General features: G+C 40.6%; 2 protein-coding genes across 2 annotated transcripts; one reads left to right on the top strand and one right to left on the bottom strand.

Annotated features, from left to right (window-relative positions):
• The first annotated feature begins 75,564 nt into the window (after positions 1-75,564).
• TTC14 (tetratricopeptide repeat domain 14) lies at positions 75,565-89,785 on the top strand. The gene is made up of 12 exons (XM_063306402.1): positions 75,565-75,780; positions 77,057-77,181; positions 78,913-79,112; positions 80,163-80,247; positions 80,353-80,482; positions 81,933-82,085; positions 82,394-82,465; positions 82,894-83,013; positions 83,098-83,220; positions 84,528-84,645; positions 85,840-85,949; positions 88,494-89,785. Exons 1-12 carry the CDS (start codon positions 75,635-75,637, stop codon positions 89,410-89,412), a joined length of 2,301 nt encoding a protein of 766 aa, XP_063162472.1. The 5' UTR covers positions 75,565-75,634; the 3' UTR covers positions 89,413-89,785.
• Positions 89,786-92,858: 3,073 nt separating this feature from the next.
• Positions 92,859-123,625, bottom strand: CCDC39 (coiled-coil domain 39 molecular ruler complex subunit). The gene is made up of 20 exons (XM_063307866.1): positions 123,453-123,625; positions 121,931-122,050; positions 120,591-120,737; positions 118,978-119,136; positions 116,282-116,374; positions 116,056-116,184; positions 115,627-115,818; positions 115,044-115,147; positions 113,660-113,792; positions 108,368-108,562; positions 106,800-106,964; positions 106,399-106,536; positions 105,864-106,072; positions 103,805-103,928; positions 101,420-101,579; positions 99,331-99,437; positions 98,505-98,645; positions 98,171-98,350; positions 97,297-97,373; positions 92,859-93,144 (listed from the first exon to the last, which is right to left on the bottom strand). Exons 1-20 carry the CDS (start codon positions 123,591-123,593, stop codon positions 92,988-92,990), a joined length of 2,871 nt encoding a protein of 956 aa, XP_063163936.1. The 5' UTR covers positions 123,594-123,625; the 3' UTR covers positions 92,859-92,987.
• Positions 123,626-144,179: the final 20,554 nt, after the last annotated feature.

Genomic DNA, 144,179 nt, shown 5'->3' with positions numbered 1-144,179 from the left:
TGTGGTGAAACATAAAATAGCATCTGAAAGTATTTTCCCCCCACCTCATTTCTATACTAAAAGAAGTGCAAAAGATCTTGCAGAACTTCCCTGCCATAGAGTAACACACGCTATAAACTGAGATTCAGAGGAGATACAACATGCTCTAACAAAGTGTTTCTCAACTTTAGCAACTTTAAGCTGTGTGGACTTCAACTCCCAGTATGCTTGCTGGGGAAATCTGGAAGTTGAAGTCCACACATCTTAATGTTGACAAGGCTGAGAAACACTCCTCTAACATGCAATTGGCCATTACCTTGATGTGTGAAATCTGGAATTATTTCTCTGTGAGATACCTACTCTAGGTCATTCCCTCTCAGATTACACATATTTCACTTTATAAAACTGCTTGTTTACCTTTTCACTGTTCATATTCCCTAGAATTATGTATTAGCCAGTAACCTCATCTTTTTATGTATATGGGCATATATCTGGTGAGACACATAAGGATCTTTAACCAAAATTCATGGGCTGAGCTCACACAACGTGCTAAACCCTAAGCCCAGACCACCAAAACACACACAAACCATATTGTAGCAATGTGATGGTGGGGTAGTTCATACTACACGATAAGGTAATACCTAGGTTCATAACACCAATCCTATTTTAGTTTAATTTTACATGTTGTATGAACTCAGTTATGGGGAACTGCAGCAAAAACTGGTATATTCAGGTTGGAGAGAGTAGGAAACCAGTAAGCAACAATTCAGTATTTGATACAAAGGAACTGTGGTTTATTTTCAGAAAAGGGGAATGTATAGATAGGATTTGAACAGGCACAACATCTGTTTGGCAAATTCTATAGAGGGGCTTTGCAGGGAGGGGAGATAAGACATGGGGCAACATGCTGATGTTTCAAAAGGATGTGTAAGGAGAAACTAATGTGAAATAGGATTGTCCCAGGAGCAAGAGACAGAATGGCAGGGACTAACTGGGTGGGTATGGAAAACAATGTAAATAATTTTGCCCACTGGATCCAAAACTGATAATTAAACTTATATATTGATTTAGCAGTGAGAGATCCCCAATTAAAGACCTGGAAGGAAATATAGATGATGAAGGTAAATTCAGGCTTGTTCTTGTTATGGACTGTTGAGTCAACCCTGACTCCTGGTGACTAAAGAGTACCCAAGTCTCTATAGTTTTCTTGGAAATATTTTCAGAGGTGGCCTGCCATTGTCTTCTTCCTAGGCCTGAGAGAGGAAAACTGCCCCAAAATCACCCAGATGGCTTCAATGCCTCAAGTAGGACTAGAGCTCATGCTCTCCTGACTTCTAATCCAGTGCCTTCACCATTAGACCAACTGGCTCTTGAGTTCTTGTTTACCCCCATGAATATACAACCACTCTGATGTTGTCTTAATAGAGGACAGTCTCTCCTTGTTGCTATCTTATTCTGGTAGCCCAAGTCCCAGAGAGGACCCAAAGTGCTAGAGAAGAATTTACTTAAAGTTCAGCAAGCCTGAGTCATTTGCTCATTAAAAACCTTGAATTCAGCTGGTTCATGCCATATTGTATGTCTCCTCACTTACTGATCCTTCCCAAAACCCAGCCATAGAAATAGCTGGAAAACATTGCCTTGATTCTCTTTCCTTCTTCCTTGTTTTACATCTGCTGAAGGGTTTACATGGGCAGAGGACAAGGTAAAATGCTGTAAATCATGGCCAGTATCATGGTGACAGATGATAAACTTGGGTTTGCCATGTTCTGGTGATGCTGTCAATATCTTGTTAAGAAAAGCTTGTTATCTTTCAAATACCTTTGTTGTTTATTCGTTCAGTTGCTTCCGACTCTTTGTGACATCATGGACCAGCCCACGCCAGAGCTTCCTGTCAGTCATCAACACCCCCAGCTCCCCCAGGGATGAGTCCGTCACCTCTAGAATATCATCTACCCATCTTGCCCTTGGTCGGCCCCTCTTCCTTTTGCCTTCCACTCTCCCTAGCATCAGCATCTTCTCCAGGGTGTCCTGTCTTCTCATGATGTGGCCAAAGTATTTCAGTTTTGCCTTTAATATCATTCCCTCAAGTGAGCAGTCTGGCTTGATTTTCTGGAGGATGGACTGGTTTGATCTTCCTGCAGTCCAAGGCACTCTCAGAATTTTCCTCCAACACCACAGTTCCAAAGCATTGATCTTCCTTCTCTCAGCCTTCCTTACGGTCCAGCTCTCGCAGCCATATGTTACTACGGGGAACACCATTGCTTTAACTATGCGGACCTTTGTTGTCAGTGTGATGTCTCTGCTCTTAACTATTTTATTGAGTTTGTCATTGCTCTTCTCCCAAGGATTAAACGTCTTCTGATTTCCTGACTGCAGTCAGCATCTGCAGTAATCTTCGCACCTAGAAATACGAAGTCTTTCACTGCTTCTACATTTTCTCCCTCTATTTGCCAGTTATCAATCAAGCTGGTTGCCATAATCTTGGTATTTTTGAGGTTTAGCTGCAAGCCAGCTTTTGCACTTTCTTCTTTCACCTTCATCATAAGGCTCCTCAGTTCCTCTTCGCTTTCAGCCATCAAAGTGGTGTCATCTGCATATCTGAGATCGTTAATGTTTCTTCCAGCAATTTTAACTCCAGCCTTGGATTCCTCAAGCCCAGCATGTCGCATGATGTGTTCTGCATACAAGTTGAACAGGGAGGGTGAGAGGATACAGCCCTGCGGTACTCCTTTCCCAATCTTAAACCAGTCCGTTGTTCCGTGGTCTGTTCTTACTGTTGCTACTTGGTCGTTATACAGATTCTTCAGGAGGCATACAAGATGACTAGGTATCCCCATACCGCTAAGAACTTGCCACAATTTGTTATGGTCCACAAGTCAAAGGCTTTAGAATAGTCAATCAAACAGAAATAGATGTTTTTCTGAAACTCCCTGGCTTTTTCCATTATCCAGCGGATAGTGGCAATTTGGTCCCTAGTTCCTCTGCCTTTTCTAAACGCAGCTTGTACAACTGGCAATTCTTGCTCCATGAATTGCTGAAGTCTACCTTGAAGGATCTTGAGCATTACCTTACTGGCATGTGAAATGAGTGCCACTGTTCGATAGTTTGAACATTCTTTAGTGTTTCCCCTTTTTGGTATGGGGATATAAGTTATTTTTTTCCAATCTGATGGCCATTCTTGTGTTTTCCAAATTTGCTGGCATATAGCATGCATTACCTTGACAGCATCATCTTGCAAGATTTTGAACAGTTCAGCTGGGATGCCGTCGTCTCCTGCTGCCTTGTTATTAGCAATGCTTCTTAAGGCCCATTCAACCTCACTCTTCAGGATGTCTGGCTCTAGCTCACTGACCACATCATCAAAGCTATCCCCAATATTGTTATCTTTCCTATACAGGTCTTCTGTATACTCTTGCCACCTTTTCTTGATCTCTTCTTCCTCTGTTAAGTCCTTGCCATCTTTGTTTTTGATCATACCCATTTTTGCCTGGAATTTACCTCCAATGTTTCTAATTTTCTGGAAGAGGTCTCTTGTCCTTCCTATTCTATTGTCTTCTTCCACTTCCATGCATTGCTTGTTTAAAACCTCTGGAATTTTGCATTTAATTGGGCATATCTCCCCTTATCACTGTTGCCTTTTGCTTTCCTTCTTTCTTGGGCTACTTCTATTGTCTCAGCAGACAGCCATTTTTATTTATTTTTATTTTTTATTACTCATATTTAGCCACCACCCATCTCCCCCAGAAGAGGGACTCTGGGCAGTTTACAATAAAATTCCCCATAAAACATAACCATTAAAATCACACAAAACAATTATAATAAAACCCAATAAATAAATAAAATCCAAGAGAAATGTAAAATCCAGGCTGGTGGGAGGGACTCTAGGGTGCGAGCCATCCCCAAGAATGGTTATTCCCTTTCCCACCCCAGGCAAGACGGCAAAACCACATCTTCAGGGCCTGCCAGAAGGTCACTAGAGAAGGGGCCTGCCTCACCTCCGGGGGCAAGATATTCCAGAGAGTGGGGGCCACCACAGAGAAGGCCTGCTTCCTGGACCCTGCCAGGTGAAATTCTCTTATGGACGGGGTCCGTAACATGCCCTCTCTGGATGATCAGGTGGGGCAGGCCAATGTAATGGGGATGAGACGGTCCTTCAGGTAACCTGGCCCCGTGCCATGTAAGGCTTTAAAGGTGATAATCAACACCTTGAATTGGACCCGGAAGCAAACTGGCACTCAGTGCAGCTCGCGCAGCAATGGTGTTATATGTGCCCACCTAGGTGCACCAAAAATAGCCCACGTGGCTGCATTTTGGACCAGCTGAAGCTTCCGGATACTCTTCAGGGGTAGCCCCATGTAGAGTGCATTGCAGTAGTCTATATGGGAGATAACCAGGGCGTGAGTGACTCTTCAGAGGGCTTCACGATCCAGGAACGGGCGTTAACTGGCACACAACCGGAAGTTGCGCAAAGGCCCTCCTGGCCAATTTTGCCTTCTTGGTTTTCTCTTTCTTTGGGATGTATTTTGTTGCCGCCTCTTGAACAATGTTGCGAACTTCCAGGACCCCATCTACTAAGTCCAGTCCCTTAAATCGATTCTTCACCTCCACTGCATATTCCTTAGGAATATTAGTGAGCTCATATCTAGCTGATCTGTGGGTCTTCCCTAATCTCTTTAGTCTGATCCTAAATTGTGCAAGAAGAAGTTCGTGATCTGAACTACAGTCAGCTCCAGGTCTTGTTTTTACCAACTGTATAGATGTCCATCACCTTTGGCTGCAAAGGATGTAGTCAATCTGATTTCGGTGTTGTCCATCTGGTGAAGTCCATGTATAAAGCCGTCTCTTAGGTTGTTGGAACAGAGTGTTCATTATGCAGAGTGAGTTGTCTTGGCAACATTCTATCAGCCTATGTCCTGCTTCGTTTTGTTCTCCCAGGCCATGCTTACCTGTAATTCCAGGTGTCATCTGACTGCCCACCTTAGCATTCCAGTCTCTTGTGATGAAAATAACATCTCTTTTAGGCGTATTGTCCAGTAGGTGCTGCAGATCCTCATAGAACTGCTCTACTTCAGCTTCTTCAGCATCTGTGGTTGCGGCGTATATTTGGATCACTGTGATGTTAGATGGCTTGCCCTGAATTCGAATTGAGATCATTGTCATTTTTTGGATTGTATCCAAGCACTGCTTTAGCCACTTGACTATTAATTATGAAGGCTACTCCATTTCTTCTGTGGTCCTCTTGTCCACAGTAGTAGATCTGGTGGTCATTTGATGTGAAGTGGCCCATTCCAGTCCATTTCAGTTCATTGATGCCCAGAATGTCTATCTTTAATCTTGACATCTCACCAGTAACCATATCCAATTTGCCCTGGCTTGTAGATCTTACATTCCAGGTTCCAATGGTGTGTTGATGCTTAGAACATGAGATTCGCCGTTCACCACCAGCACCGTCGGCCGCTAGCTGCCCTTTCGACTTTGAGCTAGCTGCGTCATCACGTCTGGGGCTAGTTGAACTCATCCTCTGTTCCTCCCCAGTAGTATTTTGACCATTTTCCGACCTGGGATTCTCATCTTCCAATGGTATACTGACATATCTCTGGTTGTACTGATCCATTTAGTTTTCATGGCAAGAATACTGGGGTGGGTTGCCATTACCTTCCCCAGGGATCGCATTTAGTCTGACCTCTCTGTCATGGCCTTCCCGTCTTGGGTAGCCATTCACGGTTTAGCTCATGGCATCACTGAGGTGCTCAAGCTCCAGCACCACGACAAGGTAACGATCCTTTGCTGAAGTTTAAATACCTTATTTAGGCAAATCAAGGATGAGAAAGCGTTAAATTCCTGGTCAGTCACATTTGAGGGAAAATGATACCTCCCTGAACATAGAGATAGAAAATATCATATATATAGTCACTATGGCTACAGCAGAAATATATTCTATTTCAACTCAGGCTCTGCGGTGTCACACTTAGTTTTATTTGATGCCTTCTTCTTTTGTGTGTCTAAAGTTTGCAGACCTCGTTTTTTAAGTCTATCCCTTAAAACTAAATTGGTCTGGAACTTGACATTCCCAGCAAGTAATTTTAGGAACAGTGGATTATATGATTATATGAGCTGAAATGCTTGGGGGCGGGTTTCATAGTAGATATCCCACAGTTACCTTTTCAAGATAAAATAATAGGTTGTATTTCCATCGTTCTTCCACTGCCTTTTCTTATAAATGTGAAACACTTCCTGTGACTTTTTCATTTTCTCTGAAGGCAGGATTTGGAATCCAAGCCAAACTGAGTAAGACATCTCAGCGCTGTTCCTCATCCTGTTCTAGTCCTACAACCCTTGCTATCATTCCTGGCAGTTTTCCAGGTGTTGATTGGCTTCTGTTAATCTAAGGAGAAAGCTGTTGTATTTTATAGATAACCTGGGGAGTAGTCTACCTTGGCAACATTCACTGTGGCACTGCCAACTTCTCAGCTAATCTGGTTAAGAAGGATCAAAAGGCATTCGCTGATGGTCTGTAGGCTGACAGGGCATAATTACTGCCTTCTCTTCATTAAGCTGCACGAGGTCTAATCTCTATTTTGATTTGGCATTCTGGCTTTGCAGTACAAAGCAGTTTAGATATGGAAAATACTGCCAAAGTATGTGTCAAATACTCCTGCAAAGAACTTAATGTTTTCCTATTAAAAGTTCACAATGGCTGCTATTCGATATCAAGAGACTTTCCCCCAAGCTCCCTCAGACACTGAAGTCATGCAAGGCTTCTGAGACCACGAGGCGTATTCCTGTTTCCTCCCAAGGTGCCACCATGAAGTTTTTCTTCTAGCCTTCACTGTCTAAAGAGGAAATGCGTTATTACAATTGAGGACAAAGATTTGCATAGATTTTTCACAGACTTACCGTATCTACGTGCAAGATTGATGTCTGTCCTTCAAGGTCGTCCAGACAAGAAGCACAACCAGGAGTAGTAGCTCTACCTTTATTGTAAGGTAACATAAACAGAATCTTGCAAGTCTGAAGGTACATCTCTGCCCTCACCCTCGCCTTTACAGTCCAAGAAACTAGGGAGGGTCCCTTCTGAGACATTTGCCACACCCCCATTCCTGCTGTGGGCTCAGCTGCCTTTGCCTCTGGTCATTGCCTAGTCTGAAGCTCTTCCTCCCTGTCTCCCAGGGTCATTCACACAGACCATTACAATCCCTAACCTATTGTCAGTAGACATTTCTTACACTCAACATTATTATGGCAGGTACTCCTCATATAACATGAATCAAGGATTACTACTAATCTTTTAAAAAATCACCTAAAACCATCAGTACTGTTTAGTTTAACCTTAGATATTCTTGACTTCACCTTAATATAAACAGAAATGCTTTGCTCTGGCCAACTGAAAGTTATCCAGAAAACAATTCACACTGTAACAGGACGTTAACTGATATCATAAATTCAACCTAGAAGTAACCATCAAGCCAATGAGCACTGTATTCAAGAAAGCCTAACTATATTTTCACCCTCTTTTCAGTGATTTAGCCTGAAAGTAAAAAGTATAAGATTACTCTAGCAGGAAACCCCTACTGTAACTTGAACATTACTCATCATAAAAACTAGTCATAAAAATTCACTCAAAACTATCCTTCCCATTAACTGTAAGTACAGCTTCAAGGAAACCTATCATGGAACTCAAACTGTAATTCTTTAAAGGAAGGGAATGGCAAGTCTTAATCTCTAGTTCCCAACTATCCCATATTAAGTTCCACAATTGTCATTGTGTACAATGACTGTACCACAGTCTTGTCCAGTTAGGGTAAATCCAGACAAATGCATATATCTCTGTTTGGTGTTTCTACATCCACAATGGCACACACAAACCACTACATCCATAATTTGGACTCTTCAGAAATGCACACTGGCCTCAATTTCATCTGATAAGATATTTCAAACAATTGCGAATCCCACCCAATTTTTGGTCATCTACAAATCTGATGAACATTCCCTCCATTTCTTTATTCAAGACACTAATGAAAATATTGAAGAATATTGCACCAAAGACTAAACCTGCGACTCCTCAATTGAAACCAATCTCAGTTTTAATGGGGACCATTGACAAGCCCTCTTTTTGTATGATTTTTGAACCAGCAATGTTTTCACTTGATTGTCATGTCATCCAGCCCAGAGTTAACTTTTTCAACTGAGTTGTAAACTTCTATTTGTATGCCCAATTTATAACAGAGCCAATGGTAGGCAGCAGCGACACTAACACTGAGGATGAGATCAGCAGGTATCAGCTTTCTCCTGTCTCCTCCTGCTCTTTAAACACATAGGGTTTGATTTTTGAAAGTTAAGAGCTTTATTTTTTATTTATTTACTTGAGACAGAATCTAACCGGTCTCTTATATTTATCAAAACACATATGCACTCCAATACGAAAGTGGAAAAAAAAACAAAAGTCTTTATCTATAAAAGCCTATACAGTCACATCAAGATTGCCTTTTTGGAGTATTTTTGTCCTAACAACCAGGAAACACACTGAGACAATGAACTGGTCTCTAATATTTATTGCTAGTACTTAACAGGAATCCTAACAAACTGAAGAAGCGTGGGAAAAAACCAGTCATATAACCCCCAAGGGTTAAGGCGGTCCCGATCTGTGTCTCTTTGAATGGCTGACCAATTCCTCAGTGCTACGCATGCGCTTGACAGTCTGGATGGGAGCCCCCTGCTCGCCATCCTTACTCATGACAATTTTATCAAAAAGACCCTACAAACCTGTAGAAATGCATAATAGGATAAGCTGTGCATTCATGTTGTTCCATATTCATGTTGGGGCAAGGGGAGATCTAGAACAATGAAGGAGAGGAAAACAGGACAATGTGGAATCCTAAGAGAGGAGGAGGAGGAGGAGGAGGAGGATTATTCCCCAATCCAGTTGAAGAAGCTGCTGAGAACTCTTTCTGCTTCTTCATACTGCCAATCTGAATTTCTTACTCCTGGACTGATTTCACAAGAACCTCCCGTCAGCAAGTAAAACATTCTCAGAATTATGTTTGCAAAGACTGCTGAAAACATTTTAGGGAAGGGAATTTGGTGGGAGTGAAAAAAATACCAAAAAAAAAAAAAAAGAAAGCTGGTGAGAAGGCACCATAGGGATACTAAGGCACATTTGATTTTTTTTTTTTTACTTAACCCACACATGTACAGCTTCCAAGGGATATTGGCTTCCCATTCCCAGTCATTATGTTCCTTGTAATACTGTGCATAAATGTTCATGAGCTCTGTGGAGGTGGAAGAATCATGGATAGCTGAGTGTTCCTCTTCCATGGCTAATAACAACTTTGGGCACTTTAAACTTATGGGGCCAAAGCACAGCTTCTTCCCTCGTGCCCCGCTGATTCCGAAGGGCCTTCTGGTTGCTTCATCTGAAAGGAAAGAAAAACCTTGTTTGGCCCAAATGAGTCTGTTGGCTAAGAAACATGATAAAAGTGCCCTAGCAAATAAAGCAAGCAGTTCTCATTTATTTATCTTTCTTCATTAAACAACTGCCAGTTAAAGGTGAATCAAATTACATGTGTTTTGACATCAACAAGTACTTCAAAGGATTACTGAATTGTGCTTTCAGAACCACTTACATCTCTGATTGAGCTGGAGCTACGCACACACACAATTAGAAAATTTATTTCCTTATTATTGATGGCACCACTATACTCTGAAGAATGCTAGTCATTCCGAGTTCATTTTTCAGGACATGCAGCTCTTCATACTGACAGGATGTGTCCTTTTGCCATGAAAAGACTCTTTTATGTTTTGATCAGAGTTTGAAACACTATTTTCCTTTTATACATATTCATACTTTCTTCAAGCCATTTCAAAACTAAAATGGAAATGCTTCCATTATATCCAGGTTACAGCACTCAGTTTAACAAGGTTTTATATTCTCCTATCTGATTTCTTTTTTCTTTTGCCCTTGCCTGACCTTTATTATTATTAGTTTTTAATGTTTGATACCAGTGTTATTTGTTGAGCTCAGGATGTTTTATAGTCCTTCTTCTTGTTTTGGTGTATTTTTCTTCATCTCTTAAGTTGTGAATAGAGAAACCAGAAAATACAGTTGTGATTTCTTTCAGCTGAAACTGGGCAGAATTTACTGGAAGACATTTGTGAAATTTTCATTTTAAAAATTCTGCTGCAAACTGAGACCAGGTGCATTTGGGTACATAAGGATTCTGTTTGGTTTATTTATTTATTTTAATTTTGGTAAGGAGTTACCAGGCTTCATATGTGTCTTCATAACTGGCATAGTGTTAGGAAAAAACTTGAGATAAAAAAAATAATGTGAAGAATAGTTGGTGACACAACATCTGCACTGCTCAGTTGGAGTTACCACCTCCTCTTTTTTAAAATCTCATTTTTAACAGTACAAGGTCCTTTTTATGGTTAGAATAGCTGCTTTATAAGAATCTATCACATTCATACAGTAAAAAGTTGGCCACACTCCCTCTAAAGCCTGTTAAGAAAACACAACTGTTGTGTTTAGATAATTGATTATGTGCCATTGAGTCATTTTTGACTCCTAGAGACCACATGGCTAGGTTTTCTCCATGAGTTGACATAATACACTGCCCCTAAATAACTGATATGATAGTATAGTATGCTGGCCAGGTTCACCCAACATGATAAGAGAATAGCTGGGTGAACAAAAAACAACCTGCCACATTAGCAGCTGCCTTTATCCTCAACGTATGTAAACTGGGGATGCCTTTAATTCAGGGTTACAAGCCAGATGGGAAAAGAGTCTTGACATTTGACTTTGCATGCACTACTGAGCACTAGAGGGAATGGATCCGGAGAAGTTGCAGAGGGATTTTGCAATGGATCGCCTTTCCTTATCTAAAAGGCTTATTTTGAAGTTCTCTATATAACATGCCAGATTGGGACATGGTGGCGCTGCAGGTTAAACCGCTGAGCTGCTGAGCTTGCTGATCGGAAGGTCAGTGGTTCGAATCCACGTGACGGGGTGAGCTCCCGTTGCCAGTCCCAGCTCCTGCCAACCTAGCAGTTCGAAAACATGCAAATGTGAGTAGATTAATAGGTAACGGCGGGCAGGTAATGGCATTCCCTTTAGTCATGCCGGCCACATGACCCCGGAAGTGTCTATGGACAAACGCCGGCTCTTCAGCTTTGAAACAGAGATGAGCACCGCCCCCTAGAGTTGGACACGACTGGACTTAATGTCAAGGGAAACCTTTACCTTTACTTTACACAACATGCCTCCCATTGGTTAGACCAGTGTCTCTCAACCTTGGCAACTTTAAGATGTGTGGACTTCTACTCCCAGAATTCCCCAGCCTGCCATGGGAATTCTGGGAGTAGAAGTCCACACATCTTAAAGTTGCCAAAGTTGAGATACACTGGGTTCGACTGATATTCTCGGGGCTCTCATCCCTTCATTCTCTCACTAATTTCTCCTTCTCGTCTGACTCTGATCTGTCCACTTCAAGTCCTTACTTGATCTGCTGCCTCTCCTTAATGGAGGAGAGCACACTATTGGCTTTTAGCTGTAGACAGTCACAGGGTTTTCTGTTACTGTGTTCTTTTTATCTTTATTTTCATTAATGCAAGCACCAGCCTCAAGACGGCTTTTTAGTAAAGTTATACTCCTAAATGTAGAGTTCCTCTCTCCATGTATTCATTCTGCTGCTGTCTCTTATCCAATGAAGGGCAAGGTACATGCTGAGAAAAATGGAAGGGCTTCATGGAGAGCACTTTCATACCACATTATCTGAAAAGCTAGCAGAATTACTAGCCCAGCCCATGAGGATTATCATTATTCCCAATTGTTTCTACCCATCCAATTCGATCTGGGAGATTGGGCATGCTACGGATCCCATCAGCCAAAGAATGTTGGTTAGCAGGGACTACAAGGCACGCCTTCTCTGCCATAGCGCCTGCCCTCTGGAATATTCTCCCCTCAGAGATCAGGATGTCCCTGACCCTGTTGGCCTTTCCTAAGGCTGTGAATACCTGGTTATGTGCCCAGGCCTGGGGCCCCGAGTGTAGTAATGGTCCCATTTCTTGGCTATATTAACATCTTACATTGCTTACTTGGCAGCCATGTATATTTATTTTGTTCTGTAACTGTTTTAATTGTAATTGTTTAATTGTATTATGGTTTTTAATGTTCTAAGCCACCCAGAGTCACTTGTTGAGATGGGAGGCTATAGAAATTGAATAAATAAATAAATTATACTAACTGTAATTGAAACCCCCCCCCTCCAATTTTCAATATAAGATACAACCAAGCCCTAATCATCAATTATCAGCCATTGTACAAGTATGCAGTGGGGGAAGAAGAGAGTCCTGTTTAAAAAGAGTTATGCTCCTAAAGAAGGCAACACGAAGACTACGTTTTATTTCTCATTTCTTCATTATTGCTTTTACAAATTCATTATGATTGAGACTGGGAACACCTCTATGATCTGGCAGTCATTATATTACATTTTGGGGTAACAAAGCAATCATTTATACATTGTATAAGCCAAATGTATTCCAAAGCAAAATTGTCATTAATCTAACCACCCATCACAAAATTTAATATAACTGATTTGTTAAAAAAATAGGGGGGGGGGATTCTCTTCATTCATGTACAACAGAACCATTCTAAGTAGACACACAATGTTCAGACCATAAATATATGTACTGCCTCAGTTCCTATATAAAGCCCTTTTACTTATACACACACGCCAGTTTAAATTCATGTGTATTCTATTCTTCCAGAACTGCTAATTAACTTACATCAAGGCCATACTCTCCTTGGTTTTCCCATTGTTATCAACTTCAGCCACTTTGATCTCTTATAATTTCAATTCCAAATTTTAAAAAAACCAGTCCTGACCAGCTAAATCAAGTGAATCCCAAACACTGCTATGAATCAAATTTAAAAACAACAATGCCTAAAATAATGTAGGGTTAACATATTTGTACACCAACAGTCAATTCAAAATTACCTAGAGAAATCACAGTCTGAGAATTTAACTTACTTCATTCTTAAGACCACCAGGAACGTATGCCACTTCTAATTGTATAGCGTGCCCTGCAACATTTTGTAGTATCCAACATTACAGATCTCAAGTCCAGGTTCACAAGTGTTCTGTCTGGACTGGCTAAAGGCCTGGAGGAGGTGGGGTAGGAACACCATGGAAGTATTAATAGGAGGTTCTAGGTCATATCCAGTAAATTAGAGCTACATCAAAATTCCAAACAACCAACAGAAGGAGCCACTCACTAGATGTGGTATATTCCCTTACAAACTGAAATGTAAAGGTCTACTGATAATTGAAGCAACTGAATCCTTAAAAAGACAAGTAGAGCTTAGCCTTCCAATAGATCTAACACTGCTGGATGTTGATTGTGGCTATAAAAAGGCCCTTGGCTGTTTCTATAGCCTTGTGCTTCCACGTGGCTAAGCTAACCTTAGAACCAGTAGGGAAGGCTACCTACCTACTTAGACCTGGAAGCCACAGAGGACAGGCTAAGGACTTTCCCTGAAATGGGGCAATTCTGAGATCTCTGGAACCAAGGGGCATCACCCTCCCCAGCCGCAAATTCTGCCCATTTTATGCACTATTCAAAGCAATCTTCACAACGTTCATGTTGGGAACTAATACTGAGCTGTGATGGGTTGCAGAAGACGACTTTATTCTCTTCCGTTTTTCAGACAAATGTCAGCAGACTAACTAAGAAGGGTAGTGATGATTTTTAAGACCTCACAGTAATTTCTTATTATTATTACATGGAATATGACTTTTCACTCATTTGCTTTTTGTCTCAATATTATCTTTTAACAGCTGGGTCCATTTAGGTATGTGATGAAGAGGGAAGAACGTTTTTTCTTTTATAACTTCAGAAAGCTCATGTATTTTAATGTGTTTGTTTTTATTCTTTTTGTCAATGATCTTTGGTTGAATATGCATGACACCATTTTCCAACTAAATAGCCAATAAACATTTTATAATACATCTTATTTACAAAATAAAAACCAAATCTTTCTTGGGATTGAAAGAAGATCAGATGAATACATTTAAAATTAAACGGGAAAATCCTAGACGGTAGTGCTCCAGATGGCAAAGAAGGTATTATAATTCTTTATGTTGCTTTTTATTGAACTATTTAGATATCAGCACAAAAACTAAAAATACAGTTAAAAAGGAAGCTAAAGAAAGGATCAAATCAAAGGGAAATGAAAGGGGGGAAAGGCAGTATATATGCACTAATGTAGTCTTAAAAAGAATGCAGATATTTTAAATACCATTTTCAATATTTTTGCCTGGAATTTGTACTGGATAGTGTTTTTAGGAGAAATGTTAATAACTAAGAAATGGTGACCAAATTGGAACAAAATTATCCTTAGTTGTAGATTTCTTCAAAGCATTTTGCTTTTGTGTTCATTTTCAGCCAATGCAATTGTCCCCACCTTTAAAATGCTACTGATCTAGGCAAAGATGTAGTTAAGCTTTCTAGCATTTTGTGATAACAAATCAAGAACTTATTCAGTGCCTTACACTGCTTCAGTTTATGTGACCTGGGAAAACATAGGCTGTGAACCAAGTGCAAAATTCATTGTCAAAGATTGGGGATATTCTTGATTTCTTCAAGATAAGCTTTGACTGCAATAAAATGACTGAGCAGCCATTGCCACCACAGGTGGTGCCCAATAACGTGTGCTGATATGCCTGCAATTCACCAACACAATCTATAATGACTACAATTTATGTAATGTACAGTAGTCCTAGTGGAGTAAAGTGCCACTCCTAAGCAATCATTATACTCAGTTCTTGGTTTGCTGAAATAGACTTAAATCAGTGTTTCTCAAACGAGGCAACTTTAAGATGGGTGGACTTCAACTCCCAGAATTCCCCAGCCAGCCATGCTGGCTGGGGAATTCTGGGAGTTGAAGTCCACCCATCTTAAAGTTGCCTCGTTTGAGAAACACTGATTTAAAATGAGTGATAGCAATTTCTATCAATTTCCTCATTTACCGCCTACTGTAGTTAGAATTTGTGACTATTACTTTTGCAAAATGCATTCACCAGTAACAGGGCTTCCATTGTCAGAATCTTTTAAAATCCTCTTCTGTCCATTTCTCTGCATTGATCATTTTTTCCCCTTATGCTTCAAAAGAGGATGATCAAGCAATGGGAGAAGAGGGGAGAGATTAGGAGCCAAGGATTATCCCCACTTTTCCAACCTTCTAAAGTCAGTTTTAAATATACATTTATGACAACACCTATATGTTTCTTAATTTCATGGAGGAATAGAATGGATTAAATCTAATATTAACTCAGTATGACTTCAATTCCTGGTGGTATTAATTAACTGTCTTACTAGGAAAGCATCATCATAGTGTTTTAAATTTGGTATGTCTAAAACTCTAACATGCTTTTCCTTATATTATATGATTTGCCAGTCCTACATTTTTCTAGTTAATTAATTCAATGTCACTGAGTTGGGTTCTACTCCTAGTAACTAATAGAAACAAATGTTTACCATTTAGGCCTAAATAACTCAGTTCTTCCAAGGACATTTCAGTCCTTTAACCTCATCCTTCCTTCTCAATGGTATTCCCCATCGTTTAGTCCCCCAACCTTGCAAGAAAACATTCTTTACTATGCATGAAAGCAAATAGCAGGCAATGAAAGGGGGAATATTTGAAACAAAAATGAAGGATTCCTCATTAAAGTTAATGAGACTCTTAAAACAGGGGCACTTTGCAGATGCACACAAAAGCCTAAAAAGAGTCAGGCTGCTTTGATGAATAGTAGAGAGCTGCTACATTCACATGAGATTCAGAAGACATTTTCCCAATCAGTTCTGAAATGTAGACAGTCTACCTGGGACAGCTCACCTTATAATGCAGTAAACGAGTGCATGAGACCCTCCAAAGAATAAAAAATGTCCCTGAACTTCCATGGCTGCAAAGAGGATTCAAAGTCTAACAATCATGTTATACTTTCATAACAGTTTGGCTCAAAGCTATAGCAGATTAGCTGTAAAGGGAGTGGAATTGTAAAAATGGTCCAAAGGAATTTGTGACTTAATATAGTCTTTAACCTTTCCAGATATGTATTAAGAATATAAATTCCATTATTTGACTGGTAATTCTCACTGCAGGCTTCCTGAAATCTTTTCTGAGAAGGAATACATGGAAGTCTCAAGATGTTCCACCTTAGACCTAAAAGCATTGCCTCTGGCTAGATATATAATTATGTGCACAGAGCTCGGAAATTTCTCTTCACCACCACCAGTGATTAAAGATCATCCTAATCCATTCATATTGTATCTTGGTAAATGATGGATTTTTCACATTAATGAAAGTATCTTCAGAGTTCTCTGAGGTAAGCTGTTCTATTTTTATATTTTTGGATTTGAGACTGAGAAGCAATAGGTGACTGTGCTTTAGTTCAACTTTTAGAAGCAGACAGAAAAACTTTATAATCCTGGATCTTTAGACACACATGACCCTCATAAATCTGCTTATGGTAGAAGATTACAGAAGGTAGCAAAATAAGACTACTGATGTTTAAAGCAAGAGACCCACTTTTCTGTCCTTATCAAAAATCTTGTGCAAGATTTTAAATATGCTTCCAAACTTCTAAAAAAAAAGTTTACTTGGTGATTCCCAACCCACCCCCACAGGTTCTTTTTGTGGGGAAAAATTGGAAGTGGCTGTTCTATGTGTACTGCTTTGAACTCTTGGAGGAAAAGTGAACTATAGATCAAATGAGTAATTAAATTTAGGTTAAACATGAGGCCAAAATGCCAAGTGACACCAACCTGGGGAAGATTACTGCTAAATACATTTTGAAAGTTCTATTTGTTAGTTTATGGTTCTTCCATGCCAAATAATAAATGAGCCAGAGCTTCTGATCGGGGGACCAAATCAGATTAGAGTGCTCCCACAGAAACCTAGAATAGATCTGATTACGGAGTTCTGGATTCAACTTTCAAAGCAAATCAAATGAACTTTGTGCACAGCTTGAACATAGGTTGACAAAATGGCAGACAATTAAAGGAAAGAGCAAGAGACCCAAATACAGCGAAGAATTAAACCATTTTAGAAAGAAATTTTGAAATTCTCATCTTCATGAGAATTCAACTTCACCCAAGAAAGAGTTTTGATATCAGGTACTTTATAATTTATGACTGCAACAGAGTCTTGTTGATAGATTGTGATCAGTCTATGATAGTTTATGAATTTATTTATGGTATGAAGATGAGTATGTTGTTAAGCAAAGGTTAAAATACATATTCCTTAAACCAGTGTTTCTCAACCTCGGTGACTTTAAGATGTGTGGACTTCAACTCCCAGAATTCCCCCAGCAAGCATGCTGGCTGGGGGAATTCTGGGAGTTGAAGTCCACACATCTTAAAGTCACTGAGGTTGAGAAGCACTGCCTTAAACTAATGAGTCAGCTGCATCTAACATTTTCTGCTGAAAAGATGCACAAACATGCTCAAGGAAAGTGGAGCCAATGCTTTGCATGTGTACCATAAACATTCACAGAACCTCCAAAATGCTTGAGCTGAAATTCTTTTTAAGAAGCTTCATGGTCAGCATTAATTTAATTACTTCCACCACCACCTTCTTCTTCTATGGCATTAATGTGGCTTAATGTAACTCCTTTCTCTTTTGGGATATAAAAATAGATATTGCACTCCTAAAAGCGGAACTGGACAAACTGAAAAATTAATCAACCTAACCTTGAATCCATTGATTTCGCCCCCCTCCCCTTCTTTTTTTGGCCTGGTAAGAAATTCACATTAATTTCATACTTCTTCCAAACTGTTTCTGTGGAAAGCCAAGATAGCAGCTCATATGAAAGAGGAAAAAATCATCCTGAATCCTCTTATATTTGACTTAAGACAAATTCGACATTTTCTGTTTAATGGTTCATTGACCATTCTTGTGGTTACAGATATTGAAAGCTGATAGGATAAAAAAGCTCCAGACTCAAGCTCTGAGTAAGAAGAAAAGTTCTTGGAATTCTAAAAAGAAAAAAGATGCCAGGCTATATTTCAAGATGAAGTTCACAGTTACATATTTACATTGCTAAAAGGGAACGTCACATTTTATTTTCTAAAAGTATGTTTCTAGATCACATGACTGCATTACATACATACATACATACATACCCCCATGCTATTTTCTTTTGGAGTGAGAATATTATGTGCAGCCCAATAAATAATCCAGTTTCAAACATTTGATTCTGGGTGTGTTCAGGAAGAGAGATTTTAGAGACCAGCACAGAGAAAAAGCTACTTTATACAATGCATACTTGACCTACTTCATCACTACAGGTTGTACTGATGGCCAGTAACACAGAGTGCTTCTAAAAAGACTAGATGCTGCAGGATAGAATATTTCTTAATATTAATCATAATCCCCTTCTTAATCGTTGATTAAAGATGTGAAGATTCCTGGCCAACATAACCTGTCTTTTTCTGCTTATTAAACTCTGCAGTGTTGTGGAGATTCAAGGCATTGCATGGTTGCTACATGTCCACACAACAAACCTGATTAAGCTAAAATTGAGTTAGGCAGGTTGCAGTTCTGCACCCTAGAAGAACACAGCCACTGTCTTTGCATATTGTATGAACCTGGCCACCCCATGAAGCCATACTATGGCTTATCTTTTTGAATGTTTGCATTTTGTTGACCTGGCTTTAGAGTTTATTTTGCTGTGTAAACCTAGATTTAATGGCTGATGTCTGTCATGGACCATAGCTAGCTCTGTAGACATGGCTTCATGCAAAAAGTTCCTAGCTAAATTTGTGACATCCCCAATTAAGAGGAAGAGGTAGCAGAAAATAGGAAAGAGATTTTGCCACTATCAGACAGCACTGACTGTCTGACCTGTTATTGGGCATAACAACTAAACACGAGAATTCTGTATAAAAAGATAAATACACGTCTAATCAGCAAATGCAGGCGGCAGTCAATGAGAGAGGGCCATTATGGAATCACAGGGCTGGAAGCAACCTCAAAGACAATCTCATTAAACCCTCTAATGATGCAGAAAATCCATTATTCTAGCATCTTTGATTGGGTGCCACACAGCCTCTGCTTAATTACCTTAATTTTTAAGGTAAAACAACAAGAGCCACCACCCTACCTCTTTCTAAAGCACTCTCCTCCCTTGTCAAGCAACTTTCCTGAACATCAATGATTGCCTCATTCTCCTTTTATTAGCTCCCAGGGGCACATGGTTGGCCATTACTGGACTCGGAATGCTGCTGTGCTGAACAAACATTAGCTTTGCTCCAGGAAGGCAATTTTTCCATGTCCTTAAAATGCCACAACAATCTTACTTATTTAGGAGCCCAGTGCAAAGAGGATGTTAAATATACATGGCAGCATTTTATTTTTCCAGGTCTCATTACGAGCACAAAAATGGATTAATCAGTATGAAAGGGATACACAACATCCATCTCAGCAATGGCTAGAATGCAAAGAGCTACTTTAGGAATGCACAATAGCTCGAGGTCAGAACACGTCAGTCAATATTTTTACTCAGGGTACTATATCAGGCTGCAAACATTTAACCAATCTTTACCTTTTCCTTTAGATGGCACTACCGAGATAAAGAAAACGCTAACTCTTTGCTACCATCTAGTAACTCACTGCCTTCAGGAATTATTGCCTTATGAAGGTGGTTGGGCATCCTGGTGATGCCATAAGCTGTTCTGTTGACAGTCTCAGAAGGATCCCCCATGATGACCATAGATGAAGGGTCAGGCTAAATACAAACCACTGGAGAAGGAAAGAGCAATCTACTTCAGTGTTTTGCCGAGAAAACCAAATGATCGTTTGCAAGCAGGACATGTTAATGTGATACTAGAGAATGAGTCCTCCAGGAAGGAAGATATCCAGCGGAATCAGCATGGTCTTGGCTGGTCCACGAAGTCACGAAGAGTCGGAAGCGACTGAATGAATAAACAACAAAAATTGAGGAAGAGCACAGAACAAGGGCATGTAGTACAAGGAGTATAGAGGATGGCCTTGAGAGACAGAGGAGAGATCCATTACTGTACCAAGGCAATGATCAGACAAATATGGATTGAGCCCATACCAAGAAAGAGATTTATGAAAATAACTGAGAGAGTGCCCCCCTCCCATAATTTACATGAAGATAAAAGAGGGAGGAGGGAAAGCACATTCAGACTTGCAAGATTCTGTTATTATAGCTGTTCTAATAAAAGTAGCCTTAGGCCCACCAAGTGTCTGTTTCTTAGTCTGGTCTACCTTACAGGGCTAACAGGTAGCACTGGTGCTTTTGATGTGGCTGGATTAAAGCCAGAAGGACATTCAACTGCTGATGTACCCAAAGACAAAAGATACATTCAACAGCTGCAAAGGTATCTATACCATTGTTATGTGGAATGTCAGAATGGTACACTCCCCCTCTTTTGGGGGAGATGGGTGGTAATTAAACTTGAATAATAAATAAATAAAATAAAATACATGAAGGCAAAGTTGTGTTGTTGGAGCAGAAAGGCAAGGCTGAACATTGACATTCCTTGGGGCTGTTTTGCTAGTTGAGTATGGGAAAATAGGGCATGGCAGATATGCCAGTGGTGGAGACATTAGCTTATCATCCTCTTTGTTCCATTCTTCCTGTCCTGCTCACAGCAAATGTGGCAGTCACTCTGCCAGCAGATTTCGATCCCTGCCTTGATATTTGGTGTAAGACAGGATTGCTCTGTCTGTGTAACATGAACTGCCACAGAACTGGGATCAGACAGTCTGATGCACCTTACATGTTTCCTTGCAGAGGGCTTCAGCTCTTTGATATTCCTCACATCTATTCTTCCTGTTCCCTCTGTCACAATCTGCTTAGGACCTTTTATCAAGTATAATCATGCAGCACCTGATATTTTCTCTGTCTTCCTTGGAACTCATTTTTTCCTTTGGCTGTGAAAATGCTCTGCAATATTCCAGATCATGTCTCCCTCCTAACACAATAGAGTGCTAAGGGGACATTATAACATTATTTTGATACACTTACCAGATCATTCACATTCCAGACAAAGCCATTCTTGAAAGTAATTGCATTGACCATGGAGCCAATGATTTTAGGGATTAAATAACATGGTTTACAGTACTTAAGAGTAAAAACACTGTGTTGGAAAGAAAAAGGCATCTGTCTGAATGGAAAGCTGCAGATTTCAAATTTCAGGAATTAATGACGTTATGCATTCTGTTTAAGAAAGTTATAGAATGTGTAAGCCCTATCTTCTGCATTTAAATAAGAACAGTATTTCTCTGTTATTTCAGGGGTGCATTGCTATGATTTGCAAGTTTTCCCTAAAGAGGTCCATAAATTATTTCTTCATCAGTTCCAAAACCAGAATGTACACTCCCCCCAAATAGATCAAGACTAAGGAAACAGAACCCATTTTTCTCCCTACCCAACAAAGAGACTGGCATGCTAAAATTAGATTTACAATATCTGGATTGCATACTGTAAATCCAGACAAATACTAGACACAGCAATAAGTTAGAGTATTCTTCATTTCTTTCTTCCCTCTATTAGTCATCTGGAGTTTTGTAGCCCATATATGATAGATCTACTAAAACAGGTAATCTTAAACACTTGTTTATCCCTTTTTTAGGAAGAGTACATTAATCACTGGTGCAAAACAACAAGAATACTTTTAATTCTCTACATCAATTTCAAATATTCAGCGTAATTCATATGCATTGGCAATGCTCACAACAACTATGTTAGGTAGTAGCATGGCATCTGTAGCTTTCCGAGCACCTCCAGCTACCAAGGATGTCCACAGGGAGGGAATCAAAAAGGTCAAGATGGAAGCCACAACCATGAAATCATAGCCCTGCCCATTTTTTTTTAATTTAATGGATAATTTGACATTAGTGGATTCATGGAGATATAAAAATGGATTGGCAAAAGGCTATACTTTTTATTCAGAGAGACACAAATTCTTTTCAAGAATTGATATGATTTAGGTTTCAACCAACCTGGTGAATAAAATTTCCAAAGTGGATATTTTACCAAAGACTTTCTTTGATCATAATCCTGTAAGTATGACAATTTAAAAAATTTCTAGGACTTTTAGATGGAAATTGAATGAATCTCTTTTGCAAAAAGGAAAGGTTGTGGAGGACTGTAAGAGGAAATTAAAGGACTTTTTTTGAGATGAACTTGGATAACGAAATAGATATAAAAACTGTGTGGGATGCTAGTAAAGCGGTTATGAGGGGACATTTTATCTATCATATTTGTAATCTTAAGAAAAAATCTCAACAAAAAGTACAAATGGTTTTGGACCAGATTAACCTAAAAGAGAAGGAGTTGCAGAAAAAACCATCAGATAATAATACTGTTTATCACCTTAAGTTATTACACCAGCAAGTTTCAGTGTTGATGGTGAAAGAAATAGAAGTTAAAATATGCTAAACAGAGACATTTCGAATTTGCTAATAAACCAGGAAGATGGTTAGCTTATAAATGAAGGAAGGAAAGAGAGAAGAAAATGATTTTTAAAATTCAAGAAGGAAATGTGGAATTATTGGATAATGAAAAGACCAATGCAACTTTTTGACCCCCTTGTGGAGATCTCTACAAATCATGGCCAGTGATGAGGCTAACAGTAGTCCTGTGAAGAAAGGCGGTGCCGTGATTCGAGCTTCTAAAAAAATGTGTTTTGAAAATCTCCACCAAATTTATGGACAGATCAAACTGGGTAGGTGATTTCTCCCATTTTTCCCAGGGGAAGATAAATTCACTGCTACTGAAAAAGCTTCATGGAAGAAGGTTCCTCATGATTTCTTCTCGCTTCTTCTCCTCCTGACTTTTCAATTTAATGGAGGAATGGAGAGCCAGTCAGGTGGTAGTCTGCTAGAGGGGTAATTGTCAAATGGACAATTTGAGGGAAAAAAATGTCTAAAGCCAAATTACTTTCATCACTGAATGAGAATTCATAGAAAAGATATATTTTCTCTAAATTTCTCTACTTGGAGAATTTCTCTACTCAGAATTATTCATTCTCCTGGGTATGAACGATTTCTTGATTCCCTTAGAGTTAGGATTAGGAAAAGCTTGTTTAACACCGCCTATTAAATTCATGGCACAAGCCTGGTGGATTCCCTGATTTCTGATTCATTTTCTAAGTTTCAGTCTTATAGTGATTGAATTCAGTAGGGTTTCCTTCTTAGTGACATGGATATGGCTGCACTGTTGCAAGTCCTTAAATATTGTTTCTGGGAAATAAACAGTTCGAAGTCAAAATAATACATTCAGATAGAGTGAATTGGGCATGAGGTCCTTTTTAATTAATTAATTGAAAATCTCTCTCTTATTGCTTGGACCCATTGGGTTACAGTTCTGTGCAACTGTAGAAATTAATGGGGGAAGGATGAGAGAATATTTTTGGTGACAGCATTGTGAACTGCAGGGTAGAAAGGGTGATTCATTCCTACTGTTCCTACTTTTTGTCTCCTTGCAGTTTAAGGAAGCACTTCAAGACATACTTGGGACTACAGGTAGATGTCGATTAGTGCAGATAATGAATCTAACAAAATGGTTGCATGATTCAAATTCCCACTATTCAAAGTGATATTTCTATGGAAAATATGGTAACTGGTTCCAGCTCAACGGAAACAGCTCAATGAAAATCTACATATCATTCCTAAAAATAAGCTTACAGTGACAGAAACATCTTTATTGTCCTTCAAAATATTTTAGCAGTGTAGACTGAACTGTTTTCTCTTCCTTAAAATCTTCACGCATATGCTGATGGATGCAGAGTGCTTTATCCACATCTCAGTGAATTTGCTTGCTTCCATTGAGGTTAGGCTCAGCATCCATAATGGTTTGCTTCTACAGCTCAAAAGGTTATCTTCAAATTCCTTGAGAATGAACTCCTTCACTTGCACGTTACTGTTTTCCTCTGATGGAATCATCCTTTTCTCCATTTTGCACACATGAAGATTAGCAGTGTCTAAAATCCCAATGGCAACTGTGCATACACTAGCCTCAATTGTGCATGTGCTAGTCTCAGATTAACTCAGCTTTGGGTCACATTAAACGTGACCTGGTATCAATTAACAATTTGCACTAAACCAAATACAGGTAGTCCTTGCCCACAATTGAGACCAGAATTTTGGTTGCTAAGCGAAGACGTCATTAAGTGAATCTGACCCAATTTTACGACCTTTTTTGCAGCAGTTGTTAAGCGAATCACCATGGGCATTAAGTGAACCACGTGGTCGTTAAGCAAATTATGCAGTTCCCCATTGATTTGGCTTGCCAGAAGCCAGCTGGGAAAGTCGAAAACGGTGATCATGTGACCACGGGACACCGAGATGGACTTAAATGTGAACTGATTGCCAAGCGCCCAAATCATGATCATGCAACTGCGGAGATGCTGCAACAGTCATAAATGTGAGAACTGGTTGTAAGTCAGTTTTTTCAGCACCGTCTTAAGTCTGAACCATCACTAAATGAATGGTTATTAGGTGAGGACTAGCTGTATGGTATTGCATTATTCAAACTCGCACTAACTGCGACCTAGCTGCATTGAAAACAATGAGATTTATTCATGAGGTTGCTTTTAGAGAACAAGACTAATTTTCTTTTATTGCATTTTATTAGAAATGGAAAGATTGTTTACTAAGTGATTATTCATAGCCACTTTCGCCGACCTTTAATGCTTCAGGCCTGTTGCAACTGCAGCTCCCAGAATGTGCAGTACCATTTACATATACATTCAGACTATATCAACTGCATATATCTTGAATCCAAGAACCGTAGGACAAGTATTTGTACAAAAGGAAGACAGCTTTCCGTAGTCATGGAAACAGACAGATTCAAACTATAACAGAAGAATGGGAGAAAATAAATGAAGGAGGAGGAACTGTTTCTGAGAATTCAGAAGGGAGCCTTCTATTCCACTTTGATGCAGCAATATTTTAGGGCTTCAAATATGTAGCATCTTCTGCAGAGAAGATTATAAACTCTTATACACTCTTATAAAGGAAGCTCAGGTTAGCTACTAGCAATGAGCCAGAAAGCAACTGTAGTAAATTACCTCTAAACATCTAGACCCACCTTCCTTTCCTGTGTCTGCCTTGCCTAAATAATATTAGCTCCTGTGGACCAGAACAAGGCTGGATCATTCAGTTGTTGTTGTTTATTCGTTTAGTCGCTTCCGACTCTTCGTGACTTCATGGACCAGCCCACGCCAGAGCTTCCTGTCGGTCGTCAACACCCCCAGCTCCCCCAGGGACGAGTCCGTCACCTCTAGAATATCATCCATCCACCTTGCCCTTGGTCGGCCCCTCTTCCTTTTGCCCTCCACTCTCCCTAGCATCAGCATCTTCTCCAGGGTGTCCTGTCTTCTCATTATGTGGCCAAAGTATTTCAGTTTGGCCTTGAATATCATTCCCTCAAGTGAGCAGTCTGGCTTTATTTCCTGGAGGATGGACTGGTTTGATCTTCTTGCAGTCCAAGGCACTCTCAGAATTTTCCTCCAACACCACAGTTCCAAAGCATCGATCTTCCTTCTCTCAGCCTTCCTTACGGTCCAGCTCTTGCAGCCATATGTTACTACGGGGAACACCATTGCTTTAACTATGCGGGCCTTTGTTGTCAGTGTGATGTCTCTGCTCTTAACTATTTTATCGAGACTTGTCATTGCTCTTCTCCCAAGGATTAAGCGTCTTCTGATTTCCTGACTGCAGTCAGCATCTGCAGTAATCTTCGCACCTAGGAATATAAAGTCTTTCACTGCTTCTACAGGATCATTCAGAGATAAGATTTAAAGACAAATATTTTGCTTCCAGTTCTTGAAGGGGGGGGAAGCTCATGAGAGCAAATAGCCAAAATAAAGATTTGAATATAATTTACATAATTTTTTTTCCAAGCTGTTCTGATGGGTGTGAAACACAGTAGGCCAGGAGAATCAGATTCCCAAAAGTTTTTCCTTGTATGCAGCCACTTAGCTGTATACTTCGTTCCTTATGGTTTCAGACCCAGTCCAAAAACAATATGAAATCATAATTCCTACTATTTCAAGCACAGCAATCCTCAGTTTCTATGCTCCTGTCACTTATCTCCTTTTTTTTTTTAATCTATCAGAGAGATTTGAAAAGTCCACTTTCAGTTCTCTTGGTCAGCCCAAGACATTTTGCTATCTAAGGCAAAAGAAAAATATGAATGAAAGCCTATCAAACTGGGAATTTCTCTCCAATACTGGTGAGGGCAGCAAGTTGGTTTAAGGGATGCGGGCCCAGATATGTAGTACCTTTAAATTCTGTCCTCTGACTCACCTTGCCACCACTCTATCTTGTATGGGTGGCCATTTGCCTCATTTTGGCCCTTTCCCTAATTGCCCTTCACTGTAGAATGGAAATGTCCCAGAAACCTCTTTTTCCTGCCCTGAGCTCATGCTATTGTCTTCCTCTCACCCACAGCCCATACCTGAGGCAGCAGAAAGTCATTCTTAGCTGTTACTGTTTTAAAGTGGTGTTTTCCCTCTTCTCCCAGGACAATTTTTGCAATGGGCAAACCAATGACTCATTGAATAAATCAACCAGGAGTTCTCACTGGAGGCACAAATGACCAGGCTCAAATTATCCTACTTCGGACACATCACGTGAAGATCCAGCTCTCTGGAGAAGGCTCTAATGCAGGGAAAAGTGGAAGGAAAGAGAAGAAGCAGATGACCAGGAGCAAGGTGGATGGACTCAGTTACAGTGGCAATGGGTGCACCATTAGAAGACCTGAAAGACCAGGTTAGGGACAGATTGTTATGGAGAAAATCTGTCTGGGAGGTTGCTCAGAGTTGACAATGATTGATGGCACATAATCACGGTCTGGTACACTTCACTGACTATCTGAATGCTGATGTGGTCAGAGAGTGAGGTGAAAGATTGTGAGGAGATTAGGAAGTAACAGGAGGAATGGTAGGCATAAACAATCAACAGATGACAGAAGTTCATTAGTAGCTTTTCTCATAAATGACTGCTCAGTCTGGGCTGCAAAAAGCTCAGGGAACAGAGAGTCAAGTTGTTCAAAGACATGCTGCCTTAATGAATTCACTCACTCTTTATTGAAGATTGTGGGATTCTTGCCTGCTTGATCATGCCCTCCAGTATCAGGCTTGACATTAATTTCAAAAACTGCCAAATTTCCTGGAATGATCTTATAACCACAGAACAGAAAATACTAAATTCCAGGAAGCACTGCAAAGAAGCCACCTCTGCCCCAAATCCTCTGAATGTGCATTTTCAAATATCACAAGTCCTCTGTGCTCCTGAGTAGATTGGGGAATGTAAATGTATGCCTGGTTATTTTATTAAGAGTCTGGACCTGAATCAAACTGAGTGGAAATCTGCTCTGCAAAAAGAGGGCAACAGATCAGATTTACATCAATGTGCACATCATGAACAATAGTACTCTGGGAAATTTGCACATGAGGAACGGGGGGCGGGGCGCGTGCATTAAACTGTAGTTTCAGAACAAACCAAAATAATAAACTAGTGTAGTCTCATTCATCACAGTTCAAACAATTTCCCCAGTTCCAACATTATAGGGAGCTATACTTTCTTTAAAATATACAAAGAACTCTTCCAAGCTCACCCTTATTAGCATGGAGAGATGTACATGGATAAAAACTGAGGCTTCCAGATCTTTGTTCATTCTGTGAGAAGCAGTGATTGCCCATTACTTCTGGACAAAGCCACTTAGAGGGAACCATCAACTCATAATCAGGGAGGCATTAATTTCAACACTGACTGCATTCAAATGTACCCAAAAATGTCTTGGAGTCATTATAATAAGAGCTAATTCATTATATCCTGAATATGCTTCCAAGTGCTATTTTTGGAGACAGAAAGCTAAACTAGATGGACTTTTGTTCTGGTCTTGCTGAATTTGGGCAATGTGTCAGTTTCATAAATATATTAACTCATAGCTCATTAAACAATGTCTCATTAAATTAAAATCCATTAAATCAGCCATATGATGTTCTATTTTCATTTTATTGGCAATGAAATGAGACTTCACTCCTGAGAAGGATGTTTGTTTATTTATCTACTGGGTTTATAGCCTGCCTTTTATCTGAGGGCTCAAGGCAGTGAACTTGGGGGCCCCTCTTAATTTGATTCCCATATCAACAACCCTGTGGGGTGGGTTAGGCTGAGAGTGATGGTCATACAGTCACCCAGTGATCTTTGTTACTGAAGGAGGACCAATCTCCCCAGTACAAGGGCAATGCTTCAATCACAGCCCTAGTTAGTTAGGGGGCAGGGAGTCAGGTTCAGCTCCTCATGACTGTCTGGAGAAATGGTCACCATCTTGGCCGGTCTTTAGGCACATGCATGGTGGAGGCAGTTGGAGTTCAACTGACTTCACGTGGGTCAATTTGCATGATGATACCATGGCAAGTGTGGCATCATTGTGACTTGTAACAGATGCCTACAGGCAAAATATTACACTGAATAGTTCCAAAATATGGGAGGCTCCATATAAACAAGTTAACTGTATAAAGTAGCATCTCTAAAGGGTTTTCCTTGTAGAGGAAAAGGGTCACAGGTAATAAAAGCTTAAGCTGCTCCATCTGCAATTAAAGTGTTCTAAGGTGCTGTATCTATAAATGACTTTTGCCTAAACATTTTTAAAGAAGATTGTGAAAATGCCACTCACCCAGCAGCCAGCAGCCTTTCCCAATCTTGCCATTCCAGATCCACTGGAAAATTTGCTAATTGCAGTCATAACACATTTGGAAGACATCAGGTTAGGAAAAGCTGAACAGGGCCCTGGGTATAAAAACCAACTGAGCCAAAAGTTACTTGGTAAAATGTTGTGTAATGTGTTTTTGCATCCCCAAGTTGTCAAATCATCAAATTCAACATGCACAGTATCCTGCCTTTAAAATGCAGTTGCACTGAAAACACCTTAATTCAGTTATTTGGTTGATGAGCTCCTATTTACGACTAATGGGTCTTTAGTTTCAAAGGCTAAAATATAAGCTCATCTTGAGAGGACAAAGGTCTGACAATTATTTTTGACTTGTTTCTGTTTTTGTTAATAGGTCTGCTAAGCAGTCAAGCCTGTGATTCTGCTCTTCAAGAGACAGAGACACAGAGTGGGGACAGTAATCCATTTCGTGAATAATATTTAACTTCTCCTATTTTTCTGATTTTGGACCTATCTTGCTACATCATGGGGACCTTTCAAAGTATATGTTGTCTTTTAGCTCATACTACAGTTCCTTTTGGTATAGTTTTCAATTTTTTTAAAAAAATGGACTCTAATCCATTACACATCAGTCAGTGCCTGCTCTGAATCATCCTTTTGACAGCAACATTTGGTAATGGGCTACTGATGCTAAGGCAGACAGTGGTTTCAAGACAGGGGGGTCCTTTATGAATGTAGGTCAGGAGGGCTGTGCCACAAGGATCCTTCAGAGCAGATTCCAAGTTGGTCTGTTGTCCCCATCAAGCATTCAGATGAAGAAGTATTGCCCATGCCTCTCTTCTGGCCAAAGTTTTGTCTGCTAAAGAAGTCCTCCCACGACTAGGAAGATCTGCATAGTTATAAACCACTTTCAAACATTTCATTTCTGGGAAATGTGTTCACAGATGTGGTGATGGCCTTACAACTCCAGATATTGATCTATTTCAATCATACTTTCAACCAGGATATGGGGATGAGTTTGCTCTGGTTGCCTTGGTGAATGACTAATGGAGGGATGGAATATAATAATACTAAATTCTTGGACCTCCAGCATCTCTCAGTACTATCAACCTTGATATCTGATAGGACCATCTGATAGAATGTGACCTTGAGGACAACATTTTGAAGTGCTTTCAGGCATGAGTGTGGTATTGATGTCACTAGGAAACTGGACTTAGATTTTTGCCCATAAATAGAGATACTCTTATATCTAATTATGTCATAAATAGTATATCAACAATTTCAGAATAAACTGTAAATACTTTCTTTGGGGAACAGCACTGAAAAGCTATTAGTTCCAATTATCATGAAAGAGATCATAATGCTTGAAAAATAATGAATTAAGAGATTAGTATTTCTTCCTCCAATTAATTATCTTGAAGAAAATGAAAAACAGGTGTTGTGCAGCTTACTATATTATCTGTCAGAATATTTCATAATATGTTCATTCTGAATTAATGAATCTGTGTAAAAACAAGTTCTCTGGTTCTGCCTCTGGTTTTTTCAATTCCACTCAAGCAAGATTTGAAGCTAAAATAATTTCAATATTCAAAGTTACATGAAAAGAAGGGAGATGATATTGTTTTAGCAAAGCGTCAAATGTAATGTTTTGAAATATCCCCAGAGAAGGTTTTAAGGCTTCACGACTTTCAATTTGTCAACTGTGATAGCTGAGCTAATTGTGTGCAACAAGGAAATTATTTTTTCCCTCTACCTGAAAATTATTTTCTTTAAACTTTTCAGAAAAACTCTTATTTTACTTTTAAATAATCCATCTGGTTTTGAACCAAGATAAGGAATGATTCAGGATATTAAAAGGGCACCCAGATCGAGATGATAGATGGCAAAAATCGAGATGATAGATGGCAGAAAAGCTAGCTGAACAGTATATACAGTTCACCTTCTCTTAAGCTCTCAGATCAGAGAGATATAGAAGTTACATTATTTCTTGTCTCCACTTATATGACTTCCAGAGCTTTGATCATACCATTGTGGCTGTCATCTTGTATTTTTCGACCATATCTTACGGATACCCTTGGAGCTGCTGAATGGTTAATAACATATTGACATATTAATAACATATCTTAATCTGTATATTCACAAGTGGTGTCATATTTATTTCATGACTTCCAATACTTATATACCATCTATTGGTCAATTATCTAGTTCCAGTAAGAATTGGAAAGAATACAAACAAAATATAGAGAAATGGAATGAGTGAGTGAGTGAGTGTGTGAGTGAATAAAAGAATAAAGAAATGTATAAAAGAATTTCCGCACCAGGGTACAACTGTGTGCACACATATAGATATAGATATATAGATGATATATATAGATATACTGTAGATATAGATGCAAATAAGCTATAGGAGTATAAAGGCTGAGCTGTAAATGGCTGTGAGACATGAACCAGCAGTTGTACCGTGGAGCTAGAGCTGAAGGACATACTAGGAAGGACCTCCTTAAATAGCAATCAGTGTCCATGGTGGAGACATGTGTGTGTCCTAACAAAGCAAGATGACAGATGTCTATTTTGACCCTCCTAAGAGGCAGACACCACTGCTAATTAAGAAACCTCTCTCAGAAGACCAATAATGAGCTTGTTGGGTGAGACCAAGCTATAATCTGAGAACACTTTGTGGCTAGAGAGGCCTCAAAGTGCAGTTGTTGATCTTGCCACATGAGGCAGAAGAGAGAAAGCTTCATGACTATGAAGAATATAGAGTGACATTGTGCTCACAGGCAATGTCATTTAGTCACAAAAATGGCAGCTTTTATTATTATTACTGTTGCATAATGTACTGTGGAATGGGCCAATGGATCATATAACTTGATTTCATTTAGATCGTTCACCGTTTTAGTATTAGCAATCTTGTATCTTTTAGGCAAGTACAGTAGATGTTTATATTTTGGCCGAGGTACCAGCAGAACAGGAGATGGTCTTCAGGAATCAGTACAGTAGAAATCCATTAATGAGAGGATCTAACGAGCAATTACTAACAGTTATTTTTGTTCTTTCATCTTGCTCCCCCAATTAGAAACTGCTTCATTTTACAAATTTCCATTTCACTTAATTAAATTTATTCTTGGCTCAGAACATTGCTGAGTAGCCTTTCCTCTCTAAAAATAGTCACCATCTGATATTCAGGGCAGTTTTCTCTTTGGCCAAAAGCTGAGGTTGATGAGTTTAATGCTTTTGAAAGAGACTTTAAGAAATGTATATCATTTTCCCCCAATGGCCTGTTTAATTTATTTGCTTAAATAAACATCATGCATGTCTCACTTATAAATCTCTGCATGGCACAGAGCTGGATTATTATTAACTAGGGACTAGTTAACTCCTGTTACTTCTGCTCATCCCACCAGGTTACTCAGGGCCCCTTCTTTGAAGCAACGTCATTTGATGGAACCCAGGAGATGCACCTTTTCTGTGGCTGCACCAGTCCTTTGGAATGACCTGCCCGCCCCTAAGGTTTGGGTGACCCTAACCCTGTTAGCCTTCTACCAAGCTGTGAAGTTCTGGGTTTCTCCCATGCATCAAACCAAGATGATAGATGAGCTCACTCTGGTTTGAGAGTGAATGGTTTCTATACCCAGTTTTGGCTCTCTGTTGACTGTTTTTTTACACTGGTTTTGTAAGGGAAATGTTCACTTATAGTACATCTCACCTTCTTAGATTTCTTTCTCAGAAGATATTGTGATAGACTCCCCACCAACCAAATATATCAAAATCTCACCAGCTTGAAATAGGATGATTATAGGCTTCCTGTATCTGAACAGCAAAAATAGCGACAACCTCTAAAGGGCAGCAAAAAGACCATGGAAAATTTGAGCTCTTTGCTGCCTTATAGTGGTGGTTGAGACTTACGTGGAGTGGCTTAAAGTGAAATGTGAAACAGGCAATTTATTCCTTGGCAATTATCCCACTTTTAAAATCATTGGAGAAGGGAGGATTCTGGGAACAATGATGATGGAAATCCTGCTGGTGGCTAGATCTCCAGAGCCTAGCCTAAATTATTATTTTCATCAAATGGTCTTTAAAATGCAGAAGGCATACTTGGAACTCACACGAAAGTCTTCCTTGTGCACCACTGTGTGCTGCATTTCCCTAGCATCTAAATTTTAAACCATTCTGTGTTGGGTTTTAAAAGACAGGAAATTGCAGACTTGCATAGATTTTAAATGCCTTAAAATTGGGGTGGGTTAACTTTCTGTAGCTGGGGGCTGGATTGTTTTTAACTGATTTTCTCAGCAGCCAAAAGAGCCGTGGCAGGGGAATTACACAGTAACATCATTTGGAGGGCCAAGACTTCAACTGTTCGTCCATTCCCACCCCCTCTGCCCAGTTTCAGGGAGTTGGAGGTTTTTTGTTAACATTAATACAAACTTGAAACCTCTCTGTTTTGAGCCCCATCAAAAATCTACAGAAAATTATGCTGCTGTGTTTTGGCCACTTACCGTTGAATTTCAGTGGCAAAGTCCTGGGGCTTCAGAAAGCAGCTTGTGAGCCACTAGCTTCTTATCCCTGCTAAGGGGAGTTTAAAAAGTGGGTCCTTGTACAACAACCTTTAGATCTGAGATGAGTGTGTGGTTCTTGGCTAGAATTTAAAAATTGTTACAAAATTACTGTAGGTCATTTCCAGTTTATCTGGTGCCCAGCACACTCCCAGCCAGTCCCTATCCCCTTACAAGAACGAGAACAGGTGCCACTCAGCTGAACTAGCAAAAAATGTAGCTTGATGTTTATTTATTAAAAATCAACAAATGTCAAAAACGGGCAAAAAAATGAAACAAAACAGGACAAAAGCAGGGAGAGAGACATGAACAACAGGCAAGAATTTACTGAAATATCTATGGCTGTTGATATCAAATGGTACAGAATTGTTTAAAGCCATCAGAAACAACACTATGGGTAATTAACATGGACAGTCCTAAAGGGGATGGCCTTTGGTCACTCCAGCTTTAAGCGTTTTACATACATAACAGCAGCAGAACAGAGATAGAAAATAGGAAACCAGGTGATTCCTCCTTTATTCTGCACTGTAAATGGAACAATTTGGTGGATGGGGATGATGTATCCAGCAAAAATGACATTATAGTAGAGAACAACGTTTACAACAGGTGGCAGCACCCAACCATCTTGGCTGATTTTGAATAAGCCACACAGGGTCAGAAAACTAGGTAGGACTTCCATGGGAAGCCATCAAGAAATCTTAGGGGTTTGTAGGCTAGACTGGGAATTAAAACAAAACAAAACAAAACCCTTAAGACAAGGCAATTACAAACCACTTCTGTATTGTTAGAAAGAAAACTACATGGATGCATCCATAAAGCTACCAGAAGTTGAGCACCCAAAGAAGAAGATTTTATCTTTTATAGTGAAAACTATGATTGTATGTATTTGTTAGCACTCTAGTGTCAAATTATCATCAGTCAGATTGTGGACTTCTTAGTTCTTGGCTAAACCATAAGTCTACGTGCAACATCTAAAACTTCCTCCATGTAGAATGAATTCCCAGGGCCCAGATCAACAATCAGGACAGCCACTTCAGCACCACCACAAAAAAGATTCATTATTTTACCTTTTATGCTTCAGCGAAGCTTTTAAACTAGTTTTCTTTCTGCTTCTCTTGGCTTTTCTGTTCTATAGCCTGTATATTTTTAGCTGATGTTTTTACTTACATTGTTAAACTGTGGTTTTAAATTGTTTGCGGACTGCCCAGGGAAAACTGAAAATCTTAAATTAAAAACTTCTTTTCTCAGTGTCAGGACTTAAGTTAAAAACTTCCCCTCTCAGTGTTAGGACTCAGTGTGGTTTTCTATTAAGACAAACAGAAGTACTTCTTTGCCCAATTCATAGTTAAACTGTGGAGCATTGCTGCTGGAGGTGGTGACGGCCACCAGTTTAGATGGTTTGGAAAGGGGACTTGAAAAATGTGTAGAATATTTTATTGCCTATGGAAACTCAAAAACAATCCTCAGATGCTAGTTGCTAGGGAGCAACAGGAGAAGGAAGGCGATCACCCTCCCTCCTTATGTTTATGAGTTCCCAAAGGCACAGTTGACCTGTGGCATTGTCATTTTCTCAAGATGTGGCCACTAACTTGGAGGGCTTTAAAAGGGTTTTGGATAAATTATTGCATGATGGGTCTATCAAGGATTATAGGTCTGGAAGACTCAATGGCACCTCTGCATTAGAGGCAACATAGGAAACTACTTCTCTGTTTTTTAAAATTATCCACACTGATTTTTGCAAAGTTCCTTAATTGTCAGTAAAACTATTAAGCCTCCAGACTGTAGATATCTGAAGCACTCAATGCTTCTAGTCCAAACAGGGAACATAACTGTGGAGTCATCGGTGCTCTCTCAGCTTGGTTGTTTGGTTGCAGATGTTTCATTACCCGACTAGGTAACTTCATCAGTGTGAGTGTTTAGTCTAGTCTAGCACTGCAGATGTTGCCTTGTCTGGCAATGACACGTCTGCAAGCAAACAGCAAGGCTCAGAGAGCACCGAGAACCCCACAGTTCAACCCTGTGCTACAGATATTTTCTTCTATTGGTAGCATTGCAACTGTTTTATCTGAATGTATTGCCATTCAGCAATTTCAGGTTAAAAATATTCTTTTTGTAGCACCTCCAAAGTTTTCAAATTATAAGTAAAAAATTATACGAGGGAGGTTAACTTTCCCATTTTCGGCCCATACTTTCAAATAAGTATTTTTTCTTTAAAATTTTCCATTTTTAAAATAAATATTATTTTGAAGGGTCAATTGCTCATAGAAACAGGGATCACATTTTAATTTATTTCTCAATATCATCCAAATATGTTTGACTATCTTCAATCCTGGAAATACAGTGAACTTCCAGTTATCCTTAGGACCAAGGAATTGCCAAGATTTCAGAGACACCAAATAATAAGTTGACCACCGGCCCATAATGGTACATAATCAATATAATTTTCATTCCAATAAAAAAAATAGAGGTTAATAAATGTGCTCAGGGATATAACTGAAAATCAGGGCAATGTCAACCAGCAATTTAGTAGTATTACTGAATCCACTTTTTCACTTTTCTCTATATGGTGAATCCTTTGGTTGACTGTTGGGGTATAAGCCTCACATCTCCACTTAAAAGGATACCAACTAACAGGAGTGAAAAGTCCACTGTGACTATGTGGATAGTTGCTACCAACCAGAGCAACTTTCGGCAATGTGGCACCTACCAAATGTGTGGTAACTTCCAGAATTCCAAGCCAACAAATCTTTACATATCTGGAGGAGGCCAGGCTGGGAAAGAACAGAATAGATTTTCCTGAACTAAATTACCCCAGAAACTAATAAAGAAGCTAATCTTGTAACTTGCTTCACTTTATCAGAATGTAAACATTGTTTTCCCTAGCTGGAGCTGATCCTGTTTTAGCCTTGGCAGACCTGAACTTTGTCCTCCTGCTTTGTTTCACCTGATTCTCCCTTACTAGCACAAACACTTGCTGTAAGCCCTTTTTCTGTGGCCTTTATTGGCAGCAGAACAATTATGAGGACAGTACATAAAATTCCTAATGGTCCCTGCCAACCCCCCTCCCCTTTTCCTAAAAACATCTCCTAGGAAAGGGAATGTTTCTTACTATCTTCTCAATGGAATGGGACAGGGTCTAGTCAAGGTATTTTATTGCCACACACCCACCCGATGCACCCACCTCTCTATTTCCTTTTGGGGTAAGCAGTGTTGTGCAGAGCATAGAAAAGGAGTAGCAAATAGTGAGCAAAAGATATTAAAGCATGAGATAAGAAAAAGAAAAGGAAACATAGCTAAACCTTTAGCACCATCAATATACTTCTCCATACCTTTTTCTTCTTGCAAACCATCCTTGCTGATCACTCACTTTTGGGTTCAGCCCGCATCCATTTAGCACTTTGCCCTATCCTTTAACAGCCCAGGCTCCCCAGGCTTCAGCAACAAGCAGGGGTAGAACTAAAGACAAGGGTTTGCCTTGTCAGCGTTTTTAAAGTCTAGTCTGGCACAGTGATGATCAATGCTGAAACAACAGCTCTCCAGCTCAGATATTCCTACTGTAATGAGCTCTCCAAGGTCCTAAGGGTGCTTTGTTTGGCCAAAGATCAGCTCTTGATTGTGGTCTTTTACACTGAGACAAAGCTTGCATGACACACTAAACAAGACTAAAATGAGTCTGAGTAATCTGTAGTTCAGGGATGCAGTGGCGCTGCGGGTTAAACCGCTGAGCTGCTGAGCTTGCCGATCGGAAGGTCGGCGGTTCGAATCCGTGTGACGGGGTGAGCTCCTGTTGCCAGTCCCAGCTCCTGCCAACCTAGCAGTTCAAAAGCATGCAAATGTGAGTAGATTAATAGGTACCACTTCAGCGGGCAGGTAACGGTGTTCCGTGTAGTCATGCCAGCCACATGACCAGGGAAGTGTCTACAGACAAATGCCGGCTCTTCGGCTTTGAAACGGAGATGAGCACCACCCCCTAGAGTCGGACACGACTGGACTTAATGTCAAGGGAAACCTTTACCTTTACCTAATCTGCAGTTCAGCATGTTGTAGAACCTGCCATTGTTTTAGCATATTATAGGAACCAAGTCATGGTGTAGTTTAGGTGTTTGGGTATAGCATGCTACAGTATATGAATACAGCAATTACATTTACCATGCCTGTGTGAATGAACTCAGCCTTTGAGACTGGGAGATTTGGTTTTAAAGTATTCGTTTTTGTTGCCTTCAGCCTCTGAGGTCTGCAGGAGCTGTAGGATGACACAGTGATGTCATTGGATGAGGCTAACGTTTTTCAGCCCACCTTTCATTTTTGGAGGATTTGGGAAGCTAAGGAAAACAGATGAGTTAAGCTGAGAGAAAGCTTAACACAACAGTTTTTCTTGCTTTTGCTATTGTGTGCAAAAAAGTACCCAAAAATGAAGTGAAACCCACCACAATTGCACTTTTAATGTCTAAGGGTCTGCAGGAGAGCTTTGGGGACTGAAAAAAATGGGGCAGGGGAATGCCCAGTGTTCCAAGGTTTATTTGTACTGCCTCAACACTCAGCTCTGGATGTTATCCAAACAGACTTACTCTCTCTGCTACTGTGTATGTTATGCCCAAATCATGAAATTTAATAATGGTTCTATTGTATAGCTCATGACATTTCTCCCCACATCCCCACAGTATTTAAGATGTCACATGCATTTACTGAGACAGAACTTTCTAATGCATAGCTGACTCTTTCTTTAGCTGGTTTTCAGCCTCTTTAGTTTGGTGGCAAAAAGATCACAATCACAACTAACCCATCAATTAATATCTTTTAAAAGACAGCCAAAGAATACCATGATACATGAACATCTGGCCTGACCTTTTGCTATTCAGCCCCTCAGTTTGGTTATTGGTATGAATTAAAATTAGATTGAAAGTCAAGGATTATAAGACTTCTTGATGAATGGTAATTAAAATAATAAGACTCCATAACCAAGCTTTTTTCCCCGCCGTGAATCTCTAATTGACACTGGATGAAATGTTATCAGCTACCTCATCTGCTTTTTAATATTTCATTTACATGAACTGCATATAAAAAGCCAAAGACTGCTGTGTGGGCCCATAAGGAAAGTTCAATTCTCCAAAATCTCAGATGAGCAATCTTTTTTTCAAGGCTGATAAGATATCAAAAAGCAGTGAGCAAGCTTTTGGGACCTCCGAAGCCTTTTAACTAAATTGGATGTTACCAAGCAAGGGGTAGGAAGAAAAGAACAAAATAAAAAAGCATAAAGCAGAGATTTATGATTCCTAACTTAGTGCCCATGGGTACCCATGTGCCTAGAGCTACCTCATTGGGAACTTGCCAGGCTCACTGCTTCTCTTCAATGCTTACCCATTAAGAAAATGGAAGGTGATTTAGTATAAAGCAAAATACTGTCCCTTTCAGATGGTACCTTCATTCTAAGAAATTACTTTTGGCCTTGCAAGAATTCCAGTGGGTCACTGTACAGGTAGTCCTCATTTACCGACCACAACTGGGACCAGCAACTCTGTTGCTAAGTGCTGCGGTCACTAAGCAAAAAATCACGTGGCTACACTGGACTTAAGATGTCACTTCTGCTTCCGTTGTTAAATGAATCATCACGGTTGCTATGTGAGACATCATGTGACTGAGACTTGTGATTTCAGTTTGTGTTCTCCATTAATTCTACTTGTTGGAAGCTGGTTGTGAAGCTCCCAAATGGTGATCATGTGACCACGGGATGCTGCAACGGTTGTAAATGTGAGGATTGGTCACAAAGCTGTTTTTTATTCTAACAGGTATATCTTCAAATGGTCACTAAACAAGGCAGTCGGTAAGTGAGGACTACCTGTAGCTCAGTAATACTCTGAGTGTAGTTTCCTTGCCAGCCAGTGTAGAGAACTACTAGCCAGTCTCCAACCTTTCCTTTTTGGGGAAAGTTATTGAGAAGATAGTGGATCTGCAGCTTGGGAGGAGCCTGGATAAAGTAGGTTATCTGATCCCTTTTCAGTTGGGTTTCAGGCCTGGGTACAGAACTGAGGCCACATTGATCTTGTGGGTGACCTCTGGTGGGACTGGGATAGAACTTCGTGGTTCTTCCTGACCTGTCAGTTGCCCTTAGTACCATTGATCCTGCTATCCTTCTGGGCCACTTCCAAGGGTTGGAAAGCAGGACACTGTTTTGCAATAGTTCTCCTCCTCCTTCCTCTGCAAGTCCAGTCAGTGGTGATAAGAGCCCTTGGTTGACTCTTGTCCCTCCTATTTAACCTCTACGTGAAGATGCTGAGGGAGGTAATTCACCACACAGAATCAAGTATCCTCAGTGTGCTTGTGATCTGCCTGCAGCAATGCATTTCCTTTGATAAGTTTCTTTTCATTTGTTGTCTATAATCTGAACAACTATAAAATTCATGTTACAATATTGAGTCTTTGCATTTTAATCTACCAATTTAAAGATTTACATTTTACATTTTCTTTTTTTAATGAAATTTGATATTGTTTATCTCTAATGAGATTGGTCTGTCTCTCAAAGAGGCAAGAAAGGACTGAACCATCTAGCCCCTGTGTGACCAGGAGCTAGCACTGTTGAAATTATTTTACCTTTTGTATTTTTATCTCTTAATCACCAGAAAGGCAGCACATTTAATGAGAGACTTGTCTCTTACACACATCAGGATTAGGGGGTGCATATCAAGCAATGTCTCCCTGGAAGATAGGTGATAGTGGCAGAATTACCAAGCCCTGGTTCCAAAGGAGGCAAAGCCAGGTGTAGAGACCCAAAGAGCTTCTGGCAGAAGAAGTTTGGGACCTCCAGCTTTCCTCCTATAGACTTGGCCATTCCATTGCAAGTATGCTTGTCTGGAAAAAAAATCAAGTTAAGCTGGCTAGATGATACCACTGATGACACAAGTATAAACTTACATGAACTCAAAAAAGCAATGAATTGATAGACAATCCTGGAAAAATGATGTCCACCGGGTCATACAGAATTGGAAGCAAGTAAACAACTGAAGAATAAGAGCCCAGGTTCATTGGATTTGGATAGCTATAATAAATTTAAATAAATAAATAATAAACAAGCTGTGATAGAAAGCTAGGGAAGATACAGTGAGCATCCTTACCAACTTATTGTCATGTCCCCCATTGCGATGTATACATACATCACAACGGGGAACATGCCTTCCCGGTGAAGGGGAGGGGGGAGGAAGGAACCAGTGCTAATCCTATAAGCACTGAGGGACAATGCAGATAAGGGACAAAGGAGCCATACCTTTGACCTGACCCAGGAAGCCATCATCCTATCTACCTGACATCTCTGCATTACCACGGGGGAAACACCTGCTCCGGACACAGGAAGAGGACAGAGGTAATCAGCACTAATCCCCCTGATCGCCCATCGAGACTCCAGAATCGCCCCCTGATCGCCCATCGAGACCCCGGACTCGCCGTCGAGCAGGACTTTGGGACAAAGGGGGGTGGGGGAGGATCAGGTCCGCACCGCGTGTATTTACCGGCTACCTCGCACGCCATGTGCTCATTCCCGTCTTTCTCCGTGTATGCATTCTATTCCTAATAAACCAGAAATCCTTAGCCTGGCTAGTGAGTCTGTGTTTTTGGGAATGAGGCAACCATCACACTTATCTTCTGGATAATGGATGTTTTCGAAGTAGCTATGCCCCTGAATTTACTACCAAATGAACTTCAAGTCAAGGCAAGCTGAGGGAAAGTAGAAAGATACTCACTTGATCTCAGACGTAGATAATAACTGTTTTTCTTCCCAAGGAACAGACTTCTTTTGTACAGAAGAATTTCTCTCTAGGACCTCTTCTGTAGAAAACAAAACAAAACAAAAAGACATTTTACATACTGTACGTTCTAGAGTGGTTACTGCAAGCCACCAGATGAAGTGTAAATAGGCTTCTCAAGTTCCCCTGAAATTGGTCGAGTTGCATCATACAGTTTATGTCTCTAAAGAAATATCATGTTGGAAGAGAAATAAAGGGCAGAAAGAGAAGACTCGATATATAGAAGAAATGCTGTAAACCCTGCCAAGAATTCATAACTGATAACTTGAAAATTGTAGATTATTTATCAAGTGTGATATGACATTACTTTTATGGAAACAGGAATTCAATACTGTGTTAAAAAATTAAAGGAAATGATCATGATAAGACTGGCTTAAAACTGCATATTCAATCATATTAAAGACATGATCAGCTTTCCCCGGCTTTCCAGATGAGACCACAACCCTCAGAATTCCCAACACAAATTTAGCAACACATAATGGGAATTGGGGGATTTGGGATTTCCAACACATCTGGAGGCAATGGGATGGCCAAGAGGATAAGATTAAGTTGTTGTTACCTCTCCTGGTATGGAGGAATGATATGTAATCTGTGTTAGATTTACACTTCAAAAGTAGAGATTAGGTTTTTAAATTTGTTTTATATAAACTTCATTTATGGATTATGTGCCATCAAGTCAGGGTCTACTCTTAGTGATCACAAAGACCTTCTCCAGGATTATCTGTCCTCAGCCTGGCTCTTCAGGTCTTCCAACGGTGCATCCATTGCCACCGTAATCAGGTCCATCCACCTTGGTGCTGGTCATCTGCTTTTTCCCTTTCCTTTCATTTTTTTCCAGCATCAGAGCCTTCTCCAGAGAGCTGGGTCTTTGCATAATGTGTCTGAAGTAGGATAATTTGAGCCTGGTCATTTGTGCCTCCAGTGAGAATTGTGGGTTGATTGATTTTGTGTTTGTTTTTTTGGCTGTCCATGATGTCTCTGGAGCCTTGTCCAACACCAAAGTTCAAAAGGGTCAATTTTCCTTCTATCCTGCTTATATAAACTAAGTGCTGCATATAGGTGCTATATTCAAATTACTCATCATTAACTCAACCGAGGTTCACTCAATCCTTGGTTCACACATCACACTGAACCATAAACTAACCACAGGGACTGTATTCACATTGCATCCTAGGCTAAACTTGGTCATCTTTAGTACGTTGCATGAACACAGTAGGTAAAAATGCAAACTGGGCATCTGTTCTCTGTTCCAAGTTTTAAATGTGCAGCTACTTGGTTGTCCTCTACATATAAAGGAAAAAAATGTAGTTTAGGGGTGGTTGTTGTTTTCAACAGCTCACAGCTTCTCTGTGGAAGATTTCAGCTAACACAGATTAGAATGAATGGATCAGGTGATACAAAAGTTTTGTCCCTCAGCAGTGATTCCCAGTGACCTTATAAAATAAAATCTTCAGGGTAGGAAGAATTGCTTCCTCATGCAATACTTACGTACCTGATGGGATAGCTCTGAAATAGCGTAGGATGAAATGCAGGCCACAGCATTGTAGCAGGATCACCTTACATTAACCCCACAAATTCCAACAAGGCCCATATATTAAAGAAGCTCTGTAGGACTGCAGCATCCAGCAATAGGGTCATGTATACATATCCTTGGAAACTGAGGTCCGGGTTTTGGACTCTGCTACCGAACATCAGGTCGGTTTATAATAAGGCTTCACTCATCTGCGATTCAGTCATGGATGAGAAGTCTGACCTGGTGTGTATTACCAAAAACTGGCCTGGGACTGGGGGACAGGGCTGGGGGGGGTGGGGGCGGTTCTCCTTTTTGAAATGTGCCCACCCAGGTTTCAAGTGCAACATCAACTGAGCTCCCAGGGCAGGGGAGGTGGGATGGCTGTGGTCATCCAGAATGCTCTGGTGGCTTTCAGGGGGACTGACCTGCAGATAACTGAATGTGAGGCCCTATTTGTACCCCAAACAGAACTGGTGCACAATCTGAGGGTCCTCCTAGACTCATCTCTCCTGTTCAGAAGAGCAGGTACCAGCCACAGCTAGAAGGGCTTTTGCACAATTTCATTTTGTGAGCCAGTTGCCCCCCTTCCTGGCCCAGGAGGCACCACTCATGGTCACTCATGGCTTAGCCCCCTGCTGAGTTCGCTACTGCAAAGTACTCTACCTGGGGCTGCCCTTGAAGACCACCTAGAAGCTGCAAGTGGTCCAGAATGCAGCAGTGCAGGCAGTTTGGGACACACCTCAGTATGCTCATGTTATTCTTCTGCTCGGTGAATGGTACTGGCGCCCAATGTGCTTCTGGGTGGAATTCAACATGCTGGTTTTCCCCTATAAGCCTTCATGACACAAGGCAGCCTCTCTCTGGTTTCTTCTACCTGTCCCACCAGGTCCAACAGAAGGGGCATGTTCCAGGTCCTCTCTATTAAAGAACATCATCTAATGCAGTGTTTTTTTCAAACTTGGCAACTTTAAGATGTGTGGACTTCAACTCCCAGAATTCTACATCATATTGAAGATCTGAAAATTGAAGTTGAAAGATTATGGCATAAGCTGACAGTGGTGGTCCCAGTGGTTATCAGCACACAGGGTGCCATACCAAAAAGCCTTGGACGGCACTTAGAAAATCTGCACATTGACAGAATTTCCATCTGTCAGTTACAAAAGACCACCCTGCTTGGATCCGCACATATACTACACTGATACAGTATATTACAACATCCGAGGTTGGCTAAAAGGCTTTGCCCCTGTGATTCCAGAAAGGTGCAAACTACAGAACATGTCCTTTGTTGCCCCTTTTACGGAGACATCCGAACCAGGCTCACCCTACCTCTGATTAGTAGATATCCTGGTCACTCAGACTTACCTTATGCCCGGATGCTGCTCATAGACGAAATGCCTTTTGTTACAGCGCATGTGGCTCAGGGCAGCAGCATAGAAGATCTGCCGGACCCTGATGGGCCAATGTTCCGCTAGCCAACACATTTTATGCAACCATTATTCGTTCAAATTTTAGATATTATCACTTCTTTGTAATTTTAGATGTTATTATCCTAACATCATTTTAGTGTTTATTTTATAATTTAAATATAGACTGCACCCAAGACCTCACTCACAGATGTTAGTTAGGTTGTTTTATAAATGTATTTTAATTTTGTATTAAATTTTATTTTCGTTTATTGTCTGTTAAGATAGATTTATATATATTCACAGAGCACTCTGCTTGTACTGGTCTACAACCGTAATAAATAAATTGATTAATTGATTGACATCCGAGGTTCTTGGGAAGAACTCGATGCAAATGAAGGCCAACACCAGCAAAAGAACTGGCAGCTGTGATTTCACATTATTATTATTAATAATAATAATATTATTTTTCATCAATTTTAGCTATTCTCCTTTAAATGGCGTCCAAACTGGTGGAAGAAAGTTCCATGTTCCATATCACACTCTATATAATGTATGACTTTTTGTCCATTCTAGATCACTGCCTCCTTAAGGTGCCCAGAATAAGAGGGGGCAAAAAAGTCAAGAGGTCAGCCACAATGGTTTGACCAAAACTCTGTTCCTCTGTTCCTGTTTTACATCCCAACTGAAGCGGCCATCTGGACTTATTGACCACCCCTATGCTTACTCCCGCACTCACTCCTACTCAACTTAATTGGATGCTTTCCGACAGGCAGAAGACCCTTTATTCTAGAGTTAACAATCAGAGATGATGGCCGTATTTTACTACCTCTCCCTAGATTTCAATTCTGCTCCATATGTCACAACAATGTTCAGGATGTTAAAAAGTAGGATTTAGGTTTCTTTTTTTTCAAAACAAACTTTTATCTCTGTGTAAGATGTGACCAAATAAATAAGCTTTGAAAACTTACTGAGCCACTAAAGGATTTATGAAGTAACCACCCCCTATGAACTCTTAAAACAGAATAAGCAAGCTCTGAAAGCTAGTTCAATTATACATGAAAATAACTTTTTAAAAATGAAAACAAATTCTGCTGAATTATGAATGGAACTGTCGGCTTGTTGTCAGATAAGAACTATCTGAATGAGGCAGTATTAGAAATGTTCTTGCAGGTCACTATAAATCAGAATTATTTTATATAGATTGTACTTTCTACCTGATTAAACTGTAACCAGAAATCAATACAAATTTGGAATGTTCTACTTTCTGAAGTATGTTGGATAATCTAAATGCTTGATATTCAATAGTCCATTGGCAATCTGTTTGGGTACATTCATCCCAGGTCCTGCCAACCTAGCAGTTCGAAAACATGCAAATGTGAGTAGATTAATAGGTACCGCTTCGGCGGGCAGGTAACGGCGTGGCCACATGACCACGGAAGTGTCTACGGACAAACGCCGGCTCTTCGGCTTTGAAACGGAGATGAGCACCGCCCCCTAGAGTCGGACACGACTGGACTTAATGTCAAGGGAAACCTTTACCTTTTTACTGTATGTGAAGGAGAGGTGAGTAAACCATTAGCTACAAATCATATATGGGTCCCACTGTCCCAGTTGCAGCCTCCTGCACCCACCCACCCCACTTGAATTACGCAGGCCACATTGTTCAGGTCCATTTTCTGCATTTTGAGGAGTTTTGGTAGAGTTAAAGCTATGGTCTCCCCTCCCCTCAGATAAGAATGTTAGTAGGCTACTCCAGTGGGCTGAATCTGAATTGTCTTATTTGTGCAGATAAATTGTCTGCTCATATAAACAAGATTGTTGATTCAGGATATGATATTCTGAGTGAAGGGCTTACAGAAATGATCCCAGGAATCTCTTTTTCATGTAAACATGTCTGGCATGATTTGCGATGTGATTGCAGGCTTTCAGAATCAAGCTACATTAAGAAAGCAAGGAGGACAGTTGAGGGTAAAACAGGCTCTGCATCAGTCAGGCAGAATAAAACAATCTGGTATTACTCTTCCATGGCTGGTAGATTGCAGGTGAGGAAGAACGTGGATCAGGCCTTTCGTATTTTTCTTGATCTACACTCTGTTTTAGGAGAAGGGTCTAGGATACCCTCAGGACAATTTCAAGGGATCGGTTATGTGTGAACCATCTGCTTGGAGAGACCCAGCTAATTACTTTTTGGTTAATTTGGCTTGTGTTGAAGCAAAGGGCACTGACAGCTTGGCCCAAGAGGCTGTTCATACTTAACTGAAAGATTTGGTAGTTGTGGTTACCTTGATCCAAGCAGTTGCAAAGCCACTCCTTCAGCCAGCTTTTCTGGACTCAAAAGATTGTCCCAACTCTCACCTGATCACAAATAGTGATTGTCTTGGGCTGACAGTAAGAGATAAATCAGATTATCTAAACCCCTTTAAGTCCAGATTTAATTTGAGGTGTGGCACAGATCCTGCTGTGCAGGAATAGGCAATGGTTTAATTTTCTAAAAACTAGCAGGCAGTGAAGCAAAGCAATATCCTCTAATATCATCTTTATTTCCAAGATTCATGCTCCAGCCAGTACTGGCTCAGATTCAGTCTTAGAGAATAGAAACATGGGTGGCTGCAAGCCAGTACTTCTTTGTAGGGATGTCCATCTGCCCAGGAAAAGATAACAGTAAGTTGGGATGGAAGAGAGTAGGTAGCAAGGATCAGCTGGGTGCTAAGGGTGGGTAGCAAGCTCCTGAATGCATAGTTAACCACACCTTCAGTGAAGCATCCTAGATTTTGTCAGTGGTCAAAACTGAGAAAAAAGGAGAAACACTAACATTGGAAAGGCTAAAGATGGCTTGAAAATGCCTCAGCTGTGAGCTGGGGATGAGATAACAGCAGCTTCATGAAAACATGGCATTAAAAAAAAAAGTTTAGGGAGATGTGAAAGTGAGCTCACATCCAAAATAAGTACTGGGCTTCAAGGTTTTGAATTCTGGATTCTTTGAACCAAATCCCATTTCTTACATCATACAAATTTCAAGTTTTATCTTTTCCCTTAGAAATAGGATTGTAGAGAAAGAATTTGCAATTTCCTTACTGATGATCCAGGAGACTGTTTTTCAAGGACTTAGCATGAAGTAATTAAGAAGCAAGGCTCACACTGTGAAGAGGATATGGAGGCAACACATACAAAATTGATTGCTGCTGTTTTCAACCCTTTAACATTGTCAACAAGATACTGAGTTAAAAACAGAAACAGGCACAAATACAAATGGGAGTCTTGGAACAAAATTTACCCAACCAGACCCACATTGGCATGCCTATAAAAAAGAATCACAGCATCAGTTAAAGCAATAAAGTCCTTTTAAAATTCCACAAATCTTCTCAAAACAAAATGAGATAGGCCTTAGGTACCAGTTAAACAAGAAAACTCAAACTGTATCCTGGGTTCCTTCTGGTTTGGATCCCAGTTTGCTTTGCTGTTTGTTATTACCTTTAAAACCCTACATTCCAGCATGATCAATGGTGAGGAATCAACAATATCTGGGGGAATTACATTGTCTATTTCTGCTTCTGATGTTGAAAAGGAAACTGAGGAGAGGAAGAAGAAATCTAACAATATGGAATACAACTATTTCCTGATCTTCCTAACATTGATTGATTGATTGATTGATTGATTGACTGTATATGCCATCAAGTTGGTGTTGACTCTTGGCAACCACATAGATAGCTTTTCTTCAGGGCACTCTGTCCCCATCATGGTCCTTCAGATCTTCCATTGGTGCACCCATTGCTGCTGTAACTGAATCCATCCACCTTGCAGCTGTTGTCCCCTTTTTCTCTTTCCTTCCACATTCTAGCACTATAGACTTCTCCAGAAAGCTAGTTCTCTGCATAATGTGTGTAAAACCCTAATTTCCCATAATTCCCAAACAACATGGCCAAGGCTGGGTCCAAAGGGGACCGTAGTTTAACACAATGGGATGGCACAACATTGGGAAAGGTTGTTTTTAGTATTCTTAAAATCCGTGCTAAGACAAGGCAAAATATGAACTACATACACTTCTCCCAGAGAGAGAGATTGTAACATAATAGAACCCTTTGTTAATGCAGGAGATGCTCAAGGCCAACTTGAGGGAAAGCGGAAATGAATGGAGATATGGCAGGCTGGCACATACTTCTAATTCTCCATAGCAGCCCCATGTGTTTTATGCATCTGGGCAGGCATTCTAGGGGGAGAACAAACAAAATTCTGCGAGGCCATATGGCAGCCTTTCCCCAACTGATAACCACCAGATGTTCTGGGACTGCAATGTCGAGAATTACCTACGTAGTTGTACTATTTGTCATTAAAAAAAATGTAGAAATTATCTACAGGATCAAATAAAATGGTGCACTTTGAAAGAGAGAGGAACCAAGATGCTTTTGAGTGGATACCAGCATTATCTTCCATTTTTTAATTATTTGTTTGTTGGATTTATATTCCACCTTTCCTTTAGGAACTCAAGGGGGCTTCAAGATATCTGTACAGGAACACACACATCCCAAAAGAGAGAGAGAGACTGGCCCAAGGTCATATTATTATTATTGTTGTTGTTGTTGAGTTCCAATGGCAAGGGTTGAACTTGAACTTAAGTTTGCCTGCTTCGAGTTCAACCCCATAACCTCTATACCAGAGTTAGTTAGTAGATGAATTCCATACAGTAGAAGCATATTCAAGGGGCCCAGTTAAACGATCATCCCTCCAAGTAAAGAGGGAGCTTTGTGATTCCAGATTAAATCTTACATTTGGGAATTAGCAGAACTGGCATTATAGTTGTGTTTAGGGAAGATGAATCTGTATGAATAAAATCTAGCTTGACATGATACAAGATGGGAAATACATGTCTAGATCTCTGAATTTATTAATATTTACTAATAATTATTCCACTTCAGTTGCAAGTCACAGAATAATGAGCAACCTCATTCATCTCATGCATTTATTCATTTATTCATTCATTCATATTTCATTTCATTTCATTTCATTTCATCCACTAAGAGAAGGCAGGAGTACAGCTGATTTTCTTTAGAAGTTTTATTTAAGTTATATAGAAAATAAGCAGTGGATGTGTTAATGTTGCAGATGTTAGATCTCATTGGAATGGGAGACAAAGATGGAATGTTCTGATGCTTTCTGTCTCTCTGGACCTCTTTTTACCCTGCTCTTTCTCTGCTAGGAGTTGCCTGTGGTTAGCACTGGCAACAGCGAACAATTATGATTAAAGATATTACCATGCATCCATATTTTCCATTCATTGTCTTTCAATCAAGACCCCTTCTATCTCCTAGCTATCCAATTCAAATACAAACTATTTGAAGTTGTGCTGCTAAATGCATACATACTACCATACTCCTCTCCCTGTTTCTCTTCTGAAATTTGGGTGCAATTAGAAAAGACAGTCGTAGAGATAAACATAAAACATCCCAAAGCCACTGTGATCCTACTGGGAGACTTCACTGCTAGGGTGGGGGCTTCTTTGTATGATTATGTATACCTGGGCATCATACCTGAGAGCTACTTAACAAACGACCCACTCCAGAGACTCTGAAAGGATCATGGCCGGCTCCAGACTGATCTCTTTGATATATACATGCAACCTTCACATCCTAGGAGGCAAAGGCAGCTGCTTCACATATCCCCTTACGTTCCATGCTGGGAATAATAGCAGTGTCTTGGATTACATATGTGTCTCAACAGACAAAACGAACTTATTCTCAGACATTCAAGTTCACGTGAGGGAGGACAGCGATCATCAACCGATTGCAGTTAAATTCTATGGCAATTCCGATTTATGATCATCAACAACACACAACAAGAGGTTACTCGCTAACCTTGAGGTGAGGCAAGACAGGAGGCTTAAATGGTCTAAGGTGGATACTAAGGCAATTTCCAATTTTATGATATCCAAGAGGGCCCAGTCTTGGATGAAAATGATTGTTACACCTACTCAAGACCCAGATAGAATCCTTACTGGATATGCCAATTTGTGCAGCACATTAAGAAACTTCTTAATAGACAAACTGCCAGTTAGGAACCGACAGCCTGTAAGATCTAACTGGTTCGACCTTGATTGCTCTCACTCAAGAAAGACCCTAAGAGCAGCCATGCGTTTGGTTCAAAGAAACCCCACACCAAACAACCACGCCAAGATGCTAAAGCTCAGATGCAATTATAAGAAACTAACAGCCACCAAAAAGGCTCAATATACAGCTAAGGTTTGGTCTGAGCTAGAAAAGTCAGCGAAAGGGTCTAACCCAGTCATATTTTGGAATACCGTATCTGGCATGTTGAAGTTCCTACGAGATATCCCCATTTCAGCTTCAGTCTGGGAGGATTTCTACACTACCCTATTTGCCAGTTCCAAGCAGGACTATCCAGAAAAGATGACCACTTAGCCTCTGACCCTTGATAATCTTCCTCCTTGGCTACCAGTGACAGTGACAGAAATTAAACACATCATTCAATCACTGAAATCCAATAAGGCACCTGGCGAAGACTTCCTACCACCCGAACTTTTCAGGACACACACTGACTGGTGGGCCCCACTACTGGCAGGACTCTTTACATACATAGACAACACCGGCCATATTCCAGCAGGATGGGAACTTTCCATCATAGTTCCCATACCCAAAAAAGGAGACAAGGAAGACCCTAAAAATTACAGACCCATAAGCCTTATTGACATAACAGCTAAGATGTATGCAAAACACCTCCTGAGAAAAATAGAGGACTGGGCAATCGAGAAAAATATACTAGTGGAAGAACAGGCTGGGTTTAGACATGGGCACCCCACAACAGATAATTGCTTCATTTTACACCATCTCATCACTAAATATACAACTGATGGAAGGCACCTGTTTACATCTTTTATTGATCTTAGCGCGACATTTGATTCCATAAATAGAGATATCTTATGGAAAAAGTTGGCCAGGTTAAATATGGAACCTAGACTTTTACATTTGATAAAGGCCCTCTATACAAATACACGCCTGAAAGTCTGTACTGGAGTCAATGGCTCTCTTACACACAGCATACCCACCCACAAAGGTGTCAGACAAGGATGTATCTTTGCCCCGATGTTGTTTAATCTCTATGTTAATGACATTCCAGGATTCCTCCGTTCTACAGATGTTCACATGCCAAAGATCCTCAGCAGACATATCAACATCCTCTTGTATGCAGATGACATGGTTTTAATGGCACATTCCCAAGTAGGCCTGAGAAGACTGATGGGGAACTTTGGTGCTTACTGCACTGCAAAGTTTTTGAATATTAATAAGTCCAAATCCAAAGTGGTGGTTTTTGGGAAAAGATGGGCCAAATACAATTGGCACTTGGATGGGGAGCCTATAAAACAAATAGGCTCTTTTTCATGTCTAGGGGTGGTTTTTACAGACACAGGGCCTTGGGTTAATCATTACAAGCAAAGTTCTGCAAAGGCCACAGCAAGTTCTAAAACCCTAATCAAACTGCTTAGCTACAACCACCCTTGCTCTCTGCCCTCCATTCTGAAGGTCCACAAGGCAAAAGTTGTACCCATGCTAACATATGGAGCCGAATTGTGGGGCCTATCAAAGGCCTCCTTACTTGAACAAAATCAAGCACGCTTTTTAAGAACCATTCTGGGGACTGACAGGAATACACCCACAGCAGCAGTAAGAGCTGAAACAGGCACCCATTCCATTTATAGTCTATCAGTAACCAAAGTTTTCAACTACCGGTGGCGGATTCTCCCAATGGAACATGATAGACTACCAAAAATGTGCCTTGAAGAACAGATGGGCACACCTCAACCTACCACATGGATCAGACAACTCCTCCAAACCATCGCATTTCTTGGCTTTTCATCACAATACTTATTTTCAGCTGGAGACCAGGCCAAGGCAATACTCAAACAAAGAGTCTTGGATGTTAATGCCCAAACAGACATTGAGTCACTTGCACACAATAGGTCATCAAAATGGCTGGCCAAGAATAAACTGTCCTTCCAAATAATACCTAACAATGGGTCTGACGCAATACCATAGGTTAGCTCTTACTAGAGCAAGATTTGAGCAACTAGATTCTATGGTCAAATATGGACGATTCCACCAAGTGCCTTACCTTGAGAGGACATGTGTTTGTGGAGCACCCGAAGTAGAAGATATTGCACATGTCCTATTTAACTGCCAACTATATGCCCCAGTAAGGGCTCAGTACCTTCAGACATTAATTGACAGAACTACATACTGGGACCGTAACAAAAGATTATGTTACTTCCTCCAGGGCACAAATACGTATGTGGTCAATAGAACTGTTAAGTTTATAGTTAGGGCTGTACAACTGAGAACGCATTTTATAGAACGCATTGGGGTGGCATGTAAAGGTGATGAATTCATTTAAACTCACATTGTTTCTGTATTTTATTACCTGTTTTATTACATCTTGCATTTTTATCTTACAATTTTATCTCCATTTTACCCTACTGTATTTTATCGTATTTTATCGCACCATAGTATATTTTAGCTAATTTTATTGTATTTTAGTTGTTTTATGGCATCATATTTTATATTTTGTATCTTATAGCGGCTGTTGCCCAACTTTCTGATATGATCATTCGACTAATCAATAAAGTTACTTACAGTAAGTAAGTCTTTCAATCTACCTAATAAATTTTCTGTAGAAAGCTTTAGTCTGCCTGTATCTTGTCTATATACAGTATCTCTCCATTATGGTCTGAAAAGTATAAAACAGCCTTTGCCAACGTGGTTCTTCAAGACTGCAGAAGATGCCACACTGGCCTTATGGACTTTTTGCTGAAACAAACAAACAAACAAACATAAAAGAACTTGTGATTATAGGCTTGATGATTAGAAAGGGTAGGCTCTGGAAAGAAGGAAATCATGTTGTAACCTTAGAGAGAGACAGTAAAATATAATGTCAGATCCCCCTGATCAAAGGTTTCACAGAAACCCTTATCAGAGGATCTACCATCATTTCCTTCTCTAAGGAATGGAATCCGGGTTGCCAGATGGGAGGGAGTGTGAAGTTGGAGTGTGAGGTGGTTTATTATGGCTATGGAGGACATCAAGGACACGGGGTTGAGATATGCCAGGAATACCATCTGGATGGGAGAGGGGATGACATGGTTTCATGGGAAAGGGGACTAACTAAGAGAATGTAGTTTTTAAGTTAGGTTTGAGCGGGAAATCTTTATTTGCAGCTTGCCTTCTGTACCGTTCATTATGCTTCATTAAAACAGTTAAAGGGATCCCAGCCTCCTGCCTATGATTGTGTGAATGCTCGAATGATCAGGTGCTGACATTAAGCTGCAAATCCATCTTTCGAAAACTCTTCCTGAGCAAGTAATCAGCTGAGAGTTGACGAACCATGCCTAAACATGGAAAATCCCAGGCTAAGCAGCCATCACCTTTACTGTCATCAGAGAGGACAGTGCTATATGCCAAAGTGGAAGAAGAAAAAATTGAGACGGAGGAGAGCTCAGGGAGCGGGGACAGCGAGTGCAAGATGGAACCCTGGCTCAACACTACGGAGTTGGAAAGTGCCCTCCACTCCCTCAATTTTGTGAGAGAGCCTCAGATGCCAAGCATTATTATAGAAGAACCACAGATGGGTCCTTCCCAGCTCGGTTGCCAGAGAGGAAGAGGGAAGGGCCCCTCCACCCATGGAGGCACAAGTAAGGGTGCAGAGTCCAGGGTAGCATGGGACCATTCCAGACCCCAATGGAACTCCACAAGAAATGTGGAACTTGGAGGTGAGGATGTCTGCTATGGAAGTGGTGTTGCAGCAGGTATCGAGAACTCTGGAGACCATGGCATACCCCTTGGCAGAAATCTCAACTCAGCTATCCAGAGTGGCGTTGCCGGATTCACAAGGAAGACGGCATACCCTAACCCCAGGCTGGGATTTCGAATCCCCAGTGAGGCACTGGTGGAGTGGAGGCCACCCAGAGAGCCAATGCAACTGGGGGAGAGCTCTGCCCAGCAGGGCGACACCGACTGTGACCCCAAAAGACATACAAGTTAAGTTCGATGGAGACCCACAACAGTTGGCATTCTTCTTGACCAACGTGTCCATATACATGAAGGAATAAGGGTCTTGCTTTCCCACTGAGTACAAGAAAGTGAGCCAGGTAGGCGCCAGACTCCGGGGACCTGTGGTGGAGTGGTTTGTGCAACTGCACGATGCCACGGCCCTGGAGCTGAATAGTCTGTGCGACTTCATGAGGGCACTGAGAGACCAGTTCGAGGACCCACTCAACAAGATAAGGGCGAAGACAGGTATCCAGCAACTTAGGCGAGGGGGAAGGACCATGGTGGAATATGCCATGGAGTTCAAAGCTCTTGCCAGAAAAGTTATGGACTGGTCGGAAACCACTAAGATTAATTACTTCAAAGGGAGCTTGCAGCCAGAAATCCTGAGATGGGCGCTCTGCTTTTAGGCGTGTTGTCCAGTAGGTGCTGCTGATCCTCATAGAACTGCTCTACTTCAGCTTCTTCAGCATGTGTGGTTGCGGCATATATTTGGATCACTGTGATGTTAGATGGCTTGCCCTGAATTCGAATTGAGATCATTCTGTCATTTTTTGGATTGTATCCAAGCACTGCTTTAGCCACTTGACTATTAATTATGAAGGCTACTCCATTTCTTCTGTGGTCCTCTTGTCCACAGTAGTAGATCTGGTGGTCATTTGATGTGAAATGGCCCATTCCAGTCCATTTCAGTTCACTGACACCCAAAATGTCTATCTTTAATCTTGACATCTCACCAGTAACCACATCCAATTTGCCCTGGCTCATAGATCTTACATTCCAGGTTCCAATGGTGTGTTGATCCTTAGAACATCGGATTCGCCGTTCACCACCAGCACCGTCGGCCGCTAGCCGTCCTTTCGGCTTTGAGCTAGCTGCATCATCACGTCTGGGACTAGTTGAACTCATCCTCTGTTCCTCCCCAGTAGCATTTTGACCATCTTCCGACCTGGGGGTCTCATCTTCCAATGGTATACCGACATATCTCTGGTTGTACTGATCCATGTAGTTTTCACGGCAAAAATATTGGGGTGGGTTGCTATTACCTTCCCCAGGGATCGCATTTAGTCTGACCTCTCTGTCATGACCTTCCTGTCTTGGGTGGCCCTTCACGGTTTAGCTCATGGCATCATTGAGGTGCTCAAGCTCCAGCACCACGACAAGGTAATGATCCTTTGCTGAAGAAGGCGAAACTACCTAAGCCTAAAATGTATGCTATGTCAGAAACTGAGAAACAAGTTCTCAGGGAATTGATTGACAAAAACTTAGAGAGGGGGTTCATTGAGCCTGCCAATTCACCTTTGGCAGCCCTGGTGCTCTTCCGGGCGAAAGAAGATGGCTCTCTGAGACTCTGTATGGATTACCATGGAATAAATGCCATCTCAATAAACAATCAATACCCTCTCCCCTTAATGAAAGACATGCTATCACACCTATCGAAGGGAAAAGTATTCACCAAACTTGACCGCAGAGAAGCCTACTTTAGAATTCAAATTCGGGAAGGGGATGAATGGAAAACAGCATTTAACTGCCCTCTAGGTTTCTATCAATACAAAGTCCTCCCATTTGGGTTAGCGGGGGCTAACTGGAGTGTTTATGCAGTATATCAATGAGGTCCTCCATGAACATTTGTACAAAGGGGTCCTGGTTTACTTAGATGACATTAGTTTTTAAGTTAGGTTTGAGCGGGAAATCTTTATTTGCAGCTTGCCTTCTGTACTGTTCATTATGCTTCATTAAAACAGTTAAAGGAATCCCAGCCTCCTGACTGTGATTGTGTGAATGCTTGAATGATTAGGTGCTGACATATAGATGTACTTGTAACTGCTGTTAAGCAGATCAGAAGCTACTTCTTTGTAATTTTTCCTTTCTTTTCCTTTTCTTTCCCTTCTCTTTTTTTCTTTGCACTTTTCCCCCTCACTTCTTGCTTTTCTTTACTTTCCTTACTTTTTTTTCTTTCAAAATTTGTATTGTTTTTATTCTTTTAAAATTTTTCTTTAATAAAAATTATATAGAGACAGAGACAGAGAGAGAGAGAGATGAGAGAAGATGGAAGATGGAAGATGGAAGGAGGGGGAGAGGAAAAAGGTTTCTCCCTTTTTTTTTAGGGCATTATAAGTTTGTGACTCATAATGGAGCCTTTCCAATCAGAGCTGGGCTTTATAAATATAATGGCCATTTTCTTTCTATCAGGAAAAAAGGAGGGTGAAAGAAGAGAACACTAAAACAAACAAGCGGGCCTTGAACTGGTCATCAGAAGAATGTTAGGCAGAGTATTAAGCAACTGCCACCATAACATTTATTTATTTGTTTGTTTGTTTGTTTGACCAGTGTTTCTTAATCTTGGTAACTTTAAGCTGTGTGGACTTCAACTCCCAGAATTCCCCAGCCAGCAAGCATGAAGGCTGGGGAATTCTGGGAGTTGAAGTCCATGCCTCTTAAGGTTGCCAGGGTTGAGAAACACTGTATTAGATTTAGAAAGTGCCCAACTCCAGAATGACCCTGGGTAGTTTAGATAATTAAAAGGGAAGAGAAAAACAATAAAAAGTAAATAAACATATACGCCCAGATTTTTTTTAAAACATCACCCAATACCCAGTCCTCGCCAGCAACCAACAACCAGATGTGCAAAGATTAACACCAGGATTAACACCAGACGAACAATCAAACAGCACAACATACCCTAATCAAGGAACTATTAACTCAGTCAACCAACCAAGCAGCAAACAACAGCCCAATCAAGGAACTCCCAAGGAGAGAACAACACCCCTACCAACACAAGCAGGGCAAGCCACGGTATATAAACTGAGAGCAAGGCCCACTCCCTCTTCGCACTGAAGATGTTGCCTAGTCTGGCAATGAAACGTCTGCAAGAAAACAACAAGGCTCAGAGGCAGGGCCGCAACTAGGGTCTGTGTCACCCAGGACAAACATGGATTCCACACCCATTTTGGCGCCCCCTCCAGTGCTCATTTTGGCACCACCCCAGCACGGTGCCCGGGGTACATGCCCCGCTTGCCCCCCCCCCCCAGTTGCAGCCCTGCTCAGAGAGCACCAAGGACTCCACAAAAGGAAGTGTCTTAACCCTTCTATATCTTGGATATAACAAGCCAAAAATTTCCCCATTTCCAATTCCTGCTGGAATAATATTGCTACTGTATTCATTGACTAGCAATACTAAGAAACATGAACATTCGTATATCCTTCTACCTAGAGTCCTACTGTACTCATATTTATTTATTTGATCACATTTGTATAGCCGCCCATCTCACCTAGTGACTTTGGACAGTGTACATAGTAATAATCAAGAGTATATAAAAACCGTTAAAAGAACCAATTTAAATTAAAATAAAAACAAGATAAAAACAAAGAAATAATAATAATTATTATAATAATAATAATTCACATGAAAACATCTGTCAGTAGCCAGCCTATGTTTCCCCTAATATATAACTGGTTTGGAATCTATGTACTGACCCCAGAGCCCTTTTTACACTGTTCGTAGCCCTCGTCCCTCATCATCCCTTTCGTGATGCTCACAGAAAGGCCTGCTGCATCACAATTCCTTCATATGCTTTTGGAAAGGGTTCTGTCACTCAGCCCCTCTGCCTGACACTCCTTGATGTCTTAGTCTACTGCCCACCCTTGGATTGACACTTCTCTCTCTTGACACTTCTCTCTCTTTGACAGATATTAAGAAACAATAGCTTACATTTCTCTCACTTGATCACTTCCTTTTCCATCTCTGAACTCCTTCCTTTTTCAAGCAATTTTGCACAACCACCCTCACCCTTCTGCTGCTTCCTTTCCTCTAATCCAGTGTATCTCAACCTCAGCAACTTTAAGGCGAGTGGACTTCAACTCCCAGAATTCCCCAGCCAGTATGGCTGGCTGAGGAATTCTAGGAGTTGAAGTCCACTCACCTTAAAGTTGCTGAGGTTGAGATACACTGCTCTAACCTCTTCACCCTGCCATAAAAGTTTCAGACAATTGCTTAGTGAGGTGGTAGGCTTCAAACCAAAGCTAGATTAACATTTGTTGGAATATTTGGATTCTTGCACAGAGTAAAGGGTTGGATTTGGTGCCCGCTTCTAACTCTGTGATTCTTTGAGTCTATGAGAAACTCATATCCAAAGCAAATGTGGTAAGAATTCTGCCCTTACTGTGGTGAGTACAACCTCTAATTGTTACACATTTTTGAGATAATGAAGAAGAGCCTAGTGAAATTAGGGACGGAGAATTTTTAACTTAGATTTGAATATTGAACCAATATATGAATCAAAATGTGGTCTGTGGTTTTCCAAATAGTAACAAAATTATAAAACAATATGTAAAAGAGCAGGAAAGAATCTGTACAAAAATGTATACATTCATGCAAATAATGCTTTTATATTAGGAAAAATTGTTCATAAAAGCAGTGTAACCAATTAAATGTTTGCAACACGGGGCAAAGTTGCAAACAAAAACGGATGATCAGAGAAAAGTTGCAGACAAATAGAGTCAAGTCTGTGAGAGTCTAAGAAAAAAAATGTACAGTTTGGTGAAGCAAGCTTGTCATATTCACAAAACTGAGAAGCCAAGAGAAACCATAATTGGCATATTCACTCATCCATAGCTGGAAATATGAAGGATGTTAGATCTAATCCTGCATTCTCTTTCTCATCAGTTGCCTCTGGGAACCACATTAAACAGGAGATGAGAATAAGATTTTCTCTTTTGTAAGTCAGGACCACCCAGAATTCAAAGACAAACTCCTCTAAATACTGTCGTGCTCTCAGATCAAACGTTTCCAGAACATCTGATCCGACTTGCAAGCATGAATGGAATCAACATGGGTTGAGACTTGCAAGTCAGTAGAAGTGGGAGGGGACAAGCCAGGAGTGTGAAAGCATCTCGTTTGGACTATCTCTGGCATCCAAGGTCAACCGGCAGAGCAGTTGCAGACATCTGCACAGAACTGAATGGACTGGCACGAAAAGGGGGGCTGCATGCCTGAGAAGGGGAGGGGGTTTGAATTTGTTGGGCTGTTTAACTTGGGGAAAACGCGGGAACTTCTATTTGCAACTTTTTCTCTGTACTGCACACTACAATCCATTAAAGAGATTTCTACTTAACACGTATGAATCGGACTTAATGGTAAACTGAGTAGGCAGTCGTCACAAATACAAAGATTGTACCTAACTACTATGTACCTAGTCAACTTTCTCCTTTTAATGCTATCTTAAGTTAGTACCCATCACCATATTCTTTCATAAATACCAGGAATGATTAGCAGGTCTACAGTACTAAAGTGGCAAAGAAAGATCCAACCGAGATCTTAAAAACACAAGAAAATGACTCCAGGTTCTGGTGGGATTTGATTTTTACTGCCTGGCTCCTGTTGGAGGTCGGTGTTGTTGTAGATTTGCAAGTGGCAACGCACATTTATGTTTACCTTGGAGGCTTGCCATATAATTGGCATTAATCACCATGATGTGTCATGCTGCTAAACTGTGCAACAGCATGGTGCACCAAGGGAAAAATTTGAATTGCTTAGGTTGTATATTTTTCTCCTTAAAGAAAGCCACAATGGACTCCAAATGAGCAGAAAGTGCCTGCGGATTTAAATGACTGCACTTTTATTCCAGCCTCAAAGAAGAATGGATAAACATTAAGAGGAAAGAGAAACTTCCTTGCTCTCCCCTGGTCCAGCAATTTCCTCTTCCTACTTCCATTGTTCCCATGCATTTTAAAAAATTGCATTGCAGTACAGGGAGATTGGGAGGCGGGGGGTGGGGGGGAGGAAAAAAGCAAGATGCAAAATGCAAGAATAAAACGTGCTTTCAAAGAAATTGTTTTGATCTCATTGTATTTAATTCTCTCTCTTTTTCTTCGTTTTATTTCGCAGCAGGTGCTCTGGAGCAGCTGCTTGAGAGACAAAATGACAGTCAGGCCTACCAGCTGCACACCCCTGCGACTGCTGGACTAAGAGGGTTATGGCAGTTGTCAAACCGCAAGAGAAATTTACTGATGCCTGGGATGTCTGCTTGCAGCAATGTCACAATTAAAATTAAAATCATTAAAATTGTCCCTGCGTAACAATTGCCTCCCTCTCTTTGAAGCTCTGATTTTTCATGGTGTCACAGAACTCTCTGAAAGCTTTGATCGGTGCCCTTTGAAGCAGCGCTGGAGAAAAATCCCCCAAATTCTCCTTCTATGAGGCAGATTTCCTGCAGGGAATAAAAATGGTCTTAGGTGACCCAGTACTGGATTCAAGTGGTAGATTGACAGAAAATGTGGGTGCAGATCATTTTCCACTGGATTCTTCTGGCAACATCTGTCCCGTAGGAGATCCTTGAACAGCACCTAGAGGTATTTGCATCTAAGGCACTGCTGAAGATAATGGCTGAAGATAATGTGAATTCTGCCTCATGATGTGTAAGTGTCATGTTCCCCGTTTCAATGTTCTGTTAACATCGTAACGTTTCACATGTCAAACCGTTTTTCCGTGTATACTCGGCTTGCTCATTGCTGGTATTTTCCATTCATGCTCTCTTTGTTTTGGGACTTTGGAATGTATGTTTGGGTTTGCAATCCTATTCAAGGTTACTTTCCCAGGCGCGTGTAACGGTTGCTAGCGCCTGGGAGGGGGTGGTTGCTGACGGGTGCTTGGGGCGGGACTGGATTGAAGGCAAGGCTTTTAAGTTTGTATTTGGCGTGCTTTTGCTCATTCTCAGCTTTCTCTGTATTTGCATACTATTCCTTTAATAAATCAGTTATCTTTAAGCCCGAGCTTGTGAGACTGAGTATTTGGGATTAGGCAAGCATTACAGTAAGCAAGAATTCTTTCAGTCCCATGTATGGAACCACTTTAGTTTCTTCTTGGGCTTGCTGCCTAAATTGTGCATTTTTTTTTTCACTGATAGTGCTGGTCCCCACAAAGGAAGGAAGTAGCTAGAACAGTGTTTCTCAACCTTGACAACTTTAAGCTGTGTGGACTTCAACTCCCAGAATTCCCCAGCCAGCATGCTGGGGGATGAATTCTGGGAGTTTAAGTCCACACAGCTTAAAGTTGCCAAGGTTGAGAAACACTGAGCTAGAAGGATCTCAGACCTATTCCTTTGGTTATTTAGGTAGCAGGGACAACCTTCAATTTCTTTTTTCTTTTACAGGGTTGTACAAGCCTTTGGTCCTTGGACAAAGCTTTGATCAAAGTATTCCTTCAAAGCAGCATCCCAGATCAGACTGCTGGATTGGCCACTTCAACCTGATGCTAAAAGGGGCTTCAGAAGAGGTGCTATGTGTGTGCAAAGGCTCTTTTTTGGCAAATGGAGTCATCCTGCTTGGACTCTTCAGTTCAAGGCTGTAGTGAATGGTTGGCTGTTGTGTGCCAAGGGGAAGTTCTCTTTATGTCCATCTCTGGGACTTGTTTCCTTCTATGGACACCTAAGAGTTTGGCCCAGTTTCTTCCTCTGTATTACTTGATGCCACAATTCCCAGGTTCATTTACCTGTTGACTGACTCACCTTTGAATACCTTTCATCCCCTTAGTCAGGATGGTCATATCAATGCTGACATCTAGCCATCAGAAATGCACTGTATTCAAGGAAGAAGGAGAGCTGCAAGGAATTGCACATTTCCCCAGAAATTTCTTTCTTGGATGTGCTACTATTCAGTCTCCAGGAATTACACATTTTCCCAGAAGGTCAGGAAATCCTTACTCTCATCTGACCAGCATGATGATGATGATGATGATGATGATGATGATAAAGGTAATGATGAAAATGGAAAACCAACTCTGTAGCACCCTCTCCTGGCCCTAATAGCTTTGAGCCCTGTGTCTCCTTTTGAGGAGATGAGAATTAAAGCACCAATCTCGTGATTAAGTTTTATTAAGAATTAAAAAAAGGAAAGCTTGGGCAGCCAAATATCCAAGTACAGTGGGATGGAACAAGGCATTCAGAGCTGACAAAAATATAACCAGCATCTCAAACATCAGTCTCCCATAGAATGTCATGGGCCCCAAATCTGAGGGGCAGGAGCTTGACCCAAATGGCTTAAGATGGTTACAAAGTGTGACTTCCATTGGCACAAAAGACAATTTCAGATACAAAAATCTCTCCCGTTGGGGGAGATGGGCAGTGATATAAATTTAAATAATAAATAAATAAATATCAGAGACAAATTCCTTGAGACTCTTAGCAGATGCAATCAAAATATCAGAATTCATAAAGACTGAAAACAAACCTGAACACAGATCCTAACCTAGAACTTTTACTTTACTTTACCCTTGAGAGGAGAGATTTTGCCCAGGTCCTCTCCAGCAAATTCATCCTGACTAATCCCTGCCTTCTATAGATTGTAAACTTCACCTGAAGCTTTAGAAGCTCCTTCTTCTTTGTTCCTGTGGACCTTCAGCCCAGATACACTTAGCAATCTGTTCTCTCCATCTAGAATCTCTCCCTGCTTCTTGCCTAAAGCTTGCTCCCTGAAGATTTGCTTGGCTTCCTTACTCTTATCCCAGAGTAGTTCCGTTTGCTCCTACCTACTATAGTTCCTCCTGCTTGAATGCTGCTTAGCTCTTTGCTTTTGGAAACTAGTTTACCAATAACCATGTGGCTGTTTCCAGGCTCCATCTTGCTTACATCTTTCCAGCAACCTTGCTTTCTCCCACTTTCTGGTGTTCTTCCTTTGGTCCTTTCCCCAGTGATCTTCCATCAAGACTCCTTCCTTAGTCTTGGAACAACGGTTTTAATCCCTTAAGGGCAGGACAGGGGGAAACCTAAATATGCTCAGACAAGTTTGCATCTCTCCTAATTCTTGTGGTTTGGAATTTGAACTGACCAGGAATCCTCCCTTTCTCCCTGTGTATATGCTTGCATTTGAAGCTATTATGAGATCTCCTACTTCTTTGCCCTGGCATTTGGGTTTTGGTGGTCTGAATAAATGGGGAGAAAACCATGATGTGTCTTTGCCCATTCACTATAGAAGCACTGACAATAAAAACACCCTTGATTCAAGCTTGACTCTTGGTGACTTCATTCATTCATTCAGTACAAGGAATACCTCTAATTCATTTCTCTAGAGGAAGTATTACATACATGGAGATAGAAGTTACAGAAGTGCCTTGCAGCAGCCTTCTTCTAAGATGGTTTTTTCCCCCAACTTCTTAAACTAACAAAATCCCTAGTATTCTCTAGTGATCCTCCAACCAAATACTAACCATGTCCAGCTCTGCTTAGCCTTTGAGATCAGCCAAGATGATCTGGGTTCTGAGGTGGCACAGAGGTGGAACTTAATTGTTTGAACTTTTCCAGGAGAAGGAGAAATCTTCCAAAGATTTCTCAAGGCAGATTTTTTCCTTTAGTAGTACAGTAGCCTGAATACTGAAAAAAGTTCCATGGGAGGATTTCCTTCATGTCTTTTCTTGAAATTTGATAGTAGTGTGGAAAACCAGAGAGATTGTACAATGAAGGACAGGTTAGTCACATCATTATTAAATAAGTGCCTGATCACTGTCCCGCATTCATGATAATTTTTCACCAGAATTCTATTTTGAAAGCAGTTTTTGCATTCTCTTTCATCAAACTGGATGAGGACAGCTAGTAAATAATTCAGAATTTTTCTGCACAGCACTGTTTTCTTCAGTACAAGGAATACCTTTAATTCATTTCTTTAGAGAAAGTATTACATACATGGAGATGGAGCAAATTCACTGATACCACATGGCAGTGTTTCTCAACCTTGGGACCTTTAAGAGGTGTGGACTTTGATCAAAATTTCCTTTGTGTGCATACAATTCTTCCTGTGTGTCTGTATATGTACTTGTCAATTGAAGGTAACTATACTTGTTCTCCAGGTATTTTAATTTGAACTGCAGTACAATTTAAGGCAAATAAGAAAGGGGAATGCTAATGACTTTGGGGTGATGTGTGAACATCTGCTTCATTAAATGTTCAGTGGGCACTTTGTTTTAATTGTTCTTTAGAGACTCACGGCAATGCATGCTGCACAAATTGGGACATCTATTAAAACAACAAAGAGGTGGGGGAGCAAATCATTCAAGGGTGAGTGAATCTCCTAAGCAACTTAGTACTCTGTAACATTTAAATATCTCAGTAGAACAAAGGTGGGCAGCATGTGGCCCTTCTGATCCTGCTGAACTTCAAATCCCATTAGATTTAGAAAGCATGACCACTGGTGAGGGATGATGGGTTTTGTAGCCCATCAACATCTGGAGAACCATACTGCCCATTTCTGCCAAAGAAGTCTGCAGGTGATTGAAAACTAAGATACATAGAGTAATTCTATAAATACTCAAAATTAAATCTCACTATATCCTATATAGAAGAGTCTTGCTTGATAAGAGCAGTTGTCCTTTTAATACAGTATCCTGCTTCCTATTGCAGCCAACTACATGAATTCAAGAATCATATGAAGCCAATAGGTCTTTACTGGTATTTTTAATGGCAATCAGAATGCCATTGAACACCAGCTGCTAAGGATTACTGTATACGTTTGAGTTTCCTGTGAGATTTCGTGGGTCACATCATTCAAATAAAATAAAATAATTAGGTTTACTCATTACTAATAGATTTTACAGTTCTATCTGATTTCTGGTAATTTTAAATATGTAGGTATGTACGTATACATACAGTATGTACGGTATATATTTATTTATAGGAGATACTGGGTTCAATTTAGAAGCAGCAAATTCCTACTCTAAACATAATTGTAATCATCTCTTCCTGAACTGTTCTCCCATTGCTTCTGAGTGCAATCCAGTAGATGTTTAAATGCGTGTAAACTTCACAGAGAGCCAAGCTTTGGCTTTGTAATGGGTTGAACATCCCTCTAAAGATCTAATGCAGTCTTTCTCAACCTTTTGACCCTGGAAGAACACTTGAAATATTTTTCAGGCCTCAGGGAACCCCTGCACATTTAGGCTCAAATATATTTGTTTCCTGTGTAGGCCTGTATATATGCATTAACAGTGTTCTTAAACTAAAGAATGAAACTCTTTGAGCAGAAGCTGTGAGCCCAGGAGGACTCCCAATTTGTGCACCAGTTCTGCCCAGGGGAACACTACCCTCTTTTAATGATGAAAATTCATCTTTAGAATTAGTAAAACTAGGAACACACAGCCAGTTGGTCTTGTCAGGGTTGAATTTAAGCCTGTTCCTCCTCATCCAGACCCTAACAGGCTTCAGGCAGTAGGGTAGCATCTCAACAGCATCACTTGGTTGACCCGGGGCTGAGACTCCCTGTTACATTAACTGAAGTGTATATAAAAATAAATGTTGATTCTCTTTTGCACTGACTCATTTAAAATTGAATCTTAGGAATATGTATTAAAATATATTTAAATGGAAATAATGCATTCAGAGAGATACAAGTTTGGCCTGGGGAAATATACTTGCAAGAAAAAGTTGTTCAAGCAATAAGGTAATACTGGCTTTTAATAGCATGTCTGAAATTTACTTTATTTTATTTATTTATTCATTCATTCATTCATTCAATTTCTATAGCCGCCCATCTCAGCAAGTGACTCTGGGTGGCTTTAATGTTTATTTATTTATCAAATTTTTATCGCTGCCCATCTCCTCCCACAAGGAGGGACTCTGGGCTGTTAAGTTCATAGAATCATAGGGTCAGCACAGACCTGTTTTAGACTTTCTAATCTAACTCCTTGCCCAGGACAGGAATCCTCAGACGATCCCAGACAAATAGTGTCCTACTTTTGCTTTAAAAGCTCCAGTGGTAAAACCCTTGGGCTCCAGGAGGCAAGCTGTTCCACTGCTTAGCAGATCTCACTTCAGGAAATTCCTTATTTCAAAGTTGATTCTCCCTCTGTAAAGCTTCCACCACTGGTCCTTGTCCTATCTTTGGGAGCTCTGGAGAACAAATACACACCCTTCCAGTATTTGAAAACTGCTATCACGTCTCCCCGCCCCTCAGTCTCCTCTTCTTTAGGTTAAACATATCCAGCTCCTTTAATTTTCTTCGTAGGATTTAGCTTCCAAGCCTCTCATTTATAATTCTTCTCTAGACTCTTTCCAGCTCAACTTCCTTCTTGCATCGAGGTCTCCAGAATTGGTTCTACTTCAGTTCTACTTAAACAGAGAGATTTATTTCTCAGTAAATATGCTCCATGTTGGGAAGAGTTTTTGATGTAAACTCCAATCCTACCTATGTTTTCCTGGCCACATCAGGTATTTTATCCATTCATTTAAAAAAGGCAATGATGCACTTACTTGAGTTGAACTCAGCTTCTAATGACTTCATGATGCTTTCTTGGCAACAATATGGCCTTCTTCCGGAATTTCTTTTTGAACATTCCTTGGGGTCTTCCATCCCAGTAGTAACTGTTGAGGTTTTCCTACTAACGATTAAGACTGCTATTATACCTAATCATTTTTGGCCAGGTGAAGAGGTTGTATTTGATTGACTCCTTTCACGTGCTTTATGCAAATTGCCTGGGGGGAGGAAACCTGCCCGGACTTGTTTCTTACTTCCTCTTTTTTCTCTGCCGGCAATGTAGCCAAGCAAGGCTTGCTCCAAAGGGGAGCTAAGTCCTTTAAATATGTTTTGCTTTTGTTTTGCTTTCTGTAAATAAATTATTTTTATAGAAATGCTTGGTGTGTGACTTTTTTGACCTCTCCTGGGCTAAAGGCTTTCCCAGCATCTGCTAACAGGTTATGGGCCCAGTAAACAGCCCAGTAAAACCCAGAGAGAAAAGAGAGATCAGCTCCACACCTCATACACAATTTAAAGGCAGGTAGCAAAGACCTGTGAAGATTTTCTTTGGAGCCACCTGGAGATTTTCCAGCAACTGCCGGTCTACAGGACAAAGAAGCCAGCTGAGGTGACTTGCAAAAGAAGAAAGAAGCCATGGCTACCTCCCAGCCCTCAGCGATGCCTCTGGAGCGCCTGTCAGAGACCAACTATTTGAATTGGGCCCTGAAGATGGAGATGTATCTTCGCAGAGAGAATCTTTGGCTGCCAATTGGTGACCAAAACCCCCAAAATCCCAGTGCTGAATGGCTGAGACAGGATGAGCAGGCTAGAGCCACCATTATCTTGGGAGTTGAGGACAATCAGCTAGTCCACGTGCGAGGCATGCAGTCTGCAAAGCAACTTTGGGACGCTTTGAGAGACTTATATGTAAAGGCAACAGCAGGGAGTAAAGTTACTCTGACGAAAAAGCTGTACAGAGCCTACCTTGCAGAAGGAGATAGCCTTCCTGAGCACCTGCATTATATTCAGCAGCTGTTTGTTGAGTTGCAGGAGAGAGGAATGGAATTTACACCTCTCACAAAATCCTATATCCTTCTGTCCTCACTAAATGAAACATGGGACACGCTGATTTGTACCCTGGAGGCTATGCCTGAAGCAGACCTCACCCCATCGTATGTTACACAGCGCTTACTCGCTGAATGGGAGAAGAGAGAGGAAAGATCCCCCCCCATCTCTTCTGGAAAGCTGCAATACCAGAAAATGAGGGAAAAGAAGGGAAAGGAACCTGAGGCCACAGCGCTAGCCAGCCAGCGATGCTTCACTTGTGGTTCAGCTGGACATTTGCAAAGAGACTGTGCCATGAGACCCAAGAGTAGAAAGACAGAGAAGAAGAACACAAGGGCAACACAGAAGAAGGCTCTTCAGACAACCCAAATTGCACAGGTTGCTGAGAAGGGTAATTCTGATGTATGAGTGTTAGATTCTGGGGCCAGTTGTCATTTATGTAATTGTAAAAGCTCTTTTGTGTCACTGTCTAAAACTGAAAGACAAAGTGTACCTTTGGCTGATGGGTCTGTGACCAAAATTATGGGACAAGGTGACTTGTATTTATCCTGCTTAGGAGAAACTGTAAAAGGTGTGTTGTATGTGCCAAATTTACAATCAAACCTTTTATCTGTGGCACAATTGGCTGCAACAGGGTATATCATAACATTTAAGAAAAATGGTTGTGAGACACGTAAAAATGGGAAATTGTGTGCTACTGGTATGTTAAAAGACTCCTTGTACATTGTGCAAAATGCAAGGAAGCCAAGCTGCAAGGCTGCAGTTGGCAACACACCATATCATGACCAATGTGTACACCTGATGCACAGGAGATTTGGTCATGCTAATTTCAAGTATATAGCACAAATGCCACAGCTGTGTGCTGACCTAAAGATAAAACCCTGTGATAAATACTTAGACTGTGTAGTTTGCAAAGAATGCAAAACACTAAAAGCTCCTGTGAGTAAGCACAGTGACAGAGTTACAACTAGACCTTTGGAAATTGTACACTCTGACATTATTGGTCCTTTTGCTCCAAGTCTTGGACAAGCAAGGTATGCAATGACCATCATTGATGATTTCTCAAGATACACATGTATCTACATCTTAAAACATAAAGATGAGGCATTTGAGAAATTTAAAAGTTTTGTGACATGGGCAAATGGAAAATTCCCTAGGCCTGTATCTGCACTCCAATGTGATAGAGGAGAATACCTTTCTCACAAATTCAGAAGGTTCCTAGTGGAAAAGGGGATAGAACAAATTCTTTCTAACCCTTACACCCCTCAGCAAAATGGTGTTGCTGAAAGAAAGGGCAGAACCTTGCAAAATGCGATGGAATGCATGTTAAAAGATTCACGATTATGTTTTAAGTACTGGGGAGAGGCCATATCTACTGCCACTTATGTACAGAACAGGTTGTATAACTCTGTGATTCAGGACACTCCATTCCATTTGTTTTATGGTGTGAAACCAAAGGTAAACCATCTTAGAGTGTTTGGTAGCACTGCATGGGTTCACATTCCAAAACAACAGAGAAGGAAAGGAGGCCCCACAACAAAGAAAGCCATCTTTGTTGGCTATGAACAAAGCCAGAGGAGCTACAGGTTCATAATGGGAGAGAATTAATAATTAGCAAAAGCACTTCTTTTGCTGAACAAAACTGGGGGAGATTAAATTCTAGCTCTCCAGTTGATCTGACCACAAGAGAACAGCAAGGACTTGCTGATGGTGATCTTTTGCCTGATGAGGACATTAAACCAGAAAAGCAAACTGAAGATCTGTCTGATGAGACAGATGCTTCTCAGGAAAGTGATAGGAGTCAAAATTTAAGCCCTGTATTATCTCGCAGATCTCAGAGGAGTAATAAAGGCGTTCCTCCATCACGTTTTCAGGCTGAAACAGTAAAGGCTTTTTACATATTCACAGAACCTGAGTCTTTAGAACAAGTGAATGCTTTACCACCAGAGATTGCACAAAATTGGCATTCTGCCATGCAACAGGAATTAGCATCCTTGAAAGAAAATAAAACATGGAAACTGGTAAATCTACCTCCCAATGAACGCTGTCTGGGTTGTAGGTGGGTTTTCAAACTGAAAAGGGATGCTGATGGCAAAATCCAAAAATATAAAGCAAGGTTGGTTGCAAAAGGGTTCACTCAAAAGAAAGATTTAGACTTTGACAAGACTTTTGCACCAGTTACTAAAGGTGAATCAATTAGATTACTGTTAAAAGTTGCTGCACTCAAGGGAATGTCAGTTAACCACTATGACATTCAAACTGCATTTCTCTATGGTGATTTAGACCACAGATTATACATGCAGCAACCCCCTGGCTATGAAAAAGGGGAGAATCTAGTCTGTGAACTGCAGAAGTCAATCTATGGGTTAAAACAAGCTGCTAGATCCTGGAACCAAAAAGTAGATGAAAAACTGAAGAATTTTGGTTTTGAAAAAGGAAAAGCAGATCCCTGTGTATATATGAAGGACAAACAAGGCTGTATGTATCTCTGCATTTATGTTGATGATTTGCTGCTGTTCACATCAACAGAAAAACAAAGGCTTGATTTTGAAGCCTGCATGAAAAGCCATTTCACATTAAAAAGCCTTGGAATTATAACAACCTAGGTTTGGAAAAACACAGGAAGAAGAATGGTAGCTTTCTGTTAAACCAAAGGGGAGATAATGGTAAAGTAATGTGAATGGAAAGACATATAAAGTTGTCAGAAAAGATTGGTTTGCATCTTAATCTATAGTGTAAAAAGGGGAGTGTTGAGGTTTTCCTACTAACGATTAAGACTGCTATTATACCTAATCATTTTTGGCCAGGTGAAGAGGTTGTATTTGATTGACTCCTTTCACGTGCGTCATGCAAATCGCCTGGGGGGAGGAGGACCTGCCCGGACTTGTTTCTTACTTCCTCTTTTTTCTCTGCCAGCAATGTAGCCAAGCAAGTCTTGCTCCAAAGGGGAGCTAAGTCCTTTAAATATGTTTTGCTTTTGTTTTGCTTTCTGTAAAAAAATTATTTTTATAGAAATGCTTGGTGTGTGACTTTTTTGACCTCTCCTGGGCTAAAGGCTTTCCCAGCACCTGCTAACAGTAACCAGGCCCAACCCTACCTAGCTTCCAAGCTCAGACATAACTTGAAAAAGTAGATCAAGAATGTGGCATTTAACAAATTCTTGTATATAGCTGCTCTATGTTGATGAGGGAATCCACTTGACTAGAAAATGTGTGCCTGTAGAAATAGCAGTTTTAATTCTCCTCCCCACCCTCTGCCAGCCTAATTCTTCTTAATCAGCATTGCTGCTTTCGGTTATCAATGGTATGAATGTTTTTCAATACTTGGGAGTGTTCTGTCATGCATTAATGAAAGTATAAGTAATATTCACTGATTTTGTAAAACGTGCAACTATGTGTGATGGTTGCCTTATTCAAAAAAAAAAACCAGACTCACCAGCCAGGGCTAAGGATATCTGGTTTATTGAGAATAGAATGCAGACACGGAGAAAGACAGGAATGAGCACATGGCGTGCGAGGTAGCCGGTAAATACCCGCGGCGCAGACCTGATCCTTCCCCACCCCCCATTGTCCCAAAGTCCTGACCGACAGTGAACCCGGAGTCTCGATGGGCGATCAGGGGGTGATTCCGGAGTCTCGATGGGCGATCAGGGGGATTAGTGCTGATTACCTCTGTCCTCTTCCTGTGTCCGGAGCAGGTGTGTCCCCCGTGGTAATGCAGAGATGTCAGGGAGATAGGATGATGGCTTCCCGGGTCAGGGCAAAGGTATGGCTCCTTTGTCCTTTATCTGTATTGTCTTTCAGTGCTTATGGGATTAGCACTGATTCTTTCCTCCCCCCTCCCCTTCACCGGACAGGCATGTTCCCTGTTGTGATGTATGTATACATCGCAATGGGGGACATGACACTATGTTTGATTAAATAGCATCTTTTGTGGAATCGTTTAATCTGAGAAACTACTAAACTAATGGGAAATCATGAAATACATAAGAAATGAAGGAGATTGGCAGGAAGAGACTGGCATCTTCTTTTTTCCCTGCCACAGAATCATCTTGTCCAGCAAGGATATACTGTAGACTCTTTATCACTGCCTCTAAAGCTAGAATTTTGAGGACAGCTCTGGATCTAGCGACTTTTTAGTATGCCTACTTCTGCTCCCTCAGAGGGGCTGGCTGATTTGGTTGGCCACTGTCAGAAACAAAATGCAAAATGACTATTCTTGGTGATCCCAAATCACCTCCTTTAGTGATGCCCTAGCAACACCATCCTGCCCTTGGCTTCCAATTAAAAAAGAACCTTCAGTTCCCAGATGCAAAAAGGTTGGGCTCCCCTGCAGTAATTATAAACATATTTTCCTGGGATTAAATCACTGAATCCTCAGCAGACATATATGATATTGTGCATGAAAGGAAAGGTGAGGAGCTTTGTCCTGAGTTATCTGTTTTGGAGAATATAGAACAGCCACTTATTCTTTGAGATCGTGCCTTCTGGGATAAGTGTCAGAGCTTCCCTGGTTAACACTGATTTTTCTTTTACACTATTCCATGGTGTTGAGAAAGAAGCATATGGGGGCATGCATTTCACAGGGCTAGAAAAGACGGGTGAAAATTAAGTTGAACAAATGATTTAACCACCTTTTTAAAATCAGATTTCAGGTGGATAGTATTCATTTTATTTTGGCATAAATAACACTGGTGCCCAAGACAGGGAAATCATAGCCCGGGTTTCTGAAAGGACAATGAATTGGCCTGAGAAAACTTGATAGGGCAGCTCTCACTTCTGCTCTCATAGACTGTAGGCAAGATCTGCTTCCTGCAGGCAGGAAGCTTCTTGCCTTGCCTCAAAGAACTCTGTTCTTATGTGTTTTGTAACATTTGTTTTAATATAGTCAGCCTGCCATGATAAACAGAAATGCAGTTTTCCCTCTGAAATGACACTCCTCATTATTTATTATTGAGACAGCCAATTTGAAAATGTGACTCCATATCTGCACCGTAGGATTCCATAAGTGTCAGGTTAACATACCCTCATACGGATTGGTTTTGGTATTAGCTAGTCAAATTTTAGCCAGAATGATCTTATTTCCCCCTCTGGTGGAATGTCACTACATTACAAAGATTTAAAAGCATCTTGAAAGTTATGGCCTTCAGGCTGCACTTTGCCCATATCATATCTGTCAGAAGGGAAGTTTGGAAACACTAACAGATGATTAATAATATTTTAAAACCTGGGAGGCCATATTTCCATCTTAAAATTAACTGTTTGGTAAAGCTTTGCATATAGGTTTTCCTTGGAGTATTTAACCTGGGGAATGGGAAGGGTAAATAGCTATGGAAATGACTAGAGCCCCAATTTTTATGGGCCAGTGTCCCTATCTGAACTGTGAATTGTGGTAGTGTGAGAAATTGTTGAGAGTTCCTTGGACAGCAAGAAGAAACAATTCAGTTTTAGATGAAATAGAACCAGAAAGCTGGCTCACTAGAAGCTCTAATACAGTAATGAAGCTGAAGCTTAAATTTTTTGGAGTACAAGAATAATTGGAAAAGACCCTGATGCTTGGATAATTTAACAGCAATCTTCAAAGAGGTTTACAGTCAGCAAGGTGGCTAGATTCTATCACTGATGATACAAAAAGGAGCTTACAGGAACTCAAAGAAGGTAGTCCTCAACCTACGACCATTCGTTCAACAACCATTTGAAGTTACGATGGCACTGAATGAATGGTGGTTACAACTGATCCTTGGAGTTCTGGCTGTCCCAGCACCCTTGTGGTCATATGATTATGATTTGGGCACTTGGCAACCAGTTTGCACTTAGGATCAGTTGCAGTGCTCTGCGATCAGGTGATCACCATTTGCAATCTTCTCTGCCGGCTTCCCCAGAAAGTCAATGGAGAAGCTGGCAGGGAAGGTTGCAAGTTGCTGGGGTAAGTCTCCTCCACCTGCACACCCTCCCCAGCCCCTCTGTACTCACGCTGGCTACTCATATACCTCTGCACCCCCTCCCCAATCCTTGCCCCCCTTGCAACCTCCCTGATCCACGCCTCCCATGCACCCCCTCGGTCCCTTGTGCACCCTCCCCGACCCACGCTGCACCCTCGTGTACCCTTCCTCGCTCCCTCCCCCACCCAGCAGCAGCCACTTATGTGCCTGCTGGCCTGGGACTGACTTTTGTTGTGGGAAGCTGGCAGGAAGTTGCCTTGCCTAACGACGGTGGGATTCAGTTAACAACAGCAACCAGGACTGCAGGGATTGCTGTCGTTAAGTGATGCAGTCACACTTTATGACTGCTTCACTTAGCAAAATTCCAGTCCCAATTGCCATCGTAAGTCAAGGACTACCTATACTGACAGACAATCCTGGCAAGATCATGAATAGTCAGAGGCAACTGAATGGCTGAACTACAAAATGCACATTTGGAATTGTATGCACATCTCAGGACCCATACAATTCCTCACTAATCTTTCAAAGGATACTCCTCACTTCATCCAGCTTATCTGTATTTTCTCTCTGGACAGGTGGGCACATTTCTAAATAAAGCACTGGGCTGCTTCTATTTAGCATTTTACTTTTATTAATGTCTATAGGGCCCATGTGTCTTCAGAGGCAGTTTTGGAAATAATGCTAATGCTAAAGACTCCCATTTTGCTTGGAATTTGCAGAGAGAAGAAAGGAGCAACTAAGGAGAAAAGAGGGCAGCTAGGGTGGTACTGAATGTGAAGGAAAGCAGGAATGCAAGCTTGGTGCTTCAGATAAATTAGAAAATGATCTTAGGGGTGGGTTTAAAAGAACAGCAGTTTTATATTTTGCTTTTTCCTGTACTCTTTTTGAAGCTTCTGCTTGTGCATATATGCAGATTCTTAGCCTTTTGGCTAAAATCAAAGGGTAGTGTAGTGCTGTGAATTTCTCTGACTGGAAGAAAAAAAAATGGAAACGGTATAAATACCCAATAGGCAAGAAAATACACACAATTTTTCAAACATTTTCTACTCTACGCCACTACGTCTTGGCACGTCTCCCACAATTATGTTGTAAATGTTAACAGATACTCCTCTACAACCACAGTAGTGTGACACCAGGTCAACAAATGTAATGGCACAAACCCTTCTATTTCGGTGCTTCACATACGCAGCTTGGCTATAAGATTGGAAACACTTATTGAGACCCAGAACGCTGCAGCTGGTCAACGCTGGTAATAACAGGATAAAAGGATTTTATAGGATTTTAATTGTTTATTATTATAGTTTTAATTTTATTGTAAACTGCCCAGAGTCCCTCTTTTGGGGGAGATGGGCAGTAGCAAAATTTGAATAATAAAATAAAAGCACTTGTTCCTGTATTGTGCAGAAGTTTCCACAATTGTTATACAATCAGATTGACACATGCATGATTACATCATTGTACGCACCACGGAGATTTGCTGCGGACACCGCTGGCTGGGCAAAAGAGCTGGTCGCAGTCCCATTTACGACGTTCATACCTTCATGCTGATACATTTATAAACAGATCTTTGCCTTGTCCTGTATGCCATTATCATGTTATGAAGTTATATGTTAAATCCTCCCCTCCAATCATCATGTCATTTCTTTCTAAGCTTTCCCTCTTAAGGCTGTGTGACTTTGCAGGCATTCCCCATGGACTCAACGGTGCGTACTCCCAAGTAAACCTCCAGTCTTGTGACTCCTGGTGACTTCCTGGGCACATCCCTGTTGTTTCCTTGAGAGGCTCCACAACTTAGTTTGCCTTCAGAGATCAGCCAAGGCCAGCCAGGTGCTGGGCATTATTTCATTAGCAGTCCTTCCCCTAAATTAACGCTTATTCTGTATGGGTGGCGGTGAAGGGAGCTTTCCAGCTACTACTTCAGAAGTGACCCATTTGGAAGGTTCATATAATGGAACTGTGCCACACGCTCAAGCCACAAATAAATCCAACCAAGCTCAGCATGTCGTGCAAACACTCCTGCTAAGGGGTTACAGCAGCGTTTCTCAACCTTGGCAACCTGAAGATGTGTGGGCTTCAACTCCCGGAGTTCCCCAGTCAGTATGTGCGAGAAGCCACTAGATGTGCGGACTTTTATCTCCCAGAACTCCCCAGCCAGCATGCAAGCATGTGGCGTCTCCAGCCGCCCTGCCCCTTAGGCCTTTTCCGCCCATTCTTGGCTAACCCCGCCCTCCTTCGCAGAAGGCGGCGGACTGATACTGCGCCTGCGTCAACCCTTCCCCGAGGAGCGGGGAAGGAAAAAGGAACTCTGCGAAAGAGTTAACTTCCGGGTCAGGGACAGCCGTCTGCGTGAGGGGAGGAGCTGCTGCCGTGCAGAGTGCAGCGGGCGGTAGTCTGGCTGAGACAGATGGAGCGGGACTTGCTCCGCCAGGCTCTCGGCTTCCACGGGCCGCCGCTGCTCTCCCTGCTCCACACGGAACAGCAGGACAATCCCGACTTCCGCGGCCTGCTCCCCCCCGGTGGGGGCGGCCTGGAGTCGCTGTCGTCAGCCCGGTGAGCTAAGAAAGTCTTTGGCCCCGCCCCCGCTGGGGAGGGGGCGGGCGGGGCTTCGCGCGGAGGGGCGGGCCCTTGCGAACGTTGGGGCGGAGCGGGCGGCGACTCGAGTCCGTTCTGCGGGCTCGCGGCCGGTTTGCTTTCCCCGGCGGGCGGGAGGCGAATTGCTGCAAACTTGTTTTCCGGAGCCGGTCTCAGCCTTGGGCCTTGTAAGGGAGCGATAATGAACTGCCTTGGACCCCGTGCAAAGTGAGGGTGCCTCTGGACACATGCAGAGTATAATGCCTGTTCACAGCTATGCCCCGTTTTATACGGAGGCACAGGACGGGCAGGTGAAACTTCCCAGGGCACTCCTGTAGGACCTCCTGGTTAGATGTTTGAGGTCACCCAACCGAACCTGCTTTCAAGCAACCTTCATTCTATCAGGGCTGACCGTGGATCTGTCTCGTTCTGAATCTTTGATGGTAACTGGCAGTGGTTTCCATTTTTCCTTTCTTAATTTTACCTGGAGATGATGTGGTTAAAACCAAGACCCGGAATATACACAATACCTTCCCTATTTTTTTTTTCTAGAAATGTACCACTGAAAACAATCATCTCTCCTCCATTGGGATGGTTGGATTTGTAACACTGCAAATTAAATTCTTAATTTTACTTGGAGATGCCATGGTTAAAACCCAGGACACTGTATATGCATAATAATATACATTAAAAATTCCCTATTTTTTTCTAGAAATTTACCACTGAAAACCAAGTATGATCGTCTCCCCTTCTCCATTGAGATGGTTGAATTTGTAACACTGCACCCTAGAAGTTAGTAGGTATTAATTGGCAGGCACTAAGTAATTGCATTCTGTAAGCCTGTTACCAGAATTCTAAATCTTACTAGTTGATGAATTCGAAATCTTACTAGTTAACCAATTTGATGAAAGCTAATTCTATATAAACATGGTAAGTTTTGCAATGTACAGATCTAGGCTTTATGGTGTCAAGCAAAAGCATGTGTTCTGTGAGATTCTGAATGTCTGAGTAGGCATTCTTATCCAGATAGCTGCATATGAGATAATTTATTTTGAGGACAAAAATGCCTCAAGGCAAAATCAAGTTGTTGATTTATAATTACAAAGAAACAACTATTTGGAATCTACTAGAAACAGCAGAATAGTTGTGAATAGTCTGTACTTCCCTATAGTTTTGCTTTGGTTATCAAATAAATCAATTCCTTGTTCAAGAAAATATGTTTTTAGGGATGTTAATTTGTTTTCTCCTGTTTCAGAAAAGAAAGAGGGATTGAAAATATTGAAATACAACAGTTCATTTCAAAAAAAGCTGATCTTCTTTTTTCTCATTCTTGGAAAACAAATGTGCCAATAGTAAAAGATGGAAATGAAGATAATGAAGGTAAGAGAATGAAGTTAGATAATGGTAAGACGTGTTTATAACTGTGCATCTTATGATCAGTGCTTGGAATTAGAGATGTAAATGCCAAAAGAAAAGAAAAAACATTGGAGCATTAAATTGCACAGCTGAAAAAGAAAACCCTAACTGAAACATTTGCTATTTCAGGGGGTGCTTCCTAAGTTGGGGGGGCAACATGAAAAGACAGACACACAAAAAAAACGAATTAAAAAAATCAGTGGAAAAAATAGCTAAAAATAAAATGAAAATGGCTCTGTGCATTGTGTGCTCATATGTATATATTATGTGGATATGTGAACTTAAAAAAATAAAAAAAAATTAACTCCATATTGAATATTGCTGTCCAGAGCAACATTTATACAACAGAAATAATCAGAAGAAGATTGTTAACTGTAGCTAATAAATGACCAGATTTGATAAAACATACCTTTCATTATAAGATTTTCAAAAACCCTTGTTCTGTTAGTTTTTCAGTGAGAACAATTTCCAAAACTTTTAAATACCACTGATTCAATAAAAGATGTATGTTAATTTTCCAGTGATTTGCAAAAACAAACTGACAATTCACAGGAATTGAATCACTGAATTGATACATATGCCTTAGGAAGTACAGATGGTAGACTAGCAGTAGGATTCTCTATAAAACTGGTTGTTTGTAATGGTCTTGGCTATTTTTTCTACTTTTAATTCTATCTGGTATACAGGTAGTCCTCATTTAGCTACCACAATTGGGAGCAACAACTTGGTCGTTGAGCAGAGCAGTCGCTAAGTGAAACTGTAACCATGCTTATGATCTTACTTCAGCTTTCCTTTGCTTTACAGACCTGTGAAGGTCATAAATGTGAGGATTGATCGTAAAGTTACTTTTTCATCACCATTGTAACTTTGAACGGTTGCTAAATGAGGCAGTTGCTAAACGAGGACTACCTGTATAAATATAAATAATTGTAAGGCATTCAAATCCCTTTTGGAATTGAATGACATATAATTTGCAGTAATAAATAAAAAACTAGTGGATGATTTTTTTCCCCAATTTCTTCAAAACTTTTCTACTATAACTTTTCCACTGTTTAATTGGGTGTTACCTCAATCATTATTATATATACTAGTTTGCTTGCAACTTTTCCAGTGCAACCTAGAAGGATTGCAATTTATATTGTGCAATATGAGTGGAATGGAGTATTTTAAAAGTCAGTTTCTAATCACTTGCTGAACTAGATTCAAAAGTATTTGTGCCATAAAGAGTCCAATCAAGTTCAGATTTGAAATATTTTATGCTCTAAGCCAGTAGATATAATTAGAATAATAAAAAGGGAAACTTAAGAACTTGGCTAGATTGATTCAGAAGCCTGTCTACTCCCACAGTGGCTGGGCAGATGTCTATAAGAAATTCAGAGGCAGATCTATTTTAGCAGTATATTTTATTTGTCAGATTTGTATCCATCCTCCCAAGTAGATGTCAAAATGATTGTGTAACACCCCCTCTAATGTTTTTATATAGCCGTCACGGTTGGTTGGTGCCATCTTGTACGGGCAGATTTCATAGTTTCAAAGCATGCCTGTTTAGAAGTGAGCCCACTGGATTCAGTGTGACTTGGTTCCAATGGGATTGCAAATGATTTGCGTAAACAACTATTACCATTTAGCTGTCTGGTGATTACTGTACTGGTTTAGTACTTAAAACTTTTTTTTTCTCATTTGCACCTACTGAAGATTATTATGCTATTATGCCGCCATTGGAACAGTTTATGGAAATTCCTAGCCCAGAGAGGAGAGAGCTCTTTTTCCGGGATATCGAACGTGGAGACATAGTGATCGGGAGGATTAGTTCTATTCGTGAATTTGGCTTTTTCATGGTGCTGTTCTGCCTGCAAAGTGGTGTTGTACGAGAGATAGCAGATTTAGAAATCACGGTAAGTTGAAGAAGTTAATGTGCAGCTTATTGCAGAGGAGATGTAACTTTATGAAGGGTTTTTCTTTTCATTTCTTTTTGCCTCATGCGCAACTGAATTGGCTGAGTTGCTTGGAGAAAATAAAGGGAGCTCCAATTCAGAGCCATCATGTATTCTTGCCTTGAGAATTGACAAGTAGATCTTCTGTTGCCTCAGCAAAAATAACCTTTCTTATATTCAAGGGTTATTTTAAGGTTACAAAAACCTTGAACTTTACTGTATAGTGCAACCTTTCTCAACCTTTTGACCCCGGGAGGAACCCTTGAAATATTTTTCAGGCTTCAGGGAACCCCCGCACGGTCAGGGTCAAATGTAGGCCAGGAGTCACAAAATTATTATATTACATGCGTAGGCCTGTATATGTGCGTCAACAGTGTTCTTAAACTAATAATAAAGAATGAAACTTACCTCTTTAAAGTGAAGTCGCCTGAATTTGAAATAATTTTTTAAGTAAATCGTGATCTCCCAGGAAACCCCTAGTGACCTCTCGCGGAACCCCAGGGTTCCACGGAGAACCTGGTTGAGAAACCCTGGTGCAGGGGTGTGGTTGCATTTCTGACCAAGTATGCCCCACACAGTAATCCACGCGGGAGGTGACCAGGGCATGACTAACTGAAAGTAGAGCTTCCCGATCCAGGAAAGAATACAGTTGACGCACAACACAAAGTTATGCAAAATACACGTTAGACTTGGTAAGAAGAGTCCACTGTAATTTCTGTTGATTAAGTCCTTGTCAGACTGGATTTGTGTTAGCATTACTGCTGCCCCAGGTAGCATGGTATAGGATTGCTATATTGAATACAACTGGTGATCACCATGGAGGGTAATCCCTTCTCTGAAGTCATTCACTCAAACTTTGAGATTAAAAGTTCAGCTCTTAAAACTGTAGGAGGTAATGGTTCCGTACAAGTGTTTTGCAAATCATCAGTATTTATTTGACGGTGGAGTGGACTTGAGTATCTCTACCCCCAATTTTTGGCATTACATACTTCGTAACTTTACATATTTCAGGCTCTTTGTCCTTTAAGAGATGTGCCTTCCCAGAGCAGCCATGGGGATCCTTTATCGTACTACCAAAATGGTGACCTTATCCAAGGCAAGTATAGAAACTCTTAGATTTCTCCCTGCCCATTTACACTGAGCACATTTGGCAGAGTGTTCTGCTGTTTAAATCTGGTCTTTTTTTTCCCCATTTTAATAGTTGCAATCAAAGACATTGATCGCTACCATGAAAAGCTCAGTGTATCACTGCACAAGTCTGCTCTGTCTCCCAGCCTAGCAAATACCAAATTAGGAGTAATCAGCCCAGAAGATTTGCCTCTGCATTATAGGTATGAAACTGAAATGAGGTATACCTTTTTGTGTGATTTAAGAAAAATCTCTTGATATATATTGAGCTTTTTTTAATAGAAAAGAAATGCCTTTATTGATGAGCAGGGGATGCAATTTTATAGCGTTGACTGCCTCTGTTATATCAGAGTGTTGATACAATATTTGAGTGTAACATGTTTCAGAATAGGCATTGGCTTCACACCAAAATAATTTAGCTTTGGGCATTCCAATTCCTCTATATGTTTTTAAATCAATATTATCACTCATGTATGAGCAGTCTGTTTATTTGCTAAGAGAAATAGAGTGGGAATAACTAGGTACCCATGTCTCTTTATATCTAGTCCCTCAGAGGTGGACAGTGAGCATATCCAAACTAGAAAATTTTACTTTCCTACTTTGGGGCCAAATAGTTAAGAGCAGAGACATCACACTGACAACAAAGGTCCGCATAGTTAAAGCAATGGTGTTCCCCGTAGTAACATATGGCTGCGAGAGCTGGACCATAAGGAAGGCTGAGAGAAGGAAGATAGATGCTTTTGAACTGTGGTGTTGGAGGAAAATTCTGAGAGTGCCTTGGACTGCAAGAAGATCCAACCAGTCCATCCTCCAGGAAATCAAGCCAGACTGCTCACTTGAGGGAACGATATTAAAGGCAAAACTGAAATACTTTGGCCACATAATGAGAAGACAGGACACCCTGGAGAAGATGCTGGTGCTAGGGAGAGTGGGGGGCAAAAGGAAGAGGGGCCAACCAAGGGCAAGGTGGATGGATGATATTCTAGAGGTGACGGACTCGTCCCTGGGGGAGCTGGGGGTGTTGACGACCGACAGGAAGCTCTGGCGTGGGCTGGTCCATGAAGTCACGAAGAGTCGGAAGCGACTAAACGAATCAACAACAACAAAAACTTTTTGGCCTTTCAGGAGTAATAGCTTCTCAAGGTTACAGCTAGTGCCTCCTATGCGACTGGGCTACTTCATTTTGTTGTGAGAAATATTAGATGATGCAAGACAGATGACTAATAATCTGCAGCTTCAGAGCATTCAGAAGTATAATTTCTTCTCTATTGTCATATCTAATTGCCTTCTGAGAGAAGCACATTACTTGATTGAGACCCTACAGTATATCTAAAGCAGGGTTTCCCAGAGTGGTCAGTATTGATCCCCAGGGGTCAATGGGACTATCCAAGGAGTCAGTGTTTGTTGTTACTATTATCGTTATTTCACATAATTAAAGAAGTATATAAAGTTTGGGAGTCGATGAACAATCTGAAACTTCATGAAGGGGTTGATGAGCTGAAGAGTTTGGGGACAACTGATCTAAAGTGGGATGGGGGTTGGGTTTATTTCAAACCTTTTCATAGCATTTCTTCTTGTGTTGGTAACAAAAGATGAACAGAGGAGAAACACTTTTGTCTCAAAGTTCACGACAGCCTTTTTGTTTGTTTTCAGACGGAGTATTGAAGTAGCCAGTAGTTTGGAAACATATGAAAAAGTTTTGCACAGTTCTTTGGGCTTTGCCAATCCAGCTGTAGTGGAGTTTCTGGGAAGCAAATTAGGACTAAATGAATCCAGCCCCCCCTCCTTAATGAGAGGACTACAAAGGTATATAAAACATCTCACCCAAAATGTAATTCTTTCAGTGATGAGTTGGTCAAAAATGACATTTCCATCACTTGCTGGAAAAAGAATGCAAAAAAATGCTCTGTTAATCACAGTTTTAACTATACTACAAACAAAGCAATTTTTTATACTGCTTAAAGTTTGAGCACAATCTATTCAGGCAGAAACACCAAATTTAAGCTGAAGTAGTTTAATGACTGACTGTAGAATTAGACAGATGTGTTAATTCATTTGGATGGGCTCTAAATGGGCTAGCTGATTTACAATAAACTGTTTGGGTTTTTTTCCAGCAAAAATTTCAATGAAGAGGATTTTGCTGTTGCATTGAGAAAAAGACAGTCTGCTTCATGGGCCTTAAAGTGGTACACACAGCTTTGTTTTTATTATCAGATATTTCCAGAATTTTGGAAAGAACCATCATTTTTCTTCCAGGCAATAAAAGCCCTGCCTAAAGCTTGGGGGCAGTTAATAGTTTTGCCATTCAGCCATATTAAAGGTTTATGCGGTGTTAAGGGTGGTGTGCCTTCACTAACGGTAATTTATTTTTCAGTCCTCTAAATTGTAGGCTTACGTTAAAAAGTAAACTTCAATTCCCCAAAGATCCTCCTTGTTTCTTACTGTCTATTTGAACTTTGGTTTTTAAACAGTTTGGGGAAAAAACTGCAAGGCTGATAGGAAAAAGTGTTTGTAGAATAAATTTTTGATGTTTTTATGTAGTGATTAATTGATACGCATTCTTAATGAAGATATTTATTTATTGAAAACTTAATTTTACTAATTTTATTTTTAGTGTAAAAATTGGTGTCGATTATTTTAAAGAGGGACGCCATGTTGATGCTATGAATGAATACAACAAGGCATTGGAAATAGATGCCCAAAACGTTGAAGCCTTAGTAGCCCGTGGAGCACTGTAAGTGTCTGCCTCGTGTCTGCAACCCAGTTATTTCATGAGCAAATGAAAAACAGATATACTTACAGGTTTTTTCTCTTCTAGTTATGCAACAAAGGGAAGCTTAAATAAAGCGATTGATGATTTTGAAATTGCTTTAGAGCAGTGCCCTACGCACAGAAATGCTAGAAAATATCTTTGTCAAACACTTGTTGAACGAGGAGGCCAGTAAGTGTTGCCTTGTGTTCTGTGTTATTTTATGCTAGTCAATTTATAGTTCCTCTTTCCTGTGCATTTTATTTCTCTTTCTCTGATCTATATTTTTATGCCTAGCTAAAGATAAAGAGCAACTTTGGTAGACCTGTATGTGCAGCTAATTCAGGAGTACAGCTTGATATGAAATTATCTGTTTGCCTCCCACTTGTATCTGCTTCCTCTGTTTACTGCCATCTGTTTTGTGCTTCAAAACAAAAACAGCTTTCTGATTAGCACGCCAGTTAAGTGTGGGCTGGTTTGCATGGCAATTAAGTGGATATACATAGAGGTCCTCAAAAGCTGTGCTCAAAGAGTGCTTGTCAATGTTTCCCTATCAAAGTAGAGAGAGGTATTGAATGGATGCCAAAAGATCCTGGATCCTATAGCCTTCAACAGTTTCATTAATGAAGGAGATAAGGAGGTAAAAGGAATGTTAATCACATTTTGAGATGCAACCAAGTTGGTTAAGAACAACTTTGCTGGGTCAGGATGAAAGTCCATCTTAGTCTGGCATCCTGTTTCTCTCAATGATTAACTATATGCCTCTAAGGTGCTTACAAGCTGGAGACAGAGACATATCCCCCTCCTCCTGTTTTTTTTCCCCCCAAACTAAAGTATCCCAAACATTCAGGCTTTTTCTTGTAGGGAAGGTGAAGGTCATTCTGGTTGCCTTTTCTGCCTTTTCCCGCCCTATTACATCCTTAATCAAATGCAGTGACCAAAAGGGTACACAGCACTCTAGGTGTGGATATAACATTGTGTTGTAAAAGGGCATTACTTTGTTGACAGTTTTATCTTCAGTTCCTTAATGATTGCCTGAAAGGAGAGTGCATTTTTCACAGCTGCCATGGACTGAGTCAGTATCTTCACTGCTCTGTCCACTGTCAACTATCCTAACCCCAGTTTTTTTCCGCTGGTTAGTTACTGACAGCTGAGACCCTATCAGTGTATACACTGGTTTGGTAATAGTGTTTGTGAAAAAGAATTTGGAAAGTAGTTGATGAATACGAATACCACAGTGTAATACAGCTGTTGAAGGAGTTTGCAGATTTAGAACAGCACAGCAGTGAACTTTCCATATTGGACTAGCTCCATCCTATTCTGCTTTGTTCCTACTGTACTCTAGCTTGAGGTCTGAACTGTGTCCAGTTCGAGGTCCATATCTGAAGAAAGGTTGAGACAGGCTAAGAGGAGAGCATTCTTAAAAATGTATTAAGTACAAAGCTCCTAAATATGCGTGAAAACACTTCGGATTCATGTGTGCTAAAATCACTTGTCAGGTTGGAGGAGGAAGATAAATTGTTGAATGCTGAGAATTACTACAAGAAGGCTTTGAACATAGATGAGACCTTTCAAGAAGCTGAGGATGCCTTGTTGAAGCTTCGTAGGCAGATACAGGTGATTCTTTACTTTCTGTTAGTTGACTAAGGTAAATCATCAAAGTAGTACTCAAGAAGCAATTACGTGTTGGTCTTTTTGTGTCAGAGTTAAATGTTTTTATCTCATATGGTCATGGTCAGGGGTGTCTGGCTGGGTACAGACAAGTGGAATGTACAGCACTGAAGCACCCTAATTGTAGCCATAATGTAATTTATAAAGGTTTGTGACCTAAGCCATTAGTTGGCATACCTTCGAAATTTGTTAATCAAGATTTTATGGATCACTGATTTTTTTTTAATGCATATTGGAAAGGGACTGAGACTCTGTATGTGCCTGTCTCGAACATTTTCCTTCTGTGAGGTGAAGAGATGTACATGTGCAAAGTGTGGGACATGTACATGTGTGAAGTGTAAGAGGCTCTGCCTTTTTATGAACATCTTTCCATTTGTTGTGACAATAAAAAGTAATTGATGAATGGAAGTGTTTTAGTAAAAATGAATGTGTCCTCTTTTGCTCTGCTTTCCTTGGTGGGGATCACCAGTTAGACCTTCCCTCTAAGCATGCACATACAAAGTTTCCTTAATTTGCAGCTGAGGCTGACGGGCTGTTCTCCTGTAATACTGATGATATGTTTTTCTCCAATGCATTTTCCTCTGAACTGGAACTGTTGCTGCTGTGTCTGACCTCTGGTGCTGCTCATCACCAACAACCCATTGGAATATGATTACGTGTGTAAACTGTGCATCAAACTGGGCTGATACCGTTGCCAAATGGTTTGTATTCATACATGGCCCTTTTCAATTATGTTTTGATGGGATCACATTTTATGTATAAATTCAATAATGCCACATTCCCTGATTTCTGTTTGGTTGATTATTCTTTATGACCAACTATTTTGCTGGTTGCTGTATTAATCTTCCATTCATACCTCCTGGATTGCTAATGTTGGGTTATGGATACCAATAACCTTTACTTTTTCTTTTCCTTGCCTTTTAAAATTTGGGCTACAAACTACAATATGAACCATAATACTATACTCATTCATCCCTATGCTTAATCATCCTTTGTAATATTCTTTTCTTTAATGTTTCTATTTTTGCACATGGTTCTTTTGGGATTTCTATAAATTGTGTATCTATGTTGTGGGTTGGGATGGGACACGTACATTATAACTTGTTAATACAATATTTTTGATGTTGGGATTTAAAAAAGAAATCTCTGGAAATCAGAGAGAAACAAGCTGCAAAAGAAGAGAGACAGAAAGAAAAGAAAATAGAAACAAGTGCAGAAAAACTGCGTAAACTCTTAAAAGAAGAAAAAAGGTAACCTGTTTTAATCTGTCTAGTGTTTCGTACCTGTTTCCATAGAGCTTCCGTTACACAAACTATAGAGTGATCTGATGCTGTAAGTATACTAGCAATTCACTGCTGGTGCTGTTTTTTTGTTTTCTAACGTGAAATTTTTCCTCAGTGTTATTTATTTATAAAGATAGTACTTCATGCAGTTTACTTTACAATGAAAGACTAGTTCTAAGGCAGTATTTTTCAAACTGGTCAACTTTTAAAGATATTTGGACTTCAACTCCCAGAATTCCCCACTCAGCATGCTCACTGGAGAATTCTGGGAGTTGAAGTCTACACATCTTAAAGTTGCCAAGTTTGAAAAATACTGTTCTAAGGCATGGCTTTTGAATGCTTTAAGCCCCTTCCAAAATGGAATATGATTGCTGTGTAGGTTGAGTGTGTGATTTGGCTGGTTCAATCTCACAGCACTCTGATGCTGCAACACAGGAGGCTGTGCTTTGCTTTGTGTAGTTTTTCTGGCAGGAATGTTTGCAATATTCTATTCATCAATCCTAGCTGTCTTGAATCTTCCTGAAATAAACGAAAAGCTTGGAATAGAGTATTTCAGTAAATAACTCTTCAATGGCCTCTGTTCAAGAGTGTTTATGTAAAGCAGGCCCAGGATAGCTTGAGTTCAGCCTAAGGGTTGGACCAACAGGTACTTCCCAAAGAAAAGCTCTTTTGCATAGCTCTGTGAAAGTCAGAAGGGTTCTGAAGTGATCCATTTAAAATCCAATCTTCATTTCTTGTAGTTCTCAAAGTCACCTACTTTGTATTCTTTGAAGAGATGGCACTGTCAGTTGTTTCAGTAGGTGGTTTTATAAGGCTGGTCTTTGAAGATTATTGTGCATAGATAGCTGACTGAAGTCCTGATATTAAGAAATTGCCTAAATGAAAACAATTCAACATCATACGATGGATATATTGTATATGAAACATGGTTATGAAAATAGCTTGCAAAATATTGCACAGTAATGCAGTATAATATATTTTAAAAGAATTTGAAGTTTTTTTCCTTCAACATAATTATTTTTGAAATAATAATTCTCTTTACCCTTATCTAATGGAAATGTCTACATGACTGAAACAGCTATCTTTGGGAGTCACACAAATTTAGGAACAGTCTTTATTGCCATGAACTGTCATTTGTTAAATATTTGTATTGCTTTATTGTACGACGACGAAAGAAAAACCAGACCATGCAAAAACTACAAACATTATATTAGAGGAGGTCTTTTTCCTTTGTACTGATAGTGACCTGGTTCAGAAAGTTAGCACATGCCATCAATCCAAGACTGTAATCCAGGGGTTGCACTCTTTAATACTTTAGAATGATTGTTTTGCTGCACCCCATGCTTGGTAAATCTGTAGTTTTCCATATACATACGTTGTGTATATAGTTGAAAAGTATGTGACGCTGTATTAACAGTGAACTTACTGGTACCTTTTGCTCATTCTGTTATTTTCAATAATGTTTTGTTTTTATCAGTGAATGTTTCTAGGTAATTATTTGGTAAATGGGTTGGTGGGTAGTGAATTTCTAGGATTCTTTTATATTTTTGTTTCATTGTTTCCTATTGTATATTTTTAAAATCGTCATTGACATGCAATATGTTAAGTATGTTTAAGGACAAGCTATTTTGTATAAACTATGTCACAATGCAAATTGTTTCTCTGTTTGGATGGTTCCTTAATATCAGAACTATTCCTTCTTTTTTTGTTTCATATCTGAGAGCATAATCTTTTGTACTGAAGTTTTAGGCTGTCATTGAAATTGTTGGGTCTTTCCATGGCTAATGTACAGGTAGTCCTCTGATTACAACTATTCGTTCAGCAACTGTTCAAAGTTGGTGGGGTGTGGTTTTCTTCTTGGTGGTTCCTTGATTATTGTTTTCTGCTTGATGGTTTGTCTGGTGTCAATAGCTGCTTATCTGGGTGTTGGCTGCTAGAGGGGATATGTTCTGGTCTTTTTGCTTCCTTCTTAGCTTTTTTGTCACTTTTGAATGATATGTAAACATGGTTTATTTCAATGTGTCTATTGATGGCTGATTTGTGTGAATGCCAAACTTCCAGGAATTCCCTAGCAGTTTTGGATTTGGCTTGGTCTAGGATGCTCACAGTGGCAGGGCACACCCTGGTAGCTCCTGTATATAAACAGGGAGCAAACCCCACCCTCACTAGCACTGGTGATGTTACCCAGTCGGGTAATGAAACGTCTGCAAGCAGACAGCCAAGCTCAGAGAATACCAAGGACTCCACCGTTCAACTCTGAACTGCTTGTATTCTCTTCTATATGACGTCTAGCAGTAGTAGTTGAATTTCCAGATATACCAGCTAGAAAACTTTTAAAACTAACTTGTATACTCATTTAGTTGAAAGAAACCCAGAATTTTGCCCCTCTAGTCAGTGTTCTCATATTTTACCTATTGGTACCCAAACTTTTGTTAGCTTAGCAGCTGCAGCTTTGCACACCCCCATTATGAAATTTAAATGCAATGCCTCATGGTTAATTAAAACTTTTAGGTTGAAGAAGAAAAGAAAAAAGTCAACTTCCTCTTCCTCCTGCGATACTTCATCAGATGAGTCTGCCTCTTCTTCCTCTTCCTCCTCCTCCTCCAACAAAAAGCGCAAGAAAAGGAGTCGGAACCGGTCTGAATCCTCACACAGCTCTAAAAAACACACCTCTAGGATGTTTTCATATCCAAGTAGGAAAGAGGACAGCTATTCTCCTCCTGCCAATACCTCTGCTTCTTTCCTTAATCAAAAGCATGAAATGGAAAAACTGCTAGAGAGGCAAGACAGGCTAGCCTATCAGAAACCAGAGGTAAGAGACAGAGAAGGGGATTATGTGCTTTTGAAGACACATGCCGAAGATGAGCTCTATGGAGGTAAGTTTGAAGATTCCAGGGATTCTCACCATAACGCCAAGACTCAGGCAAATAGTAGCAAAACTGAAAAACAGAGTAGGTCAGACAGAGCTTCCTCTGATAGGAGGGATAGTACAGGTTCCTACCACAGACAGTCTGATGACAGAAACAAGGCAAGTGATTCAGGAAGGCTGGAAAAAGAACTTGGGAGGAGGGAGGGTTATCCTAAGTACAGCCCAAGCCAAGCCAAGCCCTCCACATCTCCCACAGGGTCCGATTACTCATCCAAATCCGCTGAACATTACAAACAATATACGAGCCGATGGATGAATGAACCTAGTAGGTATAATGTTGATGGTAAAGCTGAGGTGGCATGGATTAAACATGAGAAAAAATCCAAAAACAGGGAAAGAGAAGCTTCAGAAGCCAAGGAAGCAGATGAGGAAGCTATGCTGAATGGTAAAGGACAGTTTGGGAGTGGTGCTAAAAAACAGCTGCCTCAGAACTTACTCAATATATTTAATCAGATTGCTGAATTTGAAAGGGAAAAAGGAAGCAAGCAGAAAAATCAGTGAGTTAAAAAATTAAGTTGGGTGCAGTAAAATAATCTTTTTATCACTTTTATCACTTGACAAGTCTATACTCCTAAGTTTTTATTTAAGTATGCTTGTTAGGTATTGATTTAAGCAATGATAAATATGCAAGAGTTGTATCATTTTTTAATTGAGTTTCTTATGCTGTTAGGTTATTAAGGTATGGTGGTATGCCTGGCTGTACAACCCTTACCTATTAAGACTGCCACCTGGGCTATCTGGCATCAAAATTGCACTTTAAAAGATTTTTTTCCGAGGTACGGAATGACTGTTACTTTGTATTGTTAATACTATAACCATGTATTGTTAAAATAAATGAATTGAAAATATTTTTAATGTATATCATCAATGTAAATAGTCTGTCTTACTATTAAAAAAATTTTTACAAAAAATTGACTGCTTCCCAAATTTTATTCAGTACTTGTGGAACAGAGGCCCCTGATGCGGCAGCTGTGCCCAAGGAAGCCTCTGCGAGTGTTAGTCACAGACCCAAGATGGTGCATTCAGATGTGTGCATGGATTGCTTTTTTCCTCCATCTCCCGTGTTTCCCTGACTACTCGCTGTTCATAGAACAGAAAAGACAAGGAGTCAGGTGGGCTTGTGTAGGAAGAACCTCTAAAAGGCCACGCAGAGCTACTATTCACAGCCACCAAGGAGGAGAGTTGGGAGCTTTTGGATAATAAGCAACACGGCAGGCTAGGTAAGGGAGTGAATGCAGTTGGGTGACCCAGATACATTCAACATGTAGGTGCTATGGGGAACTTGTGCTCTGCTTGCTTATGAAGCTCAAAGATGGCTTTAAATGGCCCTCTTCTCTACAACAGAACCAGCAACTTTTAGGTGGTGGTGGTGGTGGTAGCAGTTTTATTTATTATGCTTTTGGAAGAAGTGGCATTTTGGAGTGAAGCAGCAGACGTTTTAAGGAATACATGGAACAGAAAGGAGCCATTGGGGATCTTACTCTTCCCGCCCATCAGGTCATTATGTTGTCCAGAAAGCAAGCCACTTTTTCAAACAAATACTCCTATGGGAAAGTTGAGAGTTCACAGGAATGACTTTGGAATTTAAAAGGGTATGCATTCCTTTCAATTAGCAGCCCGCAAGGGAAGGAGAACATACCATATTGGAATTTAACAAAGGCAGCATAAGAGGATGAAACAGTATTTATCACATTTTGAGGGTGCCTGACTCCTGAGTGACTGGGTGGCTTACAGTTAAAAAAAAAGACCAAGAAAATAACACAGTGGACAGGATGCGCAAAATATAAACCATAAACCTACCCAGCTGCCCTGCTGGTAGCATTTAGCATGAACTGCTTTCTTGTCTGTTCTTATGATCCTGGGGTGAAAGAGGAAAAAGCCCTTTCCTGTATTCTTATTTTTTCTTATGGACAAAACACTCAAAACCTTTCATGTTTCAGGGAAAAACAGAATAGTTAAAGTGGATCATGTTTTTTTCTGCTGAAATGCAGTCAATTAGAAATATTTTGGCAGAAGTTCTGCATGGGCTACTTGGACAGCAAAGCAACATATTTTCCATTTCACTGACACCCTTTTACATCTGTAAATTGTTCTGCAAGAATTGCTTCAACATTTCACTCAGTTGAATAAATGAAAGTCCTTTAATTCATAGCATTTAGCTGTTACTCTATTGTTAACTGGAACTTTGATTACTGCTGTTAAGTTTTTAAGATAAATTGGTAGAGATGCAAGAATCAGATAACCAGCTTAGACTGGAGGTTCAAATGTAGCAATTGCATTTGAGGGCAAGAAGACTCAATTTGGCAATTCCTGCAGCTGCTTGACTTAGGCAGAATGAGATGAAAAAATCAGATATTATCCCTCTAGGGTTTTAGGTAGGTATCTTCAAGGATTTCACTATAATGCCTTTTCAAAGTATGCCCATTCTACCTCCTTCAAGGCAGAGATGAGGGAAGGTCAGCACAGCAACTCCACATAGTTCAGCAAGGAGCCTACAGAAAATGTATGCTGAACCTGTGGACCTTAAGTTTTGAAACATTTAAAAATTAATTTCTTGTTAAAGCCCTAAGAACCTATCGTCTTCTGAGCGCCTGAATTACGGACCAGTAAGAAAAGGTGGGAGTCCGGGGATAGGTAGAGGATCGTACAAGAGAACAGGTAGGAGCAAAATAAATCTGTCCCTACTACAACCAAGTCTGTCTACACAAATCTGAGCAGAAAAGTGAGACCATAGAGAGTTGTGTTCCTTCAAATGCTCTAGTGCAGTGTTTTTCAACCTGGGGTGGGGGATTCTGGGAGTTGGAAGTCCACACATCTTAAGTGGCCAAACTGGAAAAACTGTTCTAGTAGGTAATGTTTGCAGAAGTGATAAAAGCACCCTTTACCAAGTCAGTTAAAGGTCTAGCAACTGCATGTACATACCCTGGTATACTTGTTTAGTGTTACCCCTGCTGGACCTTTGCCCTCTTTTTGGTGGGGCTTAAGCATATTTTGTAAACCCAGTTTGGTTTAGTGAACTGTGTGACCTTGAAAATGAGTTCATTTGGCAACTAGGTTAACAGTTGTGTGAATGCAACCACTGGCTGACTTGGCAGTTTTTGAGAGAGATCACAAAACACTTGTCTATCAATGAAAGAAAAGTTAACGATGTTCTGCAAAACCAGAAAGGCCATTGCTTCACACTCAAGTTTGAAGGAACTTGATGCCTCAGATCAAATGAATCTCCTTCAAATCAAATCTACCCTTTCATGCTTTGCACAGCCCTATACATTGGTTTTAATGAAACTTCATATACCTAAGAGAAGCAGCATAGGCCTGCAGTCTGAATTCTGTATGGAGGAATGGAAAATTCATAATGGGAGGCTGAAAGCTGTTCTTAGGTGACCAGTGACCACCAATGTTTGGGGGATCCACAGTATTAATAAAAATGCAAAATGTGTCCACAGGCCCCCAAAACTAAGGGACTTTTATAAGCCAGTAGCTGTATTCACAGAAAGTTTGATTGGTGCTTTTTAAAAATTTATTTAGGTTTTGCATAAAAATGTGTGAAGCCAAAGATACAGATTAATTCTGTAATCAGGTTGAGCATGTTGTGTGAAGACAGAATATATTCTCTTGATTTATTCCTTCCCCTTGTAAGTTGAAATGCACACAGAGTTGCTCACTGGCTCTTGGTTAAGAGTGAAAAAGACTAGTGGCCCTCTAGAAGCTACTGGGTAAGTCCTAGCAACTGTTATCTTAGTCATGGTTGCTGGGAATTATGGGAGTTCTAGTTCAACAACACCTGGAATCTGAATGGTGCTCTAGCTCAAATTTAAATAGGACAGAAAGTGTTAAATACACTATGGAGGAATGGGGAGATTCTGACTTTTAATGAAGATTATTACCAGTTTTTATTGTTAACGCTTAAGTTTTGTTACAAAAATAAAACAGTTCATCCTAAACGTTTACTCCAAATGAAAATAACTCATTTACTATCACACAAGTTAATTTTTGTTGTGTAGTCAAACATATGTTGCAGCTTAGCAGATAACTTTCTGAATTCTTAAAAACTTTTGAGTGCAACAGAAAAAAAACTAATCTGGGCTTCTGCTATGAGAGGATGCGGTGGCACTACTCCGGCTAGAAGGACGAGAAAGAACTGGACCTTTAGGTTCAGGGCTGGGACTCAAAGTCAGAGATAGGACCTTAATACGTGGTTGACTTGAAGATGAAACTGTGCTCTTAAAGGACCTAGAAAACAACAAGGAAGCAATTACATTACTCAAAAATCATGCAGATGAAATATACTCATGGAATAAAATGCTACGTTCTTATTACCATAACAAATGATTTCTCAAATAGTCACATTAATGGTAGTTAAATTCCTTTAGTTGCCAGTGAAATCCGCTTTTGGCTCAAACCGTACACATCTTTACAAAATGTAAGGAATGTTTCTGAACTCAACATCAGAGTCTAAGCCATACTCGCCACAGAATAACAACAGTACTTATGAGTGATATTTTTTAAAATATATAATTGCAAGACAAAATTTTGAGTCATCCACTAATGTCATAAACTTTCCCTCTACCTCTTCGTCAATAACAACACTGCAGAGTATAGGGTGCAGAGCTGAACAATGTGGCATCCCTCTTGGTTCCTCACTCATTTGAATTTTCAACCTAGCACTATTATCTCCTTAATTTATTTGTTGAATTTATCACCGCCCATCTCCCCCACAAGGAGGGACTCTGGGCAGTTCAGAATAAAAGCACAATATAAATAATATACAATAATATCAACAACATAAAAATATAAATATGTTAAAATATAATAAAATCCAGATGGCTAAGAGTGTCTCTTGGCAAGAAAACAGGGCAATTCTGCAGAGCTAACCATCCCCAAGAGGAACTATTCTCTTTCCCACCCCAGGCATGTTGACAAAGCCAGGTTTTTAATTTTTTTTGGAAGTCCAGGAGTGAGGAGACCTGCCTCAGCTCTGGAGGGAGAACATTCCAAAGGGCAGGCACTATTGCAGAGAAGGCACGCTTCTGTGATCCTGCCAAATGAAACTCCTTAACAGATGGGATCCGTAGCATGCCCCCTCTGCATGCCCGAGTGGGATGGGTCGATGTAATGGGGAGACGGTCCCTCAGGTAGCCTAGTCTCATGCCATGTAGGGCTTTAAAGGTCATAACCAACACCTTGAATTGGACCTGGAAACAAACTGGCACCCAGTGCAGCTCATGCAGTAAAGGTGTTAACACATGCTGCCCTAGGGGCACCTAAAATTACCCACGCGGCTGCGTTCTGGACCAGCTATAGCTTCCGGATACTTTTCAAGGGTAGCCCCATGTAGAGCGCATTACAGTAGCCTATATGGGAGATAACCAGGGCATGAGTGACTGTTCGAAGGGCCTCTCATTCCAGAAAGGGGTGTAACTGGCGCACAACACAAAGCTGCACAAAGGCCCTCCTGGCCATGACTGCCGCCTGCTCTTCGAGCAAGAGTTGTGAGTCCAGGAAGGACCCCCAAGTTACGCACTGCATCTGTCTGGGGCAGTGCAACTCCATCCAGATTTAAAGATGACAAATTCCCAGAAGCCGAGGGGCCATTAATCCACAGCCACTCTGTCTTACCAGGGTTCCGCTGGAGCCTGTTGTTCTCCATCCAGACCCCTACAGCCCCCAGACACTCAGAGAGGGTGGTCACAGCATCACTTACTTCACCTGGGATGGAGATGTATAATTGAGTATCATCCGCATATTGATGATACCTCATCCCATGGTGACGGATGATCTCACCCAGTGGTTTCATGTAAATGTTAAAGAGGAGTGGAGAGAGAACCGAGCCCACAAAGTAGGGGCCACGGGGTGGATCTCTCGCTCCCTATTAACACCGACTGAGACCAATCCTGGAGGAAGGAGGCAAATCAGCGTAAAACCACGCCACCCGCCCCCAACTCCCTGAATCAGTCCAGAAGGATACCATGGTTGATGGCATTGAAAGCCGCTGAGGTCAAAGAGAGTGAGGATGGATGCACTGCCACCATCCCGCTCCTGCCACAGATCATCCATAAGTGCAACCAATGCCGTTTCCATCCCATAACCAGGTCTGAAACCTGACTGAAAGGGGTCTAGATATTCTGTTCCATCCAGGATCCTCTGGAGCTGCAGTGCCACCATTTTCTCAACCACCTTCCCCAAAAAGGGGAGGTGGGAGACTGGATGAAAATTGTCCAGTACAGTAGGGTCCGGTGATGGTTTCTTCAGGAGGGGCACACCAGCGCTTCCTTGAAGGCTGCTGGGAACACCCCCTCTCCCAAGAATGAATTCACCATTGCCTGGACCCAGCCACATGTCACCTCCTGGGATGCTTTCACCAGCCAAGAGGGATATGAATCTAACTGGCAAGTGGCATTTACAGACTGTAGGATCCTGTCCACTTCCTCGGGTTCAACAGGATCAAACTGTTCCCAGATAACATGGTAAGTACGTTCCCTGGGTTTCTCCTCAGACTCAGTCTCAAGCTTGGAGTCCAACTTGGAATGGATCCAAGTGATTTTATCCTGCAGATGCCTAGCAAATTTCTCAGCACGGCCCTGGAGATGGAGTTCTGAATCCCCTCTCCCCAGAAGGGTTTGGGTAATTTTAAACAGGGCCACCGGGTGGCATTCCGTGGATGCAATAAGAGCGGAGAAATATTGACGTTTCGCTGCTCTTACCACCACAAGGTAAGCCTTAATCGCCGCTCTAGCTTGTGTTCGGTCGGATGTGGTCTTTGTCTTCCTCCAGCGGTGCTCTAGGCGTCTCTTAACCCTCTTCAAAACCCTCAGCTGCTCTGTAAACCATGGGGAGTGTCAGGTTTGAATGGACAAGAGAGGCCACACAGGTGCGATCCTGTCCAAGGCTCCGTCTGTCTCCCTGTTCCAGGTGGCAACCAGGGCCTCCGCTGGACCGTGCAGGTCCTCGGGTATAACCCCCAGCTCCCTCTGAAATCCCACCAGGTCCATCAGTTGCCGGGGGCGGACCTATTGAATGGGTGCTGCCTCCCTGCCTCCCATTGTCATGCTATCCACCTAGTGTGCTCTATCAGAATATCATAGGTCAACTGCTCTAGTAAAATCAAGATATAATACATCTACAGCATTCCCCAATCTACTTAATCAAAAAATTAAATAAGAATAGTGAGACAAAACTTGTCAAAAACCCTGGTAATTATTGTACCTTTTTCAACATATTTATAGTTCAAGTTCCTGGATCCTTTTTTCCCTATTTTTAAAGATAGGATTATTTGTGTTTCTTCTGTCTGGTACACAAATACATAAATGTTTGGCTACAAAAGCTAATACATAAATGGCCAGACCATCAGCAAGTTCCTTTAGTTTTCTAAGATGCAGTTTATCTGTTCTTGGAGATTAAAACTCATTTACAATATAGAAACATGATCAGGGAATAGCTATTTCAAGCTTCAATCTTTCTCTCTCATACTTTTCACATTATCTGGCCTAAAGAACTATTTTGGTTGGGTGCCTGATGGACCCAGTGCAGCTTCACAGGAAGCCTGGGGTTTTTCCTGAAGCTCTGGCATGTAGTTTGGCCGATGCCCTCATTGCTGCCAGGCATGAGCAGGAGACAGGTGCTGGACTGAATTGTTCCTGTGTGGGTGCTCTGTGCACCTAGATCTTGTGGAGTGCCATGGTTTACTGAGCAGCTCAGAGATGAAATGACCCAAGAGATGCCTAGAGCACCACTGGAGCAAGACAAAGAGTGAAGTTGACTGAGCACAGGTAAGAGCCTATATTAGGACTTACCCTGTGGCGATAAAGGCAGCGAAGCATACTTCCTTCTCTGCCATTATTGCACCTGCAGATAGCCACCCAGCAGCCCTGTTTTTGGGTGACCAGGTCCCTCCTTGGTAAGGAGGAGCTGGGGGGAGCTCTTCCAGTGCTGCTGTGAGGAATATTCTCAGCATCTATCAGATAGTCACTCAACTTTGCTCAGATCCTTTGGAAGTGACTTGAGACATGTCTGAGCCCTGTTATCTGGGAGGAGTTTGAGCTGGTTGATCCTCTGGAAGTGGACAGGGTCCTTATGACTATGAGCTTGGCCACTGTGTTCTGGACTAATGCCCCTCCTGGTTGGTCAAGGCCTTACTGATTAAGAAACTGTACAATTGCTATATTCTAATTATGGGAATCATCACAGCAGGTACCCTTTATTTCAATACATTGTATTTGCTTGTTTGCCACATTTACTGGCCAATTTAGAACTTGCATTCCACTGTTAGCTTCCCTGTATTTCCCTGTGGAACATACAAGCCATTGACATTCTCTTTATAACCCCTGCCCAATGGTCTCTCAGCACATTCACGTCTATGTTACTTGACTCAGTGGTTGTACTCACGTGCTGGAAGATGAGCTGTAAACAGATGATCGAGAACTCATGCGAGAAGAAGAAACTGTAGGAGGGTGTAATAAAGCCTACAAACAGATAAATGAAGGTGGGATAAAGTCTGCTATAAATGAATAGGAATAAAAACACTGGCTTTATTTTATGCTCCTACTTTAAACAACTTAGCATGAGGTTGAGCTATTCAAGCTTCTCTACTTCTCTACCTTCATTTCAAGCAGTTCCACTCAGAGTACCAAATTGTGCTTCATCTTTACGGTGTTAAATTAAAATGTTAGTTCCATAATCGATGGTTTCAAGTTGGTTTGTCACCAATCATAATTAAGGGCATATCAGATTCTGATGATACCACAAACTGCAACTAATGTAAAACAGAAGTTCCTTGATTTGATATATCAGGATTCCCTAATCTGGTGCCCTTCAATATGTTGAGGCTACAAATTCCAGATTTTCCAGCCAGCATGATGAACACATTAAAGATACTTTATTAAACAATGATCTAGAACAGCCTTTCTCAACCTTTTGACCCTGGAGGAACCCATTATTTTTCAGGCTTCGGGTTGGCTCAAATATAGGCCAGAAGTTACAAAATTATTGTATTTGTTTCATATGTACGTCTGTATATATGCATTAACAGGGTCCTTAAATCAAGAATGAAACTTAACTCTTTAATGTGAAGTTGCCCGAGTTTGAAATAATTTTTTAAATAAATCGTGATCTCCCAGGGAACCCCTAGGGACCTCTCGCAGAACCCCGGTTGAGAAACCCTGGTCTAGCATGATATTCACACACTGTCACCAAGGGACAAGCATATGCATCTCTGCATTAAATGATGAGACAAGAACGATGAAGACAACTAAAATGCTACCTGTGAAAAGTATTCCTGAAAGGATGGATGTAACTCTGGATGTGCTTCTGATATGTCAAGCAGCATTTTGTCTATGTGTTTGTTGAAGTCTTTCAGTGCACGAAGTTCAATGTCTTTTTCTTCTTGTGTTTCTGACTGAGCACTCTTAAGTGTTCGGATTTCTCTGCGTAACCGGGTAACCTTTTTAGACATACAAGAATTAAAACAGAATACTAGATGCTAAAACACCAATTAACTTTTATATTAAAAATGTTATCATGTTCACCTCAATTCTATTATTTTACTGAGTTCTAAATAAAACTCAATCTATTACATTATGTTATTTTAAACTAACCTGCTTTGAGACTCTTTCTAGTCTGGGCTTCTGATCATCTATTTCTCTGGTTAATTTCAAAATACTTGCTTGTTTATCTTTTATTTTGTCATGGAGGAGAGACTCATCTTTCAAAAGAGTATCAAAATTATTTTGCATGGTCTAGAAAAACAAATGTTTATATATAAGTCTCTTTGGAAATTTCTTTTAAATTATCCAATCAACAATCTGGTATAACATAAAATAAATATAAACACTATAACTTAAATATGCATTACCATCTCTTTCTAGAAGATGTAACCCAGATACAAATAACAAAAACAACACCCTGCTATCTTTACTATTTATTAGCTCAAGCTAAAAATTTGCTTTCTTCATATGTCACCTTTGAAAAGTTCGTTTTGATGCACTATGTGAACACCTATTTAGGAGTAAAATAGTATAAAATAAAAAACGCATATGAGTAACAGTATTTAGGCAGTTGTGCTGAGAGAGGAATAAATCACCTTTACACATTTGAGACTGCAGTTTAATCTCATATTTGCATAATAACCTATGCTTGCAATTACTACCAAAAGCCTGCCCAAAATATGCAACCTGTACACTTATTTTGGACTTAAATGCACTGGGCATGACTCAGGTCCAAAGCCATCTGCAGGATCCACGGCTTTCCTCAAAATGTTGAAAAAAACAGCTCTGTTGTTGACACAAGCCTAGCACTTCCATAAATTTGTGTGATGTCATAACACACAAAGGGGTGTGAGAATGCAGACAGATGTTAGTAGAGTGTTCTCAGAAAAAAATGAATCTGGATCTGAACAGAAGTGCCTTCCAGTAGCCTCTTTACCTGAATATCCTCTTGAAGCTCCTTGATCTGTCTTCGCTTATATCGATGTTTCTCATCAGCAGCTCTCTTCTCTTCTTCCAGCTTCATATTCTCTTCATATTCTTCACCTATGAAATATTACTGGATATTGAACACAGTGCGTGTCCCACGTAGAGAAGCTGCTTAGGTCTCTTTTCTAATGTAACGAAATGGATACAGCTAGCCTGCAATAACACTTCCAATATGGAACATTTATATACCATGTTACACAAATCTGAACAATATATAATGCAATGAATTAAATGTCTATGGGCCATTGACGACATTTGAGCCACTGCTTGATTATTGTTTAGGGTTGACCAAGATCTTTCAGGTAACCCTTCATTAAAAAAAAAAACATTTTCTCTTTTACGCTACCTTACTCACACTCTTTCAAAAAACCTTATCTATTAGGTACAATGATGCATGATCATAAATAATAGAGCCAGCAGAGGGAGCAAAAGCTAAAAGAAAATAGCTTTCCAGAGCTCCAGTATTCTGAAGTAGTACTGTAATACTCAGGGCTATATGAATAGGGAAGATGTTGTGCTTCTAAGTAATCTTTCAATTAGGATTCTGTCTCATGTTAACTGCAGAATTCACTGTCCTTCACTGTAAATAAACTTTTCTTTTATTGTTCTGGTAATGCTGCTTCACAATAAAAAAAAGTACTTCTAGAATCAAAAGAGACAACTGTTTTGCCAAAAGTCATTTGTATTTCATTTCCCAACTATCAAGTATTCTTACAAGGCTCATCCTTAATAGGCATTTGGTGGATCGTATTAAGACAAATCTTTCTGAATCCTCTACCATCAACTTCTGTCTTCCCTGCTGTTGTGATTTACCCAACCTCTTCCTTTCTAGCTGTTTTCAGTGATTGTATGGATAAATAACAAAAGGCAGTGGGAGGCTTATATGTTGCTCTTTAGCATGGGCTCCCATGTTGGTATGAGTTTCAACAATAAAATAAATACTATAAATATCTATTTAATATAGCAGAAAACAGTGACCACAGAATCAGTAAAATCCAGAGCACCAGAGGAAAAGCTTCTTGTCAGCAGGGTGGAACCAAGGAAGAGCAGTATTTATCAAGCTTTGATGTATGAGATGCAATAATAATAGACCTTTCTGTGGGACAGAATCAAAGGATCTGAGCATTGCTTAAAGTTTATAAATAAATAAAAGCAAATCCAGAGTGCTGCAACTGAAAAGGGCTCCTCACTAATCATTCTTGACTAACCTTAGATTGTGAGGATTACTGTAGGTATTTGTAGTACAAGACAGTCGATAAGGCATTTAGACTTTATAAGTAACAAACTAGCAGTTTAGCTAGACTAAGACATGGGAGCTAGTATAGATGACCAGCAGCAGTATTTTGTAGACTTCAAAGGTACGGGCCATCTATTCCTAGAACTGCCAAGTCACCAAAACAGCATATGATACATGTAGGGAAGATTCCATCCTAGTACAACATGTTGCCATTTGGCCACATAATGAGAAGACAGGACACCCTGGAGAAGATGCTGATGCTAGGGAAAGTGGAAGGCAAAAGGAAGAGGGGCCGACCAAGGGCAAGATGGATGGATGACATTCTAGAGGTGATGGAGTCGTCCCTGGGGGAGCTGGGGGTGGTGACTACCGACAGGAAGCTCTGGCGTGGGCTGGTCCATGAAGTCACGAAGAGTCAGAAGCGACTGAACAAATAAACAACAACACAACATGTTGTAGTAGGAGGAAAGCAAGAGGCGGCGGCCTGATAATGCAGTCAAGTAATTTTGCTCACTCCTGAACATTAGGAAAGCAACAGAACTGACAAGTAAAACACAATTTCTATACCAAAAATTTCACTTGTCACAAGTATTACACACACACACGCACTTTTCCAATTTATATCCTGCCCTTATTCCATCTACTGTAATATCTAAGCAATTCTTTTCTAACCCCCAAAAGATTAATACAAAGGCATTCCATTTACATTTGCATGTACCATACTCCATACAGCTCTTTCTCATCCTTCTTTGCTCTTAGGCCTCACATTTCTGCCTTGCACATAAAGCCCTAATGTACTTACTTTTCTCTACAACTTGCTTGAATGAGTTCCTGTAGTTGCTGTTACAGTTATTAAGTACATGCAGAGTATTTTCTAGGGCTATACATTCTTTCTCAGCTTTTTGGATCTTTGCATCCAAGGTATCTCCTTCACGCTGAAGATCTTCCTTCTCCTGAGCAGCCTTGAAACAAAATAAACATTTAAGTTAAAAAGAAAAGCCGAACTACAAGTTCCCATATTCAAAGAATGCTTGGCACTCTCGTTTGAAAGAAAAGCAGTGCCAGAAGGCAAGGTTACATAGGATATCTCAAAATTAAAGGGTGGGTTTTTTTTTCTTTTTAATGTTCTTTCAGTCACTTCTGACTCTTCATGACTCAGTGGACATAATTTTGCTAGAACTGTCAGTAACTGCTTGAGTTCTACTAAGCTCATGTTTAGTGACTTCAGTGAGTGTCTAACATCCTTGTCTTTCATTTTTCCAAGCATCAGGGACTTCTCCAATGACTCCTGCCTACACATTGTGTCCAAAATATTTAAGCTTTAGTTTTATTGTTAATCTTTCCACTGAGTGTAGTATCTTACTTTCATTTAATATTGATCTTTTCTTCGTGCACTCCAAGGTATGCTCAACTATTTGCTCTAGCACAATTCAAAGGCATTAATTTCTCTTTGTTCAGCCTTCTTGATGGTCCAGCTTTTACAACCATACGTTACAACTGGGATAAATCATAGGCTTCCTCCCACTTACTTTTGTTGTCAGATATTTCCTCACTTTATCTCAATATGCCAGTCTTTCTCTCAAGTAGCATCTCTTTATTTCATGCTTATGGTCACCTTCCCAGTGAATTTTTGAGCCTAAGAAGGTAAAGACTTTTACTACTATCACTTCTTTCCTTATTTACATTGGGTTGGCATTTTCTGTCGACATACTTTAGGCCTTTTTTAATACTGAGCAGCAGATCACTTTTTGCAGGCTCTTCAAGCTATTCCTTAAATCTTCCTCATTTCCAGCCATCAAAGTGGTATCAACAGCATATCTGATGTTTCTCCCAGCAATTTTAGTTCCAATTTCTATTTCTTTTGCTCTATAATTTGTGATGATATAGTATGAATATAAATGGAATAAATAAGAGGACGGTATAAACCTCAGCACACTCCTTTTCCAGTGTTTTAAGTGCTACTAGCAATTTGTTGTAATCTACATAGTAAAAAGCCTTTGTATAATCAATAAAACAAAAAATGAATCTTTTTGGAACTATTTTGCCTTTTCCATTAACCACTGGATGTTAGAAATGTGATCTCAAGTGCCTCTACCTTTTCTGAATTCAGCTTGTACCTCTGGCAATTCTCCATGTACTGTTGAGGCCTCCAAAATATTGAGTGTTATCTTAGTAGTATGTGGGAAAAGTGCAGCTATTCAGTAGTTTGAGCATTTGTTGGGAACTGCCCTCTTTTGGTACTGGAATATAAAGTGGTCACACACCCCATACAGAATCATTTTATACAATGTTAAACAGTTCTGCTGGCATTTCATCAACTCCTAAAGCTTTGCTGTTCATAGTGCCCATTTATCTTCACTTTCCAGATTGTCTGGCTCCAATCAATCAATCAATCAATCAATCAAATATATATATATTTCCCCCTCCAGTAAGATCTTTGCCTTATTCATCTTTTATCATGTTCATCCTTGAAGAAAAAATTCCAAAGATTTCTGAAATAGGGTGGGATAGATTGCAATTACTCAAGTAATTCAGTAACATTAATTAAACAGTAATTCAGATACATTTCAAGCATACCAAAACATCTGAACAAATCAGAACATCCAAATAATTGGGAGTACTATTAAAAAGTCCTTACAGTCTGCAGGTATCCACCATGGATAACCAGTTGTGGCCCACAATAAGAGATTTTATCTCACACAATACCATTACGATGTTTTCTATTTTCACGCATAAGGAATTAAAAATGTTTTCAGACCCCATCTACATAGTGTTATTTTTCATACAAGGCTCAATCCATGGGCTCCATAGAATGTGAAATTGTTCCTGCTGGGTGAAGTCAACAGATTCCCTTCCACTTGAAGAAGCTTCAGACTGGATTGCAAAATACATTTCTGCTGTCCAGAAAATTGATGATGATGCAACCCTATGCCTGTGCAGTTCTCAGAGATAATCACAAAACAATGGCAGTTCAAGGTCAGAAACTTTATTATGGAAACCAATTCAAATCCCACTTTCTCTGAATAATCCATAACTATGTTTACATCTGAGACCCCAGTGACAGAAGCAAGATAGTCAGCAATAAAGCAAGGTTTCATATGGGTGTAACAGAAATCAGAGGGTTAAAAAAAACCAGAATTCTACAGAGTTTTCAAGCTATCAGGCTGAATTCAAGTAAGAAGTTTACCTTAATAACATAATAAGCCTGAGTTTGCTCCTCTTCTCCTTCTGGAGGCATCATGACAATGGTAATAATTTCATACCTGCTTTTCAGTTTCTCAATTTTACTCAGTCGCTCGTGAAATTCTGTACTAATTGGAGGAGAAATTGAAAAATAAAGAAGTCAGATGTTTGACAGGAAAAAAACATGTCATTTTTATTTATTTATGAGCTTACAAACTGCTTCAGCTGAGAGTACTCTACACAGTTCTCATGGCTCTCAAACATGAGATGGTTTTCCTTGAAAAACTAGGTCTGTCTGTAATCCTTTAAATTTTTATTTTGGAGTGAGAGAGGTAGAATATGGTTAGCAGTGAAGCATGTAAATAAATTCTTTTCAATCAAATCTATTGAACCTTTGTACTGAGCCTCCTTTTTATTTGATCCCATGTCCCTAAACTCAGGCTAAAAACTACATGCAAACATGTAAAACAAAAGCTTGGCACTTAAGAACTGAGAACAAACAAACTAGAGTAGGGGCAGCTGGGGACACACCACAGTCCTTAATCAAGAATGTTACTAGAGGAAATTATCAAAATATATTTGATGTTTCAGCAGGAACAACATATAACACCGAGGGACAAGGCACAATGTGCAATGCCTTTTCACAAAACTGTGAGTCCCAAACCCTGTAAAAAGCAATCATGTGGATTTACTCCTGGGGTAGTTTTTGCTTCCAACAAGGCAGTTGATGAACCTTAAGCAGAGTGACTGATACATCCTCTCAATTTTTTTGACAGTGGCAGCAATACTTAAGGTGGGTTCCCAATTCTCCCGACTTTTTCAAGGAAGAGAAAGATGGTATTACATGGCAAATCCCTGCATCATGGGAAGTAACTATCTAGTGAATCTTACCCAAATATTTAAAGGTTTGGCATTTCAGTCCTACAGCTGCAAAAGCTGCCCCCTGCTGATTATATCTTAATATTGCCACTGCTAGAAGAGAATAAGCAACAGCAGGAAACAACCTCAAATCAAATTATATGCAAGTGCCAATTAGTAATGTAATTATCAACGGAAAAACACAGAGTCTGCCTGCTTGGCGAAAGAGTAAGCTCCAGGCATACTAAATCACTCTAATTTCCTATTGCGTAGGTTGTGGATGGAAAAGGAGGGTGGGGAAAAGACTGCCAGATCAGCTGGCTGAGTGTTCATTTCCCAGTTGGGTTTAACCACCCGCTGTACAAAGATTCTTGTTTCTTGTTACTTAAAGTTGTGGAAAGCAGGGCTTTCTAGTTCCTGCCTTGTGACTGGTAATTTACTCTCAAGTGTTTTAGATTCATTTCTATTATACATTTAAGTTCCTGATATGAGGATTATGCATGAGAGATTTTTGAGGGCAAATATTTGCTTCCACCGTATTTCTGTATTAGAATGCAACATAAAGGAAATCTGAGGGACCAGAAGAATATATTTTATAAAAGGGTGAGTAAATGCGATTTCAGAAAAGTAAGGTTGCAGATCAAGAGCAAGCAAATCCCAGGTTAAGTTAACTGGTAGACCTTTGGCCAAATACTAGCTGGGTTCACATTTCATACTAAGCTAGAAAGTGTTTAGCTTTGTCTTTTATGTATGAACCCAACCCCTGTGCTTTGGACTTAGCATGTTACATTAAACAGATTGCTACGGATTGTTCACTAAATTACAGCTAAAAATATGGCTCAGATGATATGTGAACCCAGGCAATCTCTCATTAAGACTCCCCTGAGAGATCAAACGAGGGGCTTTAGAGCTTCTTGGAGGAAAAGGTGGGATAATGCAGTGAGAAAACAAAGGGTAATGTTGGTTGTTCTGAGCTATGGATACTTGTGTTCACTAAACCATTGATGGTGAGGAAAATGAGCACTTCTAAACTGCTGAGAAATGGACAGGTTGTTCTTCCGTGCAGTTTAAGAGGCTGTTGAAACATCTTTATTAGCAGCTGCTCAAAGGCAGCAAACGTGCCCTGTGCAATTGTCATAGTCCCTGAACAGCAGATACACCCTTGACAGCAGCAGGTCCCGCTCTGGGCTTCGTGGAGCGATTACCTCAGAGTCTGACGCTCCTGCTCTATGAGTCGTATCTGAGTCTCGATCATTTCTTTATGAACTTTGATATCAGCAGTTCTCTCCTCCATTGCTGTTTTTAACTGCTGTTTCCGTTTCTCAAGTGAGAGAACTTGCTCTGCCTTATTGTACAGCGTATCTCTTACACGTTTCAGTTCCAGCTTTAAGAGATTGTCTTCAATCATCAAATCCTTCCAAGGACAGAACAGAAAGAATATATGCATTGCGAGGTCTGATGCAAGTCTGCAAATCACAGCATTTGTGTGAAGCCATCGTAACACGCATGCGGCCACTTGCCCCACCTGACTCCCCGTAGATGCCCATGCTTATAAAAAGGTAACTTTCGTTTTGAAAACACTGAATAATATTAAATGCCCACAACTGTGACACCGAAATTTGTATACAGGGTTAGCCTGACAACACAAGCTAAAACACTTATTTCAGGCAGCAGAGTAATTACTTGTTAAGCATTTTTTCAAAACACGTATGCTTCACGTTTGAAAAACAATAATCACACCTGCTTATCTGCTCTGGCTTTTTTTAATAACTTTTCTGATTTGTCCATGAAAAGGTTTATCTCATCCGCTCTAGTTTTCAAGCCAGCCATTTCTTCTCCGGTTTTACCTATGGCCAATTTGATAAAATGGATATCACTCTGGAAATTAACAAACAAGCTCCTGTCAGTTTAGCCAGGAATACATTAAACAAAAGTCATCTATGTCAGAAGGCATGGTTTCCAATATATTACCTCAGCGTGTTTTGTTTTAGGTTATGTCTGTACCAGTTCTTCATTCCAAATAGATTAGAAATGTATTTGCAGCATTTTCAGGCAAAACAGAATTGATGTAGATGATGAACAATTCCTTAGGTATTGGTGTAAATGCAACAAAGCATCTTCTCATGAAAAAGTCACATTACCTGAAGTTTCTTCTGCTGTGATTGTAAAGTATTGTGTGCCTGGTTCTTTTCGTCCAACAGCTTTACTAGTTCAGCAACTCTGGCCTCTAAAATTTGCTTCTCGTCTGTGTTAAGTTCCCCCTGCAAGCGTGACAGCCTTCTCTCCACTTGCTGTATGTAAAAATCCTGTTGAAGTATTTTCAGCAAGAAATAAAATTAGCAGAAAGGCTGAAAAAAAAACTGTTGAGTAATCTTCTAAAAATATAATAAAGCACTCCCAAATAGGGAGGCTTCTAGCTGAGTACAGGTAATCCTCAGTTTATGATGGCAATTGGGACCGGAATTGCCATCGCTAAGCAACATGGTCATAAAGCATGATATCATGTGACCATGTCACTTAGCACAGCAGTTCCAGCAAGTTCTGGTTGCCATCATTAAGTGAGGACTGTGCAGGTCATTTAGTGAGGACCTTGTGTGGCTGCAACTTCAGACTTCCTGCCAGTTACCCCTTGACTTTGCTTGTGGGAAGCCAGCAGGGAATGTTGGAAATCCCCATCATGTTACCGCGGCTTGCTGCAATGTCATAATTGTGAGCCGGGCGTCAAGCATCCAGATTGCGATCATGTGACCACAGGAATGCTGCAACAGCCAGAACTCCGACGACCAGTCATAAATCTCCCTGTAGCAATTTTATCGCTTCCAGTGATTTCAAAGTGGTGCACAAGATTTATACATAAAATACTAGCAAGATCTGGGTACATTCATCTCTTGTATTCCTTCAGAAATAACTTGAAGCAGCCAAGATAAATTTTTGAAAGAATAGATGAACATACCCAATTCTTATTATTTATTAAAAGAATTATATGCATAACTCCTCTGCAAGAGGAGTGATTACAAAAAGCTGATTTGTGAAGTGCACAATCCAATTTAAAACATATTGATTTGGAATTAAATGGAATTCTATTTCAAGCAAATTGTTTCTTTTCCTAGTTATGATACCAATTATCACTGATACCAATTAAACTTTATTTCAAGTAAATTGAATTTATGACTGAAAGGGTAGAATAATAAATCCATTATTTCACAATTAAACATATCTTCACTCTAGGTTTAATTTATAATTTATAAAATTATTATAAATTTTATAATTTAATTTATATGTCACACAATTTATTCCACAGGGGATACATGTAAATAAGCGATTGATTAAATAGCTAGACTTAACATTTCCCATCCAAAATATCCTGGAGGGGCCATTTGCCATAGACAAAAGCTTAAGAATTAGAGAATGAAAGGTCACTATCATGCCCTTCTCCAATCTTTATTTTTTTCAGTCTTGCTTCCTAATCTTTTAAGAAATCCTTTCTTGCATTCCTTTTCCTGAAACATTTATTGGCACTATCTCCTTAGATTCTACTGGTTAGAAACCAGTTGTATTATTTTGGAAACATAAACTGAAATGCTTAATGTAACCCAATGATTTTAAAACATTTTTTCACTTGTGTAATTTTTTTGTGATTTACTGCCATCTTGCTATAAGATTAAATCAGATCCATTTGCCTGCAGATATGCACACAAACAAACCGTACTTGATTATACATGAGTTCTTGCTGGTGAAGTGCTTCTATATCCAGTCGCAATAATCGGCTCTGAAGGTTTTTTTTCTGCCCGCAATGTCCTTCCATTAGCGACACGACACCCTTTTCATTTTCCTCAAGTGTTTTCAACTCCTTTGTTTTCTTGAAATGTGCATCTCTCAGTTGCAATGCCTGTGCCTCTTTCTCCTGTTGGTATTAAAATTACAATATGTAAATGCTTGTAAATAGTTTATACATTTTTTTCTAAACTTGAGATTGTAATGATTAAATAGGATGGTAATCTAACAAAGTTTTGATTAGTTATTTCAGTATCTTGGACAGGGTCTGTGCTTCTTTTGAGTATGGAACTGTTCTGCTCTATTATCCTGGGTAATCTTTCACTGATACTTCCATTTGCCTTCTATTTCAGATGAGCCATATCTGTTTAGCCTAACTCTTCCTACTTTCTGGCTGCTTCATTTTCTTGAAGGGCAACAATGCAGGACAAATATCAAATCTACCTAATTTGCAGACTACATATTTCTTAAGAAAATAAACAAATGCATCCATACCTTTATAATCTTCACACTGCATCTTTTCATATTGAATTAATAGATAGGGCAAATAGAGATGTGTGGCTAATTCTGATGGAAAGCTAAGTTCCAGCTAACACATTGCAGACATTATTCTAGAACACTTCATCTTTGTTAAACTGGAATTACTATGCTTCCATTACCTTGGGTTATCAGTCACCCATACATAGAGGTTTAACTACACGATTTCAAATTATATATATCATCTATTGAATCACCTTGCATCATATAAATGATTTTAAGATTTTCATTTTAAAAAGTTAAAGATCTATAAATGCTAATGCCCATTAAATAAATTTTACACTTATGCAAACCAGGGCTTCAAGTCCATTCTATTACAATGACACTTAAGACTTAATGATATAAATAGTTTTGAACATCATGCTAATCCTTTAGGGGAGTGGCGGTCTGAGTGGCACAGCAGACTCTGGAGTTCTGTTAGGGCACTCAGATGTGGGCACAGCCTAAGCCTTCTAATATTGCTTTGGCCGATTTTAGAACAACTGGATTTGAGAACATTGAGATAGAGACTATAGCAAATTAACTGACCATCCCTTCCTAATCATCCCAGGATATAATTAGGCTATTAGGGATCCCTAAATGGTGAATGGTGGGCCCCCTCAGGGGTGAGAGACATGAGAGGGTGCCCAGGTTTGGATGGGTAGTGTGAGAACACTCACCTCGAGTGAGAGGCAGGAGGTGAGGAGTAGTGGTTGGGTAGCCCCCCTGCTGACTAGTGAGAGAAGCCGAGGGGGGGCACAGGGTGTGAGTGTGGGTGGTGGTTGGGCTCTACCAGTGCCGAGAGCGTGAGCTGGTGCACTGGGGGGGCCCTCCATCGCCCTGTGATTGAGTTGAAGTGTGGTTGTGTGAATGAATGGAGGGGTTCCTATCCTTAACCAGCGATCTCAGGAGTCCAGGAGTGGGGGCTAATGGACCTCGAGATCCCGGGGGCTGTAGGGCGGGGCAGGTGATTGAGGTGGTGGTGACGGGTAGGGGACGATATGACGGGAGCCAGAGGGTGGGTCATCATAGAGGAAGACGCCCCCGGTGCTTGTTACCTGTGGCGTGTTCCGGCCCTCTGTGCTCGAACCCGGGTCCTGGACAGCAGACTCGTGGTTGTCCTGACTTTTGGCTGCTGCTCTGTAACGCCAGGTCAATAAACAACAAGGCCCCCCTCATATGTGACTTGATCACAGAAGAGGGGGCAGACCTGGCGTGTATTACCGAAACCTGGCTGGGCGTGGAAGGAGGTGTTGCTCTTTCGGAGATATGCCCGGCTGGGTTTCAAGTCTGGCATCAGCCGCGACCTCAGGGCAGGGGAGGAGGGGTGGCTGTTGTCATCCGAGAATCCCTAGTGGCTGCCAGGGGCCCTGCTCCACAAGTGGCCGGGTGTGAGACCCTGTTCTTCAAGCTGGGCTCCCAAGAACAGTTGGGAGTGTTGCTGCTGTACCAACCTCCCTGCTGCGTGGCAACCTCCCTGCCTGAGCTGCTGGAGGCCATCTCAGGTTTGGCAGTGGAGTACCCCAGGCTTATGGTTTTGGGGAACTTCTATCTGCCTTCCTGGGGTGGGCCTCAGAAGCAGCTCGGGAGTTCATGGCTACCATGGCAGCCATGGGCCTGTTCCAGATTATTCAGGACCTGACTAGAGACAGTGGCCTCACCCCGGACCTAGTTTTCTTGTCGGAGCAGTGGCAAGGTGATCTTAGGGGAGAACTACATCTTTCCCCTTTGTCATGGTCAGATCATGCCCTGATGGCCTTGAGATTCTCTCGTGTTGCCCCCCTCCGCAGGGAGGCAGGACCCATTTGATTGGTCTGCCCCCGGCGACTGATGGACCTGGCTGGGTTTCAGAGGGAGCTGGGGGTTATACCCAAGTCTCTCCTGCATGGTCCAGTGGAGGCCCTGGCTGCTGCCTGGAATAGGGAGGCGGCCGGAGCCTTGGACAGGATCGCACCTGTGCAGCCTCTCTTGCCCACCCAAACCCAGCACACCCCATGGTTTACAGAGGAGCTGAGGGTTTTGAAGAGGGTTAAGAGATGCCTAGAGTGCCGCTGGAGGAAGACAAAAACTGAACCCAACCGAGCACAAGCTAGAGCCGCAATTAAGGCCTACCTTGTGGAGGTAAGAGCGGCGAAGCGCCAGTACTTCTCCACTCTTATTGCATCTGCAGAATGCCGCCTGGTGGCCCTGTTTAAAATTACCCAATCCCTTTTGGGGAAAGGGGAGTCAGAAATCCATTTACAGGGCCACACGGAGGAATTCTAGGGGCACCTGCAGGATAAAATCGCTCGGATCCGGACCGAGTTGGACTCCAAGCGTGAGACAGAGTTGGAGGAGATACCCAGGGAATGTACTTACCAGGTTATCTGGGACCAGTTCGATCCTGTTGAACCCGAGGAAGTGGACAGGATCCTTCGGACTGTAAATGCTACCACGTGCCAATTAGACCCATGCCCCTCCTGGCTGGTGAAAGCAGCTCGGGAGGTGACATGTGGCTGGGTCCAGGCGATGGTAAACATATCCTTGAGAGAGGGGGTGTTTCCGGCTGCCTTTAAGGAAGTGCTGGTGCGCCCCCTCCTCAAAAAACCATCGCTGGACCCTACCATACTGGACAATTTTCGCCCAGTCTCCCATCTCCCCTTTTTGGGGAAGGTGGTTGAGAAAGTGGTGGCTTTGCAGGAGGATTCTGGATGAAACGGATTATCTAGACCCCTTTCAGTCAGGTTTTAGGCCTGGTTACGGGACGGAAACAGCATTGGTCGCACTTATGGATGACCTCTGGGGGGAGCAAGATGGAGGCAGTGCATCCATCCTTGCTCTTCTTGACCTCTCAGTGGCTTTCGATACCATCAACCATGGTATCCTTCTGGGCCGACTTAGGGAGTTGGGGATGGGCGGTGTGGTTCTGCGCTTGTTCACCTCCTTCCTCCAGGGTCGGTCCCAGTTGGTGTTGATAGGGAGCGAGAGATCTGGCCCACTGCCCCTACTTTGTGGGGTGCCGCAGGGTTCGGTACTCTCTCCGCTCCTTTTTAACATCTACATGAAACCACTGGGCGAGATCATCCATCACTACGGCGTGAGGTATCATCAATATGCAGATGATACCCAATTATACATCTCCATTCCGGGTGAAGTAAGTGATGCTGTGGCCACCCTTTCCAAGTGCCTGGGGGCTGCTGGGGTGTGGATGGGGGACAACAGGTTGCGGCTGAACCTGGGGAAGATGGAGTGGCTGTGGATTAATGGCTCCTCGATTTCTGGGAAATTGTCATCTTTAGTTCTGGATGGGGTTGCACTGCCCCAGACAGACCCGGTGTGTAACTTGGGGGTCCTCCTGGACTCATGGCTCCTGCTCAAAGAGCAGGTGGCAGGTGTGGCTAGGAGGGCCTTTGTGCAACTTCGTGTTGTGCGCCAGTTACTCATGCCCTGGTTATCTCCCATATAGACTACTGCAATGCACTCTACATGGGGCTACCCTTGAAGAGTATCCGGAAGCTACAGCTGGTGCAAAATGCAGCCACGCGGGCGATCTTGGGTTTCCCAAGATCAGCACATGTCACCCCTTTGCTCCGTGAGCTGCACTGGTTGCCAGTATGCTTCCGGGTCCAATTCAAGGTGTTGGTCATCACCTTTAAAGCCTTATATGGCAGGGTCCAGGTTACCTAAGGGACCATCTCCTCCCCAACACACCAACCCATACCACCTGGTCGTGCAGAGAGGGCATGCTATGGATCCCGCCTGCAAGAGAATTCCATCTGGCAGGGTCCAGGAGGTGGGCCTTCTCTGCAATAGCCCCTACCCTTTGGAATATCCTTCCCCCAAAAGTGAGATTGGCTCCCTCCCTCCTGGACTTTAGGAAACAGCTAAAGACCTGGTTCTGTAATTATGCCTGGGGTGGGAGAGAGAGTAGCCGTTCCTGGGGATGGTTAGTTTCTTAGAAGGACCCTGCTCTGCTTGCAAATCATAAAGAACTTCCAGCCATCAAGGTTTTTATTATATTTATTTTATTGTGTATTATAGTGTTTTACAGTTTTATATTTTTATTTATGTTTTATTGTAAACCACCCAGAGTCCCTTTTGGCAGATGGGCGGTGATAAATTTGATTAATAAAATAAATAAATAAATAAATAAGTAATCCACAGTGCAGTTTATTTGTTTTACTTTGGAGTAATGTGTGAATCCAGACACTATGGAAGACAAACCAAGGATTTTGTCTTGGTATACTGTATTTCGTTAATCAGGGCATTATTATTTTTTTCAAGAAACCACGATTAAAAGAAATTATCATGTAACAATGTGTGAACCAAGTACATAATTCTTATACAAAAATGAATAATTAGAGCACAGGTCTTGCGATGTCATTATAGTATTATGATCTGCACATCTGAGAAAGTCATTTCAACAGTATCACTGGTAGCAAAAAGAGACTGGTAGCAAAGCTTAAGGTTCAGAGAGAATTTTGTTGTACAACCCCTTAGAGTAATCCCTATAAAAATATTTTGTTAGAGCTTCCTATATGTCATGTAATAGTAATAGCAGACAGCAAAACCTATTTGCTTCATCTGTCTACGTAGCCTGCAATTTCTGGAGCTTCTGGTTTCCCCATCCCAGCCACATCAATTGAAAACAATTATTTAAATAACATTATGCAGAATTTAGCAAAATAACAAAACAGATTGTAGGAAACTTTGAAATAAAAAGTGCTTTTACCTTCACATTTTTTTCTTTCTCTTTCAGTAGTTCCTCCATTTTGCATGCTTTTTCTTCTACGCTTAATGCTTGGTGTATCACAAATTTCAATTTATTTGTAAGAGTACCATTCTGGTCCTTAATCAAGTTTAGCCTAAGGCAGAGTTTATAATATGAAAAAGTATGTTATATATACTGTAAATATATGAGTACTGTAGAGAGATTAAAATTATTCATATAACTGTCAAACTATCATGTACAACTGAAAACTGTCTTGCTTATTAGATGCAAGCCAAATATTAGACATTTTAAAAATATTTTTAATGATAAAACCGTATTAAAACATACTATACCATTTCATTATGCATTAAGAAAGAAAGAAAAACATACAAAGAAACTTTTATTGAAAGAAATCTGGCAGAAATCTGCTTGTTTTCCAGAATACAAAAGTGGAGTACTGCCTTATTAATACTGACTCAAAGATAACTTTGGGAAGGGAGAATTAGACAATATTAATTAATTAATTTCAATTTAACCTTTTCTTCCCCAAGACACTCAAGGTAACTAATAAACAAAACCATAATAATCTGAAAAGAGTTAATATCTAGTTAAAAAATCAGTGAAGTTCTATCAATCCAACTCAAAGGCCCCTCTGCTCGGAGAGAGATTTTACTGTGTTGTGTGGTTGAACCAGACTACACTGAATCTTGCATTAGACAGTTTGCCCCTGCACAAAGAGTTACTATAATTTTTTATTAAAAATGTAATAATCTGCCTTTCCTTCATTAATGGAAAAAAGAGATAGAAAATGGAAGGAAAACATGGAGGTATATGTCAGAAGATACTGTTCAATGCCAGTAAAATTCTGTGAATGAGGTAGGGTAAATGCGCAATGAAAACTCATCTAAAGCCATCCTAACTAGCTCCCATCTCAAATATAGAATTAGGTTTATATAATACATTTAATTAACTCAGTTAAAAATAAAATGGCGCATGCACATAGCATGCTACAGTCAGTTTTAGCCTTATTGTTTCCCTGTGGCTCACTGTCCTATGCAAATCAAGAGTCCCTCTCTTGGGGTAGATGGGCGGTAATTAAATTTGAATAATAAATAAATAAACTCAGCTTGTTAAATACTTTATGGTTAAATATACTGTGTTAACCCCAAAATGGGATAACTTACTACTCAAATGAAGTGTGTTATGTGATTGTACCTGTTATCTCATAAATTTAAGATATTTAAAGAACATAACTAGCTAGTTGGTTCTGTAAATGAGGAAGCAAAGAAATTGCTCATTTAGTAGATAGCAACCAGCCTTCCTTGTTACGGTGCAGCACCGTTCAAGTTCTTTCTCTCTTTACATTTATTTCAGGGTTTTTTAAAAGCAGTTAATTAATGGGTACCTTAAACTTTTCTCCTGGATTTCTTTCTTAAGATTGGCTACATTGGTTCTCATTGATTCTAGTTCAGAAGCTGTTCCATCCACAGTAGCTTTCAGTGTATCCAGCTAAACAGTTAAAGAAGACATGTGAAATTTTAAGGAACATCTGATTGTTCATAAAGAATAATGTTGCTTGCCCTTTTGGGAAATGCAGGGATTTTATTTTTTTAAATCTTTTAACAATTTAACAATTTAATATTTGATTCTGGGAAAAAATCTTTTTGGGGAACATAAACATTTTCATAACCTTTAATTTTACCATGCATGTATTTTTTCAGCAGCATTGTCATCCATAGCATTTGTGTGAATGGGAAATAAATAAATAACCCTTACCACAATGAGGTTCTTCTCTGCAGGATCCGCAGTCCAAAATGTTTGAACCATAATATTCAATTTCTATTCCCTATTCTTAGAGATCCCCTTTCTCACTCAATAGTCTGAATCACTGTCTATGCTGTTAAGTTCTAACGAGATGTTTACACATAGATTCTAACCTGAAAGATAATGAAGACCATAATTCATATACCCATTTATGCATAAATTACCTCGTTTTGGAGAAAATTTCTGTTATTCTCCTCTGTCTGGTATTCTAGTCTCAGTTTGGCAGCTTGTCGATCAGCAATGGAAATTCTCTTCTCAAACTCCACATTGTTCCCACTCTCATTCGCCAAAAATTGCACTTTGTCTTTAAGCATACGTTCCTTTGCACGGATTGCCCTTCTTGCCTGTGCTAGAAGCTATTGATAGAACATGAATGAATGAGTATGCAGTAAACCAGATACCACAAACATTCTAACTAAAATTCGGAAAGCAGCATTTCTGTTTTGTGGGGGTCTCACAAGATGTACATTATAGATTAAAATGCATCATAAAATATAGCAAAATTATTAAAAAATAACATATATATAAGAAGGAAGACTCATTAGTTCAGATGACATTCCATAATTTAGAAATAAAATCCAGGAAAAAATTACCAAGGCACAGTTATCTATTTCTTGGTCCCTTTTCTGCATTTGTTCTATAGTGTTTTCCCACTGCTGGATAAGGTTTTGTCTTTCGTTATGAACCCTGCGGAAGTCTTCAGCTGTTTTGTCCAATTCGATCTGTAAAGAGAATGGTACCAAGTTGACGAGATATTCTAGCTATAAGAAACACTTAAAGTTTTACTGTAACATTAATTCTCCAGCCTTGTGAACAAACCTGAGCAGCTAAGGTTTCTGTAAGTTCATTGTCAAGGGTTCTGTGTCTATTATTACACTGAACTGTCAGCATCTCGATCTGTAGAGTCAATTTCTGAAAATAAAGAATGATCAAGTTTATTATTTTAAATAGTAACTCCAAAAATAAAATATAGCTAGGAGCGAATAAGCATTACCATTGTTATATTGTCCAAAAGAAGCCCATTAAAGAATCCTATGGGTTTAAGAAACCTCAAAGAAACAGTGACTCTGGGCTGTTTACAAAGTGTTAAATAAAACATTTAAAACAACACAACACAAAACAAAAAAAGAGCGAAGATGGCAGAGATAATAAACCTGATGGGAACAAAGAAAAAGAAGAAAAGAGGGCTTCCATCACACTTGCCAAAGGCCTGGACGAAGGGCCAGGACTTCAGGGCCCTTTGAAACACCAGCAGGATGGGGCTGATCGAATCACAGGGGGAACCTCATTCCAGAGGGAGGTGCTGCTACAGAGAAGGTCCACTTCCAGGGTCCTGATAGATGGCATTGTTTAAGGAACCTGGAGCACACAAAGCCTTCCTGGTTGGATCAGCCAGGCAGATACTATGAGAGACAGGCGGTTCTCAAATAACCAAGCCCTATGACATAGTGATAATTTAGTCCCTTGCTTGAACCTTATTATATACTGTTTCAAATGGAGAGCTATCAGGGAGCTGAACTATTCCAATCAACTTACTCAATACTTAATAACAGAATTTTATTTGATATATAGTAAAAAAGTATTTCCAACAGTTACTGGGTTTCATTTCATATTGTCTGGATTATCTGCTGCAAGGGTAGGTAAAGGTAAAGGTTTCCCTTGACGTAAAGTCCAGTCGTGTCCGACTCTAGGGGGCGGTGCTCATCTCCGTTTCTAAGCCTTGGAGCCGGCGTTGTCATAGACACTTCCGGGTCATGTGGCCAGCATGACGACTCGGAACGCCGTTACCTTCCCGCCGAAGCGGTACCTATTGATCTACTCACATTTGCATGTTTTCGAACTGCTAGGTGAGCAGGAGCTGGGATTAACAACGGGAGCTCACCCCGCCGCGCGGTTTCGAACCGCCGACCTTCCGATCGACAGCTCAGCGGTTTAACCCGCAGCGCCACCGCGTCCCTTAAGGGTAGGTCAATTTATAGTCTATATGTTTCTCATCTGCAAAATGTGCAACTTTTGAAGCCATAGGGAGCTTAGCCTATATTTCCCACCAATCTGCCAATTAACACAAGTAGCTGACAATTAAGAAACTAATAGAAGACAATTAAGAAACTAACTGCAGGTTTCCTGCTGATATAGCAGCAGGAAAGCAGTGATCTCGTCCCATACAGCCAGCTGAATAGTTGGAAGGTAAGACCTAAATTGTTGCTTGCTTCTGATAATTGCAATAGGAAACCAAAGATCTGTAGATAGGTTTTTGGGAGGGAGCCTTGTTACTTTGATATTGTTTCCTACTGAAAATAGTGATCCTGAGCTGAATCCCTAGCCTTCTCCCATCTTATTACTGGGAGGGGAATTCTGCTTAACTTCCTTGGTTCTCACAACAGGAATAATCTGCAACCATTGAGGAACCCTTATAGCTTTCCTCTCTCTCCCAGTTCATTTAACATTCACTGGGAAGGGGGAGAATGCAAGAAGATGGTTATGACAAGATGACTGACAGCCAGTCTGGTCTAGTGGTTAAGGCACCAGGCTAGAAACCAGGAGTCTGTGAGTTCTAGTCCCGCCTGGGGCATGAAAGCCGGCTGGGTGACCTTGGGGAAGTCACTTTCTCTCAGCCCAACTCGGTGCAATGTAGACTAGCCTCCTCGTGGTGCACCCCTGGCATGTGACTTGTCATGGCTAAATAGTCTACACATCTGGCTGCTGGACCTCACAAGGATTTCCCAGCAAGAAAAAAAGCAGCAGGAACACCAACTGCTATGCCATACAATTAAAAAAAAAAAAGGATGATTATGTATCTGTGTCTATCTCTATATATATATGCAGGTATGATGTAAGAGACCCTTCTATTAATTCACAATTCAAAGTCCTTTTAAATGAATTGTTCCATGCTGGCTCACTGAAAGAAAGGAACTTCAGGATGGATATTATCGGCTAAGCCAGGTAATTAAATATTTTGGTTTTACTTTAACAAAGTAGTGATGGGAGGTCTTAATTTGACCAAAACAGCATCAGAAGGCACAAACTCTATTCCTAGGCAAACTTACTCCAGTTTTTCCCCATAACAAAAGCCCTGTAACTTAGGTTGAGACCAAAGTCAACCAGTGAGCTTCCAAGCCTGAAGATAGATTAGGATCTGAGTTTACCCACCCTTAGGCCAACATCTTAACCACTAGATCACACTGGCTATCCCAGTTATCCTTCCTTGCCTTGCCTTGAAAAGCAAAAGATAAATGAACCTGCTATTTTCTTCCCAGTTGGAAAAACAAGGTTTTGAAAACAGTCCAATGATAAAAGTTTTAATAATCTAAACCTCAGATGTTCTGTTCAAATTCAGGTATCAATTAAAATAAAAGGAAACATGTTTCTAGACATCCACACATCTCCCATGTCATGCCTAATTTGACATTACATCTCTTTCCTGTCCAACTTGGTGCTACAAGTAACAAGGATTTTCCATCAAAATAAAACTACAAAGTCGTCTTTTATAACTTTATGAAATATAATATACACACTCGTAATTTTCCATCATCTTGCTGTGCATATTTCTGGATTGTAAGTGCATCGTTGTCTTTGCGAGCAGACTCTTCCAACCAAGCCTCTAAAGCCTGTTGGTCCCAGTTCATTTGGCACCTTAAGGCCTCCAGTTTCTGACTCAGCTTGAAAACATTATTCTAACATTGAAGGTGAAAAGAAATAAATACATAAGACAAAGTTAGTATTTGTATTATTATGAAATCAATACACCTCTTATTATTACACTATTACAAATTCGAGGCGAGTATCTGGTTAAAAAAAACACACTTCAGCTTAAAAAATGGCATAATTAAATGTGTAACTTGCAGTTCTCCATTTGTCACCTAGTAATCCAAAAGCTCAGTTAACCTAGTCTGAATACAGGCCACATTCACATGCATGTAAATAATTAATTTTGGTTTATTAAATATGAATGCATAGTATATTAGTAATTTATTTTTCAGTATTTGACTCTGACCTTAAACAAAATGAAAGGCATACATAACAACTTATCTACTCAAAATTCTAAGAACATGCAAAACACTCTGTCCCAGAGACATTGTGGAACTCCAGAATGTTTTCTTCTTCTTCTGGGCATCCTGAACTTGCCATTCCAGTGGTGATCCAGAAGTATTCCAGAAGTACCCACTAGGATTGGCATGATCTGGAATGTTCCAAAATTTTCTAGAATTTCTAGAACCCCCAACCTTACCTCATTTTCCTAAAATGAAGGATTAAACACTGGTGCAGTGAAGGATTTCTATAGATTAATGCAGTCAGATATAATTGAGGCCTTTTTATTTATTTATTATTCACATTTCTATCACCGCCCATCTCCCTCTAAAAGGGGGACTCTGGGCGGTTTACAATAAAATTCATCTTAAAACCTCACATCATAAAATCACCAGGTCAACAGCTACAATACTAAAATACTAAAAATATAAATATAGAATCCAAGTGGCAGATTTCCATTCCGTAGGGAGAACTCTACATCACCAGCCACCCCCAGGAAGAGCTACTGAAGTCCTGAGGGAAAACTTAGAATTGGGAAAGCAACAAGAAAAAATACTTAAGTCCAACCTTTGCAGACTGGGACCTTCCAGACATGTTAAGACTACAAATCCCATGATTCTCCACACTGGGTGGGAATATGCATTCCCAGTTTAGAGGCATCAGGTTGGGTAAGAATCTGAATTCTGTCTTTGCTTGAAGATTCTTTGATCCAATTATTTTTCCTTCCTACAAGCTATAAATGTATATATGCATCGTCTACAGCTACATAGTATAAAATACAGTTCATACAAGCTTCCAAGTTCAATTCCTGGCATATCCAATTAAAAGGAACAGATAACATATGGACAGTTAACAGAAGACCAATTAACTGTTAGACCAAGAGAAAATTCTGAATAATTTTTCCACCTTCTATTGAAACACAGGTGTACACTGATAAAATATTTGCACCACCGATATGATTGCTCCAAAAACTACTAAAATTTCAAAAGCATTGTTGTATTATTTTCTTTAAGGCACCAACACAGCTGAAGAATAAGAGTAGAAAAAATTAGTCTTTGACAAGGATTTTTCAATGCATAATGAAATATTTGAAACATACTTCCTGACTATTTTTCTTCTCTCTTAGTGAAACCAAATCACTTTCCAGCTTTTGAATCTCAGTCTTCAAGCGGCCCACTTCTCTCTCTGCAACAGCTTTAAAATGCTGCTCAGTTTCGATTTCATTCTGCCTGGCTCTGAAAAGAGACTTAAAAAGCAAGGTAATCCATTATTTTGCCAGTTTAATGAACACCTATAATCTATAGAACTCTTTTAATGTTTCATTCTCTTTTTTAGAGAATTAAAAATAAAAATGGATGTAAAATTTAGAACATATACCCAAGGAATGTTGTTGTATAACTGTAACATAACCCATTAATTGGTATTTATATAAACATATGCATCTTCTATAAGAAGAGATCAACATTCAGTCTCTCAGATCAGTTCTCCATCCTTGGAACACAAAAAAATTGAGATAAGGTTTTGAATCCATTGCTGTAGTTTTCTGTAGCTCAGAACAGAAGAAAAGTAGAATTATATTCATATAAGTTTACAGCCAAGAAGCATGACTCAAGTGAACCTCTTAATGATTTGAATGGATTTATGAATTTGCAGATATTTATGTGATCTTTCCATCTGAGTATATCACCAAATAACAGTATTCCTTTCCCATACAAGATATAAATTCACCAAGATGTTATCTATCAAGAGTACTACCATAATAAATCAAATATGTAATTAAGCTCCCTTTTTTGTTTTATAGGGTATCATCTTATAAAAATCTATTTAAAATTTAGTTATAAATATACATAAATATATATTATTTTGGCTCTGATTATAGAAAAATGTTCATAAACTTAATTGGTAAATAATATGAAGCAGAAATGAAACTGCAGATTTTATAAATAAAAACTAAGGGAATATATTGCCAGTATTTAGATATAAATGCAACATAAAGAAATATTAAGTGCCTTGTATGAATGAGAAAAAGTATGCTTCCTACTGATTTGGGGTAGCGCACTTCCACGCTCAGTTTTGTTTTGGAATGGTTAAGTCCCTATCACTATATGACTAATTCCAAATAATTATGCATAGAATTACAACTTCATACATAATCTTAGCATATTTGCTTTAAATCATATTGCATTTACTAAAATTATTATATAGTAAGTCTGCTTAGAACTGCTCACAAAGATGCATAACCTTACTGAAATTAAACTGATCTATGTCTGGTCATTACTTGGGTGAGAAATAGCTTCAGACTTTCATGTATGTTACCAAATTCCATGACGGAGAAAAGTTGGATCTATGAATAATACACAGCAAAAATCCTAGGCATACATCAGAATAAATGCATATAAAATTGTGCTTTGCAGGTGATCAAAGTCTGTAACCACTTACTTGTGTCAAATCAAACTCCTGTTTGACATTTTTCAAATGTGAGGTCATTGCTGTAATACGGTCTTCGTAGTCAGTCAACTGACTTTGCAAATTTTCCTTTTCCTTTTGCAATGTTTGCAGCTGTGAAGCAAAGATCAATATATTTAATGTTACGAAACACCAGAAACAGGGAGCACACAAACAACTGGACCATGGTAGAGTAGAAATACTCTTGTTTTGTAAACATAAATCTCTTTGAGGATTATTTGGAGGAAAAATAACACTTTTCCCACACATTTTTTTCCCTTAAATAGGTTATTCACAAGCAAATTCAAACAATTAAAATGGGAGGTTAACAGCATTAATAAAAAAGTATATTCCTACACTTTAGAAAATATGTAAGATAAAATGATACAGTATACAGTCGAAACAATAACGAAGAGTCAAAACAATAGTGAAATTTTAAAAATATCACAGCAGGATTAACAGATCATTAAAAGGTCTGGGGAAAATAAAGTACCTTCGTCTGGGACAGAAAAGACCATAAAGACAGGTTTAGGTGTATCTGTTAGAATGGTGTTCCTAAATCAGAGGGCTACCACTGGAAAAGCTTACTCATGGGTAATCTAAATCTGTACCATAAGCCGTCATTTTATTGAGACATACTCCCCACGTCATTCATCATCCCATTTTATTGGGCTATATACAACCTATAGGCCAGGGTTTCTCAACCTTAGCAAGCTGGCTGGGGAATTCTGGGAGTTGAAGTCCACACATCTGAAAGTTGCTGAGGCTGAGAAACCCTGCTTATAGACATACACACACACATAAGGATGAGGACACACATATAGATAAACAAGATGAACCATGTTCTGAACCAATACGCTGAGTCCCGGTTGTTCGAGGTCAAACCAGGGCAACATAGGGTCAGTGCTGCCTCACAACCTGAACTGGGCTTAGTGTAACTGGAAAGTGACGGCGCCTTCCAAGCACATCATGTGTCCTGTGTCGAGATGGGGCAGAATCGGAGTTGGGCGGCACATAACCCTAATAAATTATTATTGTTGTTATTATTATTTAAATGTATGTGCTGCCCAACTCCAATTCTGCCCCATAATAATAATAATAATAATAATAATAATAATTATTATTATTATTATTATTATTGAGTGTTGGTTGGAAGGAGAGCACTCCATAGGAGGTAAGAAGAAGGGGAAGAGAGAGCAGGGACAAGAAGAGGGGGCTTTCCTTACCTCAATGGATATCCCGACTTATAGGAAAGAAATACTACTGCAGAGGGGGTCAAACTAAACCACCCATTCTCCCATCTCACTTCCCTGGAGATACATATATACACAGATAGACAATGCCCTCTCAGGCAGAAATATAAATATAGATGAGAGAGGCCGACACTGCCTCGCCGCCTCGCTCATTTTGAGAGGTATCAGGAACCAGGTTTTTGTCTTCCTGGTCCGCCGTCTCCACTGCTGGACGCTGCATCCAAATAAAGCGGGCCCTGAGCACCCCCCTCTCCGCCCCTTGCCTCTTCCTCCAGCGCCTTGTTTTCCTCGCTAGCCATGGGGATGGCGAACCCATCGTCCCAGTCGAGCTCGGCCAGCACCGAAACGGCCGAACCGATGGTGCAGTCGCCGCCGCCCCTGCCTCCGCGACCTTCGTCACTCATGGCGCCCCTGCCTCGGTTCGGCCTTCGCGACTCCCGGCCTGCCGTTGGTTGCCTTAGCAACAGCCAGAATGCGCTGCCTTGGCAACCGCCGCGCGGGCCCTCGAGTTCCGGTCCACCTGCCTCATTCGCGCGCTTACATCCTCTCTTCCCTTACAACTGGTTGCAGCCGCTGTCACTCAGCTGGGGTTGCGGGGGTTGATGGGAATTGTAGTGCTTGGGCTCAACAGGTGGCGGCATCTAGTCGAACTTATCTGAGCATGGAAGCAAGGTATGACTGCACCGGGTTATACTTGGATTGGAGGCCACTAGGGGATGACAGGGCTGTAGGTTAGACGGGATAACCAAAAAAAAAAAACACCAAAGTTGGGAGGGGGGCATCTCTGAAGAAGGCAATGGCAAAGTTGATGCCAAAACAAACAAACTGCATGAAAGTGGAGTTTTCATAGCCCTAAGAGTTAACGTTGCACCTGAAGGGCATCTGCTTAGGGAATCCTGCAGCCTGATCCTATCCATACTTAACCCATGAATAAACCCAGCATTACCCCTTTTTTTCTCCTGTCCTTTTGAGTGTAAGGTGGGGAAAGGATATGCAATATCCTGGAAGGATTTTCCCAAACATTCCCCCAAAATCCTCATTGCCTGGAGACCAGAAAGAACAACCACCTCACCTGACCTCCAAAAGATAAGGAAGGCTGGACATGCTTCAGACTCAGATGGGAGACTACTAGGAAATGCCAGGGAGTAAAAAAAGAAAAAAAAAATCCAGAAGACAATGACAAACCAGTTCCATATTTTTGTTGAGGAAACTATATGGCTTCAAAAATAATTTGGAAAGAATGTTGTTGTTTTTGATATCTGAACAGCTTGGCACTAGATTTCGGAAAGACTGCCTTCTCACAAAGGCAACCGCTGAATCTTAGATCTTCACAAGCCGGTTGCTCTATGTTCCCACAGCATGACATGACATCCAAATTGTACATCTTTTCCAAACAGGTCCATCAGTTAACATCTTTGTGAAAAGACCTTTTAAGTAAATGCAGCCTGATGCATTCTTTTTAAAATCTATGTTTTAACTAGGTTTTCTTTTCCTCTTTTTTTAAAATAAGACTGGGCAGGATTACAACACAGTAAAAATATAAGAGTACGAAACAGTATACAAACTCAAAACACCTTCCTCAAAATGTTGTAGAAGAAGAGCTGTGTTAGTCTGTGGTGGCAAAAAAAAACACATCAAGAGTGTGATAGCACCTTTTTTGATTAAGAGATTTTATTAAAAAGCATAAGCTTTTGGAAGCTGCAGCTTCTGATGAAGTGAGCTGATCTCACTTAGTTGGAAAAGGTGCTACCAGACTCCTTATGCTTTTCTTCCCCAAAATGGATATGTTTAGCAATCAACTAGGATTAAAACTTCATTTGACTGCTTCATGAAATGTCAGGAGGAAGGGCCAGAGATAGAGAGTTGCAAAGTGAGGAGACCACAACAGACAAGAGCTGCCGTCTGTCCACGTCCTTCGAACTTCTCATGTGGTGAGGCCCTTAGGAGGCCTTCTCAAGATGTGTTTGAGAAGGATGGGCAGAATCAATTCTGGCAAGGTAATTAATGTAATTAGATTATAGGTAGTCCTCAGTTAGTGACCATTTGCAGTTATGATGGTGATGAAAAAATAACTTTATGATCAACCCTAGCATTTATGATCTTTGCAGGTCTATAAAACAAAAGGAAAGCTGAAATAAGATCATAAGCACAGTTGCGGTTTCACTTAGAGACTGCTTCACTTAATGACTGAGTTGCTGGTTCCAATTATGGTCACTAAATGAGGACTACCATTACAAAGGCTGCCCCACATACTATATATTACAGTAATCCATCCAGTTGGTCATCAAAGCATGATTTATCATTTCTAATGTGTCATGGTTCAGAAGAAGCTGGGCAAATGTGGTGGTGATTTTATTTTTTATGCATATATGATTTTTGGTTTGTATAAATTGTTAATATTTATTTATAGAATGCCGGTCAGAAAATATCAACAAATACGATCATAATCAATCAATAAATAGTCGCTTTAGAGCAGTTTTACTTTGCTGTTGAGGTGAAAAAGTTCCCACGCGAACAACAGCAGCAAAGAACCCTCCAGCCACAGGCTTCATTCTAAATAATACATCCCAAAAAGATAAAAGGGAGAGAAAAAAGGAAGGCATTAAAAGCTGTGCTGGCTGGGATGGTGGTATTGTCATCCAACATATCTGGAGGGCACTGGATTGGCAAATAGTGATACAAAGTGAGAGCTACAATCCTTTTCCCCAATAACCCATGCACATGTTTATAAGGTGAATAAATGCCCCTATAATGTTTGATGTTGTTAAGTACTTAATGTTATGTTCAACTTTTTCTTTGACAAGCTATACTAACTATATTATGAAAATCAAGATACATAATTATGACATGAGAATTTTTTCTCAAATATCCTATATTCTTATATCTCCTCCTCCTCCTCCTCCTCCGCCTCCTCATTTTGATTTTTGATGCCACCCAATAGCAGGTTTTCAGGGCTTTCTGGAATACCATCAGGTTGGGAGCTATCCAGATCTCACAGGGGACCTCATTTCAGAGGACAGGCACCACTACAGTGAAGGCATGCTTTATGAGCTCCAATAGATGAATGACACTGTTTAATCGAGGGGACGTGGAGTGTACCCACTCTGTTAGATCATACCAACTGGGCAGATACCATGTCTTTGATACGTCATGTATCTTATAACAGATAGGTTTTTACTGTCAGATTTTACTTTTTTTCCAAGCTGGGCTCTTAAATTTTTAGTAGCTGCAAGACATTCAGAAGTTCAGTATGTAAAAGGAAAGCCTCCTGCTTGTTGGTTCATTGTGTGTCAACCATGGCACATGGAAAATGCAAAATAAAGAGCAGAAATTAAGGAAAGGAAAGGAAAGGAAAGGAAAGGAAAGAAATACATGGGTTTGTGTGAAGTTATTTTAAAACAGAAGAGTAGAAAAGTAGTCGGTAGTCTGCGGTCCGTTGCAGGGAATGGATGTTGGGTGAAAGAAGTGAAAATGGCACTATGTATAAAGGTGTGCTTCTGCCCACTGTGCTATATGGAAAGGAGAGCCAGATATGTCAGGAGAAACATAAAAATAAGTTGAATGAGTGGGAATGGAGTATTTAAGAAGCATGTGTGGTAGAACAGGAAGAGATACATCAAGAATGAATGGGCGGTGAAGGAATGTAGATTGCATACCAATGTGAGTGACCAGTATGAAAGATGTAGGTTGAGATAGTTGGCCGTACCTTCTACCCTGGCATGTGAAGAACTAATATTCCTGAGATGCTAATGTTCACTTATATAAAATGCTACTATTCCAGTAGATGGTGCTGCATGTCTGCATATTTTTAATTCTAACTATTTCACATTGAGCCCTTTGATATGAAAAACATAACATTCAAAATGTCTTAGTGGTATAAATGTGAAAACAAAACATTTTGTTTTGCATAATGGTACTATGACCCATAGTGAATTAGATTTAGTGTCCCGTTGCAGTTATCACTATACTGTATAGGATAGAGCAGATATACTGGACTTTAGCTTCCAAAATCTGGGAATGTTGGCTACAGATTCTGGAGCTGAACTCTCATACATCCAAAAAATACCAAGATGAAGAATGCTTTTGGGAGGCTGAGAGCTGCAGAGTGAATGGGACCGCATCTCATATGAGGGCAAGTTGTGAAGATTGTAGGGTTTTTGTTGCTTTTTCACCATACTTATCTGTTTTTATTGCAGCTTTCATCTGTTTCCCAACTCAAAATGTCAGCTTCAAGAGATGATTAAAAACAAATACTTCCTAGTCATTAAAATAATTTTAATTAATGATCACAGTTACAATATAGTTTAGAGCCTATCATCCTAGCAAGTACATACAACTGATACTTAAAATATTGTTCGACTTTTTCATAGTCAAGAGTCTCTAATCCTTGATTTTTTTGAAAAAAAGTTTCCTATTCCTGGTTTCTACCATCACTACAGCCTTCAGATTGTGGTCCACAGTGTTGGGAACTAATTAGCCTAGAGGGTTATTGGTGTACTGTACAGTCATTGGTATACTGTAATCTTGAGTTCTGTCATTGAGGTTAGCTGCTAAAGAATCAAATTTGTATTTAACAGAGATATTGGTTTGTAAACATACTTGAAAACTCAAAATACCATTGTGTAGCTATATCAATATGCATCCAACTTTTTTTATTATTATTACTGAATGAACCTCTTTAGGGCCTGATTTGCTTTTGCTTCAAGGAGAACATTATTTCTAGGAAATGGAAAGGAGGTACAATGCGGTCTACATTTTACAGTACAGTAGTGAGATGTTATTGGAGTATTGTGTTTTAAACAGCCCACTTCAACAAGGCAGTTAAGTTGGAAAGCATTCAGTGAAAAGCTATGAAGATAATGAAGAGTTCAGAAAATAATAATGTGGGGAAACTTTGGGACTTTTGTGAAAGATTAAATGGAAAAATGTGTTGGCTGCTGAACTTCAACAATGTCAAAAAGGAGGGAAACAATAAATGAATGAGAACCAAACAAAAAGCAGTGTTGTAGAAGAAAGAAGGACTCTGGCTGAACAGGAAAACATTTCTAACTACAAAAATAGGGATGCTTGACTAGGGAAGTTACAAGAATTCATTTTTTTGAAACCCTCACATCAAATAAATCTCCTTAATATGCATTTTTCCAAAGCTCCAGATTTCTCAGAGCTATTGCTTTATTACTTTTTTTCCCCCCAACATTTTAAGGAGGGAAACAACCTTGCCAAAAACAAACAAATGAACATAGCCACCTCATGTTTATTCAGCATGCAATAGAACGTAAGTGCAAGAAAGCAATTTAAATGATCAGAAAGCATGAATGCTATGAAACACCATCTTAAAAAATTGGTTATGATGATTATGAAGAACCTGTTAAGGTAGTTGATTGGAAAGCAAAAGGCACTGAGAACAAGAGAAAATGTAAGCAATTGTTTTGTAATTGTATCGCTTTTAAGGGCCAATTAAATAATTTGCCTGTAATAACTCTGATTCCATGAGGTGTTTGGGGTGATAAGGTACTGGGAAGCTGGAGCAGTTCTGGACATAAAGCATATCTAAGTAGGAAGAGTTTGTCTTTATCAAAAGCTAGACTATTGGACAAATCAGTTTGGTATTGCCTATGCCAACTGAAGTGGGGTTTTCAGAGAATGCAATTTCTAGGTATAAGCTGAACCAGGAGCACTTTGCTTACAAAGCAGGTACTTCATTAGTGCTTGGTTTTATGGGTGACAACCAGCACCTTGAATTGTACCTAGAAGCTGACTGGTAACCAGTATAGGTTGCAGACCAGGAATATTACATGGGCAAAACGAGGAATGCCCATAACTTTTTGCTGAGCTGCATTCTGGACCAGTTGTAGCCTCTGAGTAGTCTTCAAGGGTGGTCCCATGAAAAGTATGTTGCAGTAGTCCAAGTGGGAGGTGACTGTGATAAGGACCTCCCAGTCCAGGAAAGGACAGAATTAGTGCATAAAATGAATAGTTAGGAATGAGCTGGTTCCTGTATGGGATTATGGCTTGACATTTTAGGAGGAAAATTTAATATAAATATATTGATTTTGGCAAGCTGCCTTCAGATTTTAGTTTTGAAGAAAAATCCCTCAATTTCCAGTTGAAAAAGAGAACCTGAAGCTGTTTGCAGTTCAATTAAAATAAAATAAAATCCAAATTACCAAATTCATTTGTGCAAAATTCACTTTAGATTTGGGGAGGAAAAAACACTCTCAATGTATGAAGACTACAAATTGGTTTATGTTTGCAATAATCTAGATTTCTCGTGGGAAATCTGTTCAGATGATGGAATAAGTATTGCCCATTCTGCTGTTAGCAAGAGACAACAATGCAAACAATGATTGCACTATGGTTATAGATGTAAGCCTGGAACTTAATAGCAAAAGCAATCCAGTCCATAGGTGGCCTTGTAGTTATGATGGGTTATCAGAAATATGAGCTGTAATTTTTGTTTTGTTTTGTTTTTATCTAAGAAATACCTACCATTCTGTACAAATGCATTTAGGTTTGAGTTAACAACATTCAAACTGGTATAATCTGCCTTCAATTCTTGTCCTACTTCTGTGTTCTTATATTGTGTTTTACCGATCTCGCAGCAGCACGCAGCATGAAGCTGTGCAGCTGTATTCATCAGTGACTCATAGCCTTGCTTAGGGTCCAATTTTCATGGTAGTTCTATGGGAGAAAGCATGAAAAGCTTCTCTCTCATGCAGTGTGCAAGACAAAAATCCGTATTCATTACTAATCCAAAAAGATGTGATGCCCTTTGGAGATGTTCAGCCCTTAGGGGCATGCATCCGTGTTAAACTTGGTCACCTTTAGCTTTCTGTGCTTTCAGAAAAATTTTTTTTTAAGTATTATCATCAGGGATACTGGTCAGTTGAAAAATGACGAGCTGGTTAAGTACACAACAGCCAGTAGCAGATGCCTCAAACCCCCAACTAAACACCTTGTTAAAATTCTTTCTTTCGATTGAAGTGGAATCAGAGAGTTGTCAGAAGTTTTAGAACTGGCAGGAAAAAAAAAAGTGGATGCTTAAGGAACCAAATTCCTACTGCTGAGGAATTCTCCTGCTAAAAATGAAGCTGAAGTGAGACAATCTTAAGGAAGGAAGGAAGGAAGGAAGGAAGGAAGGACGGACTGACTGACTGACTTTGGATTGGTACCTCTATTGTATATTTCAAAGACTGAAACATGAATCATGATAACATAGAATTCCTGATATGGTTGATAACTTTATGAATAGATTTTAGGGATCGCACTTAGAATTCTGATCATAGACTTCATGGCTGCATGAATGTGCTATAGCAAGTAGCAAGTAGGACATGAGAATGAATTTCAGGAGGTCAAATTTTGCAGGAAAGTAGCCAAATCCTGATGCTTTTTAATTTCTAGAGGAAGTCTGTTGACAGGATACCCTTGGATATTCTATAGGTTCTGTGTCCAGTTCTGGGTACACATTTTAAGAACAATTCAGACAATCTGGGCTAGTTTAAGAGAAGGGTGATGAAGATAATCTGGGGACAAAAACTAAATCCCTTGAAGATTGATGGAATTATGAATATTTGGTTTTGAAAAAAGACCAGATATTATGGACTGAATGCAATATTTGGTCTTACCCAGACATGATATTACCCAGAAAGCTGTGGGCTGTGTTTGGATGATTTCAATCAGAAGCCAGACTACTATTTGTTAGAGATGCTTTAGTCTGGATTCCTGCACTGGGCTGGAAGTTGGCCTCAGTAGCTTAAATGTCTCCTTCTAACTCCGTTTTTATGAGCTGTCTTTTAATTTTTTTAAAAAAAACATTAACATTTGTAGAACCTGAAGGGATCCTGGGATTACAGCTCTCCAAATGCCCAGTCAGCACATATCCGCCTTGCCATCCTAGTCTAAATCTGGGCATGGACTAACTAGGTTTTGTCACAGGCCTTTCTGAAATCCTGGCCTGGCTCTGTTGAAACCACTAGACCTGCTATTACCCCTAAAGCTGGAATGGGCCACTGGGAGAGAGAGAAGCCTATGGAAAGATAATTTTGCCTAGTAGTCCTCAAATCTGAAGCTATGCTTCTCTCTTAATTAGAGTTCCTAGATAGACAGTATTTTGCTGGTTCATCAATACGAATATATTCTACTAGGTAATGGGATCTAAAAAGGCAGCAAAATCCAATCAGATTCTGTCCATAGTTCAGTGAATCTTGTTTGGGTAGAATAGGAGCAAAATGGGTAAATTTGAGATAACCATGTGAACCCATCTGTAGGATTTCTATAAAAATCTAATGATCTGGTCAATTGACCACTTCATCTGTCTGGTCAATTGATTGAGGATAGATACTCGCACACTGTTTGCATACAGAAACCTATTCTGTGGGGAATGGCCTACAACCAGAGTAAATGCGGAACATAAATGTTGTCAATTAGTAAGTAAATAAATTTTTGAAAAAACAAAACAAAGCTGATGAATATGGAACAAGAAATTTACATGAAGGTTAAGCATTTTGTATCATAGATACTCTTGCTCCTTAGGTCAGATTCACTGTAGCTTCATCTACTTAATTTATCTCATAATAAAGCAGAAGATGAGCCAGTCACTTTCTCTCTGCCCCAGGAAGGAGGCAATGGCAAGCCACTTCTGAAAAACCTTGCCAAAAAAACTGCAGGGACTTGTCCAGGCAGTCTCCAAGAATTAGACACAATTGAAAGGATTAAAAAAAAAACCTGTGCATTATTTGCCCAGATGCAACTAATATTCTATGTCTATCTGTCTGTCTATTGTCTTGCTCATATTTCCTTCTTTGCAGTAACATATATATCTATACACTGAAATCCTAGGTCTGGGGAGGTAGGAAGAGTAACATAATAAATATGAATCCATTATCAAATACAGTAAGTGAGCTTTCCAAAAGGAAAAAGCAAAAAAAGCCTGTTCCTTATGCTGGATAATCTGCTTATGAGATTGGAATGTTATTTTTGGTACATTATTCTGGAAGTGTGTTGTTTCTCAGTTTTTCTTTGACTTAAATTTTTCTTTATGGTTAAAACCATAATGAGCCAAGAAAACATTAATTATTTTAAAACTAGAACGTTCCATCTTGCTTGCAGCATCCATGGGCAATGGAGAATTATTCCCAAATCTTTTGGAAGGAGGAATACACTGCCTGATTTGACCAGTTTTGTGACATGTCTTTGCAGAGGGTATGGGTGTACATGCAATATGTACTCTCGCCATGAAAGATGAGACATCATTTTGGCCTCCTTGCATCTTGTTACAAATGTTGCTATGGTGTGGTGAGAAATTTTATTGTTTCATGTTCTATCATTATCAGAATGATGGGAGCCACAGAAAAGGGTTCTATTTTACAAAAGGGCAGCCAGTGGGAATTGTCAGAGGCCATTAGTTACATGGAGGTTTAGCATGACCACAGTTTGAACAGCTGAATCTGCAGCTCAACCCTACCAGAAACTTTGGAAGGTGTACTGTATTTTCTGAGCATTGGTGGTGGTTGTTCTTGTTAGTTGCCACTGAGTTGTTTACAACTCATGGCGACCCTATGTATAGCAGAATGGAATGCTGTTTGGTCTTGCGCCATATGCCTGACTGTTCCAATGTTTGCATCCATTGTTGCAGTAATTGTATCAATCCATCGCATTGAAGGTCTTCCTCTTTTCCGCTGGCCCTCAACTTCACCAAACATGATGTCCTTTTCAAGCGATTGGTCCTTCCTGACAATGTGCCCAAAGTATGAGAGTCTAAGCCTAGTCATCTTTGCCTCTAGGGAACATTCTGGTTGCATTTCTTCTAAAGCTGATTTGTTTGTTCTTCTGGCAGTCCATGGTATTTTCAATAATCTTCGCCAACACCACAATTCGAATGCATCAATTCTTCTTCTATCCTCCTTCTTTAATATCCAACTTTCACAGGCATATGTGGCAATTGAGAAGACCATGGCGTGAGTCAGACGCACCTTTGTTTTTAAACTGATGTCTTTACTTCTGAAAACTTTAGATAGGTCTTTGATGGCAGATTTTCCCAGCGTGATACGTCGTTTGATTTCATTGATGGTAGCCCTATGTATTTTCATTGGGATATGGAATGTATTTGAAAGGGGTATTTCATAAAGCATGTTGGGATATACTGGTGAAATACAGCTAGTCCTTGCCTTGGTATAGCCAACTTGCCCTTGAGATTTGGAGAATTTCAAGGTCCACTTGCTCCTTTGATATTCTTTCAACTTGCACCCTACCTTCATAACTCTGCTTGTTAATAGCAATTCCACCAGGTCTGAGGATCTTTTTATTTGCTGTATATTATTGGACTGGCACCTTAAAATCTCCAGAAAAGCTGCAAAATTTCTTACAGCCACCAATGCTTTATGCAAGAAAATCTTGTCTTCATTTTAGGATTTTATGCCTATATTTAAAAAAACCACAACCCTCTCTATGTTGTTTTAGGTTTCTTTTTCACATGTGACTGGTCACTGACTGCAATGATGTTTTAGGGCATTTAGGGCAAGCAGAGGACCCCACCCTGAAGTGGTAAACCAGCAGGCTTCAAAGGGTAAGCTAAGTGGAAATGGTTAACTAAATCAGGAGCATTAACGTGGCGAGCAGGCACCCATTCAGGATGAGGAAAGTGTTCCCAGTGAATCAGGTACTGGAGGGAGCCCCGAAGCTTGCGAGAATCAACGACCTCCTTGACTTCAAAGTGTTGTTGCCCGTCAATCATGATTGGAGCAGGAGGAGGAGGTTGGGGATGCCATTGGGAAGATTGGTGGACAGGCTTGAGCAGGCTGCAATGGAAAACAGGGTGCAAACGCTTCAAATTGTGAGGCAAATCCAACTTAACAGTAACCGGATGCCAACAATAGGGAAAGGACCAATGAATTTGGGAGCAAGTTTTTTCGATGGTTGTGGGGACTTTATAAACTTGGTAGAGAGATAAACCTGATCCCCAATATTGAAATCATGTTGCATAGAACGGCGTTTATCAGCCTGGAATTTGTAAGCAGACTGGGCATCAGCCAAAGCCTGCTGAATTACCGGCCAGGAATCAGCCAACTGAACAGCCCAGTCAGAGGCAGAACAGGACTGGGGAGGTGTTTGTGGCAGCTCAGGGATGGGAACAAAGTCATGACCAGAAACCACACGAAAAGGGGTATGCCCAGTGCTCTGATGGACAGCATTGTTGTAAGCCACCTGAGCAAAGGGCAACAAGTCAACCCAGTTGTCTTAATGGTAATTTATGTATGCCCTTAGGAATTGTTCAAGGGTAGAGTTCAAAACCTCCGTAGATCCATCAGTCTCAGGATGCGACGATGTGGACAATGCCTGTTTGGTGCCAATCAATTTTAAAAATGATCTCCAAAACTGGGAAGTGAACTGTGTCCCGCGGTCGCTGACCAAACGGGAGGGGCTACCATGGAGACGGTAGATGTGGATTAGAAAGAGGCGGGCCAATTGTGGGGCCGATGGGATGGACGCACATGGAATGAAATGGGCTTGTTTGGAGAAAAAAATCCTTTACAACCCAAATGACTGTTTTTTTCTGACTGGGAGGCAGGTCCACAATAAAGTCCATAGAAATCTCCTCCGAGGGACGGGATGGGCTGGCTACTGGCTGCAGGAGCCCCTGTGGCTTACCCCCTTTCCGCTTTGACATGGCACAAACAGGACAGGAAGCAACATAGTCTTTCACATCATGCCTTAAAGTTGGCCACCAAAATTGACGGCGAACCAAATGCAAGGTTTTGACAAAACCAAAGCGTCCAGCAAGTTTGTCATCATGGGAATGCTGCAAGATATCAGCCCTCAAAGTCTCAGGCACATAAAGGCGGTGTTCCACCCACGCCAGACCGTTTTCAAAGGAAACATTGTCTCTATTAGCTAGCAACCAAGTGTCAGATTTCAGTGCCTGGAGAAAGTCCTTTTGTAACTGACAAGGAACTTGCATTTTCCACTTCCCAGATGGAGGTGGGGCTGGGGATGCCTGCGCACGGGTCTGGCTCCGGGTGACAGCAACCAAGCCCAGTTGTGGTTCAGTGAGAACAGTCCCAACTATATCTGCCATGTGGTCAGAGTCCTGAGGCAAATGTGACAAAGCATCGGCCAGAAAGTTTTTCTTTCCTGGAGTAAATTTTAACTGGAAGTCAAAGAGACTGAAAAATTGAGCCCAGCGAATTTGTTTAGGACTAAGACGCCGGGGGGTGCGGAGGGCTTCCAAATTCCTGTGATTGGTCCAAACCTCGAAAGGGCATTTAGCGCCTTCCAGGAGGTGACGCCAGGCTTCCAAAGCGGCTTTTACAGCAAAAGCCGCCTTTTCCCAAACATGCCACCAGCGTTCCGTTTCAGAAAATTTTCTGGACAGATAAGCACAGGGCTTTAAGTGATTTTCAGAATCTTTCTGTAACAATATAGCCCCAATTGAGAAGTCAGAAGCATCAACCTGGACCACAAAGGGACGGTCAGGATCGGGGTGCTGTAAAATAGGCTCAGCAGTGAAAAGGGTTTTTAACGTTTCGAATGCTGCCTGGCATTCAGGTGTCCAATTCAGCACTGCCCCAGGATTTTTCACCTTGCGTGTCTCTCCCAAACCCTTGGTACATAGTAAGTCAGTAAGGGGCAAAGTAATCTCAGCAAATCCCTGGATAAACTGTCGATAGTAATTACTGAACCCTAAAAAACTTTGTAATTGCCTCCGGGTGCAGGGGCGTTCCCAACTTAAAATCGCCTGAATTTTTTCAGGGTCCATCTCAATGCCTTTGTCAGATACCCTATAGCCTAGATAGTCAAGTTGGGTTTTGTGAAATTCACATTTGGAAAGCTTGGCATAGAGTTTGGCATCTCTAAGCTTACTTAACACCTGTTTGAGGAGGCGTTCGTGTTCCTCCTCGGTTTCAGTGTAAATGGGAACATCGTCTAAATAAACCAGAACCCCTTTAAACAAATGATCATGTAACACTTCATTAATCAATTGCATAAAGACCCCGGGCGCCCCTGCTAACCCAAGAGGGAGGACATTGTACTGAAATGAACCCAATAGGCAATTAAAAGCAGTTTTCCATTCATCTCCATCTTGTATGCAGATGCGAAAATAGGCTTCATGAAGGTCGAGCTTGGAAAAAATCTTGCCCTTGGACAAATGGGCTAACGTGTCTTTCATTAGAGGCAGAGGATATTTGTTGCAGACAGAGACAGAATTTAACCCCTGATAGTCCGTACAAAGTCTAAGTGTGCCATCCTTCTTTTCACAGAAAAGCACAGGGGCCCCAACTGGGGAATTTCCAGGTTCAATAAACCCCCTTGACAGGTTTTTGTCAATAAAGTCCCGCAATGCCTCAAGCTCTTTCTGAGTCATTGGATAAATTTTCGGCTTGGGCAATTGAGCATTGGGGACCAACTCTATTGCACAGTCAGTTTTTCGATGGTGGGGGGGGGTAGCTGATCCGCTTCCATTTCCTCAGAGACGTCTGCAAAGCCTTGGTATCGATCTAGCAAGCCTTCTAAATGTGTCAAGCTAGGGCATGGCATGGCAATTGCAGCCCTTCCAACCCCCACACGTGAAGCTCTGTCCGCTGTAGGGGCTTGGTAAAACCCATCCTTAAAAGTCAGAGTTCTGTGTTCCCAGTTTATATATGGCTTCGATAGGTCAACCAGGGAATCCCTAGAATTACCAAGGGATTGCCAACAGGGGCCACTACAAATTTTAAAGATTCATGGTGGCTGCCTATTTGCATCGCAACAGTTCCAGTGAAATGGGTTGCCGCCGCCCCCCCTGCCATTGAACTGTATAAAGATCAAAGGCTGCTGGAGGGGAAAGCTAGGCAGGTCCAGAGCAGCAACCAGATCAGGGTGAATCAGACACCTGGAACACCCAGAGTCAACTAAAGCCCAGACCTCTGTAGTCTTTGTGCAGGAGCCCAATTTCACTTTTACTGCTAGGGTTGGACAGTCAGCACTCACCATGGCATTTTCGCGCCCATCCTCCTCCACCTGCCTGCAGGTGCTTTTCAAGGCAGGTGGCTGGCGTTTCCCGCTGGCTCCTTAAAGTCATCTTCAACCTCTCCCGAGAAGTAGGGTACTTCTTCGGCGTCGGCCGCCCCCTTGGCTGCCATCATCCGCTGCGATGAGGGCAGCGATTTGGTCGGCAGTTTGCCCGCCCAGTCTCCAGCCTTGACTTTTGGGCAATCAGCTGCTTGGTGTCCTTCCTTTCCGCATCAGAGACACTGACCCTTCGCATAGCGCCGATCTTTCCCCTCTTCCCAGGCTCTGTAGCCTGGCCGGGCAGCAGTTGCGGCACTTCGGGGTCCCCTCATGGTGGCTGGTGGCCTTTCTGGTCACTTGGTTTTCATGTAGGTATGCTGGGCGTGCTCAGCCTTGCCAGCCAGCCAGATCCATTCATACAATGTCTCTGGGTTGTCTCTGCACAATGCCCAATGCAGGATGTCCCTATTGAGTCCCTCTTTAAACCATTCTATTAAAGTAGACTGGGACCAATTGGTAATTTTCCCAGCTAAAGCCTTAAACTCCAGGGCATAATCAGCTACAGACAGTTGGCCCTGGCTAAGATCCTTCAGTGCCCTTTTAGCTCTTGCTTTGGCTAGCAGATCTTCAAAGTGCAGCTTTAACGCCCACATAAATTCCTTGAAATCCTCAAGCTCAGGGGAGCTAGCCTCGCTTAATTGAACATACCAATCAGCCGCTCGTCCCTTCAGCTTGGTGGCAATGGCAGCTATCTTAGCCTCTTCTCAGCTATCTTAGACCTTGAAACAAGGTCCAAACTGTTTCATATAATTTTTTGCATTAGTGAAGAAGAAAGACAACTTAGTTGGATCCCCGTCAAACTTGACAGAAAAGTCTTTCACCCCCGCTCCTGTTGGAGCTGAATTAGCGGCTGCTTGAGTGGTTGGGCCCCAGGTTACAGTAGTTCTCCTGTCTCAGGGTGGGGACACTGATGGACGAGCTCTGCAGGGTGGAGACTCATCCCGGCTCCGGCCCTGCTCCGCCGGTGGTCCGGGTGAGGGGATGGAGGATAACTGCGTGGAGCTGGAATCTCCTTCATGCCTCGCCTGCCCCCCCCCCCCGTGACAGAGACAGGGCTTTTAGCAAGTACTCCATCGATTCTAATTTGGCCTCTACCACTCTTAGCCTTTCAGGGGTTTGAGATACCTCCTTCCAGGACGCCTGAGATGTCCCTGGCTGGGGTTCTCCCATTTCATCCCAGGTGATTAACTCTGCGAGCGATTCGCTGGGTGCCGGTTGCTTTGGTGCTCTCCCCTCTTCGGATACAGGTTATTGATCTTACATACTCAGCCCTCCCAAGCATAAAGAATCACATGTTTAGACAAAGTAGGTTTAAAAGTAAAAAGAGTGTTACTGTCCTGACTAAACAAGAACCATGCCGAGACGAGGAAGAAGTCTCTAGTGCTTTATTATTGGTATAGTAGACAGAAAATCCTACCAAACTGAAGAAGCGTGGGAAAACCCAGACAGATAAACCCCCAAAAGTCAAGGCGGGTCTGTTCTGTGTCTCTTTGAATGACAGCTCAAAGTCTCTAAACTACACATGCATTTTTGCCCCTGGATATTGGCCCCCTCCTGCTCACCATCAGTACTCATGACAGTTACTGATTTTATTCTTGGTTCAGTTATATCCATCTTCGTAGGAAAAATGAAGATTCTTTGTTTCTTCTGTTCCCTAAACTTAATGAACTCTTAGCCCTCATAGCTGCTAAGAGCTGCATGCAGAAAATGGAGAAAACCCTTCTTCAAGGCCCAAGCATGTGGCCATAATGGAGAGAGAGAGAAAGCAGCATGCATGCTGCCTCCTCAGTCAGTGGAAGAAGGAGGAAGAGAGAGGGAGAAAGTGGGAGTGGCAACAAACAGCTTCCTCGCACATAGAGAGTCTGCATCCTAGAGCAACTGATACATATGAAAAAATGAGGCATGCTGATTTGTTAACATCTCCAACATGGAGCACCATCTAGTCTCCCTGTCTCCTTTCTTTTTATAGTCTTTGCTTCATTGCTTAAGCTGTGGGTCACAATTTTTTTTAAGCAGAAGAGGTGCATTTGATCTTTGAGTCACGCTCCGGAGGCCGCAGTCTCTGGAGACAGAAAACCCGATTTAATTTTTATTAAACTGAAAGTTAATATATTCTCCCGGCCATTATTTTCCTTTGTGTTGCATTTGCAACAGATTCCTTCTTGCCAAATTTGGTAATACCTTTCAGAGATCAGTCTGCACCACAGCCAAATCTTTCAGAAGCTGCTTGGAAGTTCAGGTTGTATGCTATGCCCCTGTCTTAAGACAATGTAGTATTTCTGTAGTACTAGCAGTCCCCAAATTCACAGGTGAGAAGGATTAGTGAAAACTTTTGAAGGCAAAGGTCTGGGTCTTAGACAGTTAAACTGATGTTGCCGATCACACAGCTTCACCTGAAACATTGTTTTTTATATATTCTACAGTCTGCCAAATGGAAGATGGAAGTAATGGGTCTGAATGAAATATACGGATTGAGTTGTTGGGGGTTGGGGGTGGGGGGAGAAGGAAGTTTACGAATTCAATGTATAAGAATCTCCCTAGAATAACAGCAAGTTCAAATTCTCTCTTGCTCTCTTTCTGTATGTTGAGAGAAAAGACATTCTAAAATAAAATAATGCTCCAAGCAACTTTAAAAGGGAGCAGTTGGAGATGCTAATGGGATTGCCACTGTTTCTCAAATCCATCATATGAAAGCTTGATCCGAAAGAGAGCAAAATAATATCATTAACAGAAATTAAAGTTAAAGTCACCATGAACTATGAAGACCTGCAGAAAAATGAAAACACATTGTCTGTTGCAAAGCCAAACTGTCATACAGTCACAGACCAACCGAAAGCTGTACCAGTTGCCTGAAACGTACAGTGCTTCAAAATCCAATTAACTGTTTCAAGGAGAAAGTCCTCATTTTTTCCTTTAATCAGGAAGGGAAAATTGTAATCATATATTCTGATGAAAGTTGAGTTGTTTTTGATCTGATAATTGTCAGATGCATTTATCTTAATTTGTAAGATTTCTAGTGCTAAAGCTCCCAACTGCAGAGATATAACAGAAGTGCTGGGAAATGAGGTACAGAAAAAGAAAAAAAAATGGCTGGAATTCAAATTAACCAATAAATATATTTTAATATATATCAGCAGAGCTCTAGAGGATTCCATTAATGTTGAAAAATAGAAAGGATTTAGGTTAATTTGGTAAGAAGGCAGGTCAGAACGTTTACAACAGTGGCCCAGAATTGTATAGAGATGCAAAATTTTTCAAGAGAGCAGAATTTTTTTTTCAAAAACGCTGACTCTAGCTGTCACAGCCCTGCCTTGGTTAAATCCAGTAGAGAGATATGCGGACTTTCTAATTTGCTTTCCCTCTATTTTAATAATAGCTGTGCATAAGTAATTTATGAAAGGCCAACCAGGCAATGGGCAACAGAAAATTAAACTCATTTTATCGGAAAGCAGGTGGATTTCTATATATCATTAGCATGCATTGAATTCTCACAATGTTATTTCTCATACTGATGGAATGTAACCAAATAATATATGAGGTTTTTGCTTATGCACAAGTGAATTTTTTAGATAAAAGTGCCAGCCCCAATGGCAATTTTCTGCAAACGAAAACTAATTCTGCGAAGCTTCTTATTACTGGAAAGACTCATTTAGCTTGCATTAGAGACTGACATAAGTGACTTTCGGATTTTGCTAACAGATTAGATGAGATGGGACCACAAGCTGTAATGTCATTAGAATGTTGCAACAGCCAGAGAAGAATTTTGTGGCACTTAAGGAAACCGTCCCAAGTAAATTGTTTTCCATTTTTGACATGCTTTGAATGATTCTTCTCTGCTCTAATGAGAAAAAATGATTTTGAAAAATCATTTTCCCACCTCTAACTCTTTCTCTTCCCCCCTAACTTTCAAAGAACATTATATACAAGTGGAAGTTTTCAAGTATTCTTTCTTTATTGCACATTCTAGTATCTGGGCTGTACTTTATCTCGACCATTGTGCAGAAAACAACATCAGCCAAACTGTATTGCTTAAGCAATTAAAGTTGGCCTATAACTTTGGGCCAGGGATGGAGAAATAAAATGCATCTGCTCAGGATGAAAATACCGTAACAAAGTAAGTAAATTAGAATTGATTGCCCTTTCATGGAATCCTGAAACTTGGTGCTTCTCCTGACCAATGGTTGGGTTACTTAGTATTTTTTTTAAAATAAATAAATATATTTGTTAGAACAGAAAAATTCTTAAATCATGCCTGTTCCAAAGTTCATGATGTTAAGCTAATGGCATGGAGAAGAAAAAGAGCAGGTACCTTGTAATTCCTTTAATAGTTGCCTCCCAGCTTCTGTTTCCTGTTACAACTGAGTAAATCCCAATCAACACATCCTATAGCACCCTTTCACAACTTTTTGACCCTGGAGGAACCCTTGAAATATTTTTTCAGGCCTCAGGGAACCCCTGCACGTTCAGGCTCAAATATAGGCCAGAAGTTATGAAAGTATTATATTCGTTTCATGTGTAGACCTGTATATATGCATTAATGGTATTCTTTTGTTGCTGTTGTTTAATTATTTTTATTTTTGTAGTGTATAAATGATCGAATAGTGGCACTCATTTCACATGCCAGTAAGGTAATGCTCAAGATCCTGCAAGGTAGACTTCAGCACTTCATGGAGCGAGAATTGCCAGATGTACAAGCTGGGTTTAGAAAAGGCAGAGGAACTAGGGACCAAATTGCCAATATCCGCTGGATAATGGAAAAAGCCAGGGAGTTTCAGAAAAACATCTATTTCTGTTTTATTGACTATTCTAAAGCCTTTGACTGTGTGGACCAGAACAAATTGTGGCAAGTTCTTAGTGGTATGGGGATACCAAGTCATCTTGTCTGCCTCCTGAAGAATCTGTATAACGACCAAGTAGCAACAGTAAGAACAGACCACGGAACAACGGACTGGTTTAAGATTGGGAAAGGAGTACGGCAGGGCTGCATACTCTCACCCTACCTATTCAACTTGTATGCAGAACACATCATGCGACATGCTGGGCTTGAGGAATCCAAGGCTGGAGTTAAAATCGCTGGAGGAAACATTAACAATCTCAGATATGCAGATGATACCACTTTGGTGGCTGAAAGTGAAGAGGAACTGAGGAGCCTTATGATGAAGGTGAAAGAAGAAAGTGCAAAAGCTGGCTTGCAGCTAAACCTCAAAAAAACCAAGATTATGGCAACCAGCTTGATTGATAACTGGCAAATAGAGGGAGAAAATGTAGAAGCAGTGAAAGACTTTGTATTTCTAGGTGCGAAGATTACTGCAGATGCTGACTGCAGTCAGGAAATCAGAAGACGCTTAATCCTTGGGAGAAGAGCAATGACAAATCTCGATAAAATAGTTAAGAGCAGAGACATCACACTGACAACAAAGGCCCGCATAGTTAAAGCAATGGTGTTCCCTGTAGTAACATATGGCTGCGAGAGCTGGACCATAAGGAAGGCTGAGCGAAGGAAGATCGATGCTTTTGAACTGTGGTGTTGGAGGAAAATTCTGAGAGTGCCTTGGACTGCAAGAAGATCCAACCAGTCCATCCTCCAGGAAATAAAGCCAGACTGCTCACTTGAGGGAATGATATTAAAGGCCAAACTGAAATAGTTTGGCCACATAATGAGAAGACAGGACACCCTGGAGAAGGTCCTGATGCTAGGGAGAGTGGAGGGCAAAAGGAAGAGGGGCCGACTAAGGGCAAGGTGGATGGATGATATGCTAGAGGTGACAGACTCGTCCCTGGGGGAGCTGGGGGTGTTGACGACCAACAGGAAGCTCTGGCGTGGGCTGGTCCATGAAGTCACGAAGAGTCGGAAGCGACTAAACGAATAAACAACAACAAATGTATAAATGAAAAATATGAACAAAAGAAATTACAGTGTAAGTGTGAGAAATAGAAGTAATAGAGGTGCAGAATAGAAAATAGGGGGAAAAAAGAAAAAAGAAAAGAAGAGATACAAATATATATAGACATTTAACAAAGCAACTTCCGACTTCCTTTTCAAAAGATATATATAAAAAACCTTTCGTACAACCCTTGTTTAACTTTATATTATTGCTTCTACTTTTCCTGATAATCTATAATTATGACTAATCATCAAAACCATATGTCACTATATCCTGATGTTATGCCAAGGTGCTTTGCTGCGTAGTAGAGCTGACTGTGGATGAAGGGGAGCAGGGCACCTTCTGGCATTTGGAAACAGGGAGTCTCTTTGCCTCATTGCTTGGATCAAGGGTCATCAAGATGAAATGCCTCTTTAAAACTCCAAACCTTCTTAATTGCTATAATTTCTCTGATATGTAGATCAGAGCATTCAAATGGGTTGGTTACAAAATCACTCTGCTTTCTGTAACTTTCTTATCTTTTTCCTGGGAAGATAGGTGTTGAATTTATATGTCATCTATTCCGAGCACCTTCCATGATCAGCAGATCCTGGGCCTAAAAGGTATATAACAAATTGCCAGTAACTTCCTTTAGAGTCCTAAATGGCCTGGGATTAAGTGACCTAAAAAGATTACTTTCTCCCACATGAATCTGCCTGTTCACTGACATGGCAGAGGGCACTTCCCCAATTCTATTGGCTTGCATCCTCAAATATAATAATTTTTCTCAAGGAAGTGAATTTAATTGGATTTTTCAAAGATGTTAGAAGAAGCTGTTACTGATATTCCAATAGATAAATGTTATTTTGTGATATTTTTATTACTATTGCAAGCTCCTTTGGGTATCTCCATTTTACATTTGTAAAATGTACATTTCTTTATAGAGACGAATGCATTTATTAGCAGTTACTGAAAAATGTAAGGTTTTAAGATCTCCTTGCTGAGAGCTTAGCATGAGGACAGCAGATGATGCAAACCGGCAGCAACTTCTGATTAGACCTGTGCCTACATACTTTGAGG

Source organism: Candoia aspera, chromosome 6 (genome assembly GCF_035149785.1).
Source record: "Candoia aspera isolate rCanAsp1 chromosome 6, rCanAsp1.hap2, whole genome shotgun sequence".
Taxonomy (NCBI): Eukaryota; Metazoa; Chordata; class Lepidosauria; order Squamata; family Boidae; genus Candoia; species Candoia aspera.
This window is presented reverse-complemented; position numbering and strand designations above follow the sequence as displayed.

Coding starts and splice junctions, on each gene's coding strand:
- TTC14 (XM_063306402.1), top strand. CDS start 75,635: ATGGAGCGGGACTTGCTCCGCCAGGCTCTCGGCTTCCACGGGCCGCCG. Junction 80,483..81,932: donor GATTTGCCTCTGCATTATAG/GTATGAAACTGA, acceptor GTTTGTTTTCAG/ACGGAGTATTGAAGTAGCCA. Junction 85,950..88,493: donor CTCTTAAAAGAAGAAAAAAG/GTAACCTGTTTT, acceptor TAAAACTTTTAG/GTTGAAGAAGAAAAGAAAAA.
- CCDC39 (XM_063307866.1), bottom strand. CDS start 123,593: ATGAGTGACGAAGGTCGCGGAGGCAGGGGCGGCGGCGACTGCACCATC. Junction 120,738..121,930: donor AGGAGTTTGATTTGACACAA/GTAAGTGGTTAC, acceptor TTGCTTTTTAAG/TCTCTTTTCAGAGCCAGGCA. Junction 108,563..113,659: donor AGAAAGAAAAAAATGTGAAG/GTAAAAGCACTT, acceptor TAATACCAACAG/GAGAAAGAGGCACAGGCATT.